Source organism: Anas platyrhynchos, chromosome 15, assembly GCF_047663525.1.
Source record: "Anas platyrhynchos isolate ZD024472 breed Pekin duck chromosome 15, IASCAAS_PekinDuck_T2T, whole genome shotgun sequence".
Classification (NCBI taxonomy): Eukaryota; Metazoa; Chordata; class Aves; order Anseriformes; family Anatidae; genus Anas; species Anas platyrhynchos.
In genome coordinates this window covers 2,339,285-2,469,161 of record NC_092601.1, presented here as the reverse complement: position 1 = coordinate 2,469,161, position 129,877 = coordinate 2,339,285, and the positions used below count along the sequence as shown (strand labels likewise).

General features: G+C 46.2%; 1 protein-coding gene and 1 long non-coding RNA gene across 5 annotated transcripts; one reads left to right on the top strand and one right to left on the bottom strand.

The window, feature by feature from the left end:
* Positions 1 to 11,600: 11,600 nt before the first annotated feature.
* LOC101794451 (DNA repair endonuclease XPF) lies at positions 11,601 to 26,958 on the bottom strand. The gene is made up of 11 exons (XM_005028641.6): positions 26,690 to 26,958; positions 25,973 to 26,153; positions 23,008 to 23,203; positions 21,462 to 21,669; positions 20,205 to 20,385; positions 19,739 to 19,867; positions 18,967 to 19,077; positions 17,148 to 17,739; positions 16,303 to 16,395; positions 15,509 to 15,621; positions 11,601 to 14,420 (listed from the first exon to the last, which is right to left on the bottom strand). The coding sequence occupies exons 1-11, from the start codon at positions 26,861 to 26,863 to the stop codon at positions 13,687 to 13,689; spliced, it is 2,712 nt and encodes a 903-aa protein (XP_005028698.3). The 5' UTR covers positions 26,864 to 26,958; the 3' UTR covers positions 11,601 to 13,686.
* A 1,514-nt stretch (positions 26,959 to 28,472) lies between these two features.
* On the top strand, positions 28,473 to 63,230 carry LOC113841579 (uncharacterized). Of its 4 annotated transcripts, none has more exons than XR_011803468.1 (8): positions 28,473 to 28,641; positions 30,166 to 30,219; positions 30,320 to 30,383; positions 31,479 to 31,544; positions 31,694 to 31,752; positions 31,852 to 31,918; positions 32,005 to 32,110; positions 60,394 to 63,230. It is a non-coding gene; the product is annotated as an uncharacterized lncRNA (long non-coding RNA). The 4 variants fall into 4 exon arrangements; XR_011803469.1 differs by lacking the exon at positions 60,394 to 63,230 and adding an exon at positions 46,280 to 51,620; XR_011803470.1 differs by having other exon boundaries at positions 28,475 to 28,641; positions 31,852 to 31,904; positions 60,394 to 63,227.
* The last annotated feature ends 66,647 nt before the right edge of the window (positions 63,231 to 129,877 follow it).

Genomic DNA, 129,877 nt, shown 5'->3' with positions numbered 1-129,877 from the left:
TCCAGGTATACCAAAAAAAGAGGGAGGCAGCCACTGCTGACTCTCACTCCTGTAAAAAATTGGCTTGGGACATATCCTTGCTTTGTAGGTGTGAAGGATAGACCCACAGCTATTCCCAGGAAGCAGGTGACTATAAATGCCCAGGTTGTTAAAGTGATCTTGCACCTTATGAAATATCTGAAAGGTTATATGAAACCAAAAGCTTCTTCAGCAGGCAATACTCCATACCCTAAATAGCAATGGCCTGTTCAGTGGCAGAACAATGCAGTTGCTTGGAGTGTGGAGGGGTGACTGCACTCTGTCCGGGCACAACTGTTGCTTCTGTGAGTGCTGAAGCATGTGAAGGAGCACAAAAAGATGTAGACAGATGTGTGCGGTGTCAGGACAGCAGTGAAATGAGACGTGGTTGTTAGCTGTATGGCTTGAAAGGCTACTGCAGTTAGCTGAGGCGATTTGGGGAGCTTTCTGGGCATCTCTTGGGGAAATGGTTTTCCATGGAGCTAATGATGGATTCTGTGTTTCTGTGGTGAAATCTCCATTAAATCTTCTTGCCAATGGGGAAAAAAAAATGTTCTAATGATATTACTTATTTATTGGTCTTCAGTAGAGGGTCTACCAAGAATTAGGATTATTTATAATCTTGGTGACAATTTAGCTGACCTTGCAAGAACCTCCCACCCTTGAAAGATCCTGATCTCTTTGTCAATTGCTTCTCTTGGTCTTTGAGAATTAGGATTTCTGAAATGCTTGGTTGTGCACCAAAGCATTTGAGGAGAGGATATTTTAGGGGGGAGATGTTTGTTATTTAGTTTTGGAACACTGGCAGCCAGCTGTTTATGTCTAAATGAGAGAGAGAATTCCTCACATAAAGAGGTAGTTAATTTAATTTTTATTTTTGTCAGAATGCCCAGAGCATTGAATGGGTCTGATCATTGGAACAACATCCTTAATACAGATTGGAAGAATTATTACAATAAGTTCACCACCACCACAGGAAAAAATCTGGGATCTTTTTAGTGCAAATTGAAACTGATGATGAAAATACAAAACCAACCATACTATACTCTTGCCTTTTGTTTGATGTGAGTTCAGTTTCTCATGTAAAGCTCTTGTTTGAGATGCAAAAAGCACTTCCTATGATACACAGGAGATGAAGGCTCTGCTCATTCCTCATTGGAGACTGGAGAGTTCATGGTCTACTTGTCCCAGGCAGTAATTAAGACCTTTTTCCAAGGGATGCAAATATCTTAGTGCCATCTTATTTTGTTATAGAGCATTTTGAAATATGGTTATAATGAGAGCTTGGCAAAAGAACAGTTTAAAATGTAAAAATAGCAAAATGTGCAGAGGCTGCTGTTCATTTTGTAAGTCAGAGCTTGTGACTAAGGAATGCTGCTTAGCAACAAAGGGGGGGAAATCTGAAGGTGATCACATCATCTTGCACTCCCTGAAAATTAATTATTCATGTTCATCCTACCTTTCTAGCACCATCCTTTGCATGTCCCTGTTCTGCTTGCTCCTTGGGACTGGAACAATGTGACAGGTGGAGTGGTGTAACCCAGCTTTATCGTCACCAATGCTCATGCTGAGACAGCTGTGATTCAGCCTGAGAGTGCTGACTCAGGCTTCTTTTCTTCTCTGTCCCATGCTGCTGCATGTGTGTCCTTGTTCTCATGGACCAAGACATAAATGGCTCCTAAGGAGGATGGAGACCACAGACTGCAGCTTCTATAGATGGCTGTTCTATGAAGCACATACTTCATCTCAACCAGGAGCACTCAGAACCCCTTGCTATAACTCCTCTTCTGCAGCTTCTCACACCTCCTTTTGGACACCAAAATCCAAACACTTTGGCTTCATGTGTCTTTTTGTGGGACTTCAAAGAGCACAAGATTGCTTTTGTTTCTAGGTTTGATTTTCTTTAGGAAATTATTTGGACCCCAGGTGAAAAAAATATTTTAGAAACATTGCCAATTAATTACTCTCTGACAGGGGCATTTGGGAAGCTGTAAAGTTCCCCTTTGATTCACTTGCCACAACCATCATTCAGCATGCACAGAGCGGAGGGCTTAATTACAGTCTTATAATTTGGCTAGTGTTTGATTTTTTTAATCTGCAGATGCTTTCTGTGTGAATCAAGACTTACATTGCCTATGCCATTAATGATTTTGCCAGGCATAGAATATACGTACGTCATACCCGAGTGAAGAATTCATTCTTCAAATTCGAATCATTCAATTCAAATACTTTAAAGGGATGCTCGTGCTGGGGAATTCACAGAAATTTACTGGTGAATTTCAACTTTAAATTGTAGTTTTGACACAATGTAGCATAGGAGTTGTTTTTAAATTTACATTTATCTTTTCTTTTTATCCCTAAAACAAGGCTCAAGTGGACAAGTGGTGTATGGTGGTGTCAGCTGTTCATGATCTACTATTGGTTCAGTAAAGGAAGGAACCCCATGTTCTTGTCTTGGATATCGTCATATAGGTCCATCTTAAGCATTTTAGACCACCTTGGCATATCACTTACTGGGAACTAAGGTAGATTTATAACTGTAAAATTTGGGGCACTCTTGACAGGAAGGTAGTCTGATGTACCAGTGCATTTGCAAAGTGATATAGTGATACTATTTTTGGCTCCTAAAAAGTTACAATACAGTAACTGCTAAATAATGACCTTTTTTGTGTGTGTGTGTGTGTGTGTGTGTGGTTACTTATATATTAATTCTCCACTGTCCTAAATAGCTACTAAAAGTAAAAATGGACTAGATCGTGAGTTACAATTTATGCTTTTGCAAATTTCAGGTTTCTGTCATTACCAGAAACTATTAATTTAGGTGAATAAATCTTATAAGATTTATAAGATTTCTTATAAACTAATCTTTCTTATAAGATTTATAAGATCTTACAAGATTTAGGTGAAGAAATCTGATAAAGGCTTTGCTACATAGTTCCTCTGGTGGATGTATGTTTTTCACAACCATACTCAAGCTGAAGTCAGCAGTTAGCTCACTGATTCCATGTGAGCATTTTTATTTTGAAATGAAAAACAATTTGGTTTTAGGCTTCAGGTGTGCCCTACCAAAAGCACAAAGCCATTGCTTCTCCAGCTCTAATGATCCATAAGAGCTAATAGTAAGCACCTTCCTAGTGTAAGATGTGATTCAGAGAGATGCAATCATGAAATATTAGATCATGAGTGCAGGAGGCATAAGTTTTTCAAATACAATAATCTATACAAATACATCCATTCAAATCTATTTATGTATCAAATACATCTATTCAAATACATAAGTTTTTCAAATACAGTGATAAAGCAAAAGTGTTAAAGTAAGAAGAGGGGATAGGGCATGTCTTCTCTGCTAAAAGGGAGAGGTAGACTCTCTCCTTTCCTGTGTTGCATAACCATTTCTTCCCCACATTTTCCATTTTTCCTTTGCTAATGTTAAATAAAGAGTTCTCATTTCTATTTCAGTCTATTTTATGCAGTACTTATAAGATACTTATAAGATCTTCTAGTTGGCATCTGCACATGTGAAGAAAAAAAGCCATTACATACCCGGCTGCTAATTTGAGTTTCCAAACCGAAGGTTTGGATGTTTTATTAAGGCACAATTAGTTGAAAATGAGGCATTTTTTACTGAAATCCCAGTGTCAGCTTTGAAAATTAAGCTTATGATGAAATAAGACGTTTCAAAATTGATGCACTGACTGCATTCTCCTTCTTCTCTAGGCCAAACATATGTCTGTAATCCTTTGTACTTATTATTTCTTAACACACAATAACAAATTGAGTCCACACGAGCTTTTTAAATAAATGAAAACATTTCATAACTGAAACTGGTTTGGCTTTGATCCTGTTTTGAAATCTGCTGGTTTAAGCAATGTAACCCTAACAATAAGGGCCAAGTTAATTACAGTTGCTAAGAGCTATAGATTTTCTAGGTCTGAGCTGGATCCCACCTGCCAGACTGAATTTCTCTGTAGTGTTTGAAACTGATGCCTTGAACAAGGGCTGGAACTGCTGCTGTTATAGCTGAACAGTAACGTCTTGGCTCCTGACTCCACGCCACTACTTAATACCTGTCCATTCTCTCTATGGGGTACGGTTAGAGACTACCCAGAAGGTAAGAAGAGGCTGACTCTGGAAAGGTTCTCCCGGTGAGCTAGCAGTACCACAGCTAGCTGCCACACTGGAGGTGGCAGAATGTTTCTTTTGTGGCTGAGGCTCGCTCAAGGTGAATTGATGCAGCAGTGCTAGGAATCAAGAGAAATTCTTCAGTGTATGCTAGTCAAAGGAATATTAAGACTTTTACCTGAAAGTGGTAATAAATAACCCTATCTCAGAATTGAAGCATATAGAGGGATACAAAAATAAGACTAACAAGGTATGAATTCATCTATTAGTCAGTTTGTAATTTCAGTTTTCGTGCTTCATCATAGACTTGCTTTATCAGCTTTGGCATATCCCTTTCCATTTAGTTCTTCTGGCTCCCTGTTTGTCAGACAAAATAAATACATCACCAAGTGCATGACAGAATTAAGCTCTTTATTTTATTATCAAACAGGCACAATACTCTCCTCATGAGAGTCTGTTTGGTATTTGACTCCAATTTCTGTTCTTTCAGCCCCAGAAGGGTCAGGTTACAGACCACAGTCACTAAAAAAGACCATCACTGTATTATATAAGAAATCACCTGCAAGCCTGCCCAGTTACTGTGCCTTAATTACTGAACTGAACGTGATATGCTATTTTTTACCTCATCTATGCATCTATGCACAGACCAAGACAGTGAGGACCCATGCATACTTCTCATACATTTGAAGAAACAAAGCAAAAGAGCAAAACCAGGATTTTCTTATCAATCCTTTAACACTTATTACAGCTAGAGTTTAAAAACAAACAAACAAACCCTGTTCAAATCTTTCTAAAATCTGTATTTTTTTTTTTTTGAGATAAAATTTGTAGTTAATTTGCTAGCTTAAGTCATTACTCAAGGTAAACAAGATCTGCACAATACCTTGGAAAAAAATGTGATTATAGTCTTCCCTGATTGACTGAGAATACTTGGAAGCCTCCCCTGCCCCACTGGAATCCTTAATTTTTTTTGGATTTAAGTGTTTAACAATTTTTACATTCAGTAAACAAACACTCCACCCCCCCCACTTAAGAGCATAAATGCTTTGTTCTTGAAATATTGTGCTGTTCTTAAACTTACATTTAGGTAAGCGGCTTTTCATCTTCAGACAATGACACCATTAAAAAAAAGCAACACACACACAAAAAAGGATAGAAGATATCTCTGATTTGCAACAGCTATCCTAGCTGACTGTTCTGGGAATGATCGTCAGAATTACCTCATTATTTATTCTTGGTACAGTCCACCAATTAAACAAACAGTTTTATATATAGAAACAGGGATGGGCTTAGCTTACTTTTTCAGGGTAGTTTTCAGAGAGACACTGAAGATGTGCAAGCTCGTATTACCCAACACAGCAGACAGTGTGTTTGTGTGTGCATGTGCAAATGCATGTGTGTGTAGTTACACACTACTGGAAAAGCTGATAATGAAGGAAGGAAAGTCAGAGATTCCCATGGATGTGAGCTGAAACTCCTCTGTCAAGGGTATCACGTTATTCAAAGCACCAGAAATATGGCAGGGATCCCTAAGAAACTGTTGGAGCCAAGGAAGAAAAAAATAATCACATTTTAGTGGTAATAAATCTATGTGGAAGATCACAATTATTTGATCATTCAAATCTTCATATCAAGTAAATACAAGTCAAAAAGAACATTGTGATTTTGGACTTGTCAGTGGATGATGCACAATATAACACCTTCTAGTATTAAAAAAAATAAATAATAGTTTACTCTAAAGGTTAAAGGAAATATAATACAGCAGATTTATTGCTGCAGTTCAGGGCATTGGTTGAAATATTTTCACTTTCTGAAAGAGTCTTTATAGAATAGCATCTCATGCATCAAGATTTGCAGTAGAACATGCCTCAAATGTTTCTAGTATTTGTTTGTTTGTTTGTTTGTTTGTTTGTTTTGTATTTGGCATGGGTTTCTTGAAGGATCTCTCAATTTTTGCTGTTGTGGTGTAGCTGAAGATGATCTGAACATTTACATGTCCATTAGGAGCATCTCTTGTCTCCAACTAGTAGCCATAGCACAATACTTTCAGACTGCAAGAATTATAAATATAGTAAAACATTCTGTAAGTTACAAAAAAAAAGTGGATCGATACATTTCAAAATGCATATGCTTTAGCAGTTAGACTCACATAACAGTTTAACAGAAACATACAGTGAATTTTTAAGTCTGTAGTTTTTTCCAACTCTGAACATTTGCAGATTTTAAAGATGAAGCAAGAACAAAGCGTACCTTGGCAACAAGAGCCAGGTAGGGGGATTCGGTGGAAGAAAATTTAAATGGAAGTAGGAGACGTAGTCAGCATTAATATTCTTACATGTTGCAGATCTCCAAAGTCCTGATACAAATGATTATGCATGGAATAAAAGTTATTGCAGGCTCTGAATATTTGACAATTATATTACTGTAATTTGTTAAAAGGGTCGTGTGATATAAATGCCACAAGAAAATTTGCAACTTCTGCTATTTACACTTAAGATTCTAAGAATTTTGTTGCAGCTAAACGTTTCATTATTTCCAGGGTTAACAATATTTTATACTATCAACTGATAATTTTATAATTGTATCTATATTTGGTCTGGTTTTAGTTCATTTCCAAAAAAATAATATCCAAAACACAAAGGTTACATCTTGCAAGAACTGCCAAGAGGCTGCTCTGTGTTTTCTCTACATGTCAGTTTTCCAAGCATGACATGCCTCGAGTCTGAGACCAACATGAAAACGAAGCACAATACATTTCTGATATAAACCCTTTGATGTTCAGAACTGGACAAGGCTCCAGTGCAGCCAGTCTTACAAAGCGCTTGATGTTACTTCTGCTCAGTACACATCACAAACTGCAGCAATACAGTAGCAGCATTGCTGAAAGGCAAACAAGTGGACAACAATACAGTTAGAATAAAAGAACAAAACAAAACAAAACAAAAAAAAAGACACATAGAAAAAGCATATGAAAGGTAGAAGTTAAATGGAGAACCTGAGAATAATGCAAACACAGCAATCATAAGAAAAAGGTTTCAAACAAGCCATAAAGCCAGTTTCTGTATGTTTCTGTGGACAACATGCAATTATTGCTGAAGAGAGATTACAGACCTGTTTCACTGAATCTACTCTGGAAATTTCTGTTCTTGCTAATCCAATTATGTATTATTCCAGTATATATGTGTGAGCTTTCTGAGTACAGGCTTATGGAATTTGAATTCGATTAACTAGTTATCGAAGGGAAGATGGAGCAGTTTGGAATAGTGACTTTAAAATAAAATTTACATATTTATACTGTATTTGCAATATATACTTGTATTTATCATGAAAAAATTACTATCAAAGAGTATACATTTTATTCTGGCATTCCCAAAAGTCCTCCTGTAAGGCTCCTGTCTAAAAACCTTTGATTAGTATTCCCTGTTGTGGTTGCTAACTTAGTCATTTCTGAAATCTAGTTCAGAACCAAGTAATTTATTGGAACCTAGTTCATGAAATGAAATCACCTTTTTATTTACAGAGGGAAGCTTTTGCAAACAGAACTGGTAAATGCCATCTAAAAACCAGTATCTATTTAACCATAATTTAATATTCCAAGGAACACTGTTTTGTAGAAGTTGTGGATTAAGATCATTTTGCCATGCTCTAAAAATCACACCAGGATTAGTCCATGTGCAGGTCCATTGTGATGTATTGCAGCAACGTCTTCTGTCAAGACAACAAATCACCATAACAGTGCAGTAGCCCTGGTTACACTCACTAACTTATGTAAAACTAAAGAACTTGTCCCTTAGGTAACCATTGTCTAGCCAAGCTATTGAACATTTCTTCCAGGTTTTCAAGACAGTGCTGCTGAGAACATCTCTTGCAGAGAAGATTGTAAAGAACAGATCAAAAAAGTAAAGTAAAAATGGCTATCCTACTCATATTGAAATATCTGGGAGATGAACTCTTAACATTTTGAACTCAAAATAAGAGGCACTGAAGCTTTCAAACATACTTGAGTATTTCCTTGTACAACCTCATCAAAACGTTTAGTCATGTACATTCTCTTTCTTTCTGGCTTTTTTACAAATGGAGTTAACATTTTTCCCCCCTCAGACTCTACTAGCTGATTTCAAGGATAAAAGGGAAGTTAATGGTTCTAGAGAGTTTGTTTTCTAGAGAATTCTCCTAGTCCCTTTTTATTTAGTATCTGTTTTTCTGAGCTTTCCAATGTATATGCAAAATTAGCTGCATCACGTTAGTAGGGAAAAGAGCTAAGAGTTTGTTTATATTTAGTAATTAGGCTTCTGCTTTCCTTGAAGAGCCTGAAGAGAAGCTAAAGCTAAGGAACAAACAACTTCAAATCACAATGTTTCATCTATTGAAGCTAAAGAGAGAACTGTGGCTCTGAATTATCACACAACTACATTCCGGATCAAATTTCAGCATGACTGTGTCTGAACATGATTTTTAAAGGCCAGTGGAGAGAGGCAGGAAGATTTAATACTTGCTAATAGAAAGTCTTTAAGAGTTTTCACTATTTTTCTGTGCCACATGTCAGTCAACCTTTCAAATTTATACTTAGAACTTACATCTTGATTTAAAATAAACAGACCAAATCAACTACAGATTACAAGAGATTTACCTAACAATTACACACTACTAGTCTCACCAAACTTACTGTTAGCAATTAAGTCATTCTTAACTGATAAACATTAAGAGAGATTCTTTGTATTTTATTCTTCCCCCATATCTTATAGATGAGGGATATTATTTCTCATGTTAACTTCGGGACAAGCTAGAAAATAACAGAAATGAGAAACGTGACTGGCAAATGCATTCATCATTTATGGACTATTCTTAACTAGGTTGCTAGCCAACCATGGAACAGAATATTTAGAAATACTATTCAATAATAGAAGTTTTGGAGAGGATGACTTAAAGAAAAAAAAAGTGAGGAAAAAGTGTATACAGTAATTATCCATAGCTTTGATTGTATATATTGCCAGTGCTTATATTTTCAAGTTAAGAAGGTAGATCAGTCAAGTAGATGTTAAGGATTTTATATCAAAAACAACAACAACAACAAAAGAACAGGTTTATGCTTGTGTTAATTCTGCAAACATCCAGGATTCTTGCTATTATATCAAGAAAGAGTAAATGTGATATAATTACAAAGTATTATGAAATCCTGTAGCAATAATTTCTCATTTTTTCAGACTATAACCCTACTTGCATTTCTTAATACTGCATACTGTAGAAAACAGATCAACTAAATATTAATTTAATTTAGACTATCTTTGCGTAAGAGCTAAAAAGAACTTCTTCCTAAAACAGCAATTACAAAAGGATTGTAACCCTTGGTAGCACATGTGAGGAATGTGTTAACAATTCGTGTCCATGAAGAACAATTCTGTTTGAATCCTGTCTGCCTCTGGGTTCTGCACTGGCAATTTAATTCTTGAACCACAGATGCAGTGTGTCCCAGTCTCCCCCTCATTCTAGTCAATTTATCATGTCTTCAGAAAACACTCCTTAAATTTATGAACCTGTTTGCTTTTGTTACTCCGGACTTCTATTTCTAACAGTTACAGCCTTTTTTCCTGTCTTCTTCGAGATTAACTTAACACTGCTATAGATGTGTCTGTGAATGGCTGGGGAAGAATGTTTTAATTACTCGTGAAGCATCAAATAAGAAAGCTGTTTGTGTTTGATGTCTGGGAGTTTCAGAACAACTGATAACAACTAGTGACTGTTATGGGATACTATGAGGATCCTTGGTATCTGGCCAGGGGGGACCAAGAGATTAAGAGGAAGAAAAAAGAAGCTGAAGGGCGGTTGGGAGACAAGACCTGCAGAGAGTGTACAGAGAGTGTTCCATAAACTTGGAATACTGCCGAGTGAGTACAAAGGTGAGAGGAAGACTATGAGCCTTCAGCATGAAAGACCCCTAGAGACCCCCAGAGGAGACTGATGCGCATGCTCCAGTAGGAGGAACTGGACCCCGGAAGATAATTATAATAATCTATTTTTTTAGAAGTAGTAATGAATATGTATTAGTCTAGGAGCATAAAAATCAGCTGCTTGATGTAACTGGTGTGCGTCCTGGTGGAGCGGAGACTCCCGGTGCACCCAGCGCTGTTTGCTTACCTCTATTCCTTTATATTCTTTTAATAAATCCTATTTTTTTATTTAATCCTAATTTGAATCCTGAGCCATTTATAACAGCACACAATTTATGGAGCCTGAAATAAAAACTGTCAATTGGTTAAACAATGCATGACAAGTTTCTTTAACAAGCCTCTTCTTACGTTTCTTTATGCTGTTTGGCACAACAAAAATGTATTCATTCACTAACTTTTACGACAGCTTTTGAATTCTATTCTGCAGTCACAGAAGTGGAATTCTGGATGACTAAGGAAAGTTTCAGAGACAGATGTTTTTATTTTTAAAAATTATTTATGGTTGTGCTGTCAGTCTGCAAATGAAAAAGCTTCACAATCATAAAAATACTTGCATTCAAACTTTTGCACTTCTTCTAGAAGTCGCTGCTTTTCCACAGTATGGCTGTATGTTTTATAAACAGATTTCTCTGCAGCTGGCTTATATTTAACTTTTTTTTTGAAAGCAATTAATATAGCTGGGACTAGAAATGCCCTACATGTTCATACAGAAAAAACTCATTTTGAAGATAAAGTTTGTTTTGGTTAGGGAACTGCTCAGACAACAGGGCAAGCAAAAGGCCTTCTTGGCAGTTGTAGCTAGAAACTGCAAGTGTCACCACTACTGGAAATAGTATCTGGATAACCAGATAACTTAAATATGCAAACTACAACACAACCTATCCTGTGCAAAATAATGTTTGCCAATATAAGCTGCATTTGTTCCAAAGAGATTTTGTTTTTATTGTTACTCTACAAGAAACATTGAGCAAGCAAAGCCTAGGAGAAAGCTCAGAAACAAGAAGCTTGCTAGCTTACTTCCAAATGTTGCATAAATCAAGGCAGTTTCATGTATTAAGTGTCTATTTGTTTTTAGATAGCACAAACTATCTAACAGTAATGGCAATTAAACATAAAAGTAAAGCAATGACAATGTATGCAAAATTTCTTTACTTTTGATGAAAGCAAGCTAAAGAACACTCTAAGGCCAGGGAAGACATCATACAGATTTTCATTATTTACCCAAAATACTTTGTTGTGTCTGCATACAGGTGAAGTGTGACTCAGTGGTTTGGTTATTTCAGCACTAAGGGGTTTCACAACACAAGGTATCTCCCCTATCTGTTCACAATTAGTACCTACTGCCCCAGAAGGACTTGCATTTACAGATTACTATAACCTAAACTGTAATCTAACCTCATAAAATAAGATACCCACTCATAAGTAATAAAGCCATACAATAATTGCAGTACAATTTAAAGAAAAAATCATGCAACAGAAAAAAAACAACACAGTAATTCTACACAAACAAAATGAAATTTAATCTAATTATTTATTGATTGTTTTTATGACTTTGATCTAGCATACAAAACAAAGCTATAACTTTTTTTAACCTCTTCACATACCCTTCATTTTCACCTTACACAAATCCAAGGGGAAAAAAAAAAAACAAACAACATTGCATGACAAAGCTGACATGCAATATATCTGGAAAACAACAACAACAAAAAAAAACAAACAAACCAAAACAAATAAACAGTTAATATCTTAATGAACAATACATATTTGGAAAGGTTGTTCAGCTCCTTTTTTTGTACCAAGCTCTATAGGACATGCATTCAAGATAGTTACACTTTAGTACCACTTTCTGTTTTCTTAGCACCACTTTAATGGCATTCTCAACACCAAATATTTCTGACCTTACTGCGTTGAATAAGAAAATATCATGGAAAATCTTCCTTCTGTATTAAATGAAATAAATTAGAATACAGGGCAACAGAAACCCTCATCCCAGCTACACTTTAAACATAAAAGATGTTCAGATCTCAATTCAAACAAATCAGAAACAACACGTATGTACAATTACCATAATGTTAAATTACATTTGTTTAAATTAATGAATTTAAATTTTGTTATTGATCTATTTAATACTGAAATTTGCACCTGCAGAACAATCTTCACGTTGGAAATATGTCACAGCTCAAGACTATAAATTAACAAATTCATAATTCACACTTAAAATGCACAGCATACTTTAAATCTTAAAGTGCACAATACAGTTTTTACTGAACTTGAATACAAAAAATTAATACTTTCTCCTTTAATTATAGAAATCATATGTGTCATTAGAATTAGAATCTTACAAATATATATATGCAAGTCATGACATACAAGATTTTGTAAACAGCCAACATGAATACGTTAGAATAATTGGTAATGACCCATCTTTTAGCAACTGCAGTTTGTTATAGAGCTGTCATATCAAAGCTCAGTGCATAATACTTGTTTTTAACAACATTCATTTTCACAAGCTATTAAAAAAAATCATGTCTTCTCCCTGCTTTATGCTACATAGAATGCTAAAAGATACCTTCCAAGTGACAATAGCTTTACTGAATTTATTGACAGATGGTCTATTTAAGATATTAAAATGCAAGTGCAATATGACATAGGAATAAGACAATATTGGAAGAACTGTTAAGACGTTCGGAAAACTTCTGCAGTATACGAGAGGAAATATTCTCTGGTATAAAAGAATTGTCCCAATTGTATACCTATATTTCTGCTTTCAAGTGAATGAGGTGAAAAAGCTATCAAAACTGACTGAAAAGTAAAGTATCTTATAAGTATAAATAAGGCACATTGAGAATAATGTTGTATTGTGCCACCATGGACATGCCACACTGTCCAATCAAGACCAAAGGAATGCAATTTACAAGATGTAGTAAGACAGAGCTGTATCAATTTTGGAATGTCAAAAATGACTATAACTTCTAGTAAAGTAAGCAAATATAATGGACAACATACCATACAATTACAGTTTACTGTGATGAATGTTTATGATGAAGTTCTAAAACTCATGATTGATTCCAAGTATGTTCTTCTAAAGTACGTGTAGTTAAACTCCTGGAAAACGATCATGATGTGTTTCAAACAGCTCCACCACTGTCAGTGGAAAACTGGCAGTTTCAAAAAAGTAAGACATTAATAATAAAAACGACAAAAGCAAAGTGATATGATGCATCAGGTGACACAATTAATCAAAACGTACATTTTTTGCTTTAACAAGACATAGCTTTCAAAAGAAAACACCTCTATCAATTAGTCTTAGCACTTAATTTTAATGGGCTTGATGAAGAATTTTATTTCATTCAGTGCTAATATAGAATTTATTAAAGTGCTATAGGAAGAATAAAAAGTATTTGTGTTTCTCCATTAAAATGTTGTTTTCCTCATAAAGCTTGCCTACAGTAATAATTAAATGTTAAAACTGATGGAACAGCATTAGCAGGAAACAGTTGGTTGACATAGAGGGCATTTGTTAAAATATTTCATGTGCCTTGCCAAAGTCCTGTGTGAGAAAAGCTCATCTACAACTTATGTTGTTCAGTTCCATTAGTCATCTTTTGTTTTTTTCTTTAGATATTGCCTCTTTGTAGGTCATGTGAATAAAGTCATACAGTTGTGTGGCATTCATGGTATTACCCAAAATTTCAGAGAGTTTATCCTTTGACAGAGTCACTAACTCTGTAATGCTTTTTACGTGGTTCATTAAGGCACGACAGTTTTTTGCATTAATACCTGGCATTTTTAGTAGAAAGTCCTGAGGGCCAGGGTTATACTTGTCTGACTCGGGAAGAGTTTCAGAATCTGCTGTTACAGCCATTGCTGTTTCTGCATCAGGTTGTGGATGGTTTTGTTTTAACTCTTCAAACAGTTCGGCAGTAGCATGGGGAGAAGGACACCACAGGATACGTAACTTTGGGAAATGGAGTGTAAGAAGAGTTAGTTTAGAAGTAACATCACTACTGGAAATCTCCTGATGTAGAGAACCTTGTGGAATCAAGGAGAAAGGTTTGTTAGGATCAAATTCAATCAGAAGAATTGGTCGCTTATAATAACGGGACATCGAAATGCATTGTGAATACAGTCTTCCATTGTTTAAGGAACCAATAAGATCACTGATACTTTTCCGCTCTACACAGACATCAGGAGTTAAGATATAATCTCCAACTTCCAAAGTAACAGGCTCAATGTCAATACCACGACGATGAATCAGTGATGGAAGCTCACTACGAAATTCCCGCATGTCCACTATTATAGTTTGTTGAGTACTCTTCTGTTCCTGTCCACCTGAAGAGCAAAATAAAGAGTTAACCAAACTAACACGACCTCCAACTCTAGTTATCCCATGTGATGCCAACACTTCCGTAACGGATGAACTTCACCTTTCACATTATACCTCAAATTCAGCAGTATAATAAACCTAGACTTTATTTAATTTTAAACTTTAAAGACAAATGAGTTGCCACATTATATACTATAGTTTATGGAGTATGCTCTGCAGTTTAATAGAACTATCATGTTACCTTCTACGCGCTGTGTAGTGACAACAAGATACATTAAACTGTAGAGGAAAATTACTTAAACACGTGAAGAAAATGTTTAAAATGTTTCCTGCAAAATCAGATAATGAAGCTGCTGCTTTTTATTTCCAGCTGTTTCCATAGAAATATGGCATTTCATTGTAGAAGATATATTTCAACTTCTATAGATCTATCTGTAAAAGGACACATGTAGCAGCATTGAGGTGACGAAAGACATCACAGCAAAGATTAGAGAGCATATGGTGATGAAGAGCAAGATTTAAAAAAATTACAACTAAGAAAAATAGAGGCAAAGCTGTAAAGATGAGGACACAGTACACATCAGAAGAAGGGAACAAAAATACGGTTAGAAATGCAACAAAAGAAAAAAAAGATGCTTTATTGGAAAGAAAGACAAATACATGATCTGCAGTTGTTCATTCAGGTAATCTGTTTCACCAAGATAAGTAGAAGTCCCAAACATTGACTAGTTCAAGAACAAAACACATCACTTAACTTTCTGTAGACTTCAGTTTTAATGTTTTAATGTCTTTCCACCTCATTAAAGGCAACAGGCTGCCCAGAAACAATCCAAATGGTATCTGTCTTAATGGTAAAATACTTCCTTAATCTATAATTTCTTTTTTTTAAAAAACAAAAACAAAAACACAAAAAAAACATACTGCACTGCCATTTCAGAATGACAGCGAGAGATGCACTAAGATAATGCTTCTTTTCCATCAGGATTGTAGAATCCACGTGCCTCTACCACCCAGATGCTTTGGACAGGATTTAAACAAAATAGGTTACAAGCCTCAGCTCAGAGCTGCGAGCCCAGCTTCAGAAACCACTCACCTGCTTTGCGTGTGTCAGTAGAAACAGAGGCAGGTTTAGCATCTCTCAGAAGATCTAAGTTTGTTTCATCTCTTCCTTCTCTTTCTTCAGGAACAACCATAGTGGCCCTTTCTCTAAGGAACAACAAACAAAGAATCACTGAAAAACTGCAATTATATATGATGAATACTTCATAACATATACTGTTCACTGAGATGTAAAATTACATGTAGTTGAATACTAATTGCAAACCCGACTAGAAACGCAATTCATTAGGATTTCCAGATTGTTTGGGCTAGATTCTGAACTTTTATTTTCAATTTGTAGTGCTTCTGAGCATCTCTTTATATTTTTTGAATTTCATAGAGCACATAAAACAAAAGAACTAATGACTAGTACTACGAGTATAACCCAGTGAGAAGGCATTATCTCATGCACTCTAAGAAAATAATTGGTTTGGTCCTGAAAACTACTTAAGTCATGAAAGCCTTCGAAATACCTTACAACATAGGTTACCTGCAGACAAAAACACATTTTCAGTAGTTTCTCAAAAGGAGAATCTTAAACAATCAAGTAAAAATACCAGTTATACTGGGTAGTCTTTGAACTTTCATATTAAAAAGCCAAAATATCAGGTACTCTGCAAAGGAAGGTTTTGGTTTTTTTTTCCCCCATCGATAAGAAAATTCTCTTTAAGAAGCAATTGAATTAGGAGTTTACCTAAAGCCTTCACACAGTTAAGAACTTCACCATTTGAAATGTGAGCACTTAAGGGAATTATGTAAGAAATTGGTAACAAAGGTTAATTTTGTTACCGAATGAGTTTTTCAAAGGCTTCCTTCTCTTTTCTCAGAGCTGTCAGATAGCGCTGTTCTTCTGTTGAGCTTCCATATATGAGGAAATACACCCTGTATGTTCAGAGGGGAAAAAAACCACAGAACTATTTAGTAAATTAAAAAAGACACCAAAAAATGGTATTTAAGATTAGTAGTAGCAGTAAGTGCCTGAAAAGTCAATATTTGCCTTAAAAAGGTAAGCTGAAAACATCGTCTTTTTTTCTGCAAAGATGCTCCAGAATCAGCAACAAAAAACCTTATATCCATTTTTCTCTCTTTTCTTAAGAAGAAATAGGCTTACTGAAATGTTGAGATTCAACCAGGGTAGACTCAGATTTCAGTCAGACACAAAGCAAACATAATGAAGAAGTTACTTTCTTCTATTTTTAAAATCTTCCCAGAAGACTATGCATAACAAACTACAATCTGCAATTGTCCTGATTTAGGAAAAAAAAAAAAAAAAAAAAAGGAAAAAAAGAAAAACACCAAAACATACAAGACTTCAAATCGTGTGTTTGCATGAGGGTATCTTATCTTCTACATAGAACAAACTGCCTTTTATAGAATGGACATTTTATTACAAGTGTGTTTCTGTTATTAAGGGACTAAATACCTAGTGGGAAGTAAAAATTATCTTGCAATTACATTCGACATAGTTTTGTTTAAAATTAAAAAGAAAGCTAATCAGGAATTAAAAGGTAGCTTAAAAAACTCACTAGATGTATTTTGTGCCTTGACTGTCAGAAGTGCACAATAGATATTTTTTTTCATTTGAGACTAAAATTAGACCAAGAACAGTCTTGATTATCACCAAGTTCACTTGCCTCAAAGGCTTTCCAGGCCTGCTTGCCTTGTAGATTTCCAGCTGCCGAACAAAAGTCAGCTCTGCATCATACAGCACAACATATCTTGGTTCTACTTCATGCAGTACCCTGGTGAGAGAATAGGGATCACTGCAACCCTGCAACGGATGAATAATTGTGAGTGGGCTTTTGAAAATACCGTAGTAAGAATCTGAAGATAAGTTCACAGGGAAATATTCAGGAATTGTCTCATCAATACTGCCTTCTTGGCTACTGCTTAACTCTTTGTTATCTTCCACATCCAACTCCTCTTTGCTTTCCTCCTCAGTTTTCCCTATCATTTGGATTATAGTCTGGTCTTGCTGCTTCTTGTGTTTGTTTTGTTTTGAAGAAGTTGCGAGTTTGTTTTTTTTGGCTTGAGGCCCTGTGTCTGGTCTGGCATTTCCTTTGGACTTGACGGCTTTTCTGTCCTTAATCCACACATCTCCAGCTTTCTCATCCTTTCCAAAGGTTTTATTATACAGTCTCGTTAAAAAGGCTTCTGCTCCATCAGTAATATACTCCCTGAGCTGTGCACAAGCTCGGTCATCACTGGCACAAATAAGCACCTGCCCTGCAGTCAAGAAACAATATCATGTTTATAATCTGTTATGATGTACTTCTTTTAATCCAGCTACAAGACATCTTGAGCAAATTGTTTTAAATGATCCTAGAAGTGTGCCTACCAAATGCCTTTTACACTTGGTGGTCACAGTTGTTCTGGACTTCCAGGGAGTGTAAATTGCATCATAGTTTGTATTAAACCAAGATTAGAGAAGGTTAATAAAAGTTCAGCATTCCTTAGTCTTACACCATCTAAAACAGTAAGTTTTTTCTTTTGACCATTTGAAATGAAGCAAATACAACATGGGCTGAAATATACTCAGATGCTTTCTTTTTATTTATTTTTTAAATGTGGGATAAGAAAGGACTTAATTGAGACTGTTTTAGTTTTCAGCCTTTGTCAGCTGTGTTAGGGAGTCCAAAAAATACATGTTTCACACAGTATTATTGACATTTGTGGGCCTTGAATAACAATTCTCTGCAAGCTGACTCAGATATACTCCTACAACACTAGGTTAGAGTGCCAGTTCTTATCCATAGTCAGAACACTGTGGGTGGGAGAAAAGGGCACTTTTTTACCCTTGCTATTTCCTAAAATAAAACTTGGTGAAATTTAAGGGGATGAAAAGTCCTAAAATAGGAAAGGCAGCAACATGGTTAGTTAGAAACACACCTTCTTCTCTCTACCCAAGAAGCTGCATCTCCTGGAGAAGCGGTTTTTAGGTGCCCAAGAAAATGTATGAGATGGAATGGTCAAAAGATGGAACTTCTGTTTCTTTGAACCTGAGTGTCAATTACTATAGTTCTAGCCATCTGCAGCTCCATGCCCCTCCGCAATCCAAGCAAGGGCGCTTGTCTGAACAGTTTAGGGAGAACTGTGTAACAGACCGATACAGCTTGTAAAGCTATGAAACAGTTCTATTTCTGCATTACTTTAACTGCTGTAGAAGACTGGAACATGTACACGTTGCCTCGTTATTTAGAATGAAGACCACAGCAGATGAGATCTTTTGATTTGCACTGGAATAAACTGAATAGATGATTGTCTTATAACTATTTATCCTACTGGTGAGAATACAAGTATATAAAACACTTTGTCTTAAGTCTATAAATTACTGTTTCAAACCAGCTCTTTAGTATAATCACAGTAAAGAATTTGAGCAATCCCTCTCAAAAGTCAAATAGAAGAGAAAATCAGATGTACGGTGAAAATTTACTTCATTTAGTATTTTCTCACCTGGACCACCGAAGTCTTCACTGTTCTTATTCTCATTTGCAATCTCATTCAGTACTTCTCTCAAAGCTTCCCATTTTGGGTTACTTTCTAGCACCAATTCCCTTTTCAGTTCTGAAACAAAGATTAAACGTAGCAGCTTTTACAGCCAAAATACCCTTCAGAACTTTAAATTAGTGGTTCAATGTCAATGCTCTAATGGTTGTTGGCAAGTACAATATTCAACAGTCTACATATGCGACTTGTTTTGCTGATCAGGTAGGAGAGCACTTTTACAGAATCATTAAAAATGGGGAAAAACGCTCTAATGAATCATTTAACTAACCTTTAACTAAAAAAGTTAAAGTATTGACTTGTTCTTCAATTCTGAAACTCTTGAATAAAATACATATATAAAAATATAAATATAAATATAAATATATAATAATGGCAGCTTCTTATCCCTTCATGTAAAATGCAAAAGATCAAGCTGAATTCTATGTAATTCAGGAACAATCCATAAAAGCTCTCCCAATGATCAGCTGAGTAAGCTGAGAAGAATGCCTTATTTGATTGTGACTGTTTTTTTTGTTTACTGTATGCTTTTTGAACAAAGCATACAATATATGCTCATCTCAATATATCAATATATCAATATATCTCAATATATCCCAGCTACCAGACTGAGGTCTAGAGCTGCGTAAGATCTTGTAAAAAAACACAGCACAAGTAATAATATACAGAGTGTTTGAAATCGTGTTACACTCTCAAACTTAAAATTAGGAGCGATCAGTACCATTTTCCTTCTTTACATCACTGTTTCCAGAGACTTTGCCTTTCTGATTCAGTTTCTCATCTGCAATGCGATAAACTCTTGCTCGAGCATTTACAAACATCGAAGTACTGGAGTCAAGAAACAGCCAACCTAAAGAGAAAAAGAAAACATTAATTGTTTGACATTTGAAGTGTACATGCTTCAGACATTTCCAATAATAGCCTCACATCTCTCATCTGGATTACCTGTGCTACCTGCTTACTATGTAATTACTAGCTTAATAAAAGACAGAAATGTGATGCAAGTCTCACGCTGTTAAGTTAACAGCAGTTAAGTGGGAAGATGAAAGCATTATCTGTCAATAAAAACCTACGCCCATATGGCTGGTTATATAAAACCTAACTAGATACTTTCATATGTTTAGGAATGTTAATTAAAAATATCATCATTTCTCTGTTTCATGCATTAACTTGTATTCAGTGTTTACCTGAATTCTCACCAAAAGCTTTTTCACTTGCTTTCAGTGACTCCAGAAGATTGAGGAAAGTGACACAATCATACTGAGTTAGATATTGTAACAAAGTACGTAGTATTTTCAAATCCTGGACCAAAGATTTTGTCTTAGCTCCAAGTTGATGCCAGAGAGGATCTAAGTAGTGACGTATTGTCTAGAAATATAAATTGGAAAATTCAGGATGTCAGACTTCTACTATACTAATCAACACAGAAATGCCCTTATTTTCCTTTACAGGAGATGCCACTTGCCACTTTTTATCCCAACTGGGATAAAAAATAGCCAAGTCCAGATGTGATGGTGAGACATTTATTTTGATGAGTAACCATTTTTTGCGAAGTTACAATACAGATGCCATTATGTAAAGTCATAAATTCAACAAATACATGCAATCCAATGATTATCAGCTATATATAATTTAATGCTTTCAGTACATATTTTCTTTTCTATGTTAAGAGAAAAAAAAAAGGTAATATAAGTATCAGTTAAAAAAAAAAAAAAGGAAAAATCTTATTTTACAGGTACTAGCCTATGCCTTTAGTGTTTAGCATTCTTTATTTAGCAAGTAGAAAACATTAAAATGTAATTTAATTTTCAAATTAAGACGAGTATGATGCAGATACACAACGTAGAAAGCCAGAGGAATAAAAGCCTCCAGAATTTTTCAAGTACAGAATGCTTCACATCAATGGTGAGTATCAGTTAATAAGTGTTTTGCTATGGTGGTTGAAATTTATGATTTTACCCTACAGTAAGCATATGCATGCCAAACATGTTGCAGATCTGTCCATTACAACACTGCACACACAGTTAATGGACATATATGATGGTTAAAAATACAACAGATGCATGCATGTGCATATTATTTACACAAGCGTGCTTTACAGTGCTTCTCCTAATAAAGAAAATAGAAAATACAGGTATGAAATTCAAATGAATTGGGGGAGGCAATAATACATACCTATCTCTAAATAATATTATTATTATATTATTACACCAACCACCGATCAGGATGTTCTTGATATAGGGACTTTTCAAATGAAAGGCGAACAATCATACTAATTCACTCAATCATATTCAATTCAATCATACAAAATCCTACTAGTAACCATAACATCAGCTGCTGGTTACTTATTTATTTTATAAATAATATTTTTGTTTGCATGATGGATAGTTTGAAGATCTATGTTCCTTTATAATGAGGCATATCAAAACAATCAAAATAGTTACCTTTTCAAAAGGTTTACCAATAGCATTTTCTAAAGATAGATCTTCTACTTCAAGAGCTGGATTGTAACGTTTGAGCTCTCTCAAACATGCATTCAAAATGTCCAGGACTGAAGTCTGGATAGCAAGCATAGCAGGGGTCATTGACACATGTATTTCCACCACTTCAGGTTTATGCTTCTCTAAAAATGAGTTCACTGCTATATGAAATCTATGAGGAAAAACAGCTTATTACGTTTCACATGAATGTTTTGCTTGATACCATAATTATAAAGAAGATCATATAAACTAAAGTTACAAATGATTTAAATGTAAAGTAAGCTAAATGCGAGATGAATCCACTTCTACAGATGCAAAGACTGCAGTCTTATGAATGGTCTCATAAAACCATCTGATGATTTCATGATTATGACTGTTCTCATTCTAGGCATGTGAGTCTGTAACTATGGTGACTGATCCATGGAGAACTACTGCACTAGATTCCGCATCATCATTACAAGTAACAAACCTCAAAGGAAAAACAACAACAACAAAAACCTCATAAGGAAGAAAATGTAATGGGCTCACAAATCCCTTGGAGTCACATGGATCTGCTGGCAGATAATTTAACATCCCCAGCTTTGGATAAGCAGCAGTTCCTTGTTCCAACACAGCCTCTGTACGCCAATCTGACCATGCAGTTACAAAGGTGCCAGCTGATTTTACAAACAGAATAAGGCACGGAGAAGAACACTACGTCTGAAGAACTCTGAAACTCAACGAGCATTTTCCTTACTTTGTGCTGCACCCTCAGGTCTTATCATGGTTCAGAAGGCAAGGAGGAAAATTCAGAGAACTTTGTGTTGTTCATTTCTGCATCTTTGTAATTCCAAAAGATAGAGTTTATAATGCAGAGCGCGAGTACATGAGATCTACATTCTAGACTGGACAAAAAAAAAAAATAGGCAGACCTCCTGCTCAAAGCAAGAGCATTGACTGTGTAATCAGCTGAATTGCCCAGTCCTATTTCAGGCTCTGCTCCTGGAAGACTTAATGCATGCCACAGACTTGGCAGCTTGGTTTCCTTCAGTCATCAAGAAATATTCTTTATATATCACATACATTAAAAGGAAAATTAAAACAAAACACAACCTGGTACAAAGAAATAAATATCCATAGAGTTTCGCCACAATCAGAAAAAAATATACTTCTATGAACAGTGAAACTGTGAGACTGTGTTCCTGTTACTTCATGGTTTAAATTATCTGTTCAGTAAATTATGTTTTTCTTAAGCTATTTAGCTTATCACTTTCTGCTGTGATTTCTACTGGCTAAAAGCACAGCTATACTGTAAGGTTCAGCCTCCTAAAGTTTTAATTCAAGTCTATTTTCGAAAATAGAAATTTAGGTATGTGACATTTATTCTGTCACAAATTGAATGAAATTAGTTCCAGAATACAAATAGGGAATGGAGATAAGCAGTTTGGCTACATAAACCTCATTTTGTTAGGAATCCATAGTAGCAACCTTAATAATTATAAGATTTCAATGAAATAAAGAAGTATCTTACCTTGGCCACAGGTAAAGTTTCCTGACAAAAAGATTTCGCATCACTCTTTCCACGTGGCAAAAGCCAGTGTTAAATGCAACCGCATTATCTGTAAAAGCTTTAATGAAACCTTGTTTGTTCTTCTGGCGATAAAGCCGTAAGATAAATGCTTCCTGACAGGACTCAATGATTCTGTGTGCCTTGTATACCAAAATGCCTGGCAAAATAAAAGGTTTCCAAGTTACAAAGTAGTAAAGAGAACTTGAATACTGTATACGTTTTCCAAGTCTGTCTTACTCTTCTGCTTTTGTTAAATAAAGTACAATAGGAATTTCAATCTAAAATGACACTGAACAAACTTTTAAGAGTTCAAACCAAGTGATTCCTCAGTTTCAGTACCATGGAATCTCCCAGTAACAGAGCTGGGTTAATGATGCATCTTGAGCCAAAAAAAAGCTTGCATTCAAATGGCAGGACCTAACAGCTTCGAAAATTCTTTACTCTTAAAGAAAAACTCGAACACTTGAATTCATGCTTTTTGACAGGGAGAAGAGCAAATGCAAGATGTAACAGTATTTCTGCAATACAAGTTTGATAAGTTCAAGACCGTGAGTTTTGAATTCTTTTATTACACAAGTTCTGTAGTTAGAGTTGTCAAATATGCTTTTTTTGATAGCAGTTCAAGTATTTGTGATACTCAAAGAACTTCTAAAAACATTTCTGGTGCTTTTTCCCCCCTTCTGTGAACATATTCCTACTTGAGGACGGAAGGGACCTTAAACTGAGTGATTACACCAACATTTTTCTTAATGGCTATGGGTATTAGGAAAAAAAGATTTATCGTACACATTTTAGTACAGAGAAATGAAACAACAGCTGAACTACATCAAGCATATTGATGTAGACACTTTTGGGATTTACATTTCACTCAGCCAAAACCTTTTAAAACCAAGGCTTATTCTTCCTCATACTTAATTGTGTAAAATAGCACATTGTATTTTTTCCACTCTGCCCCTAGAGACAAGGCCTATGTGACACTTACCTGTTCACAGCTTCAATGGAGTAATAAATGCCTTTTGAAAATGGAAGCAAAAGACATCAAACAAACGCTTCATTATGTACCTTGATGAGCTGACAAATTTACAGTGCATCTAATTTCTACAGCAAGTGTCTTCATCTCAGCATCTAGCCATTGATTTTGCTATGTCTTTGTTTTGTAAATTAGAAAGCATCTATATGAAAAGGATTTTTATTCAACTGCTAATCATTCACGATCAAGTCACTGAAAGATGGATAAAGTATTAACACATTTCTCCCACAAAGTCATGTTTTTCAGGACATAGTAACAATTACACTCATTTCTGAATATCATCAAGCTTCTCAAGACGTGACTGAATGGACATTACAGGAGACAGAGTTTGTTACAGGCCAATGAGACTATACTATTTGCTACAGCATTTCTATTTGGCCCAAACCACCAGAAGTACTTGTGCATTGCAGCGATAATTTCTTATTTTCATTCCGCTGAATTTACGAGTTTATGAGCTGTTCATTCACATGTGATTCTTCAGTGATTTTATAAACAGGATTTCTAACACTTACCAACACTTTACTGTATTTTTGCTGTTAGTTCCTCAAGAAACACTATTACAAGCTTTTGTTGGTTTTGTCACACACACACAGTATGTTTCCAATAGAAACGTGCGTTACCCAAACTTTAAACCAAGTCTGTAAAAACTGCTGTCACACTGACCTCCAGTGGCATTACGACGAGCATAACAACTCTGTGTCATTTCAGATCAGTAATTTAAAAAAAAATTTTTAGTTTTTTATTCCTTTCATCCACACAAAACCCAAAGATGTGTTTTGTTTTATTTTGTTTTGTATTTCCTCAGGATAAGAGGGAAAGGTGAACAGGAAGGAGCCAACGGGAAGAACAGAAATTGAAGGAGGTGCCCAGAAACTTTTTTTTTTTTAGTTGGAAAAAACAGAATTGACACAAGTCTAGGTCCTTTTGCCCTAGCATGAAGCTGTTCAATCTGTTTCACAGATTTGGGTTCTAAAGGTTGACTAAAAGGAAGGAGATACAGCTTATGAAGCAAACACTTACATTCTTCTACACAGTTAGTATTCTGTTGCATTTAAACGTTATAAAGATGTTAATATTTATATACCAGTAAAATATTCCTATACTTTCAAGCACCTGTTTTACTAGCTCTCCAGGCTGTAAGAGGGTTTCCAGCTTAGACAAAAACATAAGAACAACTGAGGTCAGGAGGAGAGGGGAACCAGAACATTAGAGAAAAAGACAATTGGAGCATCTTTCATGTGTAACTTCTATACAACAACAATTAAATTCACAAGCTATGCCCAAAAATCTTTAAAAAGTTTTAACAACATTATTTCATAATATTGTTATTTAGACAGCATCCAAGATGTTACAAGACGATTAGTAAGACATTGTTATTTTACTTGATGGGAAAAATCATCACAACTAATTCATTAACGCAAAAAACAGCAAGTGTGCATGGTTGATAAATATGCAATCTAACATCAGTTTCAATCATGGGCCATTTACTGCGAGTATTCTGGACACTATTTTCTCAAGTATAATCAGTTATTTTCCTTGGAAAGCAATGCAGCCACTCTGAATTTCCATGTTTCTTACGTCATGGCATAGTTTAACTGCTGATTGTTTTCCATTTTATTATTGATATCAGAAAGCCATACAGGGATATTACTCACTACCTAAAAAGAATGTGGATGTTTTCAAATTGTGCAATTAAATAATGCAAACAAGTTTAGAGCAAAGATGACCACTAAAAAACAAACAAACAAATAAAAACCTACATATTTGTTCCTTTTACTTTAGTCTCTGTAAAAAAAAAAAAAAAATCTTCAACCTCAACATCAGTCAGTCGGACTCTTTCAACAGAATTACACATTATGTATTTTCAGTCATGGCTTGACTTCATTAAGCTCTTACCAGTAATGAGGTTTGCCGGAATTCTGTCAGTAAGGAAATCTACCACGAGGATTCGACTTGTTGCAAAGAGAACTCCTCCTTGCATGTAAAATTCATAGCGAGTGTTACTTGCAACCTCATTGGTAACCCGCCGAGGAAGATGAACAACTCCGTCTGACCTCAGCTGATCAATAAAATACTCCTAAAACAAATGCAGTAAAACCACAACAGATTTCATTCTGACAACTGATGAAATGGATTCAGAAAGAATTGCAATTAGTCTTATTTCATTAGTTTTGCAGAGCTGTCCACGACATAAAAACATGACAGTATAAGATACTAGGTAAGGAAGTCAGAATTATGGTGATGTTTTATTTTGATGTTTTAGTTTGCTAAGTTTCAAACCCTTTCAGGGTTTCACTTAGAAATATTAGTATTTTCAACAGAAGTTAGATAATATTTAAGAAAGTACAAGCCTCTGACACTCGATGGATCTTAAGTACCCTGAAAATTTTATCTTGCGTTTTTCACTGTATTTTAACAGCTCTTTTTTTTCAGGGAGCAGGCAATACTAACTTATGGCCCAAGAAGTGACAAGGGCCCGTCGCGGCCCGCCAAATCGCCGCGGAAGAGCCCCCAGCCGCCAAACCCCATCTCCAAGGCGGCAGCAGCCGGCGGGCACCCTCTGCTCGGGCCCGGGCAGCCGCTTCCATCGGTCCTTCCTCCTTCTCCTCTCACCTCCTCGGCAGGGCTCGTATTCAGCACCAGCACCAGGCTGGCGGGCTCACTGTAGAGGCGGAGGAAGCGCAGCAGCAGGCGGTCGATGCCGAGCCCGCGGGCGCACACCACCAGCCCGTCCTGGTGGAAGAGGTCCAGGAAGATCTGGCTCTCGTGTTCCAGCAGCGCCGCCATGACCGCCGGCTCCAGCCCGCCACAGTGGTGCGAGCTCCCGGCCCCGCCTCGGCCTCGCTACGGCTGCGGGAGCGGCGCCCTCAGCCGGCTGGAGGCGGTGCCTCCACTCGTAGTTGAAAGTCTTCCGAGGGCAGGGGTTAGGTACGGAGGTCAGTTTTTATTACAAATGGTTCTTTTTTAGTCACAGACTAGAGGCATTTCTTAACCAAGGAAGCTCGCTGATGAAATGTGACCTTCTGTCTTACATATAAATGTGATCTTCTGTCTTACATACTCTTGCATAACCACAAGTCTATGAGAAACAGAGTGGTTAATGTATATAGTTCTTGTATCTTGCAAAAGAATGGTCTAGCAGTTCATGTCAAAGAGGGTTTGAAGGGTAAACCTCGAGACTGGGGTCTAGGGGATAAGAGAACAAAAGACTTTCCAAAATCTGCTGACTTTTACATGGGACAAGTCTCTGATATCTGGGATAAGAGAACAAAGGGGTTTCAAAATAACTGCAAACTATTGCATGGGGCTCTGCATGGGGCTCTGATATCCAGCTAAGAGATGACCAAATAAGGAGAGAGGGGGAAGCTGAAGAATGACCAAAGGACAAAGCCTGGGAGGAAGACTACAAGCCTTCAGTACGAGTGACCCCCAGAGGGACCACCGGAGACCGATACGCATACTAATTTTAATATGAAGGAGGGACTGACTTGTGGAAAACGGACTCCACAGATTGTAAAGTAGGTATGTTTATTCAGCGCTGAGCAGCACGGGGGTAGTCCCACCAAAGTTGTGCGCACCTGACGCAGCAAATTGCCATGGTTATATGCAGTAAAGTTACATCTTAATGAAGGTTCACAATACGCCTATACATATTCATAACCTGTCCCCACTTTGTATTAACATTAGTTCCAAGGAGTCATTTCCATAAACTCCTCCCATCTGCACTTGCACAGGGTATTCTGGTGGTGGTCTTCGGGGGTTGTGGGGATGAAGATTGCTGACTTTCTTGTCACCACTAGTCGACCTTTTGTCTTTGAGCAGACTCAGTTGCTCCTTGGCTCTTGTCCATCCACAGGACCAGTTTCTGCTAGTCTCTTAAGATAGGTTCAATCTCTCATTAAGACTGACCTTGGTAAGGGGCCCAAGGCTTCTTGCTGTAGTTAATTTGCATAATGCACCATAGTTAGCAAAGACACTAAGTAGCATCCTAGTTTAATGCTGTCAATAGTATCCAGTACCAGGTCTTGTTCCCATAGTTGTTGGCTTCTGCAGTGCTTGCTGAGCACCATATCACGGGTCTTAAATGTATTGTTGGCAAGGGTATAGTAATGAAGCAGTTTTTGTCTTTCATTGGGACTTGGAAAGGCTGATCTCTCTCAAGAGCTTGATGTTGTCTGCTTTTCTTGATGGTAGCCATCATGGCCCTCAGTCTCTTGCTTGTGTGTGTTCATACGGTTTGGGAGTCTGGCTCCATGTGGTTTGCAGTCCCGGTTCTGTAGTTTTTGACTACTGTTTCTGGTTTGGGGGGCAGAGATGGCTTCCTGCATTGCTCTGGCTGGCCCGCCCTGCCCCACCCCCTTCCCCCTGCCGCCGCTGCGTCCTGCCGCCGGCTCACCCTCCGCTGCCCGCCGCCCCCCTTGCCGCCGCGTGGTGCCGGCCCTCCCCCCCCCTCCCGCCGCCCACTTCCCCCGCCGCCGCCGCGTGGTGCCGGCTCGCCCTGGGCCGGCCGCATTGAAGCTGTGAGGAGCTGAAGAAGAGCTAGTGAAAGAGAGGTATTGCAGCAGGTAGGCTGTGCCTGTGAGGTGCCTGAGGATCTGCCTTTTTTTTTTTCTTTTGTGGCTGCTTCTTGTAGTCTCGGAGAGGTGAATCCTCTCCGGAGTGCTGAGGAAAGGCGGAGGGTCGTCAGCCCAGTCAGTGTCCCTAAGCAAGGGTCCCCCTAAGGCAAGTCTCTGAAGTGCTTCCCCTGTGTTTTAGTGGTGCTGTGGTAGGCGTTGCTCAGAATCTGCTGAGGGTCTGAGGTGTTATAAGTTGCTCCCTTAATTAATTTTCAGAGGGCATTGTATTAATCATATAAAAGAATTTATTGAGTAAGCAAACAGCAAGCAAAACAGCGCTGGGCGGCAGGGGAATCTCTGCTCCGCCATGATTCAGAGATCGAAGCCGAAATTCCTTTAAGTGGTATATTCTTTATTGCAGCGCTGGATGCACGGGGGATCTCTCCACCTATCGTGCATACCCAAAGCGGAAAGCAGTCTTGAATTTATACAATCAATCTATCAATATTCTACAAGCACCTATACATATGCATTACCTATCCCCGCCTTCCCTCGCTTCTCATGCTAATAAGCCTTTTGGCACCTTGCGCCTGCGTAGAGCCTTCCAAGAATTGTGGGTAGAGGTCTTTGGGACGTGGGCAGGGGTCTCTGGGAGGAAGACCCCGAGTCTTCCTCACAGTGTACTTTTCACCTTTGGTCAGGAATCTGCTGAATTGGCACGTTTCTTAATTGCAAGAGCTGGTTGTTGCCACTTCTTCCGTTTGTTGTATCTTTATAATGAATTCCAATGTCCAGTTTTGAGATTTATAGTCCTTACGTTTGTTTCTCTGTCCGTCTGCCACTTCCTTATCATGAGTTCCAGTGTCTTGTTTCGAGATATACAGTCCATGTCTGGGGATTGTCCTTGCCTCCCCAATGCCTCCCCAATACCTCCTTAATCAGCCAACGGCTCGCATCTCACCCCCGCCAGGGTCCCTTTTTATATCTTGGTAATTCCAGGATTACGCAGCACATCCTGGTATATTCTGCGACTGCGCGCGCTGTTGCTAGGGGGTCGTCTCTGTCCCTCTGGTGGTCGTGAAGATGAAGGCCATAGTCTTCCTGGCTCGACTTCCTTTCCTCACTAGGTCATGTTGACCCAGCATGAAGCAGGAAGGCAGAATGTTATCATGCCGGCTCAGCAGCTTATCAGGAATGGCTAGAGGAGCTTTGCAACAGTGACTTTAAACAAAAGATGGAACTAGGATGCGAGGGGGGGAGAAGGGGAGGAAACTCCCTCCCCCTTGCCGGTTTAAGGGCCCTCTCTCATTACATTAAGTAAAGGAATTTCAGGCATTTTACAGTTTCTTATCTCAGCAGGAGACCTTTACTACCCCCACTTTTTCAAGCAAGACTCCTTGTCCTTGTAATACAAAAGACAATGAACAAACATTTATTATATATTACAGAGGTGAGGCTGTTTGGGATAGAGGAGCAGTGTGGTGGGTGATTTGTTGAGAACACAACGATCATTTAATCCCTTTGTTTTCCCAGGTGGTGTGGGTGATACTGGCTGCACTGTTGGGGCTTGAACTCGAAGAGGAACAGGTGAGCACAACTGTATGTTGCATCAGTAGTAGTCAGCATTGCAGAGGAGGTGGGCATCAGGGCCAGCATGCTAGTGAATGCTGGTGCTCTGTTTTTGCAGATGATGATGAGCCCGGCAGTTGACTAAGATGTCTTTCAGTGCCTGTGCATTTCTTGAGGTGGAGGTAATTTACCATCCAGTAATCTTAGGGCTAAGTTGAGCAGCACCTGGTATTTGCATATCTGGGGTGGCTTATGGGAGCTGGGAGCCAGAGCAGCATGGAGCCAGTGGGCTCAATATACTCGGTGCTACTGTGAGGGCGGTTCAGGCTGAGTCACGTTCAGGCTGGTTGTGGCTGGGTCACCAGGCTAATAGAAGAAGCAGGGGGTATTTTGTAGTGTGAGTGCGCGCACCAGGCAGAACAGTGCCCTTCTGTTGATCTGTCTTGTAGTGTTGCTTCTGCAGTGTGTGTTCTGAGTTATGCTCTCCTTGGATCTTGATATCCTTCTTGCTTTTTGCACTGGACTGACTAGACAGGGGAGTTGGTAGCTGTGCCAAAGGTCCTAAATGCTTGTTTTGTCATCATGGTTCTTCTTGTCTTGCAGTCGCTGGTTAAAGTGCAGAACTATTTCAGGTCTTGTGCATCATACTCTGTTTCAGATCGCATCTGTTTCCATCCTCACTCTTGCAGAAGTCATCTGGGCCGCATCTGGAGCTCTTGCTTGGGAATTCATTTCTTAAATGTCTTCCTATGGGGTTTTCAATCCCCATCCTTCTGGTCTCTTGTCTTGAAGGCAGGCATTTTATGCCTCCATCATCCCAGTTCTGGCAGTTGCTTCCAGTCGCATGTCATGACATTTGAGTCTCTCCTTGGGTCTGCTGCAGAGCAATTGATTTGACTTGCTGTTGCCGTAGGGCTTCCCTCTGGGGGTCACTTTTTCTTGCGCCTTGTGTTCTGTGTTTTGTTTGTAATGTTTGTAGAGTGCCTGTGTTTGTATGTGTATGATGACAGCTAACGTGGCAGCCCATGGGTGTACTAATACATTGTCCGGACTGTTTTGGCAAAGACATCTGGTCTGCCTCTGGGCACATACTGAAGGGCAGCTGGCACAGTCATCTCTGTGGTGTTTGGCAGATGTGGAGGTGGGATAGTTGAGCTGCTTGTGAGCAACTGCTTGCAAAGTGCTTGAACAGTGTGCTTGAGGAGGTCTGTTGAATCTTGAAAGCTTACAGATATGGGGTTTTGAAATTTTTATTTTTATTTCTTTCCCGTCCCCAGTAGAGTGTAAACCTTAGGAGGAACTGGTCACAGGAAAGAACTCCTTCTGGAACTGTCCAGCACTCGGTAGGCAGCTCGGCTTGATCTACTTCTGAGGTGCTGAGGCAAGGGGGCTGCTGTTTTGAAATGATAACGTTGTAAATGGGGTCCGTTGTGTTGTTGAGGGATGGGTGCTAATGCTGGCAGCTGAATGATTATCTTGTGACTGTTTTCAGTTGTTAAAGCTGAAACACAGTGTACAACACGGGACTTGACCAGAGCTGCTTTTGGCAAGGTGAGCAATGAACAGATGTAGCAGGTACTTCAGTGGTGCAGTTGTCACTGCAGTTACTTAACTACACAAAATACAGTAAAAATCCTGTTTATATTTCAGAGGTGTTGTAGCTGGCCTAAGAGAGCAGATGGAATCATCTGTGTCAAGGGCAGGTAAGGGAGCAGAGGTAAGGGAGCAGATGAGAGTAACTGTCCTAGCTGTGCTGTGGCTTTGGATGCTGCTTCAGCTTATGCTTTTCTTTCTCATTTGCAGGTGTCTCGCACAGGCTCAGTGGGGCCAAACTGCACTCTGAAGAGCAGCACGAGAAGGGCAGGCTCATCTTGAGCTGGGTTGGAGCAGAACAGCCAAGTAGCACAAGGTGACTATGAAAGGTGTCCGTCTCGCTTTGCAGGTGCCGTGGCAGGCTCTCCACAGAAGTGGCTGAGGATTTGAGATAAGGCCAGAGAGCGACAAGGAGCAGCACATCTTTGGGGCCTGCTTCTGGGGGGGTTTGGGACCTGCGTCTGGGGGAGGGGTGGGAGCTGCTTCTACACTGTTGGAGCCTGGGTTTGGGCAGGGAGATTTGGAGCTGCTTCTACACCTTTGGGGCTGGCATTGGGGGTAGGGGGTTGGGTGCTGGTTGTATACTGTAGGGGCCTGTGTTTGGGGGGCTTGGGGCCTGCGTCTCGGGGAGGGGTGGTAGCTGCTTGTACACCTTTGGGGCCTGCATCTGGGGGTGTTGGGAGCTGCTTGTATACTGTAAGGGCCTGTGTCTGGGGGGGGGCTTGGGGCCTGTGTCTCAGGGTTTTGTGAGCTGGTTGTACACCTTCGGGGCTTGTGTCCATGGGGGGTTGGAGCCTGCCTCTGGGTGGGGGGTTTGGAGTTGCTGGTGCACTGTAAGGGCCCGCATTGGGGGGGATTTTGAGGAGGCTGTACACCTTTGGGGCCTGTGTTTGTGGGGGGTCAGGACTATATATAGGGGGTTGGGTGCTGGGTGTACAATGTAGAAATCTGTTTCTGCGGGGGTTGGGAGCTGTTTGTACAACTTTGGGGCCAGCATCTGGGGGTCTCTGGGAGCTGCATGTAAACTGTAGGGGCTTGTGTTTGGGGGGGGCTTGGCAGCCTCCCCCGGGGGGGAGGGGTGCGAGCTGCTTATATAGGGAAGGGGGCCTGCCTTGCAGGGGCTGGGAGCTGCTTGTAGAATTTGGGGCCCTGTGTCTGGGGGAGTTGGGGCCTGTGTCTCAGGGGGCTTAGGAACTGGTTGTATACCTTTGGGGCCTGTCTCTGGGGGAGAGCTACTTGTAAACTTTTTGAGCCTGTATTTGATGGGGGTTTGGGAGCTGCTTGTACACTTTTGGACCTATGTTCAGGGGGGTTGGGAGCTGCTCATACATTCTAGGTGCCTCTCTTTTGAGAGGGGTTGGGGCCTGCATCTGTGGATGGTTGGGAGCTGCTTGTACACTTTAGGGGCCTGGGTCTCAGAGGGGGGTCTGGGCTGTTTGTACACTTTTGTGGCCTGTGTTTGGGGGGGGTGGGTGCCTGTGCCTGGGGGAGTTGGGAGGTGCTTGTACACTCTAGGGGCCTCCATTTGGGGGTCTTTGGAGCCTCCCTTTGAGGGGGAGGGAGTTGGGAGTTGGTTGTACACCTCTGCGTCCAAAGTCCTGGGGGGGGGTTGGGGCCTGTCTCTGAAGGGGCGGGTTGTGAGCTGCTTGTACACCTTTGGGACCTGTGTCTGGGGAGGGGGGACCAGGTCTGGGGCCTGTGTCTGGGTGGAGTCCAGTTCTTGGGAGGGGGTGTGGGAGTGGGAGCTGCTTGTGGGCAGTTTGGGTCTGCATCTGGGTTTGGTTGGTGCCTGCTTCTGTTGGCAGTTTGGGGCCTGCTTGTAGACTTCTGCAGCCCTCGTGTGGGGGCTTTTCTGTAACATTTGGGGTCTGCGTTTTTGCTTTGGGATGCATCTTGAGCTTTTGAGGCCTAGCTGTAGCATTTGGGGCCTGCGTCTGGGGCTTTTCTGTAGCATTTTGGTCGAGTGTTTGTGATTTGGGGCCTGTATCCAGGGTTTTGCCTTTTTTGTAATTTTCATCTTTGTGTTTTGTAATTTTTCATCTTTCATTGTCGGTTGTCTGGGGTTAGGGGCAGTTTGGGGTTTGGATTAAGGTCAGTGTCATTAGCGTTAGGGGGTTGATAATAAGGGTTAGGGTTGTGGTTAGAGTTGTTAGGTTTAAGGGGAATAAGGATTTCAGGGTAAGGGGATCAAGGTTGTGAGAATAAAAATGTTTTTGCGCAGTTACATCCTTTAGAGGGAAGGAAGGTGGTATTGAGATAAGCTCTCTTATCACTGCAAGCTTAACAGTGTGAAATGGGTTCATCTGATTCGTGTCAATACGGAACAATGCTAGGGCCACATGATATGATGAAATGAGACCTTCTGTCTTACATACCCTTGTATAACCACAAGTCTAAGAAAACCAGAGTGGTTAATGTATATAGTTCTTGTATTTTGCAAAGGAATGGTCCAGCAATTCGGGTCATAGAATCATAGAATATCCTGAGTTGGAAGGGACCCTTAAGGATCATCAAGTCCAACTCTTGACACCGCACAGGTCTACCCAAAAGTTCAGACCATGTGACTAAGTGCACAGTCCAATCTCTTCTTAAATCAATAGGGGTCAATAGGGGATAAGAGAACAAAGGGGTTTCAGAATAACTGCTAACTATTACAACTGCTGCACGGGACACTATGCAGGTCTCTGACATCCAGCCAAGATGGACAAAGGAGAAGGACAAGGGAAAAGCCTGGGAGGAAGACTACGAGCTTTCAGCATGAGAGACCCCCAGAGGGACCACTGATAACACATGCACCAGTGGGAGGGTTTGGATTCCGTGACCTAATTCTAATAATCCTGCCTTTTATAGAAGTAGTAATGAATATGTATTAGCGTAGCAGCATAAAAACCTGGAGCCTGCTGTAACTTGTGTGCCTCTTGGTGGAGCAGAGACTCCCGGCACACCCAGCGCTGCTTGCTTACCTCTATTCCTTTAATAAATTGTAAACTTCAATTGCAATCCTATTTGGGAGTTTTATTATTTATAATAACAGACAACCTTGTAAAACGCAGACAACCAGAATCCTTACAGCAATTAGGTGGAAATCACGGTGTAAGAAACATTACCACCTCAAAGAGTAAAAACCTCAAAAGAAATGTGACTTGTAACAGGCCAGCAGCTGTGTATTTTCTGTGAAGCACCAGATTATGAACCTTGAATAGTACAGTTAATGGGGAAACAGGGGAGGGTCCCGGTCCTTGGCAGAAAAAAAAAAGTGTATAAACTGTGTATGGAATTAGTAGGCACCCTCCTGCTTGCGGGACGCCCGCCATCTCAAATAAAAATGCTACTGTACTGAGATCCTCGAATCAACCTATGTTATTGGCCACAGATTGATTCACCGTTTTAAGGTTTCAGGGATAGGGTGCTAGGGTTGGGTTTCAGGGTAAGAGTTTTCAGGGTTTCTGTTTAGGATTTTAAGGTTTTTGGGTTGGAGTTTTAACGGTTAGGATTTTAAGGATTTGAGGGTTAGGGTTTTACGGGTTTCAGGGTTAGCGTGTTAGAGTTTTATAGTTTTTTGGGTTGTAGTGTTAATATGTTTTTTAGGGTTAGGGTCTTAAAGTTTTATTTTTGGTCAGTTATTTACAGTTAGGGTTTTAAGATCTTATTTTTTTTTTTCAGATTAGGTTCTCCAGGGCTAGGGTTTTGAGTATCTTAATTTTGGGGGTTTGGGTTTTGAGCATCTTAATGTTTTCGGGATAGGGTTTGGAGCATCTTAATGTTTTGGGTTTGGGCTTTGAGTGTCCTAATGTTTTTGGGTTAGGGTTTTCAGTATCCTAAGTTTTTGGGATAGGTTTGGAGCATCCTAACAGTTTGCGTTAGGGCTTTGAGCATCCTAACATTTTGCGTTAGGGCTTTGAGCATCCTAACGTTTTGGGTTGGGTTTGTGTTTTGAGCATCTTAATTTTTGGGTTTGGGTATTGAGCATCTTAATTTATGGGTCTGGGTTTTGAGCGTCCTAAGTTTTTGGGTTAGGGATTTTAGGCATAGGTCTTCAGGGGTTTCGTGTGGTAAATAGCTTGGGTTAGGTCTGTAGGGGTTTCGAGATTTTTTAGGGTTAGGGCTAGAGGCTTTTTTGTAAGGGCGGTAAGGGCTAGGGTTACAGTGAGTGCTGGTAAATATAGTTCTCGAACACTCGGCCTGTCATTGGCCATGCCGGCTGTCCGGGGAATGCTGGTAGGTGTAGTTTTCCGGCACCAGGAGGCCATGTTGGGTGCCCAGAGCATTCCGGGAGATGTAGTTCTCGGGACTCTGGACGTCCGGGAGGCCATGTTTGCGTTCCCAGAGCATGCTGGGAAGTGTAGTTCTTGGATTCCAGACTTCCGGGAGGCCATGTTGAATGCCCAGAGCACAGCGGGAGACATAGTTCTCAGGAACTAGGGTTAGGGGCTAGGGCTGGGGATAGGGTTAGGGTTTAGGGTGAGGGTGAGGGTTAGGGTTAGGGGTTAGGGTTAGAGGGTTAGGGTTAGGATTACGGTTAGAGGGTTAGGGTTTGGGTTAGGTTTAGTGTTAGGGTTCGGGTTCAGGTTCGGGTTAGGGTTGGGTTCAGGTTCAGGTTAGGGTTGGGTTAGGGTTAGGGTGAGAGTAGTAAGGTTAGGAATAGGGTGAGAGAATTAGGTTTAGGGTAAGGGTAAGGGTAAGGTTAAGGGTTAGTGTACCGGTTAGTTTAGGGTAAGATTAAGGGGTTAAGATGTGGATAAGGGTAAGGGTTAAAGGGGAAGAGGAAGGGGAAGGGGAAGAAGGAGAAGGGGAAAGGGAAGGAGAAGGGGAAGGAGAAGGGGAAGGGGAAGTGGAACGGGAACGGGGACGGGAAGGGTAAATGTACTGGCCGTCCCGGTGTTCAGTCTCATGCAGAGGGGAGGCTAGCCATTCCGAGCTCCCGGGTGCCTCCGTCCAGAGGTGAGGAAGCAGACTGTCCCGAGCCCCTTGGTTCCGGTCTTGGGAGACAATAATGCTAGCCGCACCAGGGTCCAGAGCCGACCTTGGGTGTCTCGGAGACGGCTATCCAATGGCACAGGTATCTGGCCACATACGGTGCGGTGCTTGCTGTGCGTTGAACGAGGTTGCTGCTGTCAAGATGTTCAGGGACCGGCTGTTCCGAAATCTGTGGACTGTGTCGGGCGGCATGCCGGCAGACTGTCTCATGTCCCGGGTGTCCGGCCTCGATCGGCGTGTTTTCCAGCAGTGCCGTGAAGCAGGAGGCTGGTGTCCGACGGCTTGGGGACTGACAGTCCTGTTTACCAGGAGTTCCGAGCTCCCGGGTGCCACCGTCCGGAGGCGTGGGAGCCGACTGTCCCGAGCCGCTTGGCTCAGGTCGTGGGTGACAATTGTGCTAGACACACCAGATGACCAGGGCTGACCTCGGGCGGCTCGGGGACCGCGATCCAAGTGCACGGGAATCCGGCCACATTCGCTGCGGGGCTTGCCGTGCCTTGAGCCGGGATGCTGCTGTCGAGCAGTTCGGGGACCAGTGGTCCCGCAATCTGAGGACTGCCTCGAACAGGGCAGGCTGTCCCGTGTCCTGGGTGTCCAGCCTCGATCGGCATGTTGGCCGGCCGTGCCATGAAGCGTGAGGCTGGTGTCCGCTGCTACTGGGACTTGCCGATCTGTCCAGGGGGGTTCTGTCCAGTCCGGAGCGGCAGCCGTCTGTCCCGAACCCCTAGGCTCCTTTCCTGGGCGACATGTGTGCTAGCCGCACCTTGGTCCGGGTCCCATCTTGGGCAGATGGGGAAAGGCGATCCCACGACACTGTTGTCCGGCCACAAATGGTGTGGGTGCCAGGTGTGTCGAGAAGCTGGAGACTGTCGTCCACTGGCTCGGAGGCTGCCCGTCACGGAGACCGGGGATTCAGTCCTGTCTGGAGCGGCAGCCGTCCGTACCGACACCCTGGGCTCCGATCCTGGGCGACGTGTGTGCTAGCCGCACCACGGTCCGGGTCCCACCTCGATCGGCTCGGGGAAAGCGATTGCAGGACACGGGTGTCCATCTATGGGCAGTGTGGGGCCGGCTGTGCCGAGCGCCTTGGCTCCGGTCCTGGGCAACGTGTGTGCTAGCCGCACTGGAGTCCCGGTCCCAATTCTGGAGGCTCGGGGACCACAGTCCTTGACAGGATTGTCCGCCCACGAGTGGCATGGTTGTCAGCCGTGTTGTGAAGCCAGGACTGTCGTCCGCTGGCTCGGGGGCTGGCTGTCACTGAGACCGGGGGTTCAGTCCTGTCTGGAGCGGCAGCCGTCCGTTCCGAACACCTAGGCTCTGGTCCTGGGCGACGTGTGTGCTAGCCAAACCGCGGTCCGGGTCCCGTCTCGGGCGGATCGGGAAAGGCCATCCCATGACATGGTTGTCCTGCCATAACCGCTTGTGTGCCAGCCTTGCCGCGAAGCGTGAGGCTGTCGTCCCCCGGCTCGGGGGCTGGCAGTTGCGGGGACCTGGGATTCTGTCCTGTCCGGAGCGTTGCCGTCCGTTCCGAATTTCTTGGCTCCTGTACTTGGAGACATGTATGCTATCCGCTCCGGGGTCAGTTGTACTCAAAGCCTTCCTTTGGGGGCACTTTTGGATGGGTGAAAAGGGCTTTGAACGGGTTTTTTGGGGCCGTGTTTTGAATTCCTCTCCCATGCCAGCTAGGGCTATGTTTCGGTTGCTCAGAAAGAGCGAACCCGGAGGGTCCAGTTGCATGTGTGGCTGCATAAAGGCTCCCCTGGGGAGTTCAGTTGTACCCAAAGCCTTTCTTTGGGGGCACTTTTTGATGGGCGAATGGGGCGTCCTAATGTTTGGGTTAGGGGTTTGAATGTTGTACTTTTTTGGGTTAGGGCTTTGGATGTTAAGCACACTAATTTTAGAGTTTGGGTGTTGTGTGTCTTAATGTTTTCAGTTTGTGTTTTGAGCGTCCTAAAGTTTTGCGTTTTGGTTTGGGTTTTGAGCATCCTAGTGTTTTGAGTTAGGGCTTTGAGCATCCTCCTGTTTTGGGTTAGGGTTTCGAGCATCTTAATTTTTGGTATAGGGCTTTGAGCGTTCTAATTTTTTCGGTTAGGGCTTTGAGCATCCTACTGTTTTGGGTTTGGGTTTTGAGCATCCTAAGTGCTTGGTTTATGGCTTTTAGGCATAGATCTTCAGGGGTTTCGTGTGGTAAATAGTTTGGCTTAGGCCTGTAGGAGTTTGGAGTTTTTTTAGTGTTAGGGCTTGAGGCTTTTTTGTAAGGTCGGTAAGGGCTAGGGTTACAGTGAGTGCTGGTAAATGTAGTTCTCGAACACTCGGCCTGTGATTGGTCAGGCCAGCTGTCCGGGGAATGCTGGTAGGTGTAGTTTTCCAGCACCGGGCTTCCGGGAGGCCATGTTTGGTGCCCAGAGCATTCCGGGAGATGTAGTTCTTGGGTTCTGGGCTTCCGGGAGGCCATGTTCAGTGCCCAGGGCATGCTGGTAGGTGTAGTTTTCCGACACTGGGTTTCCGGGCGGCCATGTTGGGTGTCCAGAGCATTCTGGGAGATGTATTTCTCAGAGTCTGGATTTCCGGGAGGCCATGTTGAGTGCCCAGAGCTTGCCGGGAGATATAGTTCTTGGGAACTAGTGTGTGGGTTATGGGTTTGGGGTTAGGGTTATGGTTTAGGGGCCGTTAGGGTTATGGGCCGTTAGGGTTAGGACTGACAGGGTTGGGGTGGGGTTGTTGTTGGGGTTTGGGTTAAGGTTAGGGTTAGGGGTTAGGGTTAGGGAAGCCGGAGGCTGTTGTCCACCGGCTCGGGGACTGGCCGTCCCGGAGAACGGAGGTTCTTACCCGTTCATGGCATAAACCGGCCTTACCGAGCCCCAGGACTCCAGTCCCGGCCGAAGTGTTTGCTAGCACACACTAGTCAGGGTCGGACCTTGGTTGGCTCTGGTATGGTGATCGCAGGACCCACGGGCAGCGTGGGTCTGGCTGTCCTGAGCCCCTTGGCTCCGGTCCTGGGCGACGTGTGTGCTAGCCACACTGGGGTCTGGGTCCCATCTCGGGCGGCTCGGGGAGGGCGATCTCACGACACGGTTGTCCGGCCACAAGCGGCATGGGTGCCAGCTGTGTCGTGAAGCTGGAGGCTGTTGTCCACAGGCTCGGGGGCTGTCTGTCCCGGGGACCTGGGGTTCAGTCCTGTCTGGAGCGGCGGCCGTCCATCCCGAAAACCTAGGCTCCGGTCCTGGGCGACGTGTGTTCTAGCCACACCGGGGTCTGGGGTCGACTTCGGGCGTTTCGGGGACGGCGATCCCAGGGCCTGAGTGCCCAGCCATGGGCGGTGGGGGCTGGCTGTCCTGTGTCCCGAGGGTCCGTCCTCTGGGACGTAAGTGCCGTGAAAAGGGAGGCCCGAGCCGGCGGAAGACAGCCTCCCGCTTCACGGCATGGCCGGCCCCCACACTGCCTGTGGCTGGACACCCTTTTCCTGGGATCCTTGTCTCAGAGCCTCCCGAGGTCAGACCCCAGTGCGGCTAGCACACATGTCGCCCAGGACCAGATCCCAGGGGCTCGTGATGGCTGGCCACCGCTCCGCATGGGACAGAACCCCTGGTCTCTGGGACGGCCAGCCCCCGAGCTGGCGGACGACAGCCACCTGATTCAAGGCTTGGCTGGCCCCCATGCCGATCGAAGCCAGACCCCCAGAACACGAGACAACCGGCCCCTGCACAGCCGGTGGCCGGACACCCGGTCCCCGGGATCGCCGTCCCCAAGCCACCCGAAATTTGCCCCGGACCCTGGTTCGGCTAGCACTCATGTCGCCCAAGACCGGAGCCCAGGAGTTAGGGAAGTCCAGCCACCGCTCCGCATGGGACCGAACCCCCAGGTCTCTGGGAAGGCCAATTCGCAAGCTGGCGGATGCCAGCCTCCTGCTTCGTGGCACAGCTGGCCCCCACGCCACCCGAGTTCGGACCCCCACGACGCAGGACAGCGGGCCCCTGTGCCTCCAGAGGCCGGCTCCCGGGATCCCAGGAAAGCCGGGCCGCATGAGCGGACATCCACCCCGGGTCAAGGGACAGCCGCCCCCCTTGCCACCCGAGACTTGCCCCCTCAGGGCTTGGGACTGCTGGCCGCCGGGCCGCCTGAGGCCGAACTCCCGGACGCGGGACCGCTGTCCCCAAGCCGCTCGAGGTCAGCCCTGGACCCCGGTGCGGCTAGCACACGCGTTGCCCAAGACCCGGAGCCCAGGGGCTCGGGACGGTCGGATCCCACGCCTCTGGATGGAGGCAACCGGGAGTTCGGGACATCGGCTGCCGCTCCGCACAGGACAGAACTCCCTGTCTCCGGGACGGCCAATCCTCGAGCCGGCAGACGCCAGCCTCCCGCTTCATGACATGGCCGGCCCCCACGCCGCCCGAGTTCGGACCCCAGAGACACAGGTCAGCTGGCCCCCGCACAGCCCGAAGCCAGACACCCGGGCCCTGGGAACGCCCCCTCCCATCCTCCCGAGGACAGACCACGGGACAGCCAGCCCCTGTGCCACCCGTTGCCGGACTCCCCGGCCCTGTGATGGCGGCCCCCGCGCCGCCCGAGGCCGGACCCCAGAGGATCAGGGCGGCCGCCTCCCACCCCGCCAGAGGTAGGCAACCCAGAGCTCAGCACAGTGGCCATCCCAGAGCCCGGGGATCCAACAACTATACGAGTTGTATCAAAAAGACGAAGAGCAAAAGAATACAAGGACAGCTAAATCTCAAGGCGTAAGGAGGCTACTGAAAACAGGGAGGCATCCTTTGAAAAAGTTATATTACATAACTACTGAAAAGAGAAAAGATTGCAAAACAACATGGGAATGTACAAACAATACAGGAAGCCAAAACCAGCCTGAGTACCAACTTGCAGAATAGCTGCTCTTTCTCTGCTCTGTGTACATTGAAGGACTCCTATGGAAGAAAGATTTTTCTTGGCACGGATGTCAAAGAATCCATCTCCAACTGAAATGATACAGAACAAGTTTTGACACAGAAACAGAAGTAACAAGTCAAAAGGCTCAGGCAGCATTTCACTAAGGAGTTCTCAAGGAGCTCACGGATAAGCTATGTTTTCACTTTTAACTCTTGAAATTGTCTGAATTGAAACAGATGACTTGAAACGTGACTAATATGCCTAGACTTCTGTGTAAGAAGTGTCCTACAGAAATTGCCAGAGCAGGAATTCCCACGTTAAGAAAAATAACAAGAAGTATAGTGGGAAGCGTAAGAAAAGAACTGGGGACACTTGATTAATAAGACTTAATGAAGGACTGTTAAAACAGCTTTTTAAAGCGAGGTCATACTTTATAACGTGGAGTATATTTTTATGTTCTTTGAACACAAAAGGGGTGTTGGACCAGGTGACCTCTGGAGGTCCTTTCAACCTCAACCCGCCTGTGATTCCTTTGCAGCCACTATGCAGCCAAATAGCAAGTACAATTCACAGCAGATAAACATGAAGTAATGCAGAGGCAAAAGGGGAAATCAGGCCTTGGTACTGCACACAAGCCTATGAAAACATAACTTCAATGCTCATCAGCGTTGAACAGCCAACTTCCCTGTTTAACCTTTTGGAAAAGGCCTAGGAAAGGCAACAAAAAGCATCACCAATCTAATCAAAACTCAAAGGTAGCCTTGCTATCTTATAAACTGAAGGTTCATTTGCATCTTGGATGCTACACAAAATTTTATTTTTTCCCACCTTAAAAAGGTCACAGTAGAATAAAAAAAGTTTCAGCCAAGAGAAACAGGGATCGCCAAATGTTTGGAACAGTTTCTGTAGAAAAAGACTAAGAAAAAACCTCTTTCACATGAAAGAGAGATGAGGGAAAAGACGATGTCTCATATCATAGAAGTTGAACAGAGATTGATCACCAATGTTCTCTTTCCATACAGAATATGGGGGCATCAAAAGCTAGCAGGAAGCAAATTTCACTCCTCCTGCCCACAAGCACACACAAAATAAAGGAAGCGGTTCTTCACATAGTGAAGCTAGCTCCAGAGTTTACACACAATACCTAGTTAAGGCTTGTGACTGCTGTGACCCATGGATGCCAAGTGTTTACATGGGTTCAAAGGATATGGCCAATTTTTACAAGAAATCCATTAAACATTTCTATAAGGCATTTGCTTGTCTTACAGTGCAAGTCACAAGTATCACTCTATACTTGTTCTATTCTGCTAAGATCACTGATCTTTGGTCTGACTTTCTGTGGCCCTTGTTACATTGTCACAGCAACACAGAGGCAGGAAAACATTGCTACATACTGTAACAAAAGACTGAGTCATAAAAAGAACTTAGGATAAAAAATGAAACTGCACACTATCTTAGTTCAGCAGTACATTGTATATGCATGCTTTCACCCTGAAATCATCAATAAGACATGATAACCTCTAAGACTGAAAACAATACAAATTCTACTTAGTTCTTTGAATGCAAGGCTGATGCAGCAAGTCATCAGCTGGAAGGAACCCAAGAAAAGGATTCACGATGTTCCATTCCATCATTGAAAATTACCTTTCAAAAGCCGTTTGTCAAGCAGAGCATAGTTTTCCATTTGTTGAACAGGCAGGCCTAGCCAAATTTCAACCCTAAACTTTCAGGGAGTCTCTACAGCTCCCAGTGTACATGTTACTTCTGTACTCACCTGCAGGTTTTCCCTCTGAAAAAAAAAGTTCCAACTTTCTTCCCTTCTACAGTATCTGTGATGACATGACCCGAGATCTTTGGGTGGATTCCATTTGCAAGGTGAGCTGCTGTCACCTACAATGAAGGATAGAGCCACTTCCCGAAAATGCATTTGTTATTTGAATCCCCATCCTTAACAAGAATTCTTATGTTGGAAAAGGCCCTTAAGAACATCAAGTCCAAACATCAACCTAATGCTACCACTAAATTGTATCCCTAAGTGCTATGTCCACACGTCTCTTAAATACTTTTAAGGGTGGGGACTCTTACCACTTCCCCGGGCAGCCTGTTCTAATGTGTAACCACCCCTTCCATGAAGAGATGCTTATTTAGTATCCAGATATCCAGTGCTGGTGAATAGAGTTGTTCCTCCCTAGGGGTAGGGCTTGGCATTTCCCTCTCCTGAACTTCAAAAGGTTCCTGCCTGCCCCTATCTGCAGCCTGACAAAGTTCCTCTGAATGCGCCGCCCTTGCCCCACACAAGGGCCATTTCCACAGAAGCCACCAACCACCCGCCGCTCATTGTGGCACCATGCCTCAGCATCCCAGGCTATCCCAACAGCTTCCACCCATCGGGAGGTCCCAGTTGTAACAAACGACTGAGTCCCAAATAGGGTTACAATTAATGTTTACAATTTATTAAAGGAATAGAGGTAAGCAAACAGTGCTGGGTGCACCGGGAGTCTCTGCTCCACCAAGATGCACACAAGTTACAGCAGGCTCCAGGTTTTTATGCTGCTAGGCTAATACATATTCGTTCCTACTTCTAGAAAAGGCAGGGTTATTAGAATTAGGTCACAGAATCCGAACCCTCCCACTGGTGCATGCATTATCAGTCTCCAGTGGTCCCTCTGGGGGTCTCTCATGCTGAAAGCTCGTAGTCTTCCTCCCAGGCTTTTCCCTTGTCCTTCTCCTTTGTCCATCTTGGCTGGATGTCAGAGACCTGCATAGTGTCCCATGCAGCAGTTGTAATAGTTAGCAGTTATTCTGAAATCCCTTTGTTCTCTTATCCCCTATTGACCCGAATTGCTGGACCATTCCTTTGCAAAATACAAGAACTATATACATTAACCACTCTGGTTTTCTTAGACTTGTGGTTATACAAGGGTATGTAAGACAGAAGGTCTCATTTCATCATATCATGCGGCCCTAGCATTGTTCCGTATTGACACGAATCAGATGAACCCATTTCACACTGTTAAGCTCTCTTATCACTGCAAGCTTATCTCAATACCACCTTCCTTCCCTCTAAAGGATGTAACTGCGCAAAAACAACATTTTTATTTTCACAACCTTGATCCCCTTACCCTGAAATCCTTATTCCCCTTAAACCTAACAACTCTAACCACAACCCTAACCCTTATTATCAACCCCCTAACGCTAATGACACTGACCTTAATCCAAACCCCAAACTGCCCCTAACCCCAGACAACCGACAATGAAACACAGACACAAAGATGAAAATTACAAAAAAGGCAAAACCCTAGATACAGGCCCCAAATCACAAACACTCGACCAAAATGCTACAGAAAAGCCCCAGACGCAGGCCCCAAATGCTACAGCTAGGCCTCAAAAGCTCAAGATGCATCCCAAAGCAAAAATGCAGACCCCAAATGTTACAGAAAAGCCCCCACACGAGGGCTGCAGAAGTCTACAAGCAGGCCCCAAACTGCCAACAGAAGCAGGCACCAACCAAACCCAGATGCAGACCACAACTGCCCACAGGCAGCTCCCACCCCCCACCCCCTCCCAAGAACTAGACTTCACACAGACACAGGCCCCAGACCCCGCCCCGCCCCCCCCCCCCCCCCATACAGGTTCAAAAGGTGTACAAGCAGCTCACAACCCGCCCCTTCAGAGACATGTCCCCTGCCCCCTCCAAGACATGGGATGCAGAGGTGTACAACCAACTCCCAACTCCCCCTCAAAGGGAGGCTCCAAAGACCCCCAAATGGAGGCCCCTAGAGTGTACAAGCACCTCCCAACTCCCCTAGGCACAGGCACCAGGCACCCCCCCCCCCAAACACAGGCCACAAAGGTGTACAAACAGCCCAGACCCCCCTCTGAGACCCAGGCCCCTAAAGTGTACAAGCAGCTCCCAACCATCCACAGATGCAGGCCCCAACCCCTCTCAAAAGAGAGGCACCTAGAATGCATGAGCAGATCCCAACCCCCCTGAACGTAGGTCCAGAAGTGTACAAGCAGCTCCCAAACCCCATCAAATACAGGCCCAAAAAGCTCCCACCCCAGAGACAGGCCCCAAAGGTGTACAACCAGTTCCTAACCCCCTGAGACACAGGCCCCAACCCTCCCAGACACAGGGCCCCAAATTCTACAAGCAGCTCCCAACCCCTGCAAGGCAGGCCCCCTACCCTATATAAGCAGCTCCCAACCCCCCCCCAAGGGAGGCCCCCAAGCCCCCCCAAACACAAGCCCTTAAAGTGTACAAGCAGCTCCCAACCACCCCCAGATGCAGGCCCCAAAGGTACAAACAGCTCCCACCCCTCCCCCAGATGCAGGCCCCAAGCCCCTCCCCAGAAAACAGGCCCTTACAGTATATAACCTGCACCCAATCCCTCTACCCCTGATGCCAGCCCCAAAGGTGTAGAAGCAGCTCCAAACCTCCCCCCCCAACCCAGGCTCCAACAGTGTACAAGCAGCTCCCCCCCCTCCCCACCTCAGACCCTCAGCAGATTCTGAGCAACGCCTACCACAGCACCACTAAAACAGATGGGAAACACTTCAGAGACTTGCCTTAGGGGGACCCTTGCTTAGGGACACTGACTGGGTTGACGACCCTCCCGCCTTTCCTCAGCACTCCGGAGAGGATTCAACCCCCTGGGACTGCAAGAAGCAGCCTTAAAAGAAAAAAAAGGCAGATCCTCAGGCACCTCACAGGCACAGCCTACCAGCTGCAATACCTCTCTTTCACTAGCTCTTCTTCAGCTCCCCATAGCTTCAATGCGGCAGGGCCAGGGCGGGCTGGCACAACCCAGCGGTGGCAGGGGGAGGGGGGCAGCGCAGGGCGGGCCAGCCAGAGCAATGCAGGAAGCCATCTCTCCCCCCAAACCAGAAACAGTAGTCAAAAACTACAGAACCGGGACCCAAAACCACATGGAGCCAGGCTCACAAACCGTACATGAACACGAACACACACAAGCAAGAGACTGAGGGCCATGATGGCTACCATCAAGAAAAGCAGACAACATCAAGCTCTTGAGAGAGATCAGCCTTTCCAAGTCCCAATGAAAGACAAAAACTGCTTCATTACTATACCCTTGCCAACAATACATTGAATACTCTCTGTGTTTGCTCTTTCTGAACAACCCTAAATATATCCCTACCCAGAATCTGAGGAATTTAAAATAGAACCCCAGAAAACGCATACAAAGCCCCTTTCGCCCATATTTTGCCTAAATATTTTTAACCCTTCTGTTGATGGTGGTAGCAAGCTTTATTCAGTAGTCTTCTTCATTAGAAAAAGCATCTACCCATCATAGCTGTAGTTTTAAAGATTTTCTTTTTTCTCAGGGATATGATGATCAGCCAACACTAAGAACACAGGCTACTAGTAGCCGTTTTAACAGAATATGTGAAAGTGGGAAAGGCTGTGCTTAGGGTGGACACGGCTGCTATTTGTGTCCAAGGCTACTTTCTAAGCTTTAATGAGTAGACGCATGTTACAAAGAAGAGAAAAAACATGATTCCAAGGGGCCAGAGTAAAGAACGGTATACCTGTCCATCTCAGTAGCCTTCCAATAAGACATTTCATGTTTCCTGGTCACTTGACACTGGTTTGAAGAGAGATTACACAGATGTATGAAAAATGTGGCCTTTAGAAATGACAAACAAGAACATATCCATCAATACCAACAGTTGGCTTTTGTTTTGATCAAGAGCCTGAATAGGATGGATCTAAGACACTACTTTGAGACAGCCAATGTCTAGAAGCCAGTGCAGAGAACAACGTCTCATCACACTAAGATGCATGTAATTCATGCCACAGTCTGACAAAGACTACTTGTATACTGGCTATTTGTCCAGTTTTCCCAGCAGTTTCATATTATTGTATGGTACTTTGTCTTTTAAATAAGACAAATGTGAAAAAGAACTTCACACTGGTTCTTGTGGCTTGTGTCAAACAAAATTCAAGCATAACTACCATGTTCCCTGCCTTCTACCTACACTCCAGGCTGCTCTTGTACCGCAAGTAGAGAGTAAACTACACATACATGATCCTAAAGCCTCAGTTACCATACCTAGGAGTAATATAAAACAAAATAATTTTGCCTGATCCCTCCTTCACCTCCTTTTGCTAGGTCTAATATTATTCCTCCATGCCTGCATGACATGCTGGTTGACCACAGAAGTAAATACTCAAGAAGTGACAGCACTGTTAAGGCACTTACCTAAGGCATGAAGACAGGTCATTTTCTCCAGTGTTCAGATCCTACCTGTCCTGTACAAGTAATATTATTTTAGGACTGGTAGTTCCCAGTGTGACCTGCATAACAGTTTGCATCAGACACGTTAAACTATACCATAAAATTCAGACTGGAGGGGAGAGACAAGCCAATTGATATGGGATCTGTGCTTCCTCCCTCCTCAAACTCCTCCAACATCCTGTTCCAGGTAAAATAAATACCATGAAGCTAGGCTGATCTTTTTTTTTTTTTTTCTTTTTCATTTAGTTTAGGCAGTCAGACTTTTGCTGTATTCCTTATAGTACTTTTGCTGCTTGTTAGTATTCGCTAGATGTCATCAATGCTGCTATTACAGGCAGAACTCCACGCACAAACTTCATAGCAATACTTTATTGCCACTGCTGTGGTTTTTCATCCTGACTATCACCCTAGGTCAGTTATAGTCAAGCTTTCTCCATTCTTCTTAATCTCTCTACTGCTCCATCTAAAAGGTCTTTCTATGTCTTTCAGGATACCTAAACATGTGTTTGTTCAGGTTCTTCAAACAAGTTTTCTAATCAACATATGTATACACGTGTATCCAACTACTATCAAACTATCATTTAATCATGTTAAGTCATGCTAGAATAGCAGAAGTGAACCTCTGCAATACATTTAAAATCTGATAATATAAAAGTTCAAAGCAAACTTTCCAGTTCAAATTTTATTAAATTGAAATTAAAGCCTGAGTTTTGCAGCACACTAGTACAGTCTTCAAAAACACCCACACAACAGAAATAAAAATACTACACTGAGAAACCTGTTTATGGAAAAAGGTGATGCTTCTGCTTTCTAAAAATACCCAAGCCCAAACAGTGCTTCCCCTAAAATTGATTCGACGAGTCCACACAAGTGGTTACAACTTGCAGCAGAATAAGGACTACACAATACTTTGAGAGTGATTTTTGTTTAAACCATAGCTAACCAGGTAAGTAGAACAGAGAAAATGGATACTGTCCCTCCCCCTTCTCCCCCCTGAGACATTCTCAAAAAGAATTACAAGTGCTTGCAAAGACTCTGAGGTGGCACTTCCAGGTGTTTACTAAGATTCACTCCATACATAGTTAGGTGCAAAAATACTAAAGTACAAGTAGCCACTGGTTAATACTGCTTCTGTTCCTGTACTAATTAATGTTTAAAATATTGCTTCTTTACTTGATCAACCACTCTGACTGAGAATAAGAAGTAATCCTTTCAGTTAAGGCCTTGCATATTTTCTTAGATGGAGAAATAAAGTCATCATATACCGTGAAACTTTGCAAAAAAAAAAAAAAAGTTTTACATTCAGACAGACTGAAGCAAAAGGCACAAATCACCAGATGGCATGCTTGGACAGGGGAAATCATGACACATGAATGGTATTACAAAATAAATCAAGGATACAGAAATATTTCTACACAAAGAGCAAGAAATACCCTAATAAAGCCCAAATCTTCATATATAAAAAGCCTGGAAGTATCACTTTTTCATGAAAAACAGCAAACCCCTTCACAACATTGTATAAAATTGATATTTGGCATGGAGGAAAGGGTTAAAAAAATCAAGCTTTAATGATGAAATACTGTCCTTTAACAAAACAACAGATCTAATATGACTATTTCACCATAGAAAACTAGCTTCTTAGCAGTAAAACTTCAGCCCGGTCCATTTAGAAAAATATGTTTACTTGGAGCAATGAATTCTATTGTTGGTGTAAAAGCAGACAACAATTAATTCTGATGCCAGCACAGGAATCTTTGTGTAGTCAGAAAGAAAATCAGGGCACGGGCTTCTGCCTGTAATGAGGAAATCTGCAAGTGCACTACAGAAACAGCATTCCCTTTGTGGAGAAATACAATGTGTTTTTGACTTCCAATTTTATGGAAGATTTGAAAGCTTGTATTTTCTTATAAAAAGCCATTCTACTCAAAGATTCTTAATACCAAAACAATTTTCAAGTTTCTCTTAAAAAAAATAAATGTGCAAGGACAGGTCTGAGAAAAGAAAACAGCACGTTCGTGTTACCTGATCTTTATAGAGTAACCATCATTCCTCAGTGAATAAAACACAGCTCCATCATTTCAAGGACAGACTGCACTTGCGCTGTCAGGAAAGACTTTGTGTAAAAGCTTTTTTTTTTTTTTAAGAATGAAAAAACAAAATGAGTCATTTACATCATCAAATTCTTCTTTCTACATGGTGCACACCTGTAAAACAGCTCAAGATATTAGTAACAGCAATTAACTGAATGTCACTCTCATTCAGGTACTTCAATTATAAGAAGCTCAGAATAAATAATACTTTTTACTTCATTTTCAGCCTGAAGCTCTCATTGATTACCTACCTTTAGAATGCCACAAAAAGTAATGTTTCATGAACTGAGATAAGAAAACATACACATGTCAAAGATGTAAGCATCACCAAATCAGGCTAAGCAAGCCAGAACAACATGGGGTCTATAAAGATTAATCACCAATACTTCCAGCCACATTTTACCACTAGAAGCAGTGTTTGTGACATTCCTACAGAGCTCACAGATCTGTAAGAAAAGGTGAGGTAAGGAACAGTCTGTCTGTCTTCACTTCAAGTCAATGATGTCCTCATCGTATAAAGAAGTCAGATGGAACGGATAGCTAGATGGTGAGCTCCCCTTTCTGTTTGCTACAGTATCAGGATCTGAACTAGTGGAAAGATGATGACTCTCAGAAAAGCTTTCAAAAGAGGCTGAGATTATTCTGCAAAGATGAAGACAAAAGTTACTGAGAAACAATACACAGGTAAGGGCAAGCAGGGTCAGTGGCTATTTCTGCATACAATCAAGTTATCCTAAAGGCAGAGACAAACCATTAAAACTGAATTTCTCTCTGTTTTACTCTGCTTCCACACCAGGCTAGCACTGAAACAGAGCCTTGATAACAATTCATATTAAAACAGAGATTATATACATCAGATTATTGCCCGAAGGTAATGTTAATGCATGCTCCCCTCCATATAATTTTCCAATAGTGGAATAAATATAATAAAGTTTTACATTGCAGTGGATTGAAAAAAAATAATTTCAGTCTACTGTATCTTGGCTGAATTCTGCTGCTACTTATCACAAATGCAGGTTATAAAAACAATGAAAAAAACACAATGGCAGGGGGTCTGGTAAGCAGATACATACAGACATATGCAATACTGTTTCTTTACAAAATTTATTTTGGAGATAATGAGACACAAGGATATGAAGAAAATAGCAAGTGAGTCTGCACAGTGCAGATGCTGTAGGCCTGATGACTGTCTCAACTGCACCAGGTCCCCACAAAGTCCCATTTAGTCTTGCTTTGTTCATAACGTATCTTTAGCAAGAGGTATAACTATTTCAGTACTGATAGTATTCAGATACTCTAATACACATTTGGATGAAATTCTCAGTAGTATACAAGGGCCTCAGTCAGTCTATACCGAACTAAGATTAGAGTAAAAAGGTTGAGAAACAATCAATTCCCAAAATACTTACAGTCTAACTTAGGTTATTTTCTAAAGCCCATATATTTACCTATCGCTACTAGTTGATCTTACCGCTCCCTGCTTGGGATCTGACTGTCTTCGAGGAGCCTTTTTTTGCTTCTGTGCACCTTCTGTCTTGGGAATAGGTTCATTCAAAAGGCCTCAATAAAGGAATAAAAGTCTTAATACTCTCAAAAGGAAATAAAACATTCACAAAAAACATTGTGATCTCTCGATGGTTTTCATTAACTAAAAAGTTCCCAGCTGGCTTAGAATATGGTTACAATAGAATCATCATAGAATGGCTTGTGTTAGAAGGGATCTTAAAGATCATCTAACTCTGACCCCCCCTGCCATAGATAGGGACGCCACCCACTAGATCAGGTTGGCCAAAGCCCCATCCAGCCTTGCCTTGAACACCTCCAGGTATGGGGCATCGACTTCTCTTGGTTACATGTTCCAGTGCCTCACTACCCTTACAGTGAAGCATTTCCTCCTAGTCTAATCTAAACCTATCTTCTTTTAGTTTAAGACCACTTCCCACATTCTATCATTATCTACCCGAGTAAAGAGTCCTTCTCCATCTTTTTTACAAGACTCCTTTAATTATTGAAAGGTCACAGTGAGGTCCTCCCTGTAACCTTCTCTCCTCCAGGCTGAACAGGTGCAGCTCTCTCAGCCTTTCTTCATAGGAGAGGTGCTCCAGTCCTCTGATCATCTTTGTAGCCCCTCCTCTGTACTCGCACTAACAGGTCCAAATCTTTCTTGTGCTGGGGGTCCAGACCTGGATGCAGTACTCCAAGTGAGGCCTCAGAAGGGCGGAGTAGAGGGGGGACAATAGTCCCCTCCCTTAACTGGCTGGCCACTCCTCTGTTGATGCAGCCCAGGATGCAGTTGGCCTTTTGGCCTGCAAGTGCACGCTGCTGGTTCATGTCGAGCCCTTTGTCCACCAGAACTCCCAAGTCCTCCCCTGCAGGTCTGCCCTCAATGAGTGCTTCTCCTAGTCTGTCCTCGTATCTGGGATTTCCCTGACCCAGGTGCAGCACCTTGCACTTGGACTTGTTGAACCTCATTAGGTTCACATGGGCCCACTACTCCAGCCTGGAACTTCACCTGAAATGCAGAAGGAAAAAAGAACGTTACACTTTCTTACCAGTATCAGTTCTAAATACTTCCAATGAAAAGTTATACAAAAAAGTTATAAACATTATGTGGGGTGCTTTTTAACCCAAGTAACAAAGATCTTCCTTGTACTGTATCCTTCACTATAAACAGGCTAGGAGGAGGAAGAAATACGTCCACACTTTGCAGACTGACAACTTGGCTTACTGAGAAAAAGCATATTGCCTGTCTTAAAAACTGAAATTCAGATTCCTTTCTCTTTTCCTCTTCTGTCGACAGTGCAGCAGCAGATTTAAATACATCTAAATGAACAAGATCTACATACATCTTGCATTATCTAGTTGGTGTTCCTTTGTTTTTCTATTATTTATCCCTGTAGATCGATTGTTCACAGATCATGTTACACCAAATTTACTGTGCATTTATTAACTTTAAATTTATTAACTCTTTTGAGACTAGAAATACTTCTTGCCTTTAGTTTTCATTAGTTTAATTAGCTATCATAAATTAATTTAGCTGTTCATAAATGAAAGGAATGGCATATGTGAAGTCTGAAAGTATTCCTATAATTTTATACCTCTTTTTGCTTTATAGTCTTGGCCATATTGCCAAAGGCTCATTAAGGTAGTGAAGATTAATTCTTCCCCTCCTACAGACATGATTTCTTCAAAACAGTGCTGCTGTGCATTCAGAAGAGATACTATGGGGCAAAAGCTCAGCCAGGTGTTTCAGATCTCTGGATAAGGTTTCCATCTTCCAGACTCTCAGCCATGAAAACAAAATCTTTTAACTGATTGATTTCATTTATTAAAGATAATAATCAAAGCTTCAAGCAGCCTGGAAACCATGTTACCTTCTCAAGAAGAAAGAGGACATTCTGGTATTTCATAAGCCGTCGGTGCTTGAGAACTTGAACTCATTTCCTTAGAACTGCTATGAGATGATCCCCTTACTGCAGCAGTAGCTTTCAAATAAATATCTGACTGAAATCACAAAGAACTCATCATTATTACAGCAAAACTTTCTTAAACACTTGCTGAAGAAGAGCTTAAATGTTTGCCCACTATGTTCTATTGCCACTGTTGCTGTATTGCTGCTAAGTTAACTACAGCTGGCAATAAAAAGGCTATCTCACTGTAAATGTGGAGAACTTCTGTGATGTTCAGAAGAGCATTTGCCCTGTAAATAATCAAATACTTCAGCTCTGCATTACTGCAAACAATAAAGGACAGTTAGATCAATTCTGATTCTCACTGTACTCACTACAAGCTAAGATCAGACAAATTAACAGTTAATGCAAATCAGAAAATGTGTCAGTTTTGGTTTGGTTTGGGCTTCAGCAACTCTTTATATGAATTAGGTCCCAACACCTCACAAATAGTCAAACATGCTTTTCTCGTGTCTTACCCTTGATGCTACAAGCTGAAGCTCAGGCACAACTGCTGTGTGGACTAAGTTTCCACTCACCACTAATCGGATCTCAATGGAATCAGTAGTGAAGGCAAGGATAGAAGGGAAAGCACAGACTGAAATGAAACAAAAATTATTTTTCAAGGAAGAATGATTAATGTAAATGTTTCTCAGATGCTCCCTGAAAACAATTCTTGAGTATCTGACCTACTCTGGTATCTCCCTTTCCTATGACAAAATTTGTCTACTGTACTGATGGACATTCAGATACAAGCCTGAAGAAAACGTCACTCTCCATGCCTGGCAGAATATAAACTGAATGGAAAATAAAAAACAGAAAAAAGAGAAAGGAAAAAACAAGTTTATCAGAGGAAAAACTTGGCCCCAAGGCTCTACTTATTAAAGATACCATATGCAGAATCTTAGCTGAAGTGGCATCATGAATGCAATACGCTTAAGAGAATCACAGAATCATCTAGGTTGGAAAAAACCTTCAAGTCCAACAATCAACCTGACCTACCAAGTTCCATCGTTATGTCCCTTGGTGTTGCAGGAAGCACGGCTGAAAGCACGACAGACACCAGTAGAGTCAGACCATGCTCCATTTTATTGCCTGACTAGCCTTTTATAGTGAACTTAACAGGGGTGGATAGTGTTTCACACAAAATTATTGGTCAAAAGCGCTCAGACAAACAACTACAAGAAAACAACCCCACCTGCAAGAAAACAACCCCTCTTGTGATTAGCAGTCACGTAGACCTTGACCTTGAAGCCAGAGGCTGGTAACAATATTTTTCTAAATTCCTCAATTGGCCGATGTGGGAACACTGTCATGGGAAATTCTCATAGTTGCCCTGGTAGCTTGGTTTGCTCAGCTGCAGCAAGCCATGGGATTTTTGCTGTTTCAAAAAATCCTTCAACACCTTGGTGTTATGTCAACACCTCTCCAGGGATAGGGATTCCACCACTTCCCTGGGCAGTCCATTCTAATGGTTAACCACCCTCTCCATGAAGAAATTATTATTTATAGGAATTTATTAACCCATATTTATTAAATTTTATTATATTAAAAACAGATTTATGTATGTTACATTATTTTTAATTTTATATTTATTCTTATATATTCCTAGCACACATTCTGCAATTCTACCAACAGCCAAGTGCAAGCCTAAATAGTAATGAAAAAAGGGTAAAAGAGGTATGTTCTTACCAACAGCATAAGGAACTTGACTCCAGCTAAATTGAAAGTTAGTTTAAAAGTTAGAAAGTTAGAAAGCCGATGACTGGACAAGTGGAGAACCTCCATTAAAAGGATACACCTTTCTATATTGGCAAACATCTGTAACAAAAAAAAGGAAAAAAAGAAACCTCCAATATCTTACAGCACAAATGACAAACACCAACATTATAGGTAGATTTTACAGAAGTGTGGATAATACACAGATAAATATCAAACACTTATGTAGAAGTCCCTCTATATCTAAACAGACCATAAGGGAAATGTGCAAATATCAAACACTTATGTAGAAGTCCCTCTATATCTAAACAGACCATAAGGGAAATGTGCTTCCTTTGTGAATACATTTACAAGATAAAAATAGTAGAGCTACATTTTAATAACTCGTCAGATTTCACAAAGTAAGTATTGTTCTGTTTCAGCAATCATCAGCTCCTTACTTTGTCTATGGATAGAGGAATAGTTAAGAACATTTCTGAAAGTGATGTAAGCAGAGCTGTACCCCTCTGACTGTAAGAAATACCCTTCAAGCAGCCACATACTAGCACAGTTTGTGTTCTTTGAGGATTGTAATACACATGGGATACTACAGATACCAAGATTTCATTAATCATATAACTTGTGAATCTACTACTTCTCTATTTTTAGGTAAAATCCTTTTTTTTTTTTTTTTTTTCCTGTAATTGGTGTCCTTAAACTTAAACTAACTTTATATCCACAAGTGTAAAAAAAAGGTCTTGTTTGAAACCCAAACTTAGAACACTGTCAAATCATGTGTTTTCATACTTGTTCCATGATGATACTTTCATAATTGTAAAACTGTCACAAGACCAAAAGAGGTTTCCCTGTGACAGGGCCCTACAAATAGGGATTCAAGTTGCTGCAACCCTGTGCAACAGGCTTTAGGACCTTAGGATCAACCAAGTTTGTTAGCTTTGGCTCTGTGACGAGCCTACTAGAGTAGGACTGATTCTGCACAGAAGTACAGGTTTGGGAATTCACACTACTCTGTCTCAGACCTTTTAGTTCTTAAGCAGTACTGAGTGAGCCAGAACTAGGTAGGATTTGTTAAACTACCGAAACCAATGAGGCCTCACAGAGCATACAAAGATACGCTTTAGAGACTTTTTCCCTGTAGTACCAATCTAACGGCCAATGCTAGAATACGTAGATGTATTTATCCTGTTTCCATCAATGCTCTCTTTGGAAAGGCAAATAGGACATACCATCTGAAACAGAAAGCTGTGCTTTGTCCTTCAGCATCACCTCATAAAGGACGTTTCATACTCATAACTTTGATTTTCCTGAGGACTGAAAGCAAAACTACATGTGTACAGCACAGAAGAGCATATGCATATTAAATCCAAGGCCGTTTTATAAAAAGAGATTAAGAGAGTTACAATTTTAAAATGTGCCAGCACAAATAAGTGTGCAGAAGGAAAGAAAGCACAATGACAGAATGGGAAAGCACAAAGAAGAAAACGGATGGAATACTAATTTGTACATGTCCTAGAAACACCCAGTGTGAGACTAGGCAAAGAATAAGATAGATCTGAAGAAATAGGACTTTTGTGAGTAAGATGGTAACGGCTGTCCAATTACACACACCACAATAAAGCAGTACTTCCATTTCTAGTCCTTCTAATATGCACTTAAATTGAAAAAAAAAAAAAGTATTTTGGAATACTTTCCATGAAACACTGAAACTTTAAAATACACATCTAAACTCCAATGAAGAAAGAATTACATGTTGAGATATTATCATTTCCAGTCTTTCCTAACTACTTACAGTTATAACATAACAGTAGGCCAGCTTCACCATCTTCATATACATCAACAGCTGCAACAAAATTTACCTGCAATGATAACAGGAAAGGGTAATGATCAGGCAGATAAGATACAGATGTTACTATGACCAGGTTTTGACTAAGAAGCAATCAAATCAGTTGGTGCATAATTACAGATAAAAGAAAAAAAAATATTTATTTTTTGTGATTCATTTTCAGGATGCTGATAGGATGGAAATCAATTTCTTTTGTATTCAATGCTGTATTTCAGTAATGCATATTCAATTTTGTAACTTCAGTATAAATACATACCTACAGTATAAAATGATACAAACATACCTAACTTACTTGACAATATAAATTTTGGGAAACTGAGTTATTTCAGGGTAGCTTTGAATTAACATGCTATGCTAAAAATAGCAATTCTTTCCAAAAAGTGAAATCTAAAAAGCTCGACTGAAAATCTTGACTAGCAGAAAGATCAAAAGTGCCAATTACTGGATCAAAACCACTAACAGGTACATTGATTGATGTGGATGTACTTCAAGAATTACTGAATAAGCTGAATTTAGAAACTGAGAACCACTGCTGGATAAACTAAAATGGTTTTTGCATAGCATAGGCTACTTATATTCTCATACTTTAATCCTGTATTTGTCTTTTACAGTTAAATTAAAAGAAAAACAAGACACCCATAAGTATATACATTCAGAAAAGGAGACCTCCCTGATGAAATACTTAAGACTGGATTAGACAAATGTCTCCTAGACCACATTATTTGCTACTTGGGCAGGGCTGGAGATTGACTTCATGAACTTCATGGCTTTCCTTTGTGCAATAAAGTAGGTGTTCTCTTGATTTAAGACAAATATAAGGCAAGAACTGTTAAACAGATCTGGAAGCTTATATATATCTATACAAAACACATTTTGACCTATCCTTTGTAGCAACTGAAAGACATTTCTGCTTTGTGACCTGTGGAAATAATTTGGTAACCAATTTCAACAACACAAAAATCACTGGCACAGGTCTAATTAACTTCCTGCTTTGTCTGTGTTCTCAAAGGAAATAAGGGTTACTGGGGAAGAGAACAGAGGGGGGCGATTCTTGACTGTCCACATTCTTTAATTGTATTTCCTTCTTAATCCAGATTAAAATGGATTCCCATTGCTGTGGAGAATCTTAACACTGTATTGCCAATGCTAGGTGTACCAACCCTCTTCATCATCAAATCTGAATAAAAACACAGATGATTTAAAAAAAAAAATCAACAAGAAGCATCAAATCAAAAGAGACGTCCCTTATACCATTATGAGCAGAGAAGTCAACAGAACACGAGAGTAACCCTGTAAAAGGTTCTTTTTTTTTTTTTTAAATTACACTTAAAGCTATACATTCACATCCATATTAAGAAATTATTGAAATTATTTGATTTTCAAAATGCTGAAGATCCTTATCTTCCCAGCAACAGGAAACATTTGAACCCTTTTCCAAAAATCAGGATGTTTACTTAAATCCCAAGCCTATGTCCCAGTTAGTAAGATACAGTTAATGTATTACTTGGCTGGGCAGCAGTTTAGAACTAAAAGATATACGCAAATATTTCAGTTTTAGTACATGCAAATAGGCAAATCTGAATGAGATAATGGTGGCCAAAACCTGAAATTATTTTGCTGCAACCTCCTAAAGAATAAAACACTGAGACCATGAAGAAAAGACAAAAATCAAAATATTGACTGAGAAAGGAGAAAAAATGGCTTTGCATTTATACTGACAGCAATATTCCAGAGCTTGAAACACAGGCTCTTTCCTAATATATCATACCTTATAACTACCTCTCTTAGGAGTGATTATTATCACACATTCCAAAAGGAAAAAATGCCTCAGATTACTCTAAAGTAGAAGTTAAAAAAGTGAAAAGTAAAGGAGACGAGAGGATCTCCGTAAATGCTGCTCCCAGGAGGTCAGCACAGCATGGACCAATTCTGCAAGAAAATAGTTTAAATGCTATAAATTTACTTTGTTTGCTTCAACATGATGCAGTCTATAGGACTCCCCAATACTTTCATTAACTAAATCAAACTGATGCCGATACGCCACACAGATCATATCGTCACTGTCTCCAGTCGGTCCATCCACCAGTGTCATAACCACTGGAGGGTCAGAAAGGCATATTTCCTATGAGATAAATAATAGTATTATTCTATTTTTCAGGCTCTTAGTGTGAATATTGCATTACTCCATGAATTTACAAGGATGTAATCTAAGCAGAGAAGCATGATACAGAACAAGATTACAATTTAAGAAGTCTGAAATATTTCTTTGGCATATCAATGATGGATCTCACTTACATCTGTCTGGAGGTTGCAGACGATAAAATGCACGCTCTTTGCCTTTTTCCTCCACTAGCTGAGTGCTGCCCAGTCTGTAAAAGTGATTAGTGGTTAGATTACACATACCCAGATGTACTGGAACTCGTCTACTGGAGATTCAGGTAATGACAGCAGAGAGCTGCTGGTTAAACTGTTGCATGGATTGTATTTCTTTGTGATGAGAAGTAGTTTGTTCCGAATAGCCACAACAATCCTCAGTTCACTGCCATGGCGAGTATTAATGGCATACAAATGGCAGCCTAAGAAAAAAAAAAACAATTTAGGTTGTAAGTATTTGGGGTAAAGACTGTTTTTTTTTATTTTTTTTATTTTTTTATTTTTGTTCTGTATTTGTATGATGGTTAGTACAATGGGTATCTGATACCTGAGCACCACACAATTACAAACATCCCAACAGGATAATATTAAATTCTAGAAAAAGACAAGAGGCAGGAACTCTTTTGAAAACAATTTTCCCCCTTACTCCTTTTGCAAGTAAAAGAGTAAATATGTTTTTTTCTTTACTATTCTGCAGTTTCCAGCTTTCCAAGGAAGCTTGATGCTGAATATCGGAAAATGTTTACATCTACTAAAATAATCTGCAATACCCAAACTATCCTAAGCATTACTAATTAAAAAAGATTTGCCATTGTTCTTCTACCTCACAGTGACCTTTATTTCAGTCTTACATCCATGCATAATTTTTCTTACACCCCTCAATCCTGAAAGCAACATATCTGTTTTTCACCAGAGCTTTTAATCAGCAGTGATTGCCAAGTAACATGGTGTTTTTTTACCAAGTTCTCAAATGATAGGCTGGACTGTACCCTATGTTATTTTCACACATAAGCTTAAAGTTTGAATTAACTGTCCAGGGATAAAACTAAAGGTGAATACCTACAACAGCCTCAAGGGAGCTAATAAACCCTGGCAACTACTGGCACAGTACCACAGTGGACACTTTTAATACAAGATAATAAAGCTACCTTTTGTTCTCTCCAATTTATTTTCTCTGCAGTCATATTTGCTTCTTATCATCTGCTTTGTTTCTTTATCTTTTTGGACAGCACTCAATCTGAAGACAAGGAGACAAGAGTCTTTTCCTGAAGATGGAGAAAGTCAGGAAACAGCAAATTAGAAAAAGACAGTGGTGGTTTGAAATTAATACTTCCAAAGAGATGAATTACCTAACAGACAGCATTGCCATAAAAGCAAAGTTAAACAATTTTGCTTCTCTGAGTGTAAGCAGCAATGTGACAGGAAGACTGCTTGTGAACTCTATCTAGACTCTACAGTTCCAGTAAGCAACCCTTTCAGTTCACTAGCAGAGTTTCCCATCAGATGGTGCTGCAGCAATAAATAATAGGAGCCTCAAAACAGTGAAACCTACACTGCTAGGAGATGGTGAAAATACGACAGATACAAACTAAAGGCAAGAGAAGAAGGGTTAACTTTAAATTCTGGAACCATCCAGCCTAGCAGCTGATACCTGGATCCTTAACAGAGTCTGAAAACTTTTTGGATGCGGACTGGTTTTGCTTATCAGTTCTTCAAAGTTAGGCAAGTTAGGTTCAAGGCATATTCCAACTACAAAAATAGCACAGCATCCACCACCACGGCTAAACGTTTTTTTCCACAAAGATAGACATGAGTGGAATACACAACTCTGAGATTTAAAATAAATAAATAAATAAATGATACACTACTATTTGCAGTTGGAAATAAGCCATTGTTAAGAGTAGTTTCTTAACTAAAAGCCAAGTTTCTTAAAATGGAAGTAAAACAAGATTTTCTGACAAAAGTATACTCTCTTACTAGTCTAGCTGGTATAGCTGGAAACATAAGCACGCTTTCTTAATATACATGTATAGTCAGTGTGGATCCAACCATAAATACAAAAGCAAGATCACATGTGCTGCCTCCAATTCTGATAATAGATAAACATGAATCCAGCTTCTGGAACCTTTATGACCTTCTTTTCCCATAGAAAGTGTAAGAGAAAAGAAGATGCAATGTTTCCTTAAGTCCACCACAACTTGAAACACTGATCAACCAGCAAATTCTTACTGTCAACACCGATAAAAGGAAAATGAAATATATGCAATCTCTCTCTTTTCAAGAACGTACATACAAGAATGCGTGCTTCCATGAATGAGTTCATGGAGGAAGAATGGCAAGCAAAATTCACCCTTTTGAAAGGAAGGCTAGAAAACATAAGCTAAATCAAATGTTCAAGAACAGCGTTACTACTCATTAATTCAGCTCTGTCTCTTTGTCAGGTGTGTCCTATAGGATGCATCCTAGAGATTGCACTCCTCAATGCGTTCCTCTTTCAGGATACTAGTTGTTTTACAAATGTCCCAAATAACCCCACTGCAGTGTTACATCTGTGGCTGCTCATGAAACTGACTATCATCCAAGCTTTTCTTTGGTGTCGTTTTTTTTAAGAGAGTTTTTCTTCACCTCCTACAGACTTGATTATTCCAAGTGAAGGAGCTCTTCCTCCTTCCCCCTCACCATGTCTAAGTGTTTCACAAAATAAGTTGTAGCAAAAAAATAAACAAACATGTTTGGAGGACAAAGTGGATCCACTTCTATAACTCATCTCTCATTATTAAGTCAAATTTAATTAACATTAGAAAAGAGAGCACTGCTACCAAAGCAATTTCTGCATCTGTCATTAATACCAGATGAATTGTTGGTGCCTGAAATACCCCCTTCTTTTGGTATGCTGACCTGAAAAATCTCATTGATAGCATTATCTTCAGTTCTAGTTTCACTGTTAACATTTCCTCTCTCCCAGAAATGCAGAGGGTACTAGAAAGCAGTAGAAACAGGATTTTCTTCTGAAATGAGCTACCTTAAAGTGATCTCAAACCTGGTTGTTAGAACTGAGTGCTGGATAATACCACATTCTATATGAACATTTTCATAACACAAACATCAGTCTTTCTGTTTGAGTCTTAAAATACCAGTTCTACATCGATGCACTTGAAGTACATCAGAAGGACGCATTTAAAGTACATACAAAATTAACCTTTTAATATATTATTGTATCCTAAAAACCCATATAGTCTTTAATACCAATTTGTACACCCAATATAAGATTGCTTTTACCCATCTAACATTTAACTAGACTAAGGCATAGTCTGAAAATAAAGGGCAATGATAACTTCCACTCCAGATCTCAGTTTCATTATGGTATACAAATACAAAACAAGAGGCAAGGATACTAGCAAGAACAAAAGACCTTTCTCTCCTCTAAATGATTCAGAAAGCACCCACAACAGCAGTCAAAAATCTCTTCAACTTTTTACACAAAAACTCTTTATCAAAATATGCTTGAAGCATCATGAATTGATGCCAGTAATGCCTAATCCTGTTACCTCAAAATGGCTTGTAACATCTCTCTCTTCAGGTTTAACCAATCATCACAGCGTTTTGACTATTAAATGCAATTATCTATTCTAGAAGTTTCATAAACTACGCTTCAGATACAACTACCCTTTTCAGATCTTCAAAAATGTCACCCACCCGCCAGGTGTCTTCAGAGATGACTGCAAATGCCTCTCAGGTAATCTCAGCTGGTTCTGCAAGGGTTCCAGGATGAATTTCATCAGGTCCAGCCAAAATGGGCAACTCCCAATGGTATGAAAGGAACCACATTTTACCCTTAGCTTGGGTAAATGTCACTTCAGCTAATATTGAGCAAACAGACATAATGTGGTAAAAAACAATAAAACAACCATATTTCTAATTATTTTATCTGTGTTACACATACAGATCCTGTTCTTGCACTGTGCGTATTCACTTCACAGACTTTTGGGTAAAAAGTACCTAACTGAAAAAGTGCATATTTTAGGGACATTTAATCCTTTTGAAAAGAGGGTAAAAAAAAAAAAAAAGTTGTTTGGACAGACGGGTTTTAAGTTTTGTTTTTTTTTTTTTTTTTAATACCAGAATATTTAAGAGAATATAATCTATAGCACTAGAATGTGGTTACACATCACAGAACAAAAACCAGTAACACATTTGGTAGAACAGTGACAGCATAAGTAATTTCCTCCACGTTTTTGTACAACTGAACAAACACATTATTCAGCTAGGGAGATTTCCAGAGTGTTGAGTTCTAAGAGTATCTGGAGACCAACTATATACTGGTGGATGACAAATCTGACATGAGCCAGTAATGTCTACCTTCAGCCCAGAAAGTTAATCATATCCTGTGCTGCACAAAAAGAAGTGTGGTCTAGAAGGTCGAGGGAAGTGATACTCCCCCACTTCACACTGCCCCTGTAAGATACAACCTGGAGTACTGTGTTCAGCTCAGGTGCGCCCAGCACAAGAAGGACATGGACCTGTTAAAGTGGATCCAGTCTTACCACAAAAATGATAAGAGGGCTGGAACACCTACAAGAAAGGCTGAGAAAGCTGTGTTCTTTTAACCTGGATAAAAGAAGGCTCTGAGGAGACGTTATTGTGGCCTTTCAATACTTAAAGGAGGCTTATAAGAAAGAGAGAGAGAGACATTTTACAAGGGCACGTAGTGACAGCACAAGGCGTAATAGTTTCAAACAGAAAGACGGTAGATTTAGCGAAGAATTTATTCCTTTTATCTAATCTATGAGAGTGGTGAGGCACTGGAACAGGTTGCCCAGAGAAGATGTGGATGTCCCATCTCCTGAAGTGTTCAAGGTCAGGCTGGATGAGGCTTTGGACAACCTCATCTACTGAAAGATGTACCTGACCATGGCAGGGAGGTCAGACTAAAAGGTCTTGAAAAGTTGTTTCCAACCAAAACCATTTGATGATTCAATATGGCCAGTTTCAGGTTTGCTCTGAAGCATGATTCTGAGCATCTAGAGATTTTTTTCCACACCTTTTAGAAAAACAAGCAAACAAACAACAAACAGTACTTGTTGCATGCCCTCCCTTATTCTAAATGAGGCATCTAATGCACTTGCCACTGATAAAAACATGATTACCTCAAGACACTTACAAACCCTAAAGCCATAGGGCATGTACGTAAGCAGCCCAGGGGAAATCAGCAAAGGGAAAGTAGTGGAAAGATCTGAAAAGGAGAACAATAAACTCAGAGCTCAAAAACCTAATTACAATAATTAAGAATAGCTATGTGATGTGACAAAAGGACAAAAGGTGATTATATAAATCTAGTGCTGTGGGAATTAAAATTCTACAGCATGCTTCCAAGTTAAAAAACAAAAACAACTCTTAAAGAAAAGCACCTAAGGCATTCCCTTCTACTGATATGTCTGCCAAATAAACAGTTAAACAGACATTCAAATAAGAACCAAATAACAAGGACTTTTCCTACTTTCGTCTGTTTGGGCAATCAAAAGATCCAGAGCTTCCAACACATGCATCTGCTTTATTTGGAGAGTTTTATCAAATACTTGAACTGATGGCTGACCATCTAAAAAAGAAAACACACGCATTTCTTTAAAATTCTGCTAAAATTTGGTAGTCAATGGTTCTGAACTATTTCTTTCTAATAAAATAAGTCTTGTTTTTTCTCATGAAAATGAAACATTCTGCACAAAGCTCATATGTATGCTGCAGCATCATAACCAGTACTTCCTTATAGGAGTGTTTTATCATTCCCATGGATGAAATTATGCAACTGAAGCCTGAAAGGGACCTTTCTTTCCAAAGTCTGAAAATTTTCACTGATAACTAACTTCATTCCCTTAGTCCCAATGGCCTTATGTGGCACACAGAAGATAAGAGGTCAAACTAGTAAAAGCACTGCTATGGAAGAAACAGGCTTTCATCACCACATAAGCCTTGTGCTTCATGTTCATTAGTATCATCAAGGGCTAAAAAATCCAGATGCTCCTTGAGTTTGGGTTTGACTTCATAAATCTTTTCAGATGGCCACGATAACAGCATCTGAAATAACAAAACATTCAGAAATCTGCATGAAAATTGGCTCCAAATAAGAATTCTGATGCAGAGAAAAAATCTGCAGCTAGATTACATAAATGTAATAGATTCACTTGGATTTGTACTCTCCTTGCAGGTGAGGACTTACCAATTACCTAAACAGAGCTTATGAACATTTATTTTGAAGAAAATGGTCAGATACATAAATAATTGACACAAGAACACAGCATCATTTACTAACCATCAATTAACAAGATGCCAGCGTCTGTAGAAACCAGCAAGGACTGGCCCCAGGAATCTGCACAGACAACTTCATGAGGAAAATTACTGCAGAAAGATTGGGACTCCCAAGGCTATGATGTAACATAAGGGATACATATTAATTATACTAAGAAATACTGATCATATAGACACGAATGAGATGTGACATGTAAGAACACGTAAATACTTTTGGCAGGGTACATTTCTTAAAAGTATATTTTTTGAATTTGAAATAACAAAATCTAATTAATTTTCTTGCAGAGAAATACTCTCTCTACCAATTGGATTTGGAGACTAATAAGTATGATACACTCTTGGAACACTGGAATTAAAACCCAAGCAGCTGATATTCAGTGCAACCCTGGAAATTTCTTATTAAACAATTAAAATACAGACTTAAAATATATGCACCACCATGCATATACAGTTTGATTTCATTTCATGGTTCATTTGTGATATTTAGACATGGTACTGCTAAAACTACCTTTCCCCCAAAATGTTCTTTTGTCATGTGTTCTCTGTACTTACCTCCTAAGTTCTGTCCCCTCTCCCCTCTCTTCTCTAATATTAAGTATTAAGCTGCAGTCTTAAATTCTACAAGCACTTCTGAAGTTTCTATATATAAGATGCACCTAGAAAAGTGTAATTTACATTTTTCACTCCTATGCCTTGTAAAAAAAATGTAGTTACAGGAAATAAAAACACAACTAAATTTTGCTTTAAACTTGATAAAGATGTTAAAATAATCAAAAGATGATTGGTTATGGAAAATATTATGGTTTTTTGTTTTGTTTTGTTTTGTTTTGTTTTTTTTTTCTTTCATGAAATATGATCAGATATAAAAATATCCAGACTTGCATTATCATGAGAAGTACTACTACCTTCAGGCTCATCCTTTATTCATTTGCTATGGGCTGAAGAATCACTTTAACACACTATACGTTACAAATTTGCTGCTGTAGTATCTAATCAGAAAAGTAAATAAACAATATATACAACTGATATACAGTGCTATGCTCAATTGAATTTAGTGGTTCTTTTTTTTTGAACTCTCCTTACACAAATGGGTTCACTCACCTCCTTTTTACAGAAGCTGGTGGTTGCCAGGGTAGGTGGTGTATCCCTTTTCACAGTGGTTTTCAATTTCAGCGCCTAATACAAACAGGTATTTTAATTAAATTAAGCTTTTGTCACTAATATATAACCTAAAGCCTAAGAAGAAAGGACAACTTAGGATGACAAAGTAGTTTACAGCTTGGAATTGCTATTACAGTTATTAAGAAAGAAGGGGAATTATCTATACCCTGAAGAAAGACTGCACTGATCACTATGGAGCTGCAGCCAAAGCCTACATAGCTTATAAAAAAAAAGGAAGCTCAAAATATGAAGTGTCTAACATAGTAATCAACAGAACGACAGCATGAAATCATAGAACGGCTTGCGTTGGAAGGGACCTCAAAGATCATCCAGTTCCAACCACCCTGCCATAGGCAGGAACACCACTCACTAGATCAGGTTGCTCAGGGCCTTGTCCAATCTGGTCTTGAACCAAGGATGAGGCATTCACAACCTCTCTGGGCAACCTGTTCCAGTGCCTCGCCACCCTCCAAGTGAAGTATTTCCTCCTAACCTCTAATCTAAATCTCACCTCTTTTAGTTTAAAGCCATTCCCCCTTATCCTGTCTTTATCTGATTAAGAATAGTTGTTCCCCATCTTTTTTTTTATGTCCCCTTTAAGTACTGCAAGGTTGCAATGGGGTCACCCCGAAGCCTTCTCTTCTGTAGGTTGAAAAGCCCCAGCTCTCTTAGCCTTTCTTCATAGAAGTGTTCCATCCCCTTGAGCACTTTTGTAGCCCCCCTCTGGACCTGCTCTTAAAAGATAAACATCCTTCTTGTTCTGGGGGGCCCAGATCTGGACACACGACTTCAAGTGGGGCCTTAGAAGGGCAGAATAGAGGGAGACAATCCCCTCCCTTAACCTGCTGGCCATTCCTCTGTTGATGCAGCCCAGGATTCAGTTGGCATTCTGGCCTGCAAGCATGCACTCCTGGCTCATTTCAAGCTTTTCATTCACCAGAACCCCCAAGCCCTTCTCTGCAGGACTGCTCTCAAAGAGTGCTTCTCCTAGTCCGTCTTCATGTCCAGTATTGACCCAAACCATGGAGGCCATGTTGGGTGCGCAGAGCACGTCGGGAGACGCAGTTCTCCAGCATGGGCTTTCGGGCGGCCATGTTGGGTGCCTCTTTTGTTCAAAAACACTGCTGCAAAGCTCATGTAACCATCTCCTGATAAGTTGATAAACTAGTGTATCAACATCCTGCCTTCCTGTCTCACGCTGGGCCAACATGACCAAATAAAAAAAGAAGTTGAACCACAACGCCGAGGAAGACTACGGCCTTCATCTTCACGACCACCAGAGGGACAGAGACGGCCCCCTAGCAACAGTGCACGCAGTCGCAGAATATACCAGGATGTGCTGCGTAATCCTGAAATTACCAAGATATAAAAAAGGACCCTGGCGGGGGTGAGGTGCGTGCCGTTGGCGGAGCTGAGACTCCCCGGCCGCCCAGCACTGTTTTGCTTGCTGTTGCTTACTCAATAAATTCCTTTCTATTATTAATGCAATGCTCTCTGAAAATTAATTAAGGGGGCAACTTATAACAAATTTGGTGCTGTGACTCGGATGAAGGCAAGTTGATTGAAAGACCTTCAGAGGGGTCACCCCGCTGATTTCAGCGGCTTTCGCTTGGACTGCTTTCACTCAAACCCTTCACCGACGAACCCAAGATTCGGCAGCAAGCAAATAAAGCCAGCAACCCCTAGTAATCTTTGTGCACGAAGACCGAACGAAGACTCGGGAGTGAGTAAGTATAGGCTGGTGATCCGTTTGGTTGGGGTTGGGTATCCTGGAGCATAGCGTTGTGAGACGTCCAATTGCGGACGAAGCGAGTGCGGACCCCTCGGTAGTGCGGTTCCCACATCCCTCGAGGGACTGGGCCACGAAAAGGGGGAAGCGATTTGTGTGTGTGTGTGTGTGAAGGCACTCCAGAAGATGGGACAGAAGAAGAGTAAGCCTTCTGGTCCCGTGGGCGGGGATTACGACAGATGTTAGGTTACCCCCTATTCCTCCAGATAGTCCTTTGGGATTAATGATCAAAAATTGGGATGATTCCCCTTTTAGGCAGGGAAGAAATAAAGTAAAAATGATACATTATTGCATTGAAGTTTGGGGTGGTAAACAGATTCGAGGAGACCACCTTTACTGGCCTGTATTTGGGTCCTTTGATGATTGGGTTTGCCAGGCCCTAAATATTTATGTGAACTCAAAGGAACCCTATAGTTTAGAAGAGAGTGAGTATGCACATTTGTGGATCAGTTCGGAAACTCAGACCAAATTATACCCTCTAAAAGAAAAAGGAGGGAACGGGAGGCATAAGAAAAACCGAGAATTAGAGATCCCAGCCCCACCACCTCCCTATGTTTCACCAATCCCACCTGCAGCCCCTCCGACTCCCGGGCTTCCTAATCCGCAGCCCCAGGGAGATGCCGACAGCGACTCTGACTCTAGTGCTCAGGGACCAATAACCAGGAGTCAGGCCAGAAGACAGTAGCTTAAAAATGAAGAGGGGTTGTATCCACTAAGGGAAATAGCAATGGGAGGACCACAACCCAGTATGGGATATGTGGCCATCCCCTTAAACCCGGAGATGTCCGAGACTTTAAGAAAGAAATGGGAAACCTATTGGAGGACCCCTTAGGGGTGGCAGAATGGGTAGATCAGTTCTTAGGGCCCAATATCTACACCTTGGGAAGAGATGCAATCTATTTTAAGGATATTATTTACATCGGAAGAGAGAGGAATGATTAGAAAAGCTGGAATGCGAATTTGGGATCAGCAACACCAGCAAGGTCCTGCAGCAGATGTTAAATGGCCATTACAGAGGCCCAATTGGGATAATCAGGACCCTATACATCGTGGCCATATGCAGGACCTTAGGACCATTATCATTCAGGGAATTAGGGAATCAGTCCCGAGAGGGCAAAACATTAATAAGGCCTTTAATGAGCAACAAAAGAAAGATGAAACACTGACAGAATGGTTGGAGAGATTACGCAAAAGTTTGCAACTATACTCGGGATTAGAACCAGGAACCCCTGTTGGAGAGGCTTTGCTAAAAACTCAGTTTGTAGCAAAGTCTTGGATAGACATTAGGAAAAAATTAGAGAAAATAGAGAATTGGCAAGACCAGGGTCTAGACGAATTGTTAAGGGAGGCACAGAAAGTGTATGTAAGGAGGGAGGATGAAAAGGAGAAGAAGCAAGCACGAATAATGATGGCTGTGATGCGGGAGGGGCAGAGAAGAGGCGAATACAAAAAAGATTCAAAGGTGGTTCACCAAAAACTAGAGAGAGAAGGGAAAGTGACGGGAGGATTGAGGGATGTGACTTGTTTTTACTGCAATAAGAAAGGTCATAAGAAGAAGCAGTGTCGACTGAGAATGGAGGATGAGAAGATGTTTAAGGAAGACTAGGGGTGTCAGGGGCTCTATCTGCTGGGGACCCGAAAGAAAACTGAGCCCTTGATAAAGTTAAAAATAGGTCCCCAGCGTGTGGAAATTGAGTTCCTCATAGATACAGGGGTTGAAAGATCTACAGTCCAAAATCTGCCTTTAGGATGTAAAATCTCAACAGAAAAGGTTCAAGTAATTGGAGCAAAGGGGAACCCTTTGGGGTCCCTGTTATCAAAGAGGTGTTAATTGAATCGGATTCTAAATTAGGGGTGGGATCCTTACTCTTAGCGCCTGAGGCAGAATATAACTTGTTAGGGAGAGACTTAATAGTAGAATTAGGCATAAGTTTAGAGGTAGTAGATAAAGAGCTAAAAATTATGTTGTGTCCTCTGAGAGCGGAGGACGAGCAAAGTATAAATCCTGAAGTCTGGTACACTCCAGAAAGTGTAGGAAGATTAGATATTAAACCTTTTAAGGTAACTATAACCAACCCGGGTGTACCAACGAGAATTAAACAATACCCCCTGTCTGAGGAAGGCAGACAAGGGTTAAAACCTGAAATTCAAAGGTTATTACAACAAGGGTTGCTAGAACCTTGTATGTCCCCGTTTAATACTCCAATATTACCAGTGAAAAAGAAAGATGGCAAATATAGATTGGTACATGATCTAAGAGAAATTAATAAGAGAACCGTGACCAGATTTCCTGTTGTGGCAAATCCCCATACCCTATTAGGTCAATTCCACCCAGATGATCAGTGGTATAGCGTAGTGGATTTAAAGGATGCATTTTGGGCATGTCCTCTGGAGGAAGGTAGTAGGGATTATTTTGCCTTTGAATGGGAAGACCCAGATACCCACTGAAAGCAGCAATTACGGTGGACTGTCCTTCCTCAAGGATTCATTGAATCACCTAATTTATTTGGACAAGCCCTGGAGCAAATTTTACAAAACTACAATAAGCCACCAGGAGTAACATTAGTACAGTATGTAGATGATTTGTTATTAGCAGGGAGAGACGAAGATACTGTTAGGCAAGCCAGCATACAGCTGTTGAATTTTCTTAGCTTGCAGGGACTGAAAGTCTCGAAATCGAAGCTGCAGTTTGTAGAACAAGAGGTAAAATACTTGGGCCACCAACTAAGTGAGGGAACTAAGAAATTAGACCCAGACAGAATCAGTGGGATATTGGCTTTAATGACCCCATGAACTAAGAGGCAGGTACAACAATTATTAGGGTTGACTGGCTATTGTAGACAATGGATTGAAGATTACAGCGGCAAAGTTAAATTTCTTTATAAAAAATTGACTAAGGATGGGTTGCTAAAATGGACCAAAGAAGATGAAAAAGAATTAGAAAAATTAAAAGAAGAATTAGCATGCCCTCCGGTGTTGAGTCTTCCGGATTTGAGGAGACCGTTTTTCTTATTTGTTAACAGCAATGAGGGCACTGCATATGGAGTATTAGCCCAAGAATGGGCAGGGAGTTAAAAACCTGTGGTTTACCTATCCAAATTGCTGGACCCAGTTAGTTGGGGCTGGCCAAGTTGTTTACAGGTAGTAGTAGCAGCTGCTTTATTAGTAGAAGAAGCACAGAAAATTACCTTCAGAGGAGAAATCAAGGTGATATCCCCACACAATACCCGGGGAGTACTACAGCAAAAAGCAGAAAAATGGATCACAGATGCTAGGTTACTAAAATATGAAGGAATTTTAATTTCCTCCCCAAAAACTAACATTAACAACAACTTCCCTGCAAAATCCTGCTCAGTTTCTTTATGGGGAACTGAACTAGCCCTTAGAACATGATTGCCTCCAAAATATAGAAGAGCAAACAAAATTGAGACCTGATTTGGAGGAAGAAGAGTTACTTATAGGGGAGCAGATATATGTAGATGGTTCTTCACGAATAGTGGAAGGGAAACGGAAATCGGGGTACGCATTAGTGAATGGGAAAACTTTTGAAATAATTGAATCCGGACCTTTAAGTCCAAGTTGGTCTGCCCAGGCTTGTGAATTATATGCTGTACTACGGGCCTTAAGACTGTTAAAGAAAGAAATTGCTGTAGTACACGTTAAAGGACACCAGCGAGGCCTCACCCCTCAGATCAGAGGGAATAATTTGGCAGACCAGGAGGCTAAAAGAGCGGCACTAATGACCGTGCGAATTATAAAAACAAGGGAAGACTGCTCAGACTGCGGGAATGATTCAATGAAATTTCCATGCTATGATTATGAATGGGGGGACAGGAAGAAATATACACATTGTTACCATCATAGGCCAATTTATACTCTGCTTAGCTTCACATTACAAGAAAAAAGCAAAATGATTCAAATGGGGATAAAAGAAACAGATAAAGGCAAATGAGTGCTGCCTGATGGACGGGGAATGCTTTCAAAATCCACAGCTCTGAGGGTATTACAAAGGTTTCACAAAAACACCCACTGGGGAACTCAAGCATTGGTGGATCAATTTGCAATAAAGTATATGTGTATTGGAATTTATAATATAGCAAAACGAATTGTAAATGATTGTTTAATTTGCAGAAAGGTAAACGCCCAACACTTGAGAAAAAAAGTATCGGGAGGTCAGGAATTGGCTCACCGACCTTTTGCTAAAATTCAATTGGACTTTACAGACCTCCCAAAAACAGGGAGGTACAAATATCTATTAGTGATTGTAGATCATCTTACACATTTTATGGAAGCTTTTCTGACAGCAAGGGCCACGGCTCAAACCGTGGTAAAAATACTACTTGAGAATATTATTCCTAGATATGGAATTGTAGAAACAATTGACTCTGACTGAGGCCCTCATTTTGTCTCCAAAGTGTCTCGAGAGACCATGAAAGCTCTAGGAACAAGCTGGGAATACCACACTCCGTGGCATCCCCAAAGTTCTGGAAAGGTAGAGCGAATGAATGGTGAAATTAAAAAACAACTAACTAAACTAATGCTGGAAACAAAAGCCTCTTGGGTAAAATGTTTACCTCTTGCGCTGTTAAACATACGGTCACAGCCCAGGACTGATGTAGGAATTTCTCCTTTTGAAATGTTATATGGTATGCCCTATGACTTGGAATTGCCACTTGATCACCCTCAGTTACAGGATGCCCAGTTAAGACCTTATTTAATACAACTCACGAACCGACAGAGGGAGCTCCGAGCGAAAGGTTTGGTAGCACAACGCCCTCCGTTACCCATAGCAATTCACAAGATACAACCCGGGGACAAGGTTTTAATTAAGACTTGGAAAGAGTCCAAGCTCAGGGAAGGATTGGAGAAGAGAAAATGGGAATATGAAGACCGACAGAATTGGCAGGAATCTTGGTTTAATTATTCACCTTGGCTTACTACCTTGCTATCAACTATAGCAGGACCTTTATTGTTATTCATAGCAGCGCTAACTTTCGGGCCATGTATTTTTAATAAACTGATTGCGATTGTAAAAGGTCATTTAGAAGCGGCACATCTAATGCTCATACGTGCCAAATATGAACCAGTAAGTACTAACGAAGAAATCGAGGAAACATTAGTTCTTAGTAGCCAAGCATTGCAAAGATTCAATGAACAAAATGAGTAATTAAAAGAAAGAGGAGGGATTATAATACACAGTAAATGTTTGTTCATTGTATTTTGTATCCTTTGAGAGCACTTTTGGATGGGCAAAAGGGGCTCGGAACGCGTCTTCTGGGGCCCGATTTTTCAGTCGTCTCTGATGCTGGCTAGGGCTATGTTTAGGGTTGTTTGGAAAGAGCGAACCCGGAGGGTCCAGTTGCATGTGGGGCTGCGTAAAGGCTCCCCTGGGCAGTTCAGTTGTACCCAAAGCCTTCCTTTGGGGGCAAGTTTGGATGGATGAAACGGGCTCACAACGCGTTTTCTGGGACCGATTTTTCAGTAGTCTCTGATGCCGGTTCAGTCTCTGTTTAGGGTTGCTCAGAAACAGCGAACACGGACGTTCCAGTTGCATGTGGGGCTGCGTAAAGGCTCCCCTGGGGAGTTCACTTGTACCCAAAGCCTTTCTATGGGGGCACTTTTGGATGGGCAAAAGGGGCTCGCAACGCGGTTTCTCGGGCCCGATTTTTCAGTCGTCTCCGATGCAGGCTAGGGCTATATTTAGGGTTGCTCGGAAACAGAAAACCAGGAGGGTCCAGTTGCATGTGGGGCTGCATAAAGGCTCCCCTGCGGAGTTCAGTTGTACCCAAAGCCTTTCTATGGGGGCACTTTTGGATGGGCAAAAGGGGCTCGCAACGCGGTTTCTCGGGCCCGATTTTTCAATCGTCTCCGATGGTGGCTAGGGGTATATTTAACCTTGCGGTGAAAGAGAGAACCCGGAGGGACCAGTTGCATGTGGGGCTGCATAAAGGCTCCCCTGGGGAGTTCAGATGTACCCAAAGCCTTCCTTTGGGGGCAATTTTGGATGGTCAAAAGGGGCTTCTAAAGCGTTTTCTGGGGCCCAAGTTTTCAGTCGTCTCCGATGCCTTCTAGAGCTATACTTAGGGTTGCTGTGAAAGAGCGAATAAGGTGGGTCCAGTTGCATGTGGGGCTGCGTAAAGGCTCCCCTGGGGAGTTCAGTTGTACCCAAAGCCTTCCTTTGAGGGCACTTTTGGATGGTCCAAAGGGACTCGCAATGCATTTTCTGGGGCCTGATTTTTCAGTCGTCTCCTATGCCGGCTAGGGCTATATTTAGGCTTGCGTAGAAAGAGTGAACCTGGAGGGTCCAGTTGCATATGGGGCTGCATAAAGGCTCCCCTGGGGAGTTCAGATGTACCCAAAGCCTTCCTTCCAGAAAATGCGTTACAAGACCCTTTCGCCCATCCAAAAGTGCCCCCAAAGGAAGGCTTTGGGTACAGCTGAACTCCCCAGGGGAGCCTTTACGCAGCCCCACATGCAACTGGACCCTCTGTGTTCGCTCTTTCCAAACAACCCTAAACAAAGCCCTAGCCCGCATCGGAGACGACTGAAAAATCAGGCCCCAGAAAACGCGTTGCGAGTCCCTCTTGCCCATCCAAAAGTGCCCCCAAAGAAAAGCTTTGGGTACAACTGAACTCCCCAGGGGAGCCTTTTTACAGCCCCACATGAAACTGGACCCTCCGGGTTCGCTCTTTCACAGCAAGGTTAAATATACCCCTAGCCACCATCGAAGACGATTGAAAAATCGGGCCCGAGAAACCGCATTGCGAGCCCCTTTTGCCCATCCAAAAGTGCCCCCATAGAAAGGCTTTGGGTACAACTGATCTCCCCAGGGGAGCCTTTATGCAGCCCCACATGCAACTGGACCCTCCGGGTTTGCTGTTTCCGAGCAACTCTAAACATAGCCCTAGCCTGCATCGGAGACAAATGTAAAATCGAGCCCCAGAAAATGCGTTGCGAGCCCCTTTCCGCCAAACCAAAGTGCCCGCAAAGGAAGGCTTTGGGTACAAGTGAACTCCCCAGGGGAGCCTTTTCACAGCCCCACATGAAACTGGACCCTCCGGGTTCGCTCTTTCACAACAAGGTTAAATATACCCCTAGCCACCATTGGAGACGATTGAAAAATCGGGCCCGAGAAACCGCGTTGCGAGCCCCTTTTGCCCATCCAAAAGTGCCCCCATAGAAAGGCTTTGGGTACAACTGAACTCCGCAGGGGAGCCTTTATGCAGCCCCACATGCAACTGGTCCCTCCGGGTTTGCTGTTACCGAGCAAGCCTAAACATAGCCCTAGCCGGCATCGGAGACAACTTAAAAAGCTGGTCCCACAATACGCATTCCGTGCCCTTTTCGCCCATCCAAAAGTACCCCAAGGAAGGATTTGGGTACAGCTGAACTCCCCAGGGGAGCCTTTATGCAGCCCTATATGCAACTGGACCCTCCTTATTCGCTCTTTCACGCCAAGCGTAAATATAACCTTAACCTGCATCGGAGACGACTGAAAAATCGTGCCAAAGAAAAGGTGTTACAAGACCCTTTCGCCCCTAAGAAAGTGCCCCCAAAGGAAGGCTTTGGGTACAACTGAACTCCCCAGGCGAGCCTTTACGCAGCCCCACATGCAACTGGACCCTCCGGGTTCACTCTTTCACAGGAAGCCTAAATATAGCCCTAGCCGCAATGGGAGAAGACTGAAAAAGCGGGCCTCAGAAAACGCATTGCGAGTCCCTTTCGCCCATCCAAAAGTGCCCCCAGAGGAAGGCTTTGGGTACAAGTGAACTCCCCAGGGGAGCCTTTATGCAGCCCCAAATGCAACTTGACCCTCCGGGTTCACTCTTTCACAGCAAGCCTAAATATAGCTCTAGCCCGCATCGGAGACCACTGAAAAAGCGGGCCTCAGAAAACGCATTGCGAGTCCCTTTGGACCATCCAAATGTGCCCCCAAAGGAAGGCTTTGGGTACAACTGAACTCCCCAGGGGAGCCTTCACGCAGCCCCACATGCAACTGGACCCACCTTATTCGCTCTTTCACAGCAACCTTAAATATATCTCTAGAAGGCATCGGAGACGACTGAAAACTTGGGCCCCAGAAAACGCGTTAGAAGCCCCATTCGCCCATCCAAAAGTGTCCCCAAAGGAAGGCTTTGGGTACATCTGAACTCCCCAGGGGAGCCTTTATGCAGCTCCACATGCAACTGGACCCACCTTATTCGGTCTTTCACGCCAAGCGTAAATATATCCCTAGCCTGCATTGGAGACGACTGAAAAATCGGGCCAAAGAAAAGGCATTACAAGACCCTTTCGCCCATAAAAAAGTGCCCCCAAAGGAAGGCTTTGGGTACAACTGAACTCCCCAGGGGAGCCTTTACGCAGCCCCACATGCAACTGGACCCTCCGTATTCGCTCTTTCACCGCAACGCTAAATATAGCCCTTGCCCGCATGGTAGATGACTGAAAAATCGGGCCCCAGAAAACGTGTTCCGAGCCCCATTCGCCCATCCAAAAGTGCCCCCAAAGGAAGGCTTTGGGTACAACTGAACTCCCCAGGGGAGCCTTTACGCAGCCCCACAAGCAACTGGACCCACCTTATTCGCTGTTTCACAGCAACCCTAAATATATCTCTAGAATGCATCGGAGACTGTCATAAATGGCTCAGGATTCAAATTAGGATTAAATAAAAAAAATAGGATTTATTAGAAGAATATAAAGGAATAGAGGTAAGCAAACAGCGCTGGGTGCACCGGGAGTCTCCGCTCCACCAGGACGCACACCAGTTACATCAAGCAGCTGATTTTTATGCACCTAGACTAATACATATTCATTACTACTTCTAAAAAAATAGATTATTATAATTAGCTTCCGGGGTCCAGTCCCTCCTACTGGAGCATGCGCATCAGTCTCCTCTGGGGGTCTCTAGTGGTCTTTCATGCTGAAGGCTCGTAGTCTTCCTCTCACCCTTTGTACTTACTCGGCACTATTCCAAGTTTATGGAACACTCTCTGTACACTCTCCACAGGTCTTGTCTCCCAACCGTCCTTCAGCTTCTTTTTCCTTCCTCTTAATCTCTTGGCCCCCCTGGCCAGATACCAAGGATCCACATAGTATCTCATAACAGTCACTAGTTGTTATCAGTTGTTCTGAAACTCCCAGACATCAAACACAAACAGCTTTCTTATTTGACGCTTCACGAGTAATTAAAACATTCTTCCCCAGCCATTCACAGACACATCTATAGCAGTGTTAAGTTAATCTCGAAGAAGACAGGAAAAAAGGCTGTAACTGTTAGAACTAGAAGTCAGGAATAACAAAAGCAAACAGGTTCATAAATTTAAGGAGTGTTTTCTGAAGACGTGATAAATTGACTAGAATGAGGGGGAGACTGGGACACACTGCATCTGTGGTTCAAGAACTAAATTGCCAGTGCAGGGCCCAGAGGCAGACAGGATTCAAACAGAATTATTCTTTATGCACATGAATTTATGGACACGAATTTATGGACACGAATTGGAATTGTTAAAACATTCCTCACAGAGACGACTGAAAACTTGGGCCCCAGAAAACGCGTTAGAAGCCCCTTTTGACCATCCAAAAGTGCCCACAAAGGAAGGCTTTGAGTACAACTCAACTCCCCAGGGGAGACTTTATGCAGACCCACATGCAACTGGACCCTCCGGGTTCGCTCTTTCTACGCAAGCCTAAATACAGCCCTAGCCGGCATGGGAGACGACTGAAAAATCGGGCCCCAGAAAATGCATTGCGGGTCCCATTGGACCATCTAAAAGTGACCACAAAGGAAGGCTTTGGGTACAACTGAACTCCACAGGGGAGACTTTATGCAGACCCACATGCAACTGGACCCTCCGGGTTCACTCTTTCTACGCAAGCCTAAATATAGTCCTAGCCCGCAAAGGGAGACGACTGAAAAATCGGGCTAAAAAAAACGCATTGCGAGCCCCTTTCGCCCATCGAAAAGTGCCCCCAAAGGAAGGCTTTGGGTACATCTGAACTCCCCAGGGGAGCCTTTACGCAGCCCCACATGTAACTGAACCCTCCGGGTTCCCTCTTTCTACGCAAGCCTAGATATAGCCCTAGCCGCTAAGGGAGAAGTCTGAAAAAGCGGGCCTCAGAAAACGCATTGCGGGTCCCTTTGGACCATCCAAATGTGCCCCCAAAGGAAGGCTTTGGGTACAACTGAACTCCCCAGAGGAGCCTTCACGCAGCCCCACATGCAACTGGACCCACCTTATTCGCTCTTTCACAGCAACCCTAAATATATCTCTAGAAGGCATCGGAGACGACTGAAAACTTGGGCCCCAGAAAACGCGTTACAAGCCCCATTCGCCCATCCAAAAGTGTCCCCAAAGGAAGGCTTTGGGTACTTCTGAACTCCCCAGGGGACCCTTTATGCAGCCCCATATGCAACTGGACCCTCTGTGTTCGCTCTTTCACAGCAACCCTAAATATATCCCTAGCAGGCATCGGAGACGACTGAAAAATCAGGCCCCAGAAAACACATTCCGAGCCCTTTTCGCCAATCCAAAAGTGCCCCCAGAGGAAGGCTTTTGGTACAAGTGAACTCCCCAGGGGAGCCTTTATGCAGCCCCACATGCAACTGGCCCCTCCGTATTCGCTCTTTCAGGCCAAGTGTAAATATATCCCTAGCCTGCATCGGAGACGATTGAAAAATCGGGCCAAAGAAAAGGCGTTACAAGACCCTTTCGCCCATAAAAAAGTGCCCCCAAACGAAGGCTTTGGGTACAACTGAACTCCCCAGGGGAGCCTTTACGCAGACCCACATGCAACTGGACAATCCTTATTCGCTCTTTCTACACAAGCCTAAATATAGCCCTAGCCCGCAAAGGGAGACGACTGAAAAATCGGGCCCCATAAAACGCTTTCCGAGCCCCTTTCACCCATCCAAAAGTGCCCCCAAACGAAGGCTTTGGGTATAACTGAACTCCCCAGGGGAGACTTTACGCAGACCCACATGCAACTGGACCCTCCGGGTTCACTCTTTCACAGGAAGCCTAAATATAGCCCTAGCCGCAATGGGAGAAGACTGAAAAAGCGGGCCTCAGAAAACGCATTGCGAGTCCCTTTCGCCCATCCAAAAGTGCCCCCAGAGGAAGGCTTTGGGTACAACTGAACTCCACAGGGGAGCCTTTATGCAGCCCCAAATGCAACTTGACCCTCCGGGTTCACTCTTTCACAGCAAGCCTAAATATAGCTCTAGCCCGCATCGGAGACCACTGAAAAAGCGGGCCTCAGAAAACGCATTGCGAGTCCCTTTGGACCATAAAAAAGTGCCCCCAAAGGAAGGCTTTGGGTACAACTGAACTCCCCAGGGGAGCCTTTATGCAGCCCCACATGCAACTGGTCCCTCCGGGTTTGCTGTTACCGAGCAAGCCTAAACATAGCCCTAGCCGGCATCGGAGACAACTTAAAAAGCTGGTCCCACAATACGCATTCCGTGCCCTTTTCGCCCATCCAAAAGTACCCCAAGGAAGGATTTGGGTACAGCTGAACTCCCCAGGGGAGCCTTTATGCAGCCCTGTATGCAACTGGACCCTCCTTATTCGCTCTTTCACAGCAACCCTAAATATATCTCTAGAAGGCATCGGAGACGACTGAAAACTTGGGCCCCAGAAAACGCGTTACAAGCCCCATTCGCCCATCCAAAAGTGTCCCCAAAGGAAGGCTTTGGGTACATCTGAACTCCCCAGGGGAGCCTTTATGCAGCTCCACATGCAACTGGACCCTCCTTATTCGGTCTTTCACGGCAAGCGTAAATATATCCCTAGCCTGCATCGGAGACGACTGAAAAATCGGGCCAAAGAAAAGGCGTTACAAGACCCTTTCGCCCATAAAAAAGTGCCCTCAAAGGAAGGCTTTGGGTACAACTGAACTCCCCAGGGGAGCCTTTACGCAGCCCCACATGCAACTGGACCCTCCGTATTCGCTCTTTCACCGCAACGCTAAATATAGCCCTAGCCCGCATCGGAGACAACTGAAAAATCGGGCCCCAGAAAACGTGTTCCGAGCCCCATTCGCCCATCCAAAAGTGCCCCCAAAGGAAGGCTTTGGGTACAACTGAACTCCCCAGGGGAGACTTTACGCAGACCCACATGCAACTGGACCCTCGGGGTTCACTCTTTCACAGGAAGCCTAAATATAGCCCTAGCCGCAAAGGGAGAAGACTGAAAAAGCGGGCCTCAGAAAACGCATTGCGAGTCCCTTTGGACCATCCAAAAGTACTCCCAGAGGAAGGGTTTGGGTACATCTGAACTCCCCAGGGGAGACTTTATGCAGGCCCACATGCAACTGGACCCTCCGGGTTCGCTTTTTCGGAGCAACCCGAAACAAAGCCCTAGCCTGTATGGCAGACAAATTCAAAAGAGGGCCCGAGAAAATTTGTTCAAACCCCTTTCGCTCATCAAAAAGTGCCCCCAAAGGAAGGCTTTGTGTACAACTGAACTCCCCAGGGGAGCCTTTATGCAGCCCCACATGCAACTGGACCCTCCGGGTTCACTCTTTCACCTCAAGCCTAAATATATCCCTCGGCGCAATGGGAGAAGACTGAAAAAGCGGGCCGCAGAAAACGCATTGCGAGTCCCTTTGGACCATCCAGAAGTGCCCCCAGAGGAAGGCTTTGGGTAGAACTGAACTCCCCAGGGGAGCCTTTACGCAGCCCAACATGCAACTGGACCCACCTTATTCGCTGTTTCACAGCAACCCTAAATATATCTCTAGAAGGCATCGGAGACGACTGAAAACTTGGGCCCCAGAAAACGCGTTAGAAGCCCATTTTGACCATCCAAAAGTGCCCCCAAAGGAAGGCTTTGGGTACAACTGAACTCCCCAGGGGAGCCTTTATGCAGCCCCACATGCAACTGGTCCCTCCGGGTTTGCTGTTACCGAGCAAGCCTAAACATAGCCCTAGCCGGCATCGCAGACAACTTAAAAAGCTGGTCCCACAATACGCATTCCGTGCCCTTTTCGCCCATCCAAAAGTACCCCAAGGAAGGATTTGGGTACAGCTGAACTCCCCAGGGGAGCCTTTATGCAGCCCTGTATGCAACTGGACCCTCCTTATTCGCTCTTTCACGCCAAGCGTAAATATAACCTTAACCTGCATCGGAGACGACTGAAAAATCGTGCCAAAGAAAAGGTGTTACAAGACCCTTTCGCCCCTAAGAAAGTGCCCCCAAAGGAAGGCTTTGGGTACAACTGAACTCCCCAGGCGAGCCTTTACGCAGCCCCACATGCAACTGGACCCTCCGGGTTCACTCTTTCACAGGAAGCCTAAATATAGCCCTAGCCGCAATGGGAGAAGACTGAAAAAGCGGGCCTCAGAAAATGCATTGCGAGTCCCTTTCGCCCATCCAAAAGTGCCCCCAAAGGAAGGCTTTGGGTACAAGTGAACTCCCCAGGGGAGCCTTTATGCAGCCCCAAATGCAACTTGACCCTCCGGGTTCACTCTTTCACAGCAAGCCTAAATATAGCTCTAGCCCGCATCGGAGACCACTGAAAAAGCGGGCCTCAGAAAACGCATTGCGAGTCCCTTTGGACCATCCAAATGTGCCCCCAAAGGAAGGCTTTGGGTACAACTGAACTCCCCAGGGGAGCCTTCACGCAGCCCCACATGCAACTGGACCCACCTTATTCGCTCTTTCACAGCAACCCTAAATATATCTCTAGAAGGCATCGGAGACGACTGAAAACTTGGGCCCCAGAAAACGCGTTACAAGCCCCATTCGCCCATCCAAAAGTGTCCCCAAAGGAAGGCTTTGGGTACATCTGAACTCCCCAGGGGAGCCTTTATGCAGCTCCACATGCAACTGGACCCTCCTTATTCGGTCTTTCACGCCAAGCGTAAATATATCCCTAGCCTTCATCGGAGACGACTGAAAAATCGGGCCAAAGAAAAGGCGTTACAAGACCCTTTCGCCCATAAAAAAGTGCCCCCAAAGGAAGGCTTTGGGTACAACTGAACTCCCCAGGGGAGCCTTTACGCAGCCCCACATGCAACTGGACCCTCCGGGTTCGCTCTTTCTACGCAAGCCTAAATACAGCCCTAGCCGGCATGGGAGACGACTGAAAAATCGGGCCCCAGAAAATGCATTGCGGGTCCCAATGGACCATCTAAAAGTGCCCTCAAAGGAAGGCTTTGGGTACAACTGAACTCCCCAGGGGAGACTTTATGCAGACCCACATGCAACTGAACCCTCCGGGTTCACTCTTTCTACGCAAGCCTATATATAGCCCTGGCCCGCATGGTAGACGACTGAAAAATCGGGCCCCAGAAAATGCATTGCGAGCCCCATTCGACCATCCAAAAATGCCCCCAAAGGAAGGCTTTGGGTACAACTGAACTCCCCAGGGGAGCCTTTACGCAGCCCCACATGCAACTGAACCCTCCGGGTTCACTCTTTCTACGGAAGCCTAGATATAGCCCTAGCCGCTAAGGGAGAAGTCTAAAAAAGCCGGCCTCAGAAAATGCATTGCGAGTCCCTTTGGACCATCCAGAAGTGCACACAAAGGAAGGCTTTGGTACATCTGAACTCCCCAGGGGAGCATTTATGAAGCCCCACATGTAACTGGACCCTCTGTATTCGCTCTTTCACAGCAAGCCTAAATATAGCCCTGTCCCGCATGGTAGACGACTGAAAAATCCGGCCCTAGAAAATGCATTGCGGGTCCCTTTGGACCATCCAAAAGTGCCCCCAAAGGAAGGCTTTGGGTACAAGTGAACTCCGAGGGGAGGCTTTACGTAGCCCCACATGAAACAGGACCCTCTGTGTTAGCTCATTCCGAGCAATCCTAAATATATCCCTAGCCCGCATCGGAGACCACTGAAAAAGCGGGCCTCAGAAAACGCATTGCGAGTCCCTTTGGACCATCCAAAAGTGCCCCCAAAGGAAGGCTTTGGGTACATCTGAACTCCCCAGGGGAGCCTTTATGCAGCCCCACATGCAAGTGGACCGCCTTATTTGCTCTTTCTCAGTAAGCCTAAATATATCCCTAGCAGGCATCGGAGACGACTGAAAAATCAGGCCCCAGAAAACACATTCCGAGCCCCATTCGCCCATCCAAAATTGCCCCCAAAGGAAGGCTTTGGGTACAACTGAACTCCCCAGGGGAGCCTTTACGTAGCCCCACATGAAACTGGACCCTCTGTGTTAGCTCATTCCGAGCTATCCTAAATATATCCCTAGCCCGCATCGGAGACCACTGAAAAAGCGGGCCTCAGAAAACGCATTGCGAGTCCCTTTGGACCATCTAAAAGTGCCCCCAAAGGAAGGCTTTGGGTACTTCTGAACTCCCCAGGGGACCCTTTATGCAGCCCCACATGCAAGTGGACCCTCTGTGTTCGCTCTTTCACAGCAACCCTAAATATATCCCTAGCAGGCATCGGAGACGAGTGAAAAATCAGGCCCCAGAAAACACATTCCGAGCCCTTTTCGCCAATCCAAAAGTGCCCCCAGAGGAATGCTTTGGGTACAAGTGAACTCCCCAGGGGAGCCTTTACGTAGCCCCACATGAAACTGGACCCTCTGTGTTACCTCATTCCGAGCAATCCTAAATATATCCCTAGCCCTCTTCGGAGACCACTGAAAAAGCAGGCCTCAGAAAACGCATTGCGAGTCCCATTTGCCCATCCAAAAGTACTCCCAGAGGAAGGCTTTGGGTACATCTGAACTCCCCAGGGGAGACTTTATGCAGGCCCACATGCAACTGGACCCTCCGGGTTCGCTTTTTCGGAGCAACCCGAAACAAAGCCCTAGCCTGTATGGCAGACAAATTCAAAAGAGGGCCCGAGAAAATTTGTTCAAACCCCTTTCGCTCATCAAAAAGTGCCCCCAAAGGAAGGCTTTGTGTACAACTGAACTCCCCAGGGGAGCCTTTATGCAGCCCCACATGCAACTGGACCCTCCGGGTTCACTCTTTCACCTCAAGCCTAAATATATCCCTCGGCGCAATGGGAGAAGACTGAAAAAGCGGGCCGCAGAAAACGCATTGCGAGTCCCTTTGGACCATCCAGAAGTGCCCCCAGAGGAAGGCTTTGGGTAGAACTGAACTCCCCAGGGGAGCCTTTACGCAGCCCAACATGCAACTGGACCCACCTTATTCGCTGTTTCACAGCAACCCTAAATATATCTCTAGAAGGCATCGGAGACGACTGAAAACTTGGGCCCCAGAAAACGCGTTAGAAGCCCCTTTTGACCATCCAAAAGTGCCCCCAAAGGAAGGCTTTGGGTACAACTGAACTCCCCAGGGGAGCCTTTATGCAGCCCCACATGCAACTGGTCCCTCCGGGTTTGCTGTTACCGAGCAAGCCTAAACATAGCCCTAGCCGGCATCGGAGACAACTTAAAAAGCTGGTCCCACAATACGCATTCCGTGCCCTTTTCGCCCATCCAAAAGTACCCCAAGGAAGGATTTGGGTACAGCTGAACTCCCCAGGGGAGCCTTTATGCAGCCCTGTATGCAACTGGACCCTCCTTATTCGCTCTTTCACGCCAAGCGTAAATATAACCTTAACCTGCATCGGAGACGACTGAAAAATCGTGCCAAAGAAAAGGTGTTACAAGACCCTTTCGCCCCTAAGAAAGTGCCCCCAAAGGAAGGCTTTGGGTACAACTGAACTCCCCAGGCGAGCCTTTACGCAGCCCCACATGCAACTGGACCCTCCGGGTTCACTCTTTCACAGGAAGCCTAAATATAGCCCTAGCCGCAATGGGAGAAGACTGAAAAAGCGGGCCTCAGAAAACGCATTGCGAGTCCCTTTCGCCCATCCAAAAGTGCCCCCAAAGGAAGGCTTTGGGTACAAGTGAACTCCCCAGGGGAGCCTTTATGCAGCCCCAAATGCAACTTGACCCTCCGGGTTCACTCTTTCACAGCAAGCCTAAATATAGCTCTAGCCCGCATCGGAGACCACTGAAAAAGCGGGCCTCAGAAAACGCATTGCGAGTCCCTTTGGACCATCCAAATGTGCCCCCAAAGGAAGGCTTTGGGTACAACTGAACTCCCCAGGGGAGCCTTCACGCAGCCCCACATGCAACTGGACCCACCTTATTCGCTCTTTCACAGCAACCCTAAATATATCTCTAGAAGGCATCGGAGACGACTGAAAACTTGGGCCCCAGAAAACGCGTTCCGAGCCCCATTCGCCCATCCAAAAGTGTCCCCAAAGGAAGGCTTTGGGTACATCTGAACTCCCCAGGGGAGCCTTTATGCAGCTCCACATGCAACTGGACCCTCCTTATTCGGTCTTTCACGCCAAGCGTAAATATATCCCTAGCCTTCATCGGAGACGACTGAAAAATCGGGCCAAAGAAAAGGCTTTACAAGACCCTTTCGCCCATAAAAAAGTGCCCCCAAAGGAAGGCTTTGGGTACAACTGAACTCCCCAGGGGAGCCTTTACGCAGCCCCACATGCAACTGGACCCTCCGGGTTCGCTCTTTCTACGCAAGCCTAAATACAGCCCTAGCCGGCATGGGAGACGACTGAAAAATCGGGCCCCAGAAAATGCATTGCGGGTCCCAATGGACCATCTAAAAGTGCCCTCAAAGGAAGGCTTTGGGTACAACTGAACTCCCCAGGGGAGACTTTATGCAGACCCACATGCAACTGGACCCTCCGGGTTCACTCTTTCTACGCAAGCCTATATATAGCCCTGGCCCGCATGGTAGACGACTGAAAAATCGGGCCCCAGAAAATGCATTGCGAGCCCCATTCGACCATCCAAAAATGCCCCCAAAGGAAGGCTTTGGGTACAACTGAACTCCCCAGGGGAGCCTTTACGCAGCCCCACATGCAACTGAACCCTCCGGGTTCACTCTTTCTACGGAAGCCTAGATATAGCCCTAGCCGCTAAGGGAGAAGTCTAAAAAAGCCGGCCTCAGAAAATGCATTGCGAGTCCCTTTGGACCATCCAGAAGTGCACACAAAGGAAGGCTTTGGTACATCTGAACTCCCCAGGGGAGCATTTATGAAGCCCCACATGTAACTGGACCCTCTGTATTCGCTCTTTCACAGCAAGCCTAAATATAGCCCTGTCCCGCATGGTAGACGACTGAAAAATCCGGCCCTAGAAAATGCATTGCGGGTCCCTTTGGACCATCCAAAAGTGCCCCCAAAGGAAGGCTTTGGGTACAAGTGAACTCCGAGGGGAGGCTTTACGTAGCCCCACATGAAACAGGACCCTCTGTGTTAGCTCATTCCGAGCAATCCTAAATATATCCCTAGCCCGCATCGGAGACCACTGAAAAAGCGGGCCTCAGAAAACGCATTGCGAGTCCCTTTGGACCATCCAAAAGTGCCCCCAAAGGAAGGCTTTGGATACTTCTGAACTCCCCAGGGGAGCCTTTATGCAGCCCCACATGCAAGTGGACCGCCTTATTTGCTCTTTCTCAGTAAGCCTAAATATATCCCTAGCAGGCATCGGAGACGACTGAAAAATCAGGCCCCAGAAAACACATTCCGAGCCCCATTCGCCCATCCAAAATTGCCCCCAAAGGAAGGCTTTGGGTACAACTGAACTCCCCAGGGGAGCCTTTACGTAGCCCCACATGAAACTGGACCCTCTGTGTTAGCTCATTCCGAGCTATCCTAAATATATCCCTAGCCCGCATCGGAGACCACTGAAAAAGCGGGCCTCAGAAAACGCATTGCGAGTCCCTTTGGACCATCTAAAAGTGCCCCCAAAGGAAGGCTTTGGGTACTTCTGAACTCCCCAGGGGACCCTTTATGCAGCCCCACATGCAAGTGGACCCTCCTTATTTGCTCTTTCTCAGTAAGCCTAAATATATCCCTAGCAGGCATCGGAGACGACTGAAAAATCAGGCCCCAGAAAACACATTCCGAGCCTTTTTCGCCAATCCAAAAGTGCCCCCAGAGGAAGGCTTTTGGTACAAGTGAACTCCCCAGGGGAGCCTTTATGCAGCCCCACATGCAACTGGCCCCTCCGTATTCGCTCTTTCACGCCAAGCATAAATATATCCCTAGCCTGCATCAGAGACGATTGAAAAATCAGGCCAAAGAAAAGGCGTTACAAGACCCTTTCGCCCATAAAAAAGTGCCCCCAAAGGAAGGCTTTGGGTACAACTGAACTCCCCAGGGGAGCCTTTATGCGGCCCATATGCAACTGGACCCTCCGGGTTCACTCTTTCTACGCAAGCCTAAATACAGCCCTAGCCCGCAAAGGGAGACGACTGAAAAATCGGGCCCCAGAAAATGCATTGCGGGTCCCTTTTACCATCCAGAAGTGCACTCAAAGGAAGGCTTTGGGTACATCTGAACTCCTCAGGGGAGCCTTTATGCAGCCCCACATGTAACTGGACCCTCTGTATTCGCTCTTTCACCACAACCCTAAATATAGCCCTGGCCCGCATGGTAGACGACTGAAAAATCGGGCCCCAGAAAACGCGTTCCGAGCCCCATTCGCCCAACCAAAAGTTCCCCCAAAGGAAGGCTTTGGGTACAACTGAACTCCGCCGGGGAGCCTTTACACAGCCCCACATGCAACTGAACCCTCCGGGTTCACTCTTTCTACGCAAGCCTAGATATAGCCCTAGCCGCTAAGGGAGAAGTCTGAAAAAGCGGGCCTCAGAAAATGCATTCCGAGTCCCTTTGGACCATCCAAAAGTGCCCCCAAAGGAAGGCTTTGGGTACAAGTGAACTCCCCAGGGGAGCCTTTACGTAGCCCCACATGAAACTGGACCCTCTGTGTTACCTCATTCCGAGCAATCCTAAATATATCCCTAGCCCTCTTCGGAGACCACTGAAAAAGCAGGCCTCAGAAAACGCATTGCGAGTCCCGTTGGACCATCTAAAAGTGCCCCCAAAAAAAGGCTTTGGGTACAAGTGAACTCCCCAGGGGACCCTTTATGCAGCTCCACATGCAACTGGACCCTCCGTATTCGCTCTTTCACGTCAAGCGTAAATATATCCCTAGCCTGCATCGGAGACGATTGAAAAATCGGGCCAAAGAAAAGGCGTTACAAGACCCTTTCGCCCATAAAAAAGTGCCCCCAAAGGAAGGCTTTGGGTACAACTGAACTCCCCAGGGGAGACTTTACGCAGACCCACATGCAACTGGACCTTCCAGGTTCATTCTTTCTACGCAAGCCTAAATACAGCCCTAGCCGGCATGGGAGACGACTGAAAAATCGGGCCCCAGAAAATGCATTGCGGGTCCCTTTGGACCATCCAAAAGTGCCCTCAAAGGAAGGTTTTGGGTACAACTGAACTCCCCAGGGGAACCACATGCAGACCCACATGCAACTGGACCCTCTGGGTTCACTCTTTCTATGCAATCCTAAATATAGCCCTAACCGCAAAGGGAGAAGACTGAAAAAGCAGGCCTCATAAAACACATTGCGAGCCCCTTTCGCCCATCCAAAAGTGCCCCCAAAGGAAGGCTTTGGGTACATCTGAACTCCCCAGGGGAGACCTTATGCGGCCCATATGCAACTGGACCCTCCGGGTTCACTCTTTCTACGCAATCCTAAATACAGCCCTAGCCCGCAAAGGTAGACGACTGAAAAATCGGGCCCCAGAAAATGCATTGCGGGTCCCTTTGGACCATCCAGAAGTGCACTCAAAGGAAGGCTTTGGGTACATCTGAACTCCCCAGGGGAGCCTTTATGCAGCCCCACATGTAACTGGACCCTCTGTATTCGATCTATCACCGCAACCCTAAATATAGCCCTGGCCCGCATGGTAGACGACTGAAAAATCGGGCCCCAGAAAACGCATTCCGAGCCCCATTCGCCCATCCAAAAGTTCCCCCAAAGGAAGGCTTTGGGTACAACTGAACTCTCCAGGGGAGCCTTTACGCAGCCCCACATGCAACTGAACCCTCCGGGTTCACTCTTTCTACGCAAGCCTAGATATAGCCCTAGCCGCTAAGGGAGAAGACTGAAAAAGCGGGCCTCAGAAAATGCATTGCGAGTCCCTTTGGACCATCCAAAAGTGCCCCCAAAGGAAGGCTTTGGGTACATCTGAACTCCCCAGGGGAGCCTTTATGCAGCCCCACATGCAACTGGAGCCTTCAGGTTCACTCTTTCTACGCAAGCCTAAATACAGCCCTAGCCCGCATGGGAGACGACTGAAAAATCGGGCCCCAGAAAATGCATTGCGGGTCCCTTTGGACCATCCAAAAGTGCCCGCAAAGGAAGGCTTTGGGTACAAGTGACCTCCCCAGGGGAGCCTTTAGTAGCCCCACATGAAACTGGACCCTCTGTGTTAGCTCATTCCGAGCAATCCTAAATATATCCCTAGCCCGCATCGGAGACCACTGAAAAAGCGGGCCTCAGAAAAAGCATTGCGAGTCCCTTTGGACCATCTAAAAGTGTCCCCAAAGGAAGGCTTTGGGTACTTCTGAACTCCCCAGGGGACCCTTTATGCAGCCCCATATGCAACTGGACCCTCTGTGTTCGCTCTTTCACAGCAACCCTAAATATATCCCTAGCAGGCATCGGAGACGAGTGAAAAATCAGGCCCCAGAAAACACATTCCGAGCCCTTTTCGCCAATCCAAAAGTGCCCCCAGAGGAATGCTTTGGGTACAAGTGAACTCCCCAGGGGAGTCTTTACGCAGCCCCACATGCAAATGGCCCCTCCGTATTCGCTCTTCCACGCCAAGCGTAAATATATCCCTAGCCTGCATCGGAGACGACTGAAAAATCGGGCCAAAGAAAAGGCGTTACAAGACCCTTTCGCCCATAAAAAAGTGCCCCCAAAGGAAGGCTTTGGGTACAACTGAACTCCCCAGGGGAGACTTTACGCAGAACCACATGCAACTGGATCCTCCGGGTTCGCTCTTTCTACGCAAGCCTAAATATAGCCCTAGCCCGCAAACGGAGACGACTGAAAAATCGGGCCCCAGAAAAAGATTTCCGAGCCCTTTTCGCCCATCCAAAAGTGCCCCCAAAGGAAGGCTTTCGGTAAAACTGAACTCCCCAGGGGAGACTTTACACAGACCCACATGCAACTGGACCCTCCGCGTTCACTCTTTCTACGCAAGCCTAAATATAGCCCTAGCCCGCAAAGGGAGACGACGGAAAACTTGGGTCCCAGAAAACGCGTTAGAAGCCCCTTTTGACCATCCAAAAGTGCCCCCAAAGGAAGGCTTTGGGTACATCTGAACTCCCCAGTGGAGCCTTTATGCAGCCCCACATGTAACTGGACCCTCTGTATTCGATCTATCACCGCAACCCTAAATATAGCCCTGGCCCGCATGGTAGACGACTGAAAAATCGGGCCCCAGAAAACGCATTCCGAGCACCTTTCGCCCATCCAAAAGTTCCCCCAAAGGAAGGCTTTGGGTACAACTGAACTCCGCAGGGGAGCCTTTACGCAGCTCCACATGCAACTGAACCCTCCGGGTTCACTCTTTCTACGCAAGCCTAAATACAGCCCTAGCCCGCATGGGAGACGACTGAAAAATCGGGCCCCAGAAAATGCATTGCGGGTCCCTTTGGACCATCCAAAAGTGCCCCCAAAGGAAGGCTTTGGGTACAAGTGAACTCCCCAGGGGAGCCTTTACGTAGCCCCACATGAAACTGGACCCTCTGTGTTAGCTCATTCCGAGCAATCCTAAATATTTCCCTAGCCCTCTTCGGAGACCACTGAAAAAGCAGGCCTCAGAAAACGCATTGCGAGTCCCGTTGGACTATCTAAAAGTGCCCCCAAAAAAAGGCTTTGGGTACAAGTGAACTCCCCAGGGGAGCCTTTATGCAGCCCCACATACAACTGGACCCTCCGTATTCGCTCTTTCACGCCAAGCGTAAATATATCCCTAGCCTGCATCAGAGACGATTGAAAAATCGGGCCAGAGAAAAGGCGTTTCAAGACACTTTCGCCCATAAAAAAGTGCCCCCAAAGGAAGGCTTTGGGTACAACTGAACTCCCCAGGGGAGACTTTAGGCAGACCCACATGCAACTGAACCCTCCGGGTTCACTCTTTCTATGCAAGCCTAAATATAGCCCTAGCCGCAAAGGGAGAAGACTGAAAAAGCGGGCCTCAGAAAACGCATTGCGGGTCCCTTTGGATCATCAAAAAGTGCCCTCAAAGGAAGGTTTTGGGTACAACTGAACTCCCCAGGGGAGCCAATTTGCAGCCCCACATGCAACTGGACCCTCCGTGTTCGCTCTTTCACAGCAAGCCTAAATATAGTCCCAGAAGGCATCGGAGATGACTGAAAAATCGGGCCCCAGAAAACGCGTTACAAGCCCCATTCGCCCATTCAAAAGTGCCCCCAAAGGAAGGCGTTGGGTACAACTGAACTCCCCAGGGGAGACTTTACGCAGACCCACAGGCAACTGGACCCTCCGGGTTCACTCTTTCTACGCAAGCCTAAATATAACCCAGCCGCAAAGGGAGAAGACTGAAAAAGCAGGCATCAGAAAACGCATTTCGAGTCCCTTTGGACCCTCCAAAAGTGCCACCAAAGGAAGGCTTTGGGTACAACTGAACTCCCCAGGGGAGCCTTAACGCAGCCCCACATGCAACTGGACCCTCCGTGCTCGCTCTTTCCGAGCAACCCTATAGATAACCCTAGCCAGCATGGCAGAAGACAAAATTCGGGCCCCAGAAAACACGTTACAAGACCCTTTCGCCCATCCAAAAGTGCCCCCAAAGGAAGGCGTTGGGTACAAGTGAACTCCCCAGGGGAGCCTTTATGCAGCCCCACATGCAACTGGACCCTCCGGCTTCACTCTTTCTACGCAAGCCTATATATAGCCCTAGACGGCATTGGAGACGACTAAAAACTCGGGACCCAGAAAACGCATTCCGAGCCCCTTTTGCCCATCCAAAAGTGCCCCCAGAGGAAAGCTTTGAGTACAAGTGAACTCCCCAGGGGAGCCTTTACGCAGTCCCACATGCAACTGGACCCTCCGAGTCGCTCTTTCACAGCAACCCTAAATATATCCCTAGCCGCAAAGGGAGAAGACTGAAAAATCGGGCAAAAGAAAACGCGTTACAAGCCCCTTTCGCCCATCCAAAAGTACCCCCAAAGGAAGGCTTTGGGTACAAGTGAACTCCCCAGGGGAGCCTTTACGCAGCCCCACATGCAACTGGACCCTCCTTATTCGCTCTTTCACAGCAAGCCTACATATATCCCTAGCCGGCATCGGAGACTGAAAAATCGGGCAAAAGAAAACGCGTTACAAGCCCCTATCGCCCATCCAAAAGTACCCGCAAAGGAAGGCATTGGGTACAAGTGAACTCCCCAGGGGAGCCATTTTGCAGAACCACATGTAACTGGACCCTCCGGGTTCACTCTTTCCACGCAAGCCTAAATATAGCCCTAGCCGCAAAGGGAGAAGACTGAAAAAGCGGGCCTCAGAAAACGCATTGCGAGTCCCTTTCGCCCTTCCAAAGGTGCCACCAGAGGAAGGCTTTGGGTACAAGTGAACTCCCCAGGGGAGCCATTTTGCAGAACCACATGCAACTGGACCCTCCGGGTTCACTCTTTCCACGCAAGCCTAAATATAGCCCTAGCCGCAAAGGGAGAAGACTGAAAAAGCGGGCCTCAGAAAACGCATTGCGAGTCCCTTTCGCCCTTCCAAAGGTGCCACCAGAGGAAGGCTTTGGGTACAAGTGAACTCCCCAGGGGACTCTTTATTCAGCCCCACATGCAACTGGACCCTCCCGGTTCGGTCTTTCGGAGCAAACCTAAACATAGCCCAGGCCAGCATGGGAGACGACTGAAAAATCGGGCCCCAGAAAACTTTTTCCGAGGCCCTTTTGCCCATCCAAAAGTGCCCCCAACGGAAGGCGTTGGGTACAACTGAACTCCCCAGGGGAGCCTTCATGGAGCCCTACATGCAACTGGACCCTCCTTGCTCTCTCTTTCCGAGCAACCCTATAGATAACCCTAGCCAGCATGGCAGAAGACTGAAAATTCGGGCCCCAGAAAACGCGTTACAAGACCCTTTCGCCCATCCAAAAGTGCCCCCAAAGGAAGGCTTTGGGTACAACTGAACTCCCCAGGGGAGCCTTTATGCAGCCCCACATGCAACTGGACCCTCCGGCTTCACTCTTTCTACGCAAGCCTATATATAGCCCTAGCCTTCATCGGAGAAGACTGAAAAAGCGGGCCCCAGAAAACCAATTGCGAGTCCCTTTGGACCATCCAACAGTGCCCCCAAAGGAAGGCTTTGGGTACAAGTGAACTCCCCAGGGGAGCCTTTACGCAGTCCCATATGCAACTGGACCCTCCGAGTTCGCTCTTTCCGAGCAACCCTAAATATATCCCTAGCTGCAAAGGGAGAAGACTGAAAAATCGGGCAAAAGAAAACGTGTTACAAGCCCCTTTCGCCCATCCAAAAGTGCCCCCAAAGGAAGGCTTTGGGTACAACTGAACTCCCCAGGGGAGACTTTAGGCAGACCCACATGCAACTGAACCCTCCGGGTTCACTCTTTCTATGCAAGCCTAAATATAGCCCTAGCCGCAAAGGGAGAAGACTGAAAAAGCGGGCCTCAGAAAACGCATTGCGGGTCCCTTTGGATCATCAAAAAGTGCCCTCAAAGGAAGGTTTTGGGTACAACTGAACTCCCCAGGGGAGCCAATTTGCAGCCCCACATGCAACTGGACCCTCCGTGTTCGCTCTTTCACAGCAAGCCTAAATATAGTCCCAGAAGGCATCGGAGATGACTGAAAAATCGGGCCCCAGAAAACGCGTTACAAGCCCCATTCGCCCATTCAAAAGTGCCCCCAAAGGAAGGCGTTGGGTACAACTGAACTCCCCAGGGGAGACTTTACGCAGACCCACAGGCAACTGGACCCTCCGGGTTCACTCTTTCTACGCAAGCCTAAATATAACCCAGCCGCAAAGGGAGAAGACTGAAAAAGCAGGCATCAGAAAACGCATTTCGAGTCCCTTTGGACCCTCCAAAAGTGCCACCAAAGGAAGGCTTTGGGTACAACTGAACTCCCCAGGGGAGCCTTAACGCAGCCCCACATGCAACTGGACCCTCCGTGCTCGCTCTTTCCGAGCAACCCTATAGATAACCCTAGCCAGCATGGCAGAAGACAAAATTCGGGCCCCAGAAAACACGTTACAAGACCCTTTCGCCCATCCAAAAGTGCCCCCAAAGGAAGGCGTTGGGTACAAGTGAACTCCCCAGGGGAGCCTTTATGCAGCCCCACATGCAACTGGACCCTCCGGCTTCACTCTTTCTACGCAAGCCTATATATAGCCCTAGACGGCATTGGAGACGACTAAAAACTCGGGACCCAGAAAACGCATTCCGAGCCCCTTTTGCCCATCCAAAAGTGCCCCCAGAGGAAAGCTTTGAGTACAAGTGAACTCCCCAGGGGAGCCTTTACGCAGTCCCACATGCAACTGGACCCTCCGAGTCGCTCTTTCACAGCAACCCTAAATATATCCCTAGCCGCAAAGGGAGAAGACTGAAAAATCGGGCAAAAGAAAACGCGTTACAAGCCCCTTTCGCCCATCCAAAAGTACCCCCAAAGGAAGGCTTTGGGTACAAGTGAACTCCCCAGGGGAGCCTTTACGCAGCCCCACATGCAACTGGACCCTCCTTATTCGCTCTTTCACAGCAAGCCTACATATATCCCTAGCCGGCATCGGAGACTGAAAAATCGGGCAAAAGAAAACGCGTTACAAGCCCCTATCGCCCATCCAAAAGTACCCGCAAAGGAAGGCATTGGGTACAAGTGAACTCCCCAGGGGAGCCATTTTGCAGAACCACATGTAACTGGACCCTCCGGGTTCACTCTTTCCACGCAAGCCTAAATATAGCCCTAGCCGCAAAGGGAGAAGACTGAAAAAGCGGGCCTCAGAAAACGCATTGCGAGTCCCTTTCGCCCTTCCAAAGGTGCCACCAGAGGAAGGCTTTGGGTACAAGTGAACTCCCCAGGGGAGCCATTTTGCAGAACCACATGCAACTGGACCCTCCGGGTTCACTCTTTCCACGCAAGCCTAAATATAGCCCTAGCCGCAAAGGGAGAAGACTGAAAAAGCGGGCCTCAGAAAACGCATTGCGAGTCCCTTTCGCCCTTCCAAAGGTGCCACCAGAGGAAGGCTTTGGGTACAAGTGAACTCCCCAGGGGACTCTTTATTCAGCCCCACATGCAACTGGACCCTCCCGGTTCGGTCTTTCGGAGCAAACCTAAACATAGCCCAGGCCAGCATGGGAGACGACTGAAAAATCGGGCCCCAGAAAACTTTTTCCGAGGCCCTTTTGCCCATCCAAAAGTGCCCCCAACGGAAGGCTTTGGGTACAACTGAACTCCCCAGGGGAGCCTTTATGCAGCCCCACATGCATTTGGACCCTCTGGGATCGCTGTTTCCGAGCAACACTAAACATAGCCCAGGCCAGCATGGGGACTACTGAAAAATCGGGCCCCAGAAATCTTTTTCCGAGGCCCTTTTGCCCATCCAAAAGTGCCCCCAACGGAAGGCGTTGGGTACAACTGAACTCCCCAGGGGAGCCTTTATGCAGCCCCACATGCAACTGGACCCTCCGGCTTCACTCTTTCTACGCAAGCCTATATATAGCCCTAGACGGCATTGGAGACGACTGAAGACTCGGGACCCAGAAAATGCATTTTGCGCCCCTTTCGCCCATCCAAAAGTGCCTCCAAAGGAAGGCTTTGGGTACAAGTGAACTCCCCAGGGGAGAGTTTACGCAGTCCCACATGCAGCTGGACCCTCCGTGTTCGCTCTTTCCGAGCAACCCTAAATATAGCCCTAGCCCGCATCGGAGACAACTGAAAAATCGGGCCAAAGACAAAGCGTTACAAGCCCCTTTGCCCATACAAAAGTGTCCCCAAAGGAAGGCGTTGGGTACAACTGAACTCCCCAGGGGAGCCTTTATGCAGCCCCACATGCAACTGGACCCTCCGTGCTCGCTCTTTCCGAGCAACCTTATAGATAACCCTAGACGGCATTGGAGACGACTAAAAACTCGGGACCCAGAAAACGCATTCCGAGCCCCTTTTGCCCATCCAAAAGTGCCCCCAGAGGAAGGCTTTGGGTACAAGTGAACTCCCCAGGGGAGCCTTTACGCAGTCCCACATGCAACTGGACCCTCCGAGTTCGCTCTTTCACAGCAACCCTAAATATATCCCTAGCCGCAAAGGGAGAAGACTGAAAAATCGGGCAAAAGAAAACGCGTTACAAGCCCCTTTCGCCCATCCAAAAGTGCCCCCAAAGGAAGGCTTTGGGTACAAGTGAACTCCCCAGGGGAGCCTTTACGCAGCCCCACATGCAACTGGACCCTCCTTATTCGCTCTTTCACAGCAAGCCTACATATATCCCTAGCCGGCATCGGAGACTGAAAAATCGGGCCCCAGAAAACGCGTTACAAGCCCCTTTTGCCCATCCAAAAGTACCCCCAAAGGAAGGCATTGGGTACAAGTGAACTCCCCAGGGGAGCCATTTTGCAGAACCACATGCAACTGGACCCTCCGGGTTCACTCTTTCCACGCAAGCCTAAATATAGCCCTAGCCGCAAAGGGAGACGACTGAAAAATCGGGCCCCTGAAAATGCGTTCCGAGCCCCATTCGCCCATCCAAAAGTGCCCCCAAAGGAAGGCTTTGGGTACAACTGAACTCCCCAGGGGAGCCTTTATGCAGCCCCACATGCATTTGGACCCTCTGGGTTCGCTGTTTCCGAGCAACACTAAACATAGCCCAGGCCAGCATTGGAGACGACTGAAAAATCGGGCCCCAGAAAACTTTTTCCGAGGCCCTTTTGCCCATCCAAAAGTGCCCCCAACGGAAGGCGTTGGGTACAACTGAACTCCCCAGGGGAGCCTTCATGGAGCCCTACATGCAACTGGACCCTCCATGCTCTCTCTTTCCGAGCAACCCTATAGATAACCCCAGACATCATGGCAGAAGACTGAAAATTCGGGCCCCAGAAAACGCGTTACAAGACCCTTTCGCCCATCCAAAAGTGCCCCCAAAGGAAGGCTTTGGGTACAACTGAACTCCCCAGGGGAGCCTTTATGCAGCCCCACATGCAACTGGACCCTCCGGCTTCACTCTTTCTACGCAAGCCTATATATAGCCCTAGCCGCAAAGGGAGAAGACTGAAAAAGCGGGCCCCAGAAAACCAATTGCGAGTCCCTTTGGACCATCCAACAGTGCCCCCAAAGGAAGGCTTTGGGTACAACTGAACTCCCCTGGGGAGCCTTTACGCAGCTCCACATGCAACTGGACCCTCTGTGTTCTCTCTTTCTGAGCAACCCGAAACATAGCCCTACCAGGCATGGTAGAGGAATTCAAAGTATGGCCCGAGAAAATGCGTTCAAAGCCCCTTTCGCCCATCCAAAACTGCCCCCTTAGAATGGCTTTGGGTACAACTGAACTCCCCTGGGGAACCTTCACGCAGCCCCACATGCCACTGGACCCTCCTTATTTGCTCTTTCACAGCAAGCCTAAAGCCGTCGGATGACAGCCTCATGCTTCGCGGCAAGTCTGGCTTCCACGCCGCTCGTGGCCGGACAACCGAGTCATGGGATCGTTGTCCCCAGTCCGCCCGAGACGGGACCCGGACCCCGGTGCGGCTAGCACACATGTCGCGCAGGACCGGAGCCCAGGGGCTCGGGAAGCCGGACCGACGCAGCCCGTAGAGGGACATACGTTTCCTGCGATCGAAATAGCGGAGCCGACAGAGGTCCGACCGGGACCTAGTGCGGCTAGCACACACATCGCCCAGGACCGGAGCGTGGCTGTTCGGGAAGGACGGCCGCCGCTCCGGACAGCACAGAAGCTTTCGTCTCGGGGACAGCCAGCCCCCGAGCCCGCGGATTACAGCCTCCTGTTTCACGACACGGCTGCTACGCATGCAGCTCGTGGCCGGACCACTGTGTCGTGGGATCTCCTTCCCCGAGCCGCCCAAGACAGAACCCGGACCCCCGTGAGCTAGCACTCACGTCGCCCAGGACCGGAGCCCAGGGTCCACATCCGGACGCCTGCCGCTCTGGAGTGTCAGAATCCCCGGTCCCCGGCACTGCGTAACTCCGAGCCGGTGAACGACAGCCTCCACTTGTCGACACGGCTGGCAGCCACAGCGCTTGTGGCCGGACAACCGTGTCGTAGGATCTCCTTCCCCGAGGCGCCCGAAATGGGATCCAGACCCCGGTGCGGCGAGCAAACACGACACCCAGGATGGAGCCAAAGGGCTCGGGAAGCCAGACCCACGCTGCCCGTGGAGGGACACTCGTGTCCTGTGATCGAAATAGCGGAGCCGACCGAGGTCCCACCCGGACCCCAGTGTGGCTAGCACACACGTCACCCAGGATAGGAGCGTGGCTGTTCGGGACGGACGGCTGCCGCTCCAGACAGGACAGAACCCCATGTCCCCGCGACTGCCAGCCCACGAGCCGGCGGACGACAGCCTCACGCTTCGCGGCAAGTCTGGCTCCCACGCCGCTCGTGGCCGGACAACCGTGTCATGGGGTCGTTGTCCCCAGTCCACCCGAAACGGGATTCTTACCCTTGCGCGGCTAGCATACACGCCTCCCAGGACCGGAGTCCTGGCGTTCGGGAAGGACAGCCGCCGCTCCGGGACGGACAGTTCCCGAGCGAACGGAACACAGCCTCCTGCTTCGCGGCAAGGCTGGCACCCACACCGCTTGTGGCCGGTCACCCGTGTCTTGCGATCACTTTCGTCGAGCCGCCCAAGGCGGGACCCGGACCCCGGCGCGGCTAGCACACACGTCACCCAGGACCGGAGCCCGGGGTCCACATCCGGACGCCTGCCGCTCTGGACTGTCTGAATCCCCGGTCCCCGGGACGGCGTAACTCCGAGCCGGTGAACGACAGCCTGACGCTTCGCGGCAAGTCTGGCTCCCATGCCGCTCGTGGCCGGACAACCGTGTCTTGGGATCGTTGTCCCCAGTCCGCCCGAGACGGGACCCGGACCCCGGTGCGGCTAGCACACACGTCGCGCAGGACCTGATTCAAGGGGCTCAGGACGGTCGGCTCCCGCGCCTCCGAACGAATATAACCAGGAGCGTGGGATGGTCGTTCGCCGATCCGCACCGGATAGAACGGGATCGGCGAGTCCCAATAGCAGCGGACACCAGCCTCCCGCTTCACGGCACGGCCGGCCAATGTGCCGATCGAGGCCGGACACCCGGGACACGGGACAGTCTACCGGCATGCCGCCCGACACAGTCCACAGATTTCGGAACAGCCGGTCCCCGAACGTCTCGACAGCAACAACCTCGTTCAACGCACGGCACGCACCGCGCCGTATGTGGCCAGATACCTGTGCCATTGGATAGCCGTCTCCGAGACACCCGAGGTCGGCTCTGGACCCCGGTGCGGCTAGCACTATTGTCTCCCAAGACCGGAACCAAGGGGCTCAGGACGGTCTGCTTCCTCGCCTCCGGACGGAGGCACCCGGGAGCTCGGGACGGCAAGCCTCCCATCCGCATGGGACTGAACCCCGGCACCGAGACGGCCAGTACATTAACCCTTCCCGTTCCTATTCCCGTTCCCGTTACCCTTCTCCTTCCCCTTCCCCTTTCCATTCCCCTTCCTCTTCCCCTTCCTCTAACCCTTTAACACTTACCCTAACTCTAACCCTTACTCTTATCCAAAACTTAACCCTTAACCTTACACTAAAAAAAAGTTACATTAACCCTAAAACTTACCCTTACACTAAAACTAATTCTCTAACCCTATCCCTAAACCTAACCCTAATACTCTCACCCTAACCTAAACCTAACCAGAACCCGAAACATTAACCTAACCCACTCACCATATCCTTAAATGAACGCGTTTTCTGGGGCCCAATTTTTCAGCCTGTGTGAAGGTCCCCTGGGGAGTTCAGTTGTACCAAAAGCCTTCCTTTGGGGCACTTTTGATGGGTGAAAGGGGCTTTGAACTCCATTTCTCGGGCCCTCTTTTGAATTCCTCTCCGAATCCGGGGAAGGATATTATTGGGGTTGCTCAGAAAGAGCGAAGACAGAGGGTCCAGAGGCATATGGGACTGCGTGAAGGCTCCCCTGGGGAGTTCAGTTGTACCCAAAGCCTTCCTTTGGGGGCACTATTGGATGGGCGAAAGGATCTTTGAACGCATTTTCTCGGACCATATTTTCAATTCCTCTCCCATGCCGGGTAGGGCTATGTTTCGTATTGCTCAGAAAGAGTGAACCCGGAGGGTCCAGTGGCATGTGGGTCTGCGTGAAGGCTCCCCTGGGGAGTGCAGCTGTCCACAAAGCCTTTCTTTGGGGCACTTTTGGTTGGGCATAAGGGACATTGTACGCATTTTATGGGGCCCTCTTTTGAATTCCTCTACCATGCTTGGTACGGCTATGTTTGGGTCGCTCAGAAAGAGCGACGACAGAGGGTCCCGTTGCATGTGTGACTGCGCGAAGGCTCCTCTGGGGAGTTTAGTTGTACACAAAGCCTTCCTTTAGGGACACTTTTGGATGGGCAAAAGGGAATTAGTACGCATTTCCTGGGGCCCCCTTTTGAATTCGTCTCCCATGCCAGGTAGGGCTATGTTTCGTGTTGCTCAGAAAGAGCAAACACAGAGGGTCCAGTTGCATGTGGGGCTGTGTGAAGGCTCCCCTGGGGAGTTTAGTTGTACCTAAAGCCTTTCTAAGGGAGCACTTTTGGATGGGCTAAAGGGGCTTTGAACGCATTTTCTCGGGCCATATTTTGAATTCCTCTACCATGCCGGGTAGGGATATGTTTCGGGTAGCTCAGAAAGAGGAAAAAGAAAGGGTCCAGTTTCATGTGGGGCTGCTTGAAGGCTCCCCAGGGGAGTTTAGTTGTACCCAAAGCCTTCCTCTGGGGGCACTCTTGGATGGTCCAAAGCGGCTCAGAAAGCGTTTTCTGGGGCCCGATTTTTCAGTCATTTCCAATGCAAGCTAGAACTACGTTTAGGCTTGCTCAGAAAGCATGAATACGGAGGGTCCAGTTGCATGTGGGGCTGCGTAAAAGCTCTCCTGGAGAGTTGTTCTTCACATAAGATGGGCTTTGGGTACGACGGAACTCCCCCGCGGGAGCCTTTATGCAGCCCCACATGGAACTGGACCCTCCGTGTTCGCTGTATCCGAGCAACCCTAAATATAACCCTAGCCAGCATGTCAGAAGACTGAAAAATCGGGCCCCAGAAAAGGCGTTACAAACCCCTTTCGCCCATCCAAAAGTGCCCCCAGAGGAAGGCTTTGGGTATAACTGAACTCCCCAGGGGAGCCATTTTGCAGCCCCACGTGCAACTGGACCCTCCTTATTCGCTCTTTCACAGCAACCCTAAATATAGCCCTTGACGGCATCGGAGATGACTGAAAAATCGGGCCAAAGAACTGTGTTAAAAGACCCTTTCGGCCATCCAAAAGTGCCCCCAAAGGAAGGCTTTGGGTACAACTGAACTCCCCAGGGGAGCCATTTTGCAGCCCCACATGCAACTGGATCCTCCGGGTTCACTCTTTCTACGCAAGCCTAAATATAGCCCTAGCCGCAAAGGGAGAAGACTGAAAAAGCGGGCCTCAGAAAACGCATTGAGAGTCCCATTCGCCCATCCAAAAGCGCCCCCAGAGGTAGGCTTTGGGTACAACTGAACTCCCCAGGGGAGCCTTTATGCAGCCCCACGTGCAACTGGACCCTCCCGGTTCGCTCTTTCGGAGTAAACCTAAACATAGTCCAGGGCGGCATGTGAGAAGACTGAAAACTCGGGCCCCAGAAAACGCTTTCCGAGCCCCTTTCGCCCATCCAAAAGTGCCCCCAAAGGAAGGCTTTGGGTACAAGTGAACTCCCCAGGGGAGCCTTTATGCAGCCCCACATGCAACTAGACCCTCCGTGTTCACTCTTTCACAGCAAGCCTAAATATAGCCCTAGCCGGCATCGGAGATGACTAAAAAATCGGGCCAATGAAAACGCATTTCGAGCCCCTTTCGCCCATCCAAAAGTGCCCCCAAAGGAAGGCTTTGGGTACAACTGAACTCCCCAGGGGAGCCTTTTTGCAGCCCCACATGCAACTGGACCCTCCATGTTCGCTCTTTCACAGCAAGCCTAAATATAGCCCTTGACGGCATCGGAGATGACTGAAAAATCGGGCACCAGAAAAAGTTTTCCGAGCCCCTTCCGCCCATCCAAAAGTTCCCCCCAGAGGAAGGCTTTGGGTACAAGTGAACTCCCCAGGGGAGCCTTTACGCAGCCCCACATGCAACTGGACCCTCCTTATTCGCTCTTTCACAGCAAGCCTACATATATCCCTTGCCGGCATCGGAGACTGAAAAATCGGGCCCCAGAAAACGTGTTACAAGCCCCTTTTGCCCATCCAAAAGTACCCGCAAAGGAAGGCATTGGGTACAAGTGAACTCCCCAGGGGAGCCATTTTGCAGAACCACATGCAACTGGACCCTCCGGGTTCACTCTTTCCACGCAAGCCTAAATATAGCCCTAGCCCGCAAAGGGAGACGACTGAAAAATCGGGCCTTAGAAAACGCATTGCGAGTCCCTTTCGCCCTTCCAAAGGTGCCACCAGAGGAAGGCTTTGGGTACAAGTGAACTCCCCAGGGGAGCCATTTTGCAGAACCACATGCAACTGGACCCTCCGGGTTCACTCTTTCCACGCAAGCCTAAATATAGCCCTAGCCGCAAAGGGAGACGACTGAAAAATCGGGCCCCTGAAAATGCGTTCCGAGCCCCATTCGCCCATCCAAAAGTGCCCCCAAAGGAAGGCGTTGGGTACAACTGAACTCCCCAGGGGAGCCTTCATGGAGCCCTACATGCAACTGGACCCTCCATGCTCTCTCTTTCCGAGCAACCCTATAGATAACCCCAGACATCATGGCAGAAGACTGAAAATTCGGGCCCCAGAAAACGCGTTACAAGACCCTTTCGCCCATCCAAAAGTGCCCCCAAAGGAAGGCTTTGGGTACAACTGAACTCCCCAGGGGAGCCTTTATGCAGCCCCACATGCAACTGGACCCTCCGGCTTCACTCTTTCTACGCAAGCCTATATATAGCCCTAGCCGCAAAGGGAGAAGACTGAAAAAGCGGGCCCCAGAAAACCAATTGCGAGTCCCTTTGGACCATCCAACAGTGCCCCCAAAGGAAGGCTTTGGGTACAACTGAACTCCCCTGGGGAGCCTTTACGCAGCTCCACATGCAACTGGACCCTCTGTGTTCTCTCTTTCTGAGCAACCCGAAACATAGCCCTACCAGGCATGGTAGAGGAATTCAAAGTATGGCCCGAGAAAATGCGTTCAAAGCCCCTTTCGCCCATCCAAAACTGCCCCCTTAGAATGGCTTTGGGTACAACTGAACTCCCCTGGGGAACCTTCACGCAGCCCCACATGCCACTGGACCCTCCTTATTTGCTCTTTCACAGCAAGCCTAAAGCCGTCGGATGACAGCCTCATGCTTCGCGGCAAGTCTGGCTTCCACGCCGCTCGTGGCCGGACAACCGAGTCATGGGATCGTTGTCCCCAGTCCGCCCGAGACGGGACCCGGACCCCGGTGCGGCTAGCACACATGTCGCGCAGGACCGGAGCCCAGGGGCTCGGGAAGCCGGACCGACGCAGCCCGTAGAGGGACATACGTTTCCTGCGATCGAAATAGCGGAGCCGACAGAGGTCCGACCGGGACCTAGTGCGGCTAGCACACACATCGCCCAGGACCGGAGCGTGGCTGTTCGGGAAGGACGGCCGCCGCTCCGGACAGCACAGAAGCTTTCGTCTCGGGGACAGCCAGCCCCCGAGCCCGCGGATTACAGCCTCCTGTTTCACGACACGGCTGCTACGCATGCAGCTCGTGGCCGGACCACTGTGTCGTGGGATCTCCTTCCCCGAGCCGCCCAAGACAGAACCCGGACCCCCGTGAGCTAGCACTCACGTCGCCCAGGACCGGAGCCCAGGGTCCACATCCGGACGCCTGCCGCTCTGGAGTGTCAGAATCCCCGGTCCCCGGCACTGCGTAACTCCGAGCCGGTGAACGACAGCCTCCACTTGTCGACACGGCTGGCAGCCACAGCGCTTGTGGCCGGACAACCGTGTCGTAGGATCTCCTTCCCCGAGGCGCCCGAAATGGGATCCAGACCCCGGTGCGGCGAGCAAACACGACACCCAGGATGGAGCCAAAGGGCTCGGGAAGCCAGACCCACGCTGCCCGTGGAGGGACACTCGTGTCCTGTGATCGAAATAGCGGAGCCGACCGAGGTCCCACCCGGACCCCAGTGTGGCTAGCACACACGTCACCCAGGATAGGAGCGTGGCTGTTCGGGACGGACGGCTGCCGCTCCAGACAGGACAGAACCCCATGTCCCCGCGACTGCCAGCCCACGAGCCGGCGGACGACAGCCTCACGCTTCGCGGCAAGTCTGGCTCCCACGCCGCTCGTGGCCGGACAACCGTGTCATGGGGTCGTTGTCCCCAGTCCACCCGAAACGGGATTCTTACCCTTGCGCGGCTAGCATACACGCCTCCCAGGACCGGAGTCCTGGCGTTCGGGAAGGACAGCCGCCGCTCCGGGACGGACAGTTCCCGAGCGAACGGAACACAGCCTCCTGCTTCGCGGCAAGGCTGGCACCCACACCGCTTGTGGCCGGTCACCCGTGTCTTGCGATCACTTTCGTCGAGCCGCCCAAGGCGGGACCCGGACCCCGGCGCGGCTAGCACACACGTCACCCAGGACCGGAGCCCGGGGTCCACATCCGGACGCCTGCCGCTCTGGACTGTCTGAATCCCCGGTCCCCGGGACGGCGTAACTCCGAGCCGGTGAACGACAGCCTGACGCTTCGCGGCAAGTCTGGCTCCCATGCCGCTCGTGGCCGGACAACCGTGTCTTGGGATCGTTGTCCCCAGTCCGCCCGAGACGGGACCCGGACCCCGGTGCGGCTAGCACACACGTCGCGCAGGACCTGATTCAAGGGGCTCAGGACGGTCGGCTCCCGCGCCTCCGAACGAATATAACCAGGAGCGTGGGATGGTCGTTCGCCGATCCGCACCGGATAGAACGGGATCGGCGAGTCCCAATAGCAGCGGACACCAGCCTCCCGCTTCACGGCACGGCCGGCCAATGTGCCGATCGAGGCCGGACACCCGGGACACGGGACAGTCTACCGGCATGCCGCCCGACACAGTCCACAGATTTCGGAACAGCCGGTCCCCGAACGTCTCGACAGCAACAACCTCGTTCAACGCACGGCACGCACCGCGCCGTATGTGGCCAGATACCTGTGCCATTGGATAGCCGTCTCCGAGACACCCGAGGTCGGCTCTGGACCCCGGTGCGGCTAGCACTATTGTCTCCCAAGACCGGAACCAAGGGGCTCAGGACGGTCTGCTTCCTCGCCTCCGGACGGAGGCACCCGGGAGCTCGGGACGGCAAGCCTCCCATCCGCATGGGACTGAACCCCGGCACCGAGACGGCCAGTACATTAACCCTTCCCGTTCCTATTCCCGTTCCCGTTACCCTTCTCCTTCCCCTTCCCCTTTCCATTCCCCTTCCTCTTCCCCTTCCTCTAACCCTTTAACACTTACCCTAACTCTAACCCTTACTCTTATCCAAAACTTAACCCTTAACCTTACACTAAAAAAAAGTTACATTAACCCTAAAACTTACCCTTACACTAAAACTAATTCTCTAACCCTATCCCTAAACCTAACCCTAATACTCTCACCCTAACCTAAACCTAACCAGAACCCGAAACATTAACCTAACCCACTCACCATATCCTTAAATGAACGCGTTTTCTGGGGCCCAATTTTTCAGCCTGTGTGAAGGTCCCCTGGGGAGTTCAGTTGTACCAAAAGCCTTCCTTTGGGGCACTTTTGATGGGTGAAAGGGGCTTTGAACTCCATTTCTCGGGCCCTCTTTTGAATTCCTCTCCGAATCCGGGGAAGGATATTATTGGGGTTGCTCAGAAAGAGCGAAGACAGAGGGTCCAGAGGCATATGGGACTGCGTGAAGGCTCCCCTGGGGAGTTCAGTTGTACCCAAAGCCTTCCTTTGGGGGCACTATTGGATGGGCGAAAGGATCTTTGAACGCATTTTCTCGGACCATATTTTCAATTCCTCTCCCATGCCGGGTAGGGCTATGTTTCGTATTGCTCAGAAAGAGTGAACCCGGAGGGTCCAGTGGCATGTGGGTCTGCGTGAAGGCTCCCCTGGGGAGTGCAGCTGTCCACAAAGCCTTTCTTTGGGGCACTTTTGGTTGGGCATAAGGGACATTGTACGCATTTTATGGGGCCCTCTTTTGAATTCCTCTACCATGCTTGGTACGGCTATGTTTGGGTCGCTCAGAAAGAGCGACGACAGAGGGTCCCGTTGCATGTGTGACTGCGCGAAGGCTCCTCTGGGGAGTTTAGTTGTACACAAAGCCTTCCTTTAGGGACACTTTTGGATGGGCAAAAGGGAATTAGTACGCATTTCCTGGGGCCCCCTTTTGAATTCGTCTCCCATGCCAGGTAGGGCTATGTTTCGTGTTGCTCAGAAAGAGCAAACACAGAGGGTCCAGTTGCATGTGGGGCTGTGTGAAGGCTCCCCTGGGGAGTTTAGTTGTACCTAAAGCCTTTCTAAGGGAGCACTTTTGGATGGGCTAAAGGGGCTTTGAACGCATTTTCTCGGGCCATATTTTGAATTCCTCTACCATGCCGGGTAGGGATATGTTTCGGGTAGCTCAGAAAGAGGAAAAAGAAAGGGTCCAGTTTCATGTGGGGCTGCTTGAAGGCTCCCCAGGGGAGTTTAGTTGTACCCAAAGCCTTCCTCTGGGGGCACTCTTGGATGGTCCAAAGCGGCTCAGAAAGCGTTTTCTGGGGCCCGATTTTTCAGTCATTTCCAATGCAAGCTAGAACTACGTTTAGGCTTGCTCAGAAAGCATGAATACGGAGGGTCCAGTTGCATGTGGGGCTGCGTAAAAGCTCTCCTGGAGAGTTGTTCTTCACATAAGATGGGCTTTGGGTACGACGGAACTCCCCCGCGGGAGCCTTTATGCAGCCCCACATGGAACTGGACCCTCCGTGTTCGCTGTATCCGAGCAACCCTAAATATAACCCTAGCCAGCATGTCAGAAGACTGAAAAATCGGGCCCCAGAAAAGGCGTTACAAACCCCTTTCGCCCATCCAAAAGTGCCCCCAGAGGAAGGCTTTGGGTATAACTGAACTCCCCAGGGGAGCCATTTTGCAGCCCCACGTGCAACTGGACCCTCCTTATTCGCTCTTTCACAGCAACCCTAAATATAGCCCTTGACGGCATCGGAGATGACTGAAAAATCGGGCCAAAGAACTGTGTTAAAAGACCCTTTCGGCCATCCAAAAGTGCCCCCAAAGGAAGGCTTTGGGTACAACTGAACTCCCCAGGGGAGCCATTTTGCAGCCCCACATGCAACTGGATCCTCCGGGTTCACTCTTTCTACGCAAGCCTAAATATAGCCCTAGCCGTAAAGGGAGAAGACTGAAAAAGCGGGCCTCAGAAAACGCATTGAGAGTCCCATTCGCCCATCCAAAAGCGCCCCCAGAGGTAGGCTTTGGGTACAACTGAACTCCCCAGGGGAGCCTTTATGCAGCCCCACGTGCAACTGGACCCTCCCGGTTCGCTCTTTCGGAGTAAACCTAAACATAGTCCAGGGCGGCATGTGAGACGACTGAAAACTCGGGCCCCAGAAAACGCTTTCCGAGCCCCTTTCGCCCATCCAAAAGTGCCCCCAAAGGAAGGCTTTGGGTACAAGTGAACTCCCCAGGGGAGCCTTTATGCAGCCCCACATGCAACTAGACCCTCCGTGTTCACTCTTTCACAGCAAGCCTAAATATAGCCCTAGCCGGCATGGGAGATGACTAAAAAATCGGGCCAATGAAAACGCATTTCGAGCCCCTTTCGCCCATCCAAAAGTGCCCCCAAAGGAAGGCTTTGGGTACAACTGAACTCCCCAGGGGAGCCTTTTTGCAGCCCCACATGCAACTGGACCCTCCATGTTCGCTCTTTCACAGCAAGCCTAAATATAGCCCTTGACGGCATCGGAGATGACTGAAAAATCGGGCACCAGAAAAAGTTTTCCGAGCCCCTTCCGCCCATCCAAAAGTTCCCCCCAGAGGAAGGCTTTGGGTACAAGTGAACTCCCCAGGGGAGCCTTTACGCAGCTCCACATGCAACTGGACCCTCCGTGCTCGCTCTTTCCGAGCAACCCTATAGATAACCCTAGCCAGCATGGCAGAAGACAAAATTCGGGCCCCAGAAAACACGTTACAAGACCCTTTCGCCCATCCAAAAGTGCCCCCAAAGGAAGGCATTGGGTACAACTGAACTCCCCAGGGGAGCCTTTATGCAGCCCCACATGCAACTGGACCCTCCGGCTTCACTCTTTCTACGCAAGCCTATATATAGCCCTAGACGGCATTGGAGACGACTAAAAACTCGGGACCCAGAAAACGCATTCCGAGCCCCTTTTGCCCATCCAAAAGTGCCCCCAGAGGAAAGCTTTGAGTACAAGTGAACTCCCCAGGGGAGCCTTTACGCAGTCCCACATGCAACTGGACCCTCCGAGTCGCTCTTTCACAGCAACCCTAAATATATCCCTAGCCGCAAAGGGAGAAGACTGAAAAATCGGGCAAAAGAAAACGCGTTACAAGCCCCTTTCGCCCATCCAAAAGTACCCCCAAAGGAAGGATTTGGGTACAAGTGAACTCCCCAGGGGAGCCTTTACGCAGCCCCACATGCAACTGGACCCTCCTTATTCGCTCTTTCACAGCAAGCCTACGTATATCCCTAGCCGGCATCGGAGACTGAAAAATCGGGCAAAAGAAAACGCGTTACAAGCCCCTTTCGCCCATCCAAAAGTACCCGCAAAGGAAGGCATTGGGTACAAGTGAACTCCCCAGGGGAGCCATTTTGCAGAACCACATGTAACTGGACCCTCCGGGTTCACTCTTTCCACGCAAGCCTAAATATAGCCCTAGCCGCAAAGGGAGAAGACTGAAAAAGCGGGCCTCAGAAAACGCATTGCGAGTCCCTTTCGCCCTTCCAAAGGTGCCACCAGAGGAAGGCTTTGGGTACAGGTGAACTCCCCAGGGGAGTCTTTATTCAGCCCCACATGCAACTGGACCCTCCCGGTTCGGTCTTTCGGAGCAAACCTAAACATAGCCCAGGCCAGCATGGGAGACGACTGAAAAATCGGGCCCCAGAAAACTTTTTCCGAGGCCCTTTTGCCCATCCAAAAGTGCCCCCAAAGGAAGGCTTTGGGTACAACTGAACTCCCCAGGGGAGCCTTTATGCAGCCCCACATGCATTTGGACCCTCTGGGATCGCTGTTTCCGTGCAACACTAAACATAGCCCAGGCCAGCATGGGGACTACTGAAAAATCGGGCCCCAGAAATCTTTTTCCGAGGCCCTTTTGCCCATCCAAAAGTGCCCCCAAAGGAAGGCGTTGGGTACAACTGAACTCCCCAGGGGAGCCTTTATGCAGCCCCACATGCAACTGGACCCTCCGGCTTCACTCTTTCTACGCAAGCCTAAATATAGCCCTAGACGGCATTGGAGACGACTGAAGACTCGGGACCCAGAAAATGCTTTTTGCGCCCCTTTCGCCCATCCAAAAGTGTTCACTTTGGGTACAAGTGAACTCCCCAGGGGAGAGTTTACGCAGTCCCACATGCAACTGGACCCTCCGTGTTCGCTCTTTCCGAGCAACCCTAAATATAGCCCTAGCCCGCATCGGAGACAACTGAAAAATCGGGCCAAAGACAAAGCGTTACAAGCCCCTTTGCCCATACAAAAGTGCCCCCAAAGGAAGGCGTTGGGTACAACTGAACTCCCCAGGGGAGACTTTACGCAGACCCACATGCAACTGGACCCTCCTGGTTCACTCTTTCTACGCAAGCCTATATATAGCCCTAGCCGCAAAGGGAGAAGACTGAAAACTTGGGCCCCAGAAAACGCATTGCGAGTCCCTTTGGACCATCCAACAGTGCCCCCAGAGGAAGTCTTTGGGTACAACTGAACTCCCCTGGGGAGCCTTTACGCAGCCCTACATGCAACTGGACCCTCCGTGTTCGCTCTTTCACAGCAAGCTTAAATATAGACCCAGAAGGCATCGGAGATGACTGAAAAATCGGGCCCCAGAAAACGCGTTACAAGCCCCATTCGCCCATCCAAAAGTGCCCCCAAAGGAAGGCGTTGGGTACAACTGAACTCCCCAGGGGAGACTTTACGCAGACCCACATGCAACTGGACCCTCCGGGTTCACTCTTTCTACGCAAGCCTAAATATAACCCAGCCGCAAAGGGAGAAGACTGAAAACTTGGGCCCCAGAAAATGCATTCCGAGCCCCTTTTGCCCATCCAAAAGTGCCCCCAGAGGAAGGCTTTGGGTACAAGTGAACTCCCCAGGGGAGCCTTAACGCAGCCCCACATGCAACTGGACCCTCCGTGCTCGCTCTTTCCGAGCAACCCTAAATATAACCCTAGCCAGCATGGCAGAAGACTGAAAAATCGGGCCCCAGAAAACTTTTTCCGAGGCCCTTTTGCCCATCCAAAAGTGCCCCCAACGGAAGGCGTTGGGTACAACTGAACTCCCCAGGGGAGCCTTCATGGAGCCCTACATGCAACTGGACCCTCCATGCTCTCTCTTTCCGAGCAACCCTATAGATAACCCCAGACATCATGGCAGAAGACTGAAAATTCGGGCCCCAGAAAACGCGTTACAAGACCCTTTCGCCCATCCAAAAGTGCCCCCAAAGGAAGGCTTTGGGTACAACTGAACTCCCCAGGGGAGCCTTTATGCAGCCCCACATGCAACTGGACCCTCCGGCTTCACTCTTTCTACGCAAGCCTATATATAGCCCTAGCCGCAAAGGGAGAAGACTGAAAAAGCGGGCCCCAGAAAACCAATTGCGAGTCCCTTTGGACCATCCAACAGTGCCCCCAAAGGAAGGCTTTGGGTACAACTGAACTCCCCTGGGGAGCCTTTACGCAGCTCCACATGCAACTGGACCCTCTGTGTTCTCTCTTTCTGAGCAACCCGAAACATAGCCCTACCAGGCATGGTAGAGGAATTCAAAGTATGGCCCGAGAAAATGCGTTCAAAGCCCCTTTCGCCCATCCAAAACTGCCCCCTTAGAATGGCTTTGGGTACAACTGAACTCCCCTGGGGAACCTTCACGCAGCCCCACATGCCACTGGACCCTCCTTATTTGCTCTTTCACAGCAAGCCTAAAGCCGTCGGATGACAGCCTCATGCTTCGCGGCAAGTCTGGCTTCCACGCCGCTCGTGGCCGGACAACCGAGTCATGGGATCGTTGTCCCCAGTCCGCCCGAGACGGGACCCGGACCCCGGTGCGGCTAGCACACATGTCGCGCAGGACCGGAGCCCAGGGGCTCGGGAAGCCGGACCGACGCAGCCCGTAGAGGGACATACGTTTCCTGCGATCGAAATAGCGGAGCCGACAGAGGTCCGACCGGGACCTAGTGCGGCTAGCACACACATCGCCCAGGACCGGAGCGTGGCTGTTCGGGAAGGACGGCCGCCGCTCCGGACAGCACAGAAGCTTTCGTCTCGGGGACAGCCAGCCCCCGAGCCCGCGGATTACAGCCTCCTGTTTCACGACACGGCTGCTACGCATGCAGCTCGTGGCCGGACCACTGTGTCGTGGGATCTCCTTCCCCGAGCCGCCCAAGACAGAACCCGGACCCCCGTGAGCTAGCACTCACGTCGCCCAGGACCGGAGCCCAGGGTCCACATCCGGACGCCTGCCGCTCTGGAGTGTCAGAATCCCCGGTCCCCGGCACTGCGTAACTCCGAGCCGGTGAACGACAGCCTCCACTTGTCGACACGGCTGGCAGCCACAGCGCTTGTGGCCGGACAACCGTGTCGTAGGATCTCCTTCCCCGAGGCGCCCGAAATGGGATCCAGACCCCGGTGCGGCGAGCAAACACGACACCCAGGATGGAGCCAAAGGGCTCGGGAAGCCAGACCCACGCTGCCCGTGGAGGGACACTCGTGTCCTGTGATCGAAATAGCGGAGCCGACCGAGGTCCCACCCGGACCCCAGTGTGGCTAGCACACACGTCACCCAGGATAGGAGCGTGGCTGTTCGGGACGGACGGCTGCCGCTCCAGACAGGACAGAACCCCATGTCCCCGCGACTGCCAGCCCACGAGCCGGCGGACGACAGCCTCACGCTTCGCGGCAAGTCTGGCTCCCACGCCGCTCGTGGCCGGACAACCGTGTCATGGGGTCGTTGTCCCCAGTCCACCCGAAACGGGATTCTTACCCTTGCGCGGCTAGCATACACGCCTCCCAGGACCGGAGTCCTGGCGTTCGGGAAGGACAGCCGCCGCTCCGGGACGGACAGTTCCCGAGCGAACGGAACACAGCCTCCTGCTTCGCGGCAAGGCTGGCACCCACACCGCTTGTGGCCGGTCACCCGTGTCTTGCGATCACTTTCGTCGAGCCGCCCAAGGCGGGACCCGGACCCCGGCGCGGCTAGCACACACGTCACCCAGGACCGGAGCCCGGGGTCCACATCCGGACGCCTGCCGCTCTGGACTGTCTGAATCCCCGGTCCCCGGGACGGCGTAACTCCGAGCCGGTGAACGACAGCCTGACGCTTCGCGGCAAGTCTGGCTCCCATGCCGCTCGTGGCCGGACAACCGTGTCTTGGGATCGTTGTCCCCAGTCCGCCCGAGACGGGACCCGGACCCCGGTGCGGCTAGCACACACGTCGCGCAGGACCTGATTCAAGGGGCTCAGGACGGTCGGCTCCCGCGCCTCCGAACGAATATAACCAGGAGCGTGGGATGGTCGTTCGCCGATCCGCACCGGATAGAACGGGATCGGCGAGTCCCAATAGCAGCGGACACCAGCCTCCCGCTTCACGGCACGGCCGGCCAATGTGCCGATCGAGGCCGGACACCCGGGACACGGGACAGTCTACCGGCATGCCGCCCGACACAGTCCACAGATTTCGGAACAGCCGGTCCCCGAACGTCTCGACAGCAACAACCTCGTTCAACGCACGGCACGCACCGCGCCGTATGTGGCCAGATACCTGTGCCATTGGATAGCCGTCTCCGAGACACCCGAGGTCGGCTCTGGACCCCGGTGCGGCTAGCACTATTGTCTCCCAAGACCGGAACCAAGGGGCTCAGGACGGTCTGCTTCCTCGCCTCCGGACGGAGGCACCCGGGAGCTCGGGACGGCAAGCCTCCCATCCGCATGGGACTGAACCCCGGCACCGAGACGGCCAGTACATTAACCCTTCCCGTTCCTATTCCCGTTCCCGTTACCCTTCTCCTTCCCCTTCCCCTTTCCATTCCCCTTCCTCTTCCCCTTCCTCTAACCCTTTAACACTTACCCTAACTCTAACCCTTACTCTTATCCAAAACTTAACCCTTAACCTTACACTAAAAAAAAGTTACATTAACCCTAAAACTTACCCTTACACTAAAACTAATTCTCTAACCCTATCCCTAAACCTAACCCTAATACTCTCACCCTAACCTAAACCTAACCAGAACCCGAAACATTAACCTAACCCACTCACCATATCCTTAAATGAACGCGTTTTCTGGGGCCCAATTTTTCAGCCTGTGTGAAGGTCCCCTGGGGAGTTCAGTTGTACCAAAAGCCTTCCTTTGGGGCACTTTTGATGGGTGAAAGGGGCTTTGAACTCCATTTCTCGGGCCCTCTTTTGAATTCCTCTCCGAATCCGGGGAAGGATATTATTGGGGTTGCTCAGAAAGAGCGAAGACAGAGGGTCCAGAGGCATATGGGACTGCGTGAAGGCTCCCCTGGGGAGTTCAGTTGTACCCAAAGCCTTCCTTTGGGGGCACTATTGGATGGGCGAAAGGATCTTTGAACGCATTTTCTCGGACCATATTTTCAATTCCTCTCCCATGCCGGGTAGGGCTATGTTTCGTATTGCTCAGAAAGAGTGAACCCGGAGGGTCCAGTGGCATGTGGGTCTGCGTGAAGGCTCCCCTGGGGAGTGCAGCTGTCCACAAAGCCTTTCTTTGGGGCACTTTTGGTTGGGCATAAGGGACATTGTACGCATTTTATGGGGCCCTCTTTTGAATTCCTCTACCATGCTTGGTACGGCTATGTTTGGGTCGCTCAGAAAGAGCGACGACAGAGGGTCCCGTTGCATGTGTGACTGCGCGAAGGCTCCTCTGGGGAGTTTAGTTGTACACAAAGCCTTCCTTTAGGGACACTTTTGGATGGGCAAAAGGGAATTAGTACGCATTTCCTGGGGCCCCCTTTTGAATTCGTCTCCCATGCCAGGTAGGGCTATGTTTCGTGTTGCTCAGAAAGAGCAAACACAGAGGGTCCAGTTGCATGTGGGGCTGTGTGAAGGCTCCCCTGGGGAGTTTAGTTGTACCTAAAGCCTTTCTAAGGGAGCACTTTTGGATGGGCTAAAGGGGCTTTGAACGCATTTTCTCGGGCCATATTTTGAATTCCTCTACCATGCCGGGTAGGGATATGTTTCGGGTAGCTCAGAAAGAGGAAAAAGAAAGGGTCCAGTTTCATGTGGGGCTGCTTGAAGGCTCCCCAGGGGAGTTTAGTTGTACCCAAAGCCTTCCTCTGGGGGCACTCTTGGATGGTCCAAAGCGGCTCAGAAAGCGTTTTCTGGGGCCCGATTTTTCAGTCATTTCCAATGCAAGCTAGAACTACGTTTAGGCTTGCTCAGAAAGCATGAATACGGAGGGTCCAGTTGCATGTGGGGCTGCGTAAAAGCTCTCCTGGAGAGTTGTTCTTCACATAAGATGGGCTTTGGGTACGACGGAACTCCCCCGCGGGAGCCTTTATGCAGCCCCACATGGAACTGGACCCTCCGTGTTCGCTGTATCCGAGCAACCCTAAATATAACCCTAGCCAGCATGTCAGAAGACTGAAAAATCGGGCCCCAGAAAAGGCGTTACAAACCCCTTTCGCCCATCCAAAAGTGCCCCCAGAGGAAGGCTTTGGGTATAACTGAACTCCCCAGGGGAGCCATTTTGCAGCCCCACGTGCAACTGGACCCTCCTTATTCGCTCTTTCACAGCAACCCTAAATATAGCCCTTGACGGCATCGGAGATGACTGAAAAATCGGGCCAAAGAACTGTGTTAAAAGACCCTTTCGGCCATCCAAAAGTGCCCCCAAAGGAAGGCTTTGGGTACAACTGAACTCCCCAGGGGAGCCATTTTGCAGCCCCACATGCAACTGGATCCTCCGGGTTCACTCTTTCTACGCAAGCCTAAATATAGCCCTAGCCGCAAAGGGAGAAGACTGAAAAAGCGGGCCTCAGAAAACGCATTGAGAGTCCCATTCGCCCATCCAAAAGCGCCCCCAGAGGTAGGCTTTGGGTACAAGTGAACTCCTCAGGGGAGCCTTTATGCAGCCCCACATGCAACTGGACCCTCCCGGTTCGCTCTTTCGGAGTAAACCTAAACATAGTCCAGGGCGGCATGTGAGACAACTGAAAACTCGGGCCCCAGAAAACGCTTTCCGAGCCCCTTTCGCCCATCCAAAAGTGCCCCCAAAGGAAGGCTTTGGGTACAAGTGAACTCCCCAGGGGAGCCTTTATGCAGCCCCACATGCAACTAGACCCTCCGTGTTCACTCTTTCACAGCAAGCCTAAATATAGCCCTAGCCGGCATCGGAGATGACTAAAAAATCGGGCCAATGAAAACGCATTTCGAGCCCCTTTCGCCCATCCAAAAGTGCCCCCAAAGGAAGGCTTTGGGTACAACTGAACTCCCCAGGGGAGCCTTTTTGCAGCCCCACATGCAACTGGACCCTCCATGTTCGCTCTTTCACAGCAAGCCTAAATATAGCCCTTGACGGCATCGGAGATGACTGAAAAATCGGGCACCAGAAAAAGTTTTCCGAGCCCCTTCCGCCCATCCAAAAGTTCCCCCCAGAGGAAGGCTTTGGGTTCAAGTGAACTCCCCAGGGGAGCCTTTATGCAGCCCCACATGCATTTCGACCCTCCTTATTCGCTCTTTCACATCAAGCCTAAATATATCCCTAGGCGGCATCGGAGACGACTGAAAAATTGGGCCCCAGAAAACACCTTACAAGACTGTTATAAATGGCTCAGGATTCAAATTAGGATTAAATAAAAAAATAGGATTTATTAAAAGAATATAAAGGAATAGAGGTAAGCAAACAGCGCTGGGTGCACCGGGAGTCTCCGCTCCACCAGGACGCACACCAATTACATCAAGGAGCTGATTTTTATGCACCTAGACTAATACATATTCATTACTACTTCTAAAAAAATAGATTATTATAATTAGCTTCCGGGGTCCAGTTCCTCCTACTGGAGCATGCGCATCAGTCTCCTCTGGGGGTCTCTAGTGGTCTTTCATGCTGAAGGCTCGTAGTCTTCCTCTCACCCTTTGTACTTACTCGGCACTATTCCAAGTTTATGGAACACTCTCTGTACACTCTCCACAGGTCTTGTCTCCCAACCGTCCTTCAGCTTCTTTTTTCTTCCTCTTAATCTCTTGGCCCCCCTGGCCAGATACCAAGGATCCTCATAGTATCCCATAACAGTCACTAGTTGTTATCAGTTGTTCTGAAACTCCCAGACATCAAACACAAACAGCTTGACGACTCACGAGCAATTAAAACATTCTTTTCCAGCTATTCACAGTCATCTATATAACATCTATAGCAGTGTTAAATCAATCTCGAAGAAGACAGGAAAAAACTGTAACTGTTAGAACTAGAAGTCAGGAATAACAAAAGCAAACAGGTTCATAAATTTAAGGAGTGTTTTCTGAAGACGTGATAAATTGACTAGAATGAGGGGGAGACTGGGACACACTGCATCTGTGGTTCAAGAACTAAATTGCCAGTGCAGGGCCCAGAGGCAGACAGGATTCAAACAGAATTGTTCTTTATGGACATGAATTTTTGGACACGAATTGGAATTGTTAAAACATTCCTCACAATCCCTTATCTTCTTTTTAATATCCCCAATTCGTGTCTCTTCTGTTATTAATAATTGGTTTTCATCAGTTTGTTCTTGGAGGGTCCAATTCTTAAGCATCATAATTGACATATTCCCTTCCTTTTTTAACGGAGTTGTTACCAATGTACTATTTATCACCCGGTGTATTAATAATGTAAGACAAGGTATCATACAAGGTATAAACAATAACGTCATTACACCACATAACAAAAAAAATAACACTCTTCTAACCCATGGTCCACCAGGCAGTCATGAAAATAAATCCCATTCCATATCCTTCCAGGTTTGTGTTTGCTCGCTCACCTCCCCCCTTTCCTTCTCTGGGATGGGAGAGAGAAATGGGAAAGTGAAGCCTGTGAGTTGAGATAAAAACAAGAAGATAATAACAATAATAATAATAACAATAATGATTATAATAGTACTACTAGTAATAATGTATATGAAACAAGTGATGCACAATGCAATTGCTCACCACCTGCAGTCTGATGCCCAACCTAACCCCGAGCAGTCCGGCCCTCCTCCCAGCCTGCCTGCTAGCAGGACAGTGAGAAGCTGAATTTGGCTTGGTCCTTGGCTTGGTGTAAGCACTGCTCTGTAACAATTAAAAACAATTAAAACATCAGCATATTATTAACATTCTTCTCATCCTAAACCAGAACATAACATTCTATTAGCTACTAGGAAGAAACACCCTTTTTATCAATCTTTAAACAGCAATTACTAAAGCTAAATTTTCCACAGACTTCTCCTTCTTGTGCTAGTAAATAATCCAAAGCTAGGCTATTTTGATACAAAGCAGTTCTTATCATTTATAACTATTTCTATTACAGCTAATAACCTAATTATTCTATTAAGTATATATACTCGGGTCCTATAGTCCCAGGATCTGTCTTCTGCCCACGTATCTGGATCATAATAGGCAAACGCCTTCAGGGTTGATTCAGGCTTGTGTTACCGTTCGGCCTGCCAGGGTGATCCAGCTCCTGGAAAACGAATCACAATTTTATATAGGTTAAAAAAAGGTTCTTATGTTATTTTCTCAGGACAACCTGACCTTAGTGTGGGAGAAGTCCAGTCGAGGCCCTCTCACTCGGCAGTCAATACCCATAGGGGTTGCCTCCCTCGGTAGACCATACACACCGCAGTGGAGGGTCCTGCCCCGGTCTTGCCTTCTCCCTTTCCTCCCTTCAGGCTTGTCCCCTTTATTTGGCATCCTTAATTCATGCAGAGCCTCATTGCCAGAATATTAGTTCTTCCTTAGCTTGAGTTTCAGTTTCCCAGGAGCGGGCTCAACTCTCCAAGTTTCAGTAGTTACTGGTCCTTTTATTCTGGATGCATGGGTCCCTTTCTGCGGTTCTCACAGCTGTTTCAGTAGTCAGTAAAACAAGGTACAGTCCCTCACATCGAGGGTTCAGTGATTCTTCCCTCCCGTGGCTGCTTGTTGAAACACTTTCTTTTTTATCTTCTGACAAGTTAGATAATAGTTATCTAATTTGCTTTGCCGTATGGCCCTTTCCAGGTTCCTGTAGCAGGATTCATCTGATAGCCTTTCAGGTTGATACAGATTTGACTACAGATACCAGGGTTTTGGCAATATCTCCACAGTTTCCCAGCTGGACAGTCACATTCATTTATGTTGCATTCCTTCAGGGGCTCATCACCCCAGTCCTTGCAGTCACTCTGCTGGTTACATACTTTATTGATATCTATGCATTCTCCACTTCTGCACTGGAATTTGTCAGGTCCAGAGCACTGAATAACATTGTTACAGTTTGCTTCATCAGTGCCATCCAGACAGTCTCTCACACCACTGCACTGCCTACTCCTATTACCCATGCTGTTAGTGTCAGTGGCATCCTCCTTTTCTTTTTGCCACTGACCATTCACCACAAATGGATAAGACACATGATTACTAGTTAGGAAAGAGAGTGTAACGTCTGCTATACGGCTGCAGGCAGTGCCAGCTGCAACCTTAGGTTTGTGAAAGAGCCTGCCGGTGGTCATTTGGCAGTGTAATCTGCGTCTCTGCACTCCTGCCCTGCAATAGAGCTAAGGCGTCATTAGTAATAGTTGTAACAGTTATAACACCGATCTGGGGACGAATAGTCTTTTTTGCATTGCAAAATAAACCTTTTATAAAAAGAATGCTAGAGTGAAGCAGCACAGCCGCTGCTGCCGCTGCCTCCATGGTTACGTCAGACAGGCTGCAGGGTCCTGATGTCCGTCTCTCTGCTCTGTGCCGACTCGCCTCACGGTGAGGATCAGCTACCGGTGTCCACTGACGCCTCTGGTCTCCCGTAGCAACTCGATCTCGGATGTTCCACAACTACTTCAATTTCCCCCGCGTTTTGCAGCTTCTGTCAGGTCTATTCTGTGTCTCTCAGAGCCGTCCGTGGCTCTGCAGCGTCTCTCAGGGCTCTCTCCGTCCAGCGGTAGTTCCCTCCGTAGTGTCTCGGGTCTCCCAGCACCGCTCCGGTCTCTCGGCCTGTTCAGGTCTCAGCAAGTCCAGGTCTCGGCCTGTGCGGGCCTCATATGTTGCAGGAAGCATGCTCCTGCCTTTTTCTTGTCACAGTCAAAACATTTAAGAGCAAAAATAGGATACACAAGATACACAAGATACACCGGGCCCATATATTAGGCACCACCACTCAAAACTTGGATAAAACAGCACTTCTTTTCAGTCTGTCAAGCACTTCGTTCGTCTCTGCCCACTCCCCTTGCAGAGAGTACAGAACCACAGATCGGAACTCTGCACTCACTTTGTAGCAACGCTGCGTCTCACTCACACAGCACACTCGCACACGGAGGCCTCCAGCACATCTCATTCATACCACAGAAATATAATTTAGAATGATAACCAACCAAATAAGTATTGTCTCTGACTGTGTTCTTCGTGAAGTGTCTTGTAACACTTTGTTTCAAACCCTTACATTTACACAAATACTTTCAACACAAAATACATACATAAAAACACATACAATTATTAACACTCCAGTTAGTATCCCTCCAGCAGCCGAAAACATACCGTTTGTCTGCAGTTTCAGGAGATCTTTGCTCCTGCGGTGAGCAGCTGAGAGTGGAGTCCCCTCCGAGCAAAAACACTCAGGGTGCACCTAGGGGCGTCCGCGCTGCAGCCGATCCCGCAGCCGAGCAGAGTGTCTCCTGCCTGGCTCACCAAAATGACTCACAGAAAGCTGACTCCACAATCAGTAGGATTGTAAAGTAGGTATGTTTACTCAGTTCTGTGCAGCACGAGGCGGGTAGTCCCACCAGAGTCGTGCACGCCTAATGTGGCAACTTGCTTTAGTAAAGAGTTACATATACATAAACATTCCTATACATATACATAACCTGTCCCTTTATGAGCAGTCCTCCTTATCTTAGACCCCTTGATTAAAGTCTGAACCATGAGGTTTTTGATTTGGTTCTCGGGGTCCGAGAGGCTCCTGTTATCTGGTGGTATAAGCGCAGCACAGCACAGTAGCACATATTCATTCTTAATCAATTGCTCTCTAATTTCTAATTCCAATGTTTCAGCTTGCTCTTTTCTGGATCTACGGGTATTCTACTATTAATGTTCAAAGCCTGACAGACCCCGTCCTCCATGGATCAAAATACAGGGGGTCTTAAGGGTTCTTTTGGTCATTCTGTCATAAAATACTGGATCATTTTTAATTTACTCTTTAATTTTCTGGGGCCCCTATTGTTCCAATTTCTAATCATTATTCATAATGGACTTTTTGGTCATATATCTGGTAATTTGCTCCCTTTCTGGTCCTTGGTCTTCGATTTTATCTGACCCATCCGGGAATTTTACTAGTGGCAATTCCCACAGCCCTTGGCTGCCCAGTGAGAGTGTCTTGCAGGGGGTTTAGGACCTATCACCCACCCACGTATCCCTCTTCTCACCAGTCTAGCCCCCCCGACAGGAGATTAGAACCAGTGAGAAAACAAAAAGACCTCCACGCTGACTTTAGAAGTCTCAGTTACACTCTCACACACAAAAACTGGCAACCGTACCCTTACCCAACCGGACGGTATCTTACGAATCAGTCGTCTTCGTCCAGACTCCAATCGGACGGTATCCACCAGCGTCTCTGCTGTCTTCATCTGGGATCGAACCAGACGGTATCCAAACGACTGTCGTCTTCATCCGGTTCGATTCCGGGCACCGGAATCCAACCGAACGGTATCCAAACGACTCTGTCGTCTTCGTCCGGATCTTCACGCGCAGAATTACGGGCAAAAAACAGCCGGCAACAAGGGAGCTCAAAAAAAATCAAATTCTTTGCTTACCTTTATTCAGGTTCAGGATGGCATTAGTCCCGATCTGACTCAAACAGGAGCCACCAAATGGTGGGGCGCCTCTCCTAGATTAAATCAGAATTCAGGAACTATAGCCATCCCGGACGAGCCCCCAAATTGTTATAAATGGCTCAGGATTCAAATTAGGATTAAATAAAAAAAATAGGATTTATTAGAAGAATATAAAGGAATAGAGGTAAGCAAACAGCGCTGGGTGCACCGGGAGTCTCCGCTCCACCAGGACGCACACCAATTACATCAAGCAGCTGATTTTTATGCACCTAGACTAATACATATTCATTACTACTTCTAAAAAAATAGATTATTATAATTAGCTTCCGGGGTCCAGTCCCTCCTACTGGAGCATGCGCATCAGTCTCCTCTGGGGGTCTCTAGTGGTCTTTCATGCTGAAGGCTCGTAGTCTTCCTCTCACCCTTTGTACTTACTCGGCACTATTCCAAGTTTATGGAACACTCTCTGTACACTCTCCACAGGTCTTGTCTCCCAACCGTCCTTCAGCTTCTTTTTTCTTCCTCTTAATCTCTTGGCCCCCCTGGCCAGATACCAAGGATCCACATAGTATCTCATAACAGTCACTAGTTGTTATCAGTTGTTCTGAAACTCCCAGACATCAAACACAAACAGCTTTCTTATTTGACGCTTCACGAGTAATTAAAACATTCTTCCCCAGCCATTCACAGACACATCTATAGCAGTGTTAAGTTAATCTCGAAGAAGACAGGAAAAAAGGCTGTAACTGTTAGAACTAGAAGTCAGGAATAACAAAAGCAAACAGGTTCATAAATTTAAGGAGTGTTTTCTGAAGACGTGATAAATTGACTAGAATGAGGGGGAGACTGGGACACACTGCATCTGTGGTTCAAGAACTAAATTGCCAGTGCAGGGCCCAGAGGCAGACAGGATTCAAACAGAATTATTCTTTATGCACATGAATTTATGGACACGAATTTATGGACACGAATTGGAATTGTTAAAACATTCCTCACAGAGACGACTGAAAACTTGGGCCCCAGAAAACGCGTTAGAAGCCCCTTTTGACCATCCAAAAGTGCCCCCAAAGGAAGGCTTTGGGTACAACTGAACTCCCCAGGGGAGACTTTATGCAGACCCACATGCAACTGGACCCTCCGGGTTCGCTCTTTCACAGCAACACTAAATAGAGCCCTGGTCCGCATGGGAGACGACTGAAAAATTGGGCCCCAGAAAACGCGTTCCGAGCTCCATTCGCCCATCGAAAAGTGCCCCCAAAGGAAGGCTTTAGGTACAAGTGAACTCCCCAGGGGAGCCTTTACGCAGCCCCACATGCAACTGAACCCTCCGGGTTCACTCTTTCTAAGCAAGCCTAGATATAACCCTAGCCGCTAAGGGAGAAGTCTGAAAAAGTGGGCCTCAGAAAATGCATTGCGAGTCCCTTTGGACAATCCAAAAGTGCCCCCAAAGGAAGGCTTTGGGTCCAATGAACTCCCCAGGGGAGCCTTTATTCAGCCCCACATGCAACTGGACCCTCTGTATTCGCTCTTTCACAGCAACCCTAAATATAGCCCTAGCCGGCATCAGAGATGACTGAAAAATCGGGCCAAAGAAAAGGCGTTACAAGACCCTTTCGCCCATCCAAAAGTGCCCCCAAAGGAAGGCTTTGGGTACAACTGAACTCCCCAGAGGAGCCTTTACGCAGCTCCACATGCAACTGCACCCTCCGGGTTCACTCTTTCTATGCAAGCCTAAATATAGCCCTAACCGCAAAGGGAGAAGACTGAAAAAGCGGGCCTCAGAAAACGCTTTCCGAGCCCCTTTTGCCCATCCAAAAGTGCCCCCAAAGGAAGGCTTTGGGTACAACGGAACTCCCCAGGGGAGACTTTACGCAGACCCACATGCAACTGGACCCTCCGGGTTCACTCTTTCTATGCAAGCCTAAATATAGCCCTAGCCGGCATGGGAGACGACTGAAAAGTTGGGCCCCAGAAAATGCATTGCGGGTCCCTTTGGACCATCCAAAAGTGCCCTCAAAGGAAGGCTTTGGGTACAACTGAACTCCCCAGGGGAGCCGTTATGCAGCCCCACATGCAACTTGACCTTCCTTATTCGCTCTTTAACGCCAAGCGTAAATATAACCCTAGCCTGCATCGGAGACGACTGAAAATCGGGCCCCAGAAAATGCATTACAAGACCCTTTCGCCCATACAAAAGTGCCCCCAGAGGAAGGCTTTGGGTACAACTGAACTCCCCAGGGGAGCATTTACGCAGCCCCACATGCAACTGGACCCTCCGGGTTCACTCTTTCTATGCAAGACTAAATATAACCCTAGCTGCAAAGGGAGAAGACTGAAAAAGCGGGCCTCAGAAAACGCTTTCCGAGCCCCTTTCGCACATCCAAAAGTGCCCCCAAAGGAAGGTTTTGGGTACATCTGAACTCCCCAGGGGAGCCTTTATGCAGCCCCACATGCAACTGGACCCTCCTTATTCGCTCTTTCACGCCAAGCGTAAATATAACCCTAGCCTTCATCGGAGACGACTGAAAAATCGCGCCAAAGAAAAGGCGTTACAAGACATTTTCGCCCATAAAAAAGTTCCCCGAAAGGAAGGCTTTGGGTACAACTGAACACCCCAGGGGAGCCTTTATGCAGCCCCAATGCAACTGGACCCTCTGTATCCGCTCTTTCACAGCAACCCTAAATATAGCCCTGGCCCGCATGGTAGACGACTGAAAACTCGGGCCCCAGAAAACGCGTTCCGAGCCCCATTCGCCCATCCAAAAGTGCCCCCAAAGGAAGGCTTTGGGTACAAGTGAACTCCCCAGGGGAGCCTTTACGCAGCCCCACATGCAACTGGACCCACCTTATTCCCTCTTTCACAGCAACCCTAAATATATCTATAGAAGGCATCGGAGACGACTGAAAACTTGGGCCCCAGAAAACGTGTTAGAAGCCCCTTTTGACCATTCAAATGTGCCCCCAAAGAAGGCTTTGGGTACTTCTGAACTCCCCAGGGGAGCCTTTATGCAGCCCCACATGCAACTGGACCCTCCTTATTCGCTCTTTCACAGCAAGCAAAAATGTAGCCCTAGCCGGCATCGGAGATGACTGAAAAATCGGGCCAAAGAAAACGCCTTACAAGCCCCTTTCGCCCATCCAAAAGTGCCCCCAAAGGAAGGTTTTGGGTACAACTGAACTCCCCAGGAGAGACTTTATGCAGCCCCACATGCAACTGGACCCTCTGTGTTCGCTCTTTCTGAGCAGCCCGAAACATAGCCCTGCCAGGCATGGTAGAGGAATTCAAAGTATGGCCCGAGAAAATGCGTTCAAAGCCCCTTTCGGCCATCCAAAAATGCCTCCTTAGAATGGCTTTGGGTACAACTGAACTCCCCAGGGGAGCCATCACGCAGATCCACATGCAACTGGACCCTCTGTGTTCGCTCTTTCTAAGCAACCCGAAACAAAGCCCTATACCCTGTATGGGAGACAAATTCAAAAGAGGGCCCGAGAAAATTTGTTCAAACCCCTTTCGCTCATCAAACAGTGCCCCCAAAGAAAGGCTTTGGGTACAACTGAACTCCCCAGGGGAGCCATTTTGCAGAACCACATGCAACTGGACCCTCCGGGTTCACTCTTTCTAAGCAAGCCTAAATGTAGCCCTAGCCGCAAAGGGAGAAGACTGAAAAAGCGGGCCTCAGAAAACGCATTGCGAGCCCCTTTCGCCCATACAATAGTGCCCGCAAAGGAAGGCTTTGGGTACATCTGAACTCCCCAGGGGAGCCTTTATGCAGCCCCATATGCAACTGGACCCTCCGGGTTCACTCTTTCTACGCAAGCCTAAATACAGCCCTAGCCGGCATCGGAGACGACTGAAAAATCGGGACCCAGAAAATGCATTGCGGGTCCCTTTGGACGATCCAAAAGTGCCCTCAAAGGAAGGCTTTTGGTACAACTGAACTCCCCAGGGGAGCCTTTATGCAGCCCCACATGCAACTGGACCCTCCTTATTCGCTCTTTCACGCCAAGCGTAAATAAAAACCTAGCCTGCATCAGAGATGACTGAAAAATCGGGCCAAAGAAAAGGAGTTACAAGACCCTTTCGCCCATAAAATGTGCCCCCAAAGGAAGGCTTTGGGTACAGCTGAACTCCCCAGGGGAGCCTTTATGCAGCCCCACATGCAACTGGACCCTCTGTATTCTCTCTTTCATAGCAACCCTAAATATAGCCGTGTCCCGCATGGTAGACGACTGAAAAATCGGGCCCCAGAATACGCGTTCCGAGCCCCATTCGCCCATCCAAAAGTGCCCCCGAAGGAAGGCTTTGGGTACAAGTGAACTCCCCAGGGGAGCCTTTACGCAGCCCCATATGCAACTGGACCCTCCTTATTCGCTCTTTCACGCCAAGCGTAAATATAACCCTAGCCTGCATCGGAGACGACTGAAAAATTGGGCCAAAGAAAAGGCGTTACAAGACACTTTCGCGCATAAAAAAGTGCCCCCAAAGGAAGGCTTTGGGTACAACTGAACTCCCCAGGGGAGCCTATTTGCAGCCCTACATGCAACTGCACCCTCCAGGTTCACTCTTTCTATGCAAGCCTAAATGCAGCCCTAGCCGGCATGGGAGACGACTGAAAAATCGGGCCCCAGAAAATGCATTGTGGGTCCCTTTGGACCATCCAAAAGTGCCCGCAAAGGAAGGCTTTGGGTACAACTGAACTCCCCAGGGGAGCCTTTACGCAGGCCCACATGTAACTAGACCCACCTTATTCCCTCTTTCACAGCAACCCTAAATATATCTCTAGAAGGCATCTGAGACGACTGAAAATTTGGGCCCCAGAAACGCGTTAGAAGCCCCATTTGACCATCCAAAAGTGCTCCCAAAGGAAGGCATTGGGTACATCTGAACTCCCCAGGAGAGCCTTTATGCAGCCCCATGTGCAACTGGACCCTCCGTGTTCGCTCTTTCACAGCAACCCTAAATATAGCCCTAGCCCGCATCAGAGACCCCTGAAAAAGCGTTTCTCAGAAAACGCATTTCGAGTCCCTTGGACCATCCAAAAGTGCCCCCAAAGAAAGGCTTTGGGTACTTCTGAACTCCCCAGGGGAGCCGTTATGCAGCCCCACATGCAACTGGACCCTCCTTATTCGCACTTTCACGCCAAGCGTATATATAACCCTGGCCTGCATCGGAGACGACTGAAAAATCGGGCCAAAGAAAACGCGTTACAAGACCATTTCGCCCATCCAAAGGTGCCCCTAAAGGAAGGCTTTGGGTACATCTGAACTCCCCAGGGGAGCATTTATGCAGTCCCACATGCAACTGGACCCTCCGGGTTCACTCTTTCACCGCAAGCCTAAATAAAGCCCTAACCGCAAAGGGAGAAGACTGAAAAAGCGGGCCTCAGAAAAAGCATTGCGATTACCCTTGGACCATCCAAAAGTGCCCCCAGAGGAAGGCTTTGGGTACATCTGAACTCCCCAGAGAAGCCTTTATGCAGCCCCACATGCAACTGGACCCTCAGGGTTCGCTTTTTCACTGCAACCCTAAATATATCCGTGGCCCGCATGGTAGACGACTGAAAAATCGGGCCCCAGAAAACGCGTTCCGAACCCCATTCGCCCATTCAAAAGAGCCCCCAAAGGAAGGCTTTGGGTACAACTGAACTCCCCAGGGGAGCCTTTACGCAGCCCCACATGCAACTGAACCCTCCGGGTTCACTCTTTCTACGCAAGCCTAAATATAGCCCTAGCCGCAAAGGGAGAAGACTGAAAAAGCGGGCCTCAGAAAACGCATTGCGAGTCCCTTTAGACCCTCCAAAAGTGCCCCCAAAGGAAGGCTTTGGGTCCAATGAACTCCCCAGGGGAGCCTTTACGCAGCCCCACATGCAACTGGACCCTCCGTATCCGCTGTTTCACACCAAGCGTAAATATATCCCTAGCCTGCATCGGAGACGACTGAAAAATCGGGCCAAAGAAAAGGCCTTACAAGACCCTTTCGCCCATAAAAAAGTGCCCCCAAAGGAAGGCTTTGGGTACAACTGAACTCCCCAGGGGAGACTTTACGCAGCCCCACATGCAACTGGACCCTTTGTGTTAGCACATTCCAAGCAATCCTAAATATAGCGCTAGCCCTCATCGGAGACCACTGAAAAAGCGAGCCTCAGAAAACGCATTGTGAGTCCCTTTGGACCATCCAAAAGTGCCCCCAAAGAAAGGCTTTGGGTACTTCTGAACTCCCCAGGGGAGCCTTTATGCAGCCCCACATGCAACTAGACCCTCCTTATTTGCTCTTTCTCAGTAAGCCTATATATATCCCTAGCCGGCATGGGAGACGACTGAAAAATCGGGCCCCAGAAAACGCGTTCCGAGCCCCATTCGCCCATCCAAAAGTGCCCCCGAAGGAAGGCTTTGGGTACATCTGAACTCCCCAGGGGAGCATTTATGCAGTCCCACATGCAACTGGACTCTTTTTGTTAGCACATTACGAGCAATCCTAAATATAGCGCTAGCCCTCATCGGAGACCACTGAAAAAGCGGGCCCCAGAAAACGCGTTCCGAGCCCCTTTCGCTAATCCAAAAGTGCCCCCAAAGGAAGGCTTTGGGTACAACTGAACTCCCCAGGGGAGCCTTTACGCAGCCCCACATGCAACTGGACCCCCCGGGTTCGCTCTTTCCGATGAAACCTAAATATAGCCCTAGCCGGCATGGAAGACGATTGAAAAATAGGGCCCCAGAAAATGGTTCCCACCCCTTTCACTTATCCAAAAGTGCCACCAAAGAAAGGCTTTGGTTACATCTTAACTCCCCAGGGAGCCTTTATGCAGCCCCACGTGCAACTGGACCCTCCTTATTCGCTCTTTCACAGCAACCCTAAATATAGTCCTAGCCGCAATGGGAGAAGACTGAAAAAGCGTGCCCCAGAACAGGCGTTGCAAGCCCCATTCGCCCATCCAAAAGTGCCCCCAAAGGAAGGCGTTGGGCACAACTGAACTCCCCAGGGGAGCCTTTACGCAGCCCCACATGCACCTGAACCTTCCGGGTTCACTCTTTCACAGCAAGCCTAAATATAGCCCTCGGCGCAATGGGATAAGACTGAAAATCAGGCCTCAGAAAACACATTGCGAGTCCCCTTGGACCATCCAAAAGTGCCCTCAAAGGAAGGCTTTGGGTACAACTGAACTCCCCAGGGGAGCCGTTATGCAGCCCCACATGCAACTTGACCTTCCTTATTCGCTCTTTAACGCCAAGCGTAAATATAACCCTAGCCTGCATCGGAGACGACTGAAAATCGGGCCCCAGAAAATGCATTACAAGACCCTTTCGCCCATACAAAAGTGCCCCCAGAGGAAGGCTTTGGGTACAACTGAACTCCCCAGGGGAGCATTTACGCAGCCCCACATGCAACTAGACCCTCCGGGTTCACTCTTTCTATGCAAGACTAAATATAACCCTAGCTGCAAAGGGAGAAGACTGAAAAAGCGGGCCTCAGAAAACGCTTTCCGAGCCCCTTTCGCACATCCAAAAGTGCCCCCAAAGGAAGGTTTTGGGTACATCTGAACTCCCCAGGGGAGCCTTTATGCAGCCCCACATGCAACTGGACCCTCCTTATTCGCTCTTTCACGCCAAGCGTAAATATAACCCTAGCCTTCATCGGAGACGACTGAAAAATCGCGCCAAAGAAAAGGCGTTACAAGACATTTTCGCCCATAAAAAAGTTCCCCGAAAGGAAGGCTTTGGGTACAACTGAACACCCCAGGGGAGCCTTTATGCAGCCCCAATGCAACTGGACCCTCTGTATCCGCTCTTTCACAGCAACCCTAAATATAGCCCTGGCCCGCATGGTAGACGACTGAAAACTCGGGCCCCAGAAAACGCGTTCCGAGCCCCATTCGCCCATCCAAAAGTGCCCCCAAAGGAAGGCTTTGGGTACAAGTGAACTCCCCAGGGGAGCCTTTACGCAGCCCCACATGCAACTGGACCCACCTTATTCCCTCTTTCACAGCAACCCTAAATATATCTATAGAAGGCATCGGAGACGACTGAAAACTTGGGCCCCAGAAAACGCTTTCCGAGCCCCTTTCGCCCATCCAAAAGTGCCCCCAAAGAAGGCTTTGGGTACTTCTGAACTCCCCAGGGGAGCCTTTATGCAGCCCCACATGCAACTGGACCCTCCTTATTCGCTCTTTCACAGCAAGCAAAAATGTAGCCCTAGCCGGCATCGGAGATGACTGAAAAATCGGGCCAAAGAAAACGCCTTACAAGCCCCTTT

Bases quoted from the DNA above. Each gene is read 5' to 3' on its own strand.
- LOC101794451 (XM_005028641.6), bottom strand. From the start codon at position 26,863: ATGGCGGCGCTGCTGGAACACGAGAGCCAGATCTTCCTGGACCTCTTC. The intron at 21,670-23,007 runs GTAAGATACTTC...TTTTCCTCATAG, and splicing joins AAACTTTACCTGTGGCCAAG to ATTTCATATAGCAGTGAACT. The intron at 20,386-21,461 runs GTAACTATTTTG...TTATATTTCTAG, and splicing joins TTGGTAAACCTTTTGAAAAG to ACAATACGTCACTACTTAGA.